This window comes from Cuculus canorus, chromosome 6 (assembly GCF_017976375.1).
Source record: "Cuculus canorus isolate bCucCan1 chromosome 6, bCucCan1.pri, whole genome shotgun sequence".
Lineage (NCBI taxonomy): Eukaryota > Metazoa > Chordata > Aves > Cuculiformes > Cuculidae > Cuculus > Cuculus canorus.
In genome coordinates, this window is record NC_071406.1 from 24729987 (window position 1) to 24861788 (window position 131802).

A 131802-nucleotide genomic window follows, 5' to 3' on the forward strand; every position below is an offset into this window, starting at 1 on the left:
TAGTCAGTTTTCCTGTGTGATAGCTCCAGATGATTTATCTATAAAAGGAATTTGGGGCCAAATTCTCAAGTCTATGCTCATTAGTTAAACAAAGCTGATATGGGCTTCAAAGTCAGTAGTGATTTTGCCTAAGTAAAAACAGCACGCCCATCAGGATCTGATAAGCATCTGAATGCCTCAGATTTATAAAAAAAAAAAAAGAAAAAGAAATTAAGCCACTGAATGTTTAGCTGTTTGTCTGTTACAGTATGAAAGGAACCAGATGGTAGAAGAGGAGTCTATGCTATTATGTAGTGCTGGTCAGGTTCACACTATTTTCTGTTTGAAGAAAACAAGCAATTCTGCATGCACAGCAGGGCCATAAAAACATGCAGTGACACATGAATGTGCGGTGAACTTTTTCAAATGTGCACTGACTTTTTGAAATATAAATGTTGTCTACTCAGCAACCACCTACAGCTCTTGTGGCCACTACTTGGATCTACGTTTGCTACTTCACAAAGTGGCTATAGGGCTTTTTTTCTTATATACAACTTTAAAAACAAATATGTATGCCTGCAAGTCAACATTTGCTACATATGTTTTCAGTTCTATCCTGATTGTTTCATCACCAACATACATACCAACCAACCTACTACACTCTCTCCAGCAAGGGCTTACCAACTTTCCTGCATTGCTCACAGATGATCAGAACAGCCTGCGCTGACAAACTGCTTACCTTGTTTGTGTCTAACGAGACAAGAGACCTAGTCTGAACCGCTTCTGCTTTCACAGCCAACTTCTCCTGCCATTGCTGCCCAGAAGGGTGAATGGCATTGTATTTGTTGCTGCCTATTCCTCTCAGCATCAGCAGATGTTCCCAGAAGAAGAAAGCCTTGCTCCAATGAATACAGTTCACTTCTCAATTCTTAGACTGTTCTTTCCTAGCCCTGGTTCTGGCTGCAACCTCCCACATATCAGAAACTCTTTGGACCTCGCCTTCTTCCCATTGCCCTTCTTTCCCCTTCCAGGGGACTGGAAAGGCTGAAAGAAGCTTCTCTTTGGAAGGAAAAAAGAGTTCCCAGAAAAGCTGAAAGGGACAATCAGAACCATATACCTGCCCAACCACTGGCTCCACCAAGATGCACACCTTGAAACCTACCGAGTATATCCAGTTCCTTTTCCTTAACTCCTTCAGAGAAGTCATTGCTCTTACATGACTAAGTTTTCCCCCAACGCTCACCTTCACGCTGTGGAGTGATTTCCTATGATTTCTCAAATCAAATGCTATGATTTCTGAGACTCCAAGTTCTCCAGAGCTCTATTCACTCCATAATTCTTCATCTACACTTACAATCTTCTAAAATTCTCCCTCTGAAGCCCTGCTGACCAGTGTCTTCAGATATTCAGCATCTGAGCTTCCCCTTTCGCTAAGATGCTTAGCCTTCTCAAATCCCAGCCTTCTTTCTGTTCCTCCTCCAGAAGCCTCTACCACAGTAAGATTTAATTTTACCTACATCATTGATACCATTGAAACGGTATGAAACTCTCACAGAAAGTTTAGGAGGGATATTTTTTCATTAAGCCTTTAGCTTCCTATACTGGGGAGAAGTCAGTATGTTCGTACTTTATTTTTATGCTGTTTCCAAAACCTAGAAGATGAAAGGGAATATGTTGACAAAATATCTAAATCCAGAAAAAAAAAAAATCAGATTCTGATAAGATTCATGAAACTTCACCTTGTGAAGGTGTAGGCACATCAGAATATCAAATCTAAAATGTATGCTTTTTCTCAATTTTTTTCATATGTATCTAAGAGGACAAAGCAGTAAAAACACACATGTTCACAAGCCATTCAGTATTACTCTACCTGTTCTTCAATAAATATGTTTAGTAACTAAGTAATGGAGTTAAGTAACAAAAAACAGGAGAGAGAAAATATGTTTCAAATGAGGTTTGAGAGAGGGAAAGTCAATGAAGCAAATACATATGCAAATCAGTCACAGAAAGGGCTTAGTCATGAATGTGAACAAGGAGGAAAATACAGATTCCTCTTCCCTCTCGGGATACTATTTGATCACAAGCAGCACTTAAAACATATTCAAGTTCTCCAAGAGCAGCAATAAACTGATTTTTAAAGGGACACCATGAATACTCTTGCAAAATCAGGCTCAGCTATCACAGCCATGGGAAGTTGTCACTTGCAAAGTTAAATATTAAAAATTAGAGGAATCAAAAGGCCGGGCTCCTCCTGAACAACTACAAATCCTGGGGCACAGAGTCATGAGGTTTTCTGGCTCTTCAGGTGTTGTAAGGGTTCAGTTTCAGATTCCTTACAGAGCAGCAGTCTCCTTTTCCTTACTGTTCACAGCAAGTACAAGAGGTGAACAAAACAAATGCAAATTTTTCTGGCCAAAAACCAAGCTAAAAGCAGGAGAGGCAAATAGCAGACCAGTTGCCTAGAGCAACATCTAACCGACTAATGAAATAATGATGATGGACAACAAACTCATCCCTATTCCCAAGGTAAACTCTCATTCACTAAGTTAGTTAGTAAAATCATCAATATCGTTATTAAATTTACCTTACACAGCTGCTGCTGTTATAGTTGATGTTAACTGCTTTAGTAACCAGTATTTATTCAGAAGCATAGGCACAAATATTGAGGGAGAAAAAGCAAAGTGAGATGTGGTATATGAGATTACAAGGTCATTTTACCCAGGAGTTGCACAGAGTGGATGATGAAAATGTTCACAATGTTGATTCTACTTCTTTGCTCCTCATCTTGAAATGCAGTGTCTTTCTTGGAATGGGAATGGTGTTGCTGGTACTTTAATTTTGCCTGTTGAGTGACTGAGCATAAGAATAAGTTGTGGCACCGGAAATAATTTGTTTCTGAATTTTTAATGCTAATGAACATACATTTATATAATATTCATGATGCCTTGCACTTAGCACTTACAGTTCCTTAAGATGCAAAAGCACTTTACAAACATAAAAATGATATGTAAGGGTCACTCACACCATTCTCCTTAGAATATCTGCTTCCTGTGTCACACCACAGAAGACATTTTGAAGAAGTCAAAAGCTGCATGAGTGAAGTATCATAGTCTGAAATGAATTTGAATCAGACACCCAGATGAAGGTATCTTTCCTTACAGAAATTGTTATAGGTGGTCACAGTCCTGTGTTAGATATGCCCCAGAATAACAACAAAGAGAGAGTTGGAGCACCTCAATGTAGACTTGTTCCAGAGCACCATAGTTTAGAAACAGGGAACAGCACCAACGACCGACAACTCTTTTCACAGGTTTTCTTCAGTTTTGTCCCATTTTCTTCCTCTGGCAACATGTGAACCATGATAGACTTAATTAACGCACAAGCATGAGATCTGTTTTCATAGTGTTGAACTTTGGTGGATACAGGTAGAGGAAGTTCAAGGAAACTTTTAATTGCATTAATAAGTAACATCTCTCTGCCAGTTTTTTACTATATTCCAGCTGAAATAAGAAGTATTTCTTTTCCTTTTAGGGCAAAAAAGTATTGCTTAAATCCCAATTGTCAATATTTTCTTTACCTGCTATTGTTTTCCATGCAGTTTGGAAGCACCTATTGCATTGTTTTCTATAGGAAGATACTAAGTTTCATCTGTAATTTTTGTAATGCAGCACGTGTAAAGGAGTGTGATTTATGCATGCTGCATGAAGAACCTCAGCCAGTCCAACTATTTGTTTCCACTGACATACAAAGGGAACCATATTTGGTAAATTCAGCCTTTTCCTTGTTTCCCCTGTTTTAACTTTATAATTGTCAGGAACAGCTGTGTACATTTGCCAATCACGTTCCTAAAAACTAACAGGCCTCCAACAGACAAAACTTCTATTCTCCTGCTAAATTTGTTTTTAATTATATTACAGGTAAGAAAAAAAATGCCCCAGCTGTTAACACTGACTCAGAAAGGCTGAAAGGAGATGTAGAGCAGACATTAGGAAATACTTAAAAAAATTCTTGTAGTTCATGCTTTAGTAACAGAAATTTCTGGCTCTGAATGAATTCTAAAATATTCTGAGGTGACAGATTAAATAATAGAACCTGACTATTATTTTCAGATTTTAATGCCACGAACTCTGGTTCAAAAACAGTGTGTTAACTCTATATTTGCAGATAAGTACTGAATTATTTGTCATAATAACTTTACAACTTTGTGTTTCACCTTTTCTTGCCTTGATTGCTGAAGGTAATAGGGCCTGCTTTATTATGCCCATAAATTGAGTCAATTGACTTATCCTTATATCCTGTTTCCTGAACTTAATGAGAGATTCTGCATCATTAGGAAAACACATCATCCTACAACAGGATCAAAAGCAAAGGAAGGCTGATAATAAGTCATTTGGATTTCAGAGATTGTTCACAGGCAGTTTCAGCATTTTGTCTTGAGCTATGACAAACAACCGGCTTTGTAAGTTAGTTTGCTGATTTCTGTGCTTGGTTTGCCCAGAAAACACAAGGAAAACCAAGCTTTTTCTGAATGGAAGTTGCATTCAGGCGAGTATAAATATATGTGCTTTGTATGAAAAGATAAAAAAGTTCAGAGGTCCAAGAAATCCAAAGAAATCAAAGCAACAAATTAAAGGAGCTGCTCCCAATAAAGCTGTAGATTTTTTTTTTCAATTTTAATGTATTTTCACCAGCAAAATACAAAGCTTCTATTACATATTACATTACCATCACAATATTTGAATGTAAAGGCTCCCATTTTATAATCAAAATAGAAGGACAAATCTCTTCAACTCCAGCAGCTCGTGTTCATTGGGCATCTGGGCACATGCATAGAGCGCTGGGATCACACCTAGACAAAAGGAATCACCAGCACAGAGCAGGTCACAGTCCCCTGGCTTGATCCATCACTGATGTGTCACAGGGCACGTGCCACTGTTTCGCCCATGTCAGTACCCACGGTACTTTCTGCATTCCCAGCACCGTTACAGGTTTTATGTGGTTTAAATACAAAACACCATGATCCTTATCATCTTGCTTTAGTTCAGAAAGTAGAAGAAAATAAAAACTGAACTACCATTTTGTAACCAATGCTTAGATGTTCTCAACACATAGGAGAGGTTCAGAAGTTGCTCAAAAATATTTCTAGTTGCTGATATTCCACTTCTTGCCAGAAAGATGTTTTTATTCACACACAGATAAAGTCAAAACTCAAAATGGGAGTAACACCTAGGAAAAGAGAAAACTCTGTTTAATATACAATGTTTTCATCAAAGCTGAAAAGCATACAGTGGGAATATAACAAATAAAACTCTTTTCATGCCCCTTTTTAGCTCACTTCTGGGTTATTTTTTTCTGAATAGGAAATTTAAGAAATTTCTAATGCAGACATTAAACTAAACCAAACTGCAGTGTTGCTTCTTCAATATGATTTGAATATGAATCTGGGGTCCCTTGAATCCCTGTCCTTGCGATTTTATACATTACTAACAGGTATTTTTCATCTACTACTATCTTTAAAGGATAAGGAATAGCTTCCGGACAAAATAATGTTATAGTTTACATAATACCTTAATTAAACTTATGTGTTATCTACAAATTTAAGGTTTTGACAGACTCACTCAAATAAAGAGCTTAAACTTAAATGCTGTTTTTTCGAAGTAGAAAGGATTGACTGCAACACACTGTATGGTGTATGTATATATATATATATATACACCTGACAATCCAGTAACACCCAATGCCTGTTAACAATACATTTTCAACCTTAATTCCGTGGACATAAACTAATCCGTTTCTAAAATCTACCTTTTCTAGAAAGGTTAATTTTTTTTTAATATTATTTCTACTTTGATTGAATTCAGTTATGAAATAAACAACCCCACAATACATGAATATTAAAACTATTATGTATATTGTCTTGAATTAATCTAAGATCACAAGTAGGAAGTTTTTCCTGCCAGTATAGAGTTTTATTGTTGAATGGAAGTTCCAAGAGAATACTTCTGAGACTCAGCGATCCATAATATTTTTTCCACTGTAGAGCACATCCAAAAGAGGCATGTTACCAATATGTGGTAACAACAGAGAAGGCAGAACTGGATGTGTCATGGAGCAGTGCAGGAGACTCAAATCTGCAGACTAATGACTTCACTTCAGTATGTGTATTATTGATAGAGTAGACCACAATGGTCAATTCTGTCAATGTCTACTTAGTCTCTCTTTAGTGCACAGATTCTTTACACTAAGCTCATAAAACTTCCTGTAGCATTGTTACAGTCTCTCAATAAAGACTTTGTTTCAGATCAGCTATCATATTTAGCAACTGTTTAGGTATTCTGTAACATCTCTTAACTTTGACTTAACATCTCTTAACTTAATTTAATTCTGTTCCCTGAGAATTAACAATATATACCCTGCAAGTATATTTTTGCTGTTGTTCTTTTAAGCACTACATAAGAGAGACATAAGTTACAAGACAGTGTAAGTGCTCCCTTGGTCACAAATACCTTCAGTAAAAGATTGCAGCTGAGAGAGATGTTGTTCCTAGTTAAATAAAAGTTAGTAAATATACTAATTGTATGCCCAAACGTTGCATGGTCATGTTTTTTGACCAGTTAATGGTGCTGTGGTTGAGGTTAATGACAATTTTACATCACACAGCACATCTGTCCCACAGATGGCTTCATTTCACTATACAGTTTTTTATTCCCAAACGAATTCATGCAGATCATTTAGATACAAAAGGTATATTTTAAATTTTTTTTTTAAGAATTAAGTCTAAAATTAAATAAATACAAATGCCAACAAGATAAGAGTTAATCTTCTTTGGAGACATTAACAGCTTCATATGTGTTGGCTGCATCAATTAAACATTGAAATTAATAGTGAGAAAAATAGCTGTGAAACTCTACTACAGTTTTGCTCTACACAGCAAAATCTGAAAGTTAGGCTCAGAAATTTACTCACAGCTCTTACGGGACAGTCGTGCAGAAGCGCTCTCTGCTGAACCACAGAAACAAACTTTTACCTAGAACTCCAAAGACCTTTCTGGGATTCCACATGTCCCATTGCTCTCTGTCTAATTCCACTAACTGCAGGACAGGAGAATGTCAGCTCCAGCCTCTTAGTATTTCCAGGATTCATTAAGAGGATGCAAACCCTAGTATCCTCTGGAAAAAACAAAGAACATTTGCTTTCCCTGGAGGTGGTTATTGCACTTCCTCCGTGCTTATATATTTGTATGTGGATTGAACAGAAGCCAGTTATTTCTGCAATCATCATGCCAGGAACCCTCAAGGAAAATCAATGTACTCCTTTTTTGTCATGATAGAATACTATGTAAGTTTTGTAGGCCAATTTCACCTGCTTTCACAAACCCCACTCTTTGTTTATGAGACAGAAGGAAATTGCATATGCAAGAAAAAAGGGGTTTAAGTCTACAAATTGTGAAAAAGAGTGTGTGCGAAAGGTTCGTAAATCAGAGTGGCCTTTATCAGGAATGGCAAACACACTGTATTATCTTTACACTTGTTTCTTTTCCTGAAATACTTTGCGGATGTTTAAAGGGTGTGGAAAGGAAGAAACTCTTTCACTAAAACACTAACATTGGCAGGCATTCAAATTGCTATGTAAACTTACTGTAAGCAATTCTAAAAGTCTCTTAGCTAATGTGATGTAGTGTTTTAGATAATGCCTCCCAAAGGGTTGAGAGGAGAAATTTTGAAGCAGAAAAACCAAATGACAGGTTTGATTTTTCTACTGAACTCTGAAATACTGAAGTCTGGGAAAATTCCTTCTCAAATAGATCTGTGTTATCAAATCTATACACTGCTTTTGTGAAATTCTTTTTCATGCACTAGTGTATTTCTAAGTACTCCCACGAGGCCTGACACTTTCTTTGGCTTCATAAATGGCCATGGACAAGGTTGTGCTGGTGAAGATGTAACTTTACGGTCAGGTCTAGAGACAGCTTGAATATTGGAACTGAGCTCAAATCCATAGGGAGACAAAACACAGAATAACTGGGTAAAGTCCTGACTGTGTTACTAGCCAGACCAACCTTTACAGTTTAATTACATAAAGTTTTTTTCAGGATTTGTCACTTTACTGCTAGGTATAGTATGTAACAATACTTGCATGTTTCCCATTATTTATTCATGAATAATATACTTTATGAGTAGTGAATATTTACAAGGATCACTCAGCTGAGGAGAACTTCAGTTCTGTTTGCAGTTCTGTTTGACAAATGCATAAGTTTCTTTCTCTTTTTCTACAAGCAGGAACCATTTCCCCCTCTGCTATCTGCAAATAATATCCTCTTCTGTCTTGCTATATTGCATATATAAAAGCATAAAAGTTTCAACTGTTTCCTAGAATATAAAGGTTGCTCTAAGTGTCAAGGTTGACAGACATAGTCAGAAAAGTCACTACTTGTAGTACTCCTAGAAAATATAGTCCTTATTCACATTCCAGAACTTTCAGCAAAGCAAATCTAATTGTTTTGGGTTTATAAATTACTTTTGGCCATTTGCACAGCTTTGTTTTCATCATTTTCCAACCTAAATGATGCCAAACCATTTGGCATCATCAAACAGGTCAAGAGTTTCTTGACACAGTACAGAACTTTCACAATAATTACAAGATACACAAATATTGCTTTGGCTTGACTGATTTTTTTTTTCTTAGCCAAAGAGACATATTTAAGTCTTTGCAATATACTCTGGATACCTTCCTTTGGCCTGATTGCCTACAGGAAACAGCTTTTAAATACTGAGTGCACTATAGGTGTCCAAACTTCAAACACAGATATGAGATTTGTAACAACTTTTATCATCTTCTAACATGTGCCAAAGAGGAACTTACAGAATTGCTCGAAGCTTTGGAAAAGGAGAGAGAATGTGAATCAATGCCTGCATTGAGTCCTGAAGCTATGGGCGAGGACTAGCTTTGAAGAATGGTCACTTACTGAAGATTTATATCCTGTTTAAATAAACATTCAAAACAACTCCACAAAGGACTTCTCTTCCATTACCTTGAACTGCCTCCTCTCAGCTACACAGAGGTGTATCTTTCTGTGTGAATTTCCTCTGTTCCACTCTGTATCCTTCTTCTTATGGAAAGACTTCACATCTCTATAGCATGAACAAAGCAGTTTTTCCACTTCTTGCGAAATGGACAGAAAGGGAGCTGGCTCAAAGGGTCCCTAGAAGTCTATTCTCAATGCTCTGTTACTATTCACCTCTCATTAGAGGGAACTAATATTCTGAAATACGGAAGTATTAATAGAAGATTAGTTGCAGACATTTTATTGCTTCAGTGGATAAAGTCTCACCATTGCATAACCATGAATAACCATGAACATTAAGACCAGTAAATCTTTCACCTCCCCTGACTGAAACCAAAACAGAATATTATTTCATTTTTCAAACTGCTGAAAGCATTTGAGAAAAGCAAGTTACCTGCTCTTTAAGATCCTTACTAATTGCACAAGGGTACCTTTTTTAATACAATTTTTAATATGTTTCCAATTTCTGTTCAGTGAAACTTCACACTGTGAAAAGAATAACGCACCATTTGTCAGCAGAAGAGGAGATCAGAATGCCCAGCTATGGCCAGAATAAAGCATCACCTACTACTCCGTGCACCAAGGACAACTACTAGCAGATTATTAGCAGTTTTAATTCCAGAGGGAAGGGTGTTGAAACCAAGTAACTGTAAAAGAATAGTAGTTTCTTTATTTTTCCTTTTTTTAAAAATAAAGCCTACTATTTTAAATAATCCAATCAGAAACTTTAATTGTACTCTTAATTTTGGTAGCTGACTTGTCCATGGGATGCTCAGGTTTGCCATTCTTGACAGGTGGCATAAGAAAAGCAAGAGCAAGCAAAATATAAGAAAAAGACAGCAATAAAGTAAATAATAGCATCTGTACCAGAAAAGAGTTCAAAGAAGAGAAAACAGGGGAAATTCAAAATAAAAACTTCCTAAATAGTGATGTACTAAGAGGGCCTTATGATGTTCCTAATTAATAGTCTCGTCAGTCCCTCCACAGGGAACACATAGTGCGACATTTTTTTTTAACTGTTGCTAGATAACATTCTGAGTTGCACAATATTTTAAATTATCTTACATATAATTTCACAGTATTTCACATCGCTTTTACTTTTAGCACATATATTGATAAAACTTACAAATAACAGAAAGTATTTTTTCCAAGTAAATGGTTGTTTATTTGGTATATTGTGTTATCCCCGAAAGCTTCGTCACCTTCTTCGATTCATGTGTCTTTCTAGAAACTCATAGGAGAAAGATATTTTAATAAGAGGAAAAAAACACATTAGTTAGCAAAATTTCTGGGATTTTTCTGTGAAAATTGTGCGAGTATTTATTGAAAGAATTTTCATGTTTAATCATTATATAAAGTTTTAAAAAAACCCATCTGTTTAGTAGTAGGAAAATTTTAAAAAGTCTGGTGAACACCATTGAGCAAACCATCAGCAGAAACCAGAACCGGTTGCCTGCAATGGCAAGCCTTAGAGAGAATCCATACATCATCCGAATAGACAACCAGCTAGGAAGCAACTTCTGGACAACAAGCCAGCTGGATTTCTGAGGCTTATCAACCAGGGAGCAGCTAGATGGATAATAGGGCAGTCACAGAAACCACACCTCAAAAGCCAAAGAGATGAGGAACAAGGCGGTCAGTGGAAATGGCATTTGAGAAGCTAAGTAGACGAAGGGAAGAAAGCCAGTTAGCAAGAAACTTGGAAGCTTAGGCAAGCCAGGAGAAAGCCACTCTGTTATCCATAAAAGCAGCCAGTAGGAAGAGTTGGCTGCCCATCAAGTGGTGAACTGGGACACTAAGAAGCTTCAGAACTTGCCAGGTCAAGAGCTTAGAGAGCCTCAAAAAGAGGTCACACAGCTGTTGACAAGTTGGTTGATCGGTACAAAACCTGGCAAGGAAATAAAACCTCACCTCCCTGTCCATTTTCTGTTGATAGCTGTGACAGAACGAACATTCCTGTGGAACATTTTTGTTCCATCTAGCAGGCATCGTTCTATTGGAAAAAAATTCTGCAAGCTCTACTGAAGGAACATTCTGTCTTCTAAAAATACCTATTGGTCATAAAAGATGTTACCCTCCTGGATAACTAACCAGTCTGTAGGACTACAGCTGCTTTCTTACCAATAATGGAAGAAATTCCTCAACCAAGATTGAGGCATTGACAAAAAAAAAAAAAATTGTTCTGGATTTCAGCACTTCTGACCCTAAAAACCAAGAGGCCTTTAAGTAACAGATATATGAGCGTGGATAACAAAATGATGCATTACTACTGGAAAAATAGCCAAGAACAAATGGGAAAGAGCCAAGATATAGGAGCTCACTACAAACCTGTAAATCTCCACTGCTTATAGTTTCTCATTTCTAGAATATTATCTGTAAAGGCTTAGAATGCAATTTTTTGCACAGCAGTGAAGATTGAGTTAAAATAAAAAGGTGGTTTCTGCCAATTCTTCACTTCAGCAAAAACAATAGGAACATTTTCTGGCCAAATCCCAAGGTTTTCATGCTTTCCTGAACCGAAAAAAGTATACAATGTTAGCAAGGGGGAAAAAAGTATTATTATTATTATCTCACTAGAAACAGCTTTTTAAGTTGGAGAGAGCAGGTCACTTAGGCAGTAATACTTGTAATACTGTATAGGTTTCCTTGAACTCGGCATCGCAAAGTGATAGGTGAGAAAGGAGTCTGGTGAATAAAGAGAGCATTATGAAAGATTGCTGAATAGATCAACTGTTACAAAGACACCTCTGTATTCTTAAGGTAGAAATATTTTCCATGCATTTAGCCAAAAAAATCAGTGGCACTGGGGAGGGGAAAGACAGAAAGACAGAAAGAAAGACAGAAAGACAGAGAAAGACAGAAAGAAAGAAAGAAAGAAAGAAAGAAAGAAAGAAAGAAAGAAAGAAAGAAAGAGAAAGAAAGAAAGATGCTTATCCTTACCTTGGCAAGGGAGGGTGAGCTGTGTTCCAAGCTCGTATTTTTATTCTCATTCTGACAATCACAAGCACTTACTTAAGCTGAAATATTGGACCATAGCGCAAATTTTAAAATATGATTTTTGAAACTTGAACTCTTGACTTCTATTTACATGAGAATTATGACATTCTATCCCTTAATGCTAAACCTTGCCCATTACACTAATACTATACTTGTTTTTCAGCTGACCAAACCCAGCACAGAAAGTCCCACCACATAATGTAAAATGAGTGATAAATCACTTCTCTCAACACCACTGTAAGCCATAGCAACAAATAACAAATCTCAAGCTTATTTTCATGAAGTTATATCAGCCTTGTATTTCTCAATATGACTTTATTTTACACTTCATCAATTTAATTTGTGTTTTGTCCATCAGTCACCAAGCCCAGATTCTCTTCTTCTATTTCTTTTTTCCCCTTCAGCTCCTTGCAACCTTGAGCCAAAACTTTTAAACTTTTTATCCACAGCAACCATTGTAGCCTAGATTACATCCAGCCTTTTACTAACATCTGTCAAGGTCCTATTTGTGGTTGCAATGGAGTGAAATAGAAAATAAAGATGAATGGCAACAGATTAACCCTAGCACTTCTTTATTACACCATAGCCATTTTATATGTCTCTACTGCACTGAGTCTTACTAAAATTTCCATATGTTATCTTCTCCTGCATTCTTTATCACCTAGTAACAGAGGATTAACACACAATTAAGATTCTTAAGTCTGAAAAACTATCTTTTGCCTACTCCACATAATTGTGCACAATCTACTCAAACATGCTGAAGCTCATTAAAGTACTTAAGAGGAAATTAATTTCATCTATGAAGAGTCAGAATAAAAAATATAAGGGTTTTATTTTCAAGATTCCAAAAAGTGGTACTGATAATTTTCACTTCTGCCGTGAATTCCACCCAAAACTCTCATTTTCTTTTATAAAAATTAACTAACCCATATGAGGCAATTCTTACAGACAGGAACTAAGGAAGATGATACTAAACAACCCACACAAGCCAAGCAGGAGGCAGATCTCCTGACATTTTGCTTGTTTGTCAGCCTCAAAGCAAGGAAAGAAGAGTGTAGTTCTTTGATGTGCTAATGAAAACTATTTATTGCAACGGCCTGGTTTTTATTATTATTTTAACGTCCATGTCTGTAGAGTTCCAAGTGCAGTTTTTCTTCAGGAAAACTCAGTGGTCACTGAATTCAATAGGTGTGTGTATGCAGCCTTTTTACTTAATAAAAAGAAATCCTTCTTTGAGTGCATGGTGTAAATAACTGGGCTTTTTACCTGAAGGAGTCATAAATGTGGTATATTTGAAAACTGGAAAATGCATTAGTTCAAATTAATTTCCAGTAGAGCCTCTAAGCTTTACTTTTCACAAGATCTTTGTAAAATGAGAGCATTTGTTAAACTTGCACAGGTATGGCACATCAAATGGATATGACAATGAATTACAGCTGAGCTGTTTATTGACACTGGAAAGAAATGAACTTCAATTAAGTTTTTTAATTGATTATATTCCACTCTGAGCCTAAAGGTAGAAAGCAAGATGACAACTCAGATCACAAAGTATTACACATGACAAAAAAAGTCCCAAGAGGATTATTAAGAAGTACTTTGGTATTTAAAATTTTTGGGTTTCTTCCAAGCTCAGTGAGACACCCTGTCTATTACTTTCATGAAGCAGTTACAGAAATACAGCTTGGCCTAATGCTCTAAATCAATATATGTGAAAGACAGAAATTTTACAATTGCTCAAAGTTGTTTTCTTATATAATTGCCAAATGTATATGAAAAATTTGATTAGTCAATACATATGGTAGATTTTCATCTCAAACTAGCTGGTAGGAAAGCAAAATCCTCCTTGAATTTGTTCTTATTTTGAGATTACTATGTTTGAAATAGCTGCAATGGTGTCTGAAATCTGCCAACACACAGTGATGAAAGAAGACACCAAAGATTGTCTAATTATTAGTTGAAAAAACAGGATAGTAACCAAACACTACTAAGCCAATAAAGAAGAAAAAGAACATAAAAGAACAAGCTGAATTGTTATAATGTAATTAATTGTGATAGAAAGATAAAGCAGTCCTGCATCTCTAGGTTAAAAGCCACTGAAGCAGTTAATAAATTCTGTTCTGATTTGGGCTGCATGCTATTTCCCTCATTTCTTGCCAGGAAGTAAATGCCATGGATTTAAAAGACTCTGTAAATGAAATGTAGACACCAGTGATGTCATTGGCTGCTTTTTTAAGCATTTGTCCCTGTGTTAAATATATTAAATAGAGAGCTGTTTCTCCTAGAGAGGGTCAAGCTGATCTTCTTGATGTATTTTTGAAAGTAAAAGAGATAAACAGGCACATCAGTAGAATCTGCAAGATTAGTAGGAAGCTACAAGCAGGACTCTCCAAGCCAGACAAGAGCTCTTAAGCTTGTGTTATGGAAAGACTGGGCCATATGAACTTTTCTTATGCTTGCTGACGGTCTGTCTTCACGGAAAACAAAGTAGAACGCTCCACCCAACCCAGGAAGTCATGAACACATGAAAGCAGTTTGTGGTCTCTCAGCTTACCCACCACACTTCAGATAAGTGCCTCCGTGTTCCATTGATGGCCCTCTGCAGGAGTAAAAAGTGAAAAATCTCGGTCACTGGCTATGCCAGCTTGTCAACGTTGCCTGTGCAATTCCAACTGCCAACAGTGCCTAATGAATCAGCTCTTTGAGATTTAGGAACATCAAACATGAAGAAAACAATGCAGAAGAAAGGGCAACACATTTTAAAAAATTAATAATGGTTGCTTATTTTGTGAGATGGAAGCTTTCTTCCCGTATCAGCATTTGAATGCACAGATAGACTCCGTACGCACACAAATGCTTGGGGCAACAACACGACGGCTCTCAAATCCATGCCCTTGGACAAGCCTAAAAGATTCTCTTTTAAGTTGCAGAAATAAAAGCTCTTCAGCAGTCTGTTTTACGTAAGACTCTGTGAGTTCTGTGTAAGGCTACGTTAAAGAAGGGAGCAACAAAAATAACAATTGCTAACGCAGCAGCAGATGGATTAGGAGAAGCTCAAGTTGCGGGCTGTAAAGACACCTGTATAGATTCTGCACTCCTTAGAAACCTTACTAGATTGATTTTACAACATAAAGGAAGTCATTTGTCTTTGTAAATTATTTCAGAACAGAACTGATACTTGTGTGCTTCATCAGTTACATAAAGACCAGTGTTATAGCACTAAGTAGCTTCTTAGGGTCTTAGATTAAACAAAATAAGTTGCTCCTTCAAAGTTCTGACACAGGATAAAAAAGAAAACAACATTTTCTTGCATCAATTTCATCATTTGTTTTGACATCTTCTGTGCCAATTTGACAATTAGCAGATTCATTCACAGCCAATTATTACTTCAGTTTGTTAACTATTAATTGTGTTTCCTTGTTTGCCTATTATTATTTTAATAGCATCCACTAAAAAGTGAGTTAAACTAGATTTTTCTTATAAATTTTCATCATGGCCCATAAATGTGAAAGAAAACATATCTAAGAAAGACTTGCAATAGATGTAAAATCATAAATTTTCGCTGGTAGATACCTTAAAACAATGAAACATTTCCATCTGGTTTTGTGTTCATACAAATCGATGCTTTGTACATTTGAATTTAATTTAAAAGGTCTTCAGATTATTTCATGTGCCACAGCTAAACTGGTTTCTTTTTCTGAAAGCCTAAGGTAGTACTCACAAAAATGGAGAGATTTAGTCACATCAACCCATCACGACTGGTATATTTCTGCCTCTACTACCTCCCAAAGTGTGGTACCAGTTCTACAGTGATCTCTTATCCTCAAAAGTATGACTCTAATGAAGTGATAGCTCTTCATAACTATAAAGCAAGAGAAGTTATTAAAGGGAACCTCTTACTGGCCTTCATATCAATGAGTCAGCTAATATCTAGGAGCACGTAACTCCCTACATTTTCCTCCTTCAAATTGCAGAGTTGTTATTCTTTTGGTTATTCGCTAGTTAGAATATTTCAGCTGCCTACTGTAATGTTTCATTTTCTATAACAGATGTATATGGTAACTATCACTGGTCATGTTTTAGTTGTAAATTGACAAAATTATTCCAAACTTTGGAACGCCAACTCTTCATCATTCTCTGCAGAGTATTTTTCTTTTTTACAAAGTTGGGTTATTGCCAGGAAGTCTATCCTCCCTGTAGCATATGGCCTCCAGGTTCCCGAAACCAAGACCTAGCCAGGCAGAATGAAATTGAGAAAGCTGATATTTATGTCGTTCTCCATGTGTAAGTATAACTTTTTGGGTACATCTCTGCCAACTTAAAGAAGAAGAAAAAAAAAAGAAGAAAAAAAAGTCAGGATAAGAGGTAATGGCCTCAAGCTCCGCCAGGGGAGGTTCAGGCTGGACATCAGGAAAAGAATTTTCATGGAAGGGGTCATTGGGCACTGGAATAGGCTGCCCAGGGAGGTGGTGGAGTCAATTTTCCTGGAGGTGTTTAAGGGACAGGTGGACGAGGTGCTGAGGGGCACGGTTTAGGGATTGTTAGGAATGGTTGGACTCATGACCCAGTGGGTCCCTTCCAACCTAGTGATTCTATGATTCTATGAGCTTCTAAATATGGCAGAAAAAAAGAACAAATAAAAGATAGAAATATTTTTCTTTACTGTATTTTATAACCAGAATGGGTGTGGCTGGCTGTCTTCAAGCAGTTCAAACAGGAGCAGACAGAAGTTTAACCATAGTCATGAGCCAGACCAAGGGTACGCATAGTTTTAGGCTGGCGTGATTCACAGTTCGCGATAATGGAGATTGCTCTGCAAATATTTATCTTGCTAAAAATGCTTCCTGATGCCCTTAGCACCAAACCCCCAACTGAGAGAGACTGCCATCAGAGCAATGAAATTAAATTCTACCAGCTGAGGTGTATTTTCTAGCTCTTTTGTCTGTAATTCCTCTGCTGACTGTCCTGTTGCTACTTGGCAGTGTCATGCCAGTTAAAAAAAAAGAAAAAGTAGCACAAGATGAGAAATTAAAGTAAATGAATATTCAGAGCACATCCTTCCATGCCCCACTATTCTGCAAATCACGTGGTTAAGCAACACAACAATTATTCATGAAAGTTACACACCATTTTTGGCAGTGAGCACTTTTATGTCATTTAGTTATTTTAACTGAATAATTGTAACTTTTAAGAGGTACTTTCTTCACACACAGAATGACTGAAGTTGGAAGGGACTTCTGGAGATCATAGAATAGTTTGGGTTGGAAGGGACCTTAAAGATCATCTAGTTCCAACACCCCCTGCCATGGGCAGGGACATCCCACCAGACCAGGCTGCCCAAGGCCCCATCCAACCTGGCCTTGAACATCTCCAAGGATGGGGCAGCCACAACTTCTTGTCTAACTCCCCTTTTCAAGCAGAGCCACCTGCAGCATGTTACCCAGGATGATGTCCAGAAAGCTTTTGAATATCTCCAGGGAGGGAGACTCCAAAACCTCTGCACAACTGCTGCCAGTGCTCAGTCACCTACACGTTCAAACAAAACTTCCTGTCTCCTGGGCTCCTGTTTGCTCCCATTGTTTCTTGTCTGTCACTGGACACCACTGAAAAGAACACAGCTCCCTCTTTACACCTTCCATTCAGATATTTATATGTATTGCTGAAACCCCCCCAAGCCATCTTTTCTCTAGGTTAAACAGTACCACTCTCTCAGCCTTTCCTCCAGTTCCATCTCAGTGGCCCTTTGCCAGACTGCCTCCAGTATGACCATGTCTCTCATACTGGGGAGCCCAGAACTGGACAACGTAGTGGCTCACCAGTGCTGAGCAGAATCATCTCCCTCGACTTGCTAACATAACTTTTAATGCAGCTAACATAACTTCTAAACTCGTAGCCTTCTTTGTGTACAATTTGGTGTCCACCAGGATCACCAGGTCCTTTTCTGCAAAGCTGTTTTCCAGGTGTCCAGCATGTACTTGCGTGTGAGGCTATTCCTACCCAGGTTCGTGATTTTGCATTTCTGTCTCTTCATGAGGTTCTTGTTCTTCATGAGGTTCCCCTTAGCCCATTTCTCTGGCCTGTTGAGGTCCCTCTGAATGGTAGCACAACACTCTGCTGTATCAGCCACCCCTCCCAGTTTGGTGTCATCAGCAGTCCTGCTGAGGGCACACTCTGCCGCATAATCCAAACCATTAATGATGACATTCAGTGGTATTTGGCCCATTATTGACCCCTGGGATACACTGCTAGTAACTGGCCTCCAGCTAGACTTCCTATTTTCTGATCAGCACTCCCGAGTTCAGCCTTAAGCTTCTATTTACATATGAACTAGTTCTTTTAGGTAAAGACATGATCTAAACAGCATTGGATCTTTCCAATTAGATCCATTAGAGCCAATGAGGAATCACAAGGATCTTTCTTCTGTAGAATCATACAAAAAAAAGAGAAAGAGTCATAAATCACTGAAAAAGAAAATTTACTAAGCCCTCTGACTAGTGCACAAGTTTGCATGTTAGTGCTATGGGAGTTGATGACGAAGGTATAAAAAGACAATGATGCATTACCAGTGATGCATTTTTAGTTTGAGGAAGTGATTTGTCTTTCTTGCATGAATTTTTAAATTTGCTACAGATCATTTCACTAAAATGCAAATAGCACTTTGGGAATAAATCTAATAGACACTTCTTGCAACCATAAACACTGGTTAAAACCTACTTTCAGTCACAAACACGTAACTTGGGGGGCTTCCGAATTTCACACTAATGCTTAAAAAGCATGTTATTAGGAGTCACAAGTTCTTAAGTCTCTTATTAAGATGAAATTATTGTATTATTAAAAGAATTATTCATATTATGAAAATTTAAAAAATGTATATTAAAATGAAAGGTATCTCAATTTAGCGGCTTTACCATTTTGCTTCCCAAAATGGTATTTCTATCTTGTCAGTAGAACAGGACTTTCTTATTCATTGAGATACCATCTCCACAAATGACATCTGGTAATCGGTTCTTCAGTACTGACAGAATGAGTTAGCATACAGTGGTAATGTAACATGTACACTGCTTCATTCTGCAGTGCAACTGAACTCAAACTGAGCCAGTGGTGCTGAAAAGTAAATTTACAGCTTCCAATCAGAGAGGGATTAGCACACACTGAGTGCTAAGCTCTGTTGCTGAGTTTACAGTTAAGTCCTAAAGCATTCACAGTTTTAAGATTTACTTTTGGATTGAGTTGAATTTCACATGTAAATCACATGCCAATAAATATTTATGGAAAGTTTAGTTAATTAGTTTCCTGGTCAAAAGAAAGCAAATGACAGTCATTATGAGCAGAAAGTAATATGGTGATAAACAATTAAACCATGGATCTCCTTCCCTTTCATGCCAGTGGAAAATGTGCCAGGATCTCTGCATTTATTCACTTAAAATTACTACAGAAGGAAATACAACTTGCAATGGGGTCTGCTTCAAGCAATAAATAAAAGAAACATTTCACAGCTTAGTATACATCTACAGCACCAAGATTAGGAGGCTATATAAAAAGCATTACGTAGCAAAATTTCTCTTTTCACTGCTTGTGGAGGAGGGGAAATGAATTGCGTCTGTTGCATCTCAACATGTAATGATTTCTTAGTGAAGCAGAAATGGCAAATTCATTTCTGAAGATGCAAGTAGTATTCTCTCTCCTCAGTGTTGGGGATCACTGTCTAACTGTAATGGTCATGGCTGGATTGTATAGGGCTTTCTCTACTAAATTACCAAAAATATTTTTGACAGATTTATTGTTCTGTAAATCTTTTGCACACAAACACATGGACATACACTCGAGATTGCAATCATTATCTTTTTGGTCAAGGAATACAGGTCTAAACTTAGGAAAGAAGACTTCTACGTTTCCTTGTAGAAGCAGGTTCCTTGTCTTTAAACCAGATATTAGAGGGCAATATGATGCCAACATACAAGTTAATATTCTCCTCATTGAACAGAACTTACCCTATACTTCTGACCTTCCTAAGAGTCCAAAAGCAATGTCAAAACCAAAATCATTTGTCACCACATTTACTTTCAAGTATCTCTACACTACTGGGAACTTCATTCATAAAAGCAAGTGCATTCATTCACGCTCCATGTTAATAGTACATATGAAACTGATGGCATTGGATATTACTAGTAATACCAATATGTTTTTTTTCAAGTTTATACATATATTAAAAAAAAAAAAAAGCCCCACCAATTATCAGTGACTCAAGAGTACAAAATCACATTTAGGCATAACATGGTTTTGTCACTCATTAGTTTTGATACCACATGAAGTATTATTTCTTTGCAGTTACATAAAAAGCAATAAGGTGTTCTCTTCACTGTGATTCTTCCTTAAAACTCCATCTGTAAAGAGAATACCATTTTCCATAATTGTTATATCTTCCCTTCACTATAAGTAGTATTTCCTCAATTTGAGCAGTATAATTTTAAATAAATGCTTTCCCACCCAAAATCCTGCCAAATGGCATCCCATTTCCCTCATTTTCTGTATCTTTGACAAAGAAAACTACACTCATTCTTAAGGCATCTTATTTGATGTCCTTAGCACAAAACCACCAGATGTGTAAGACTCTCTACTTGATTTCAAACACTGCTGGATAAATTGCCGCTACACAATTATCAACACAAGTTTAGTTTAGTTTATGTTTGGTTATGACATTTATTGTTTTCTTTGCTATCCCTTTTAATATGAGAAAGGCATGTTTATTTTTTAATATTACACTATTTTAAGAGAGATTTCCTTTCAGGTAGTTTTCCCATTCGTTCAAATATCATTAAAAGTGTTGGAAAACACACCACCTATTTTAAAACACTTCAATGGAGGCAGTATTTTGAGAAGAGTGACTGGGCAGGAGGAGAATCAACACACATAAACATGTTCTGCTAATAATTTTGTCATAGATTTCATTCCATTTGAGCAAAAAATTTACTAGTCTGTGCTAAGAACTGCAACATCTATAAACAGATAAAACAATGAATTATGAACTAAGCCTTGAACCCCCATGTGTATTCAAATATTCATTAACAGGCACAATGGAAATATCCAGGCATGTGAAAACCATACAAGGTGCTTAAGGATTATAATAAGAAACACAAAATGTGCAAATTATTCATATTCTGTTACTATTATCTTTCTATAAAATTTACTGTAGTTCAGCCACAAGTCATTAGAGCCAATGAGGAATCACGAGGGGAAATGGTCTATGGTCAAACTACATAATTATAACCATTTCTTTTAGCCTTAAAACTCTATGGGTCCATTTTAAAGCTGTTATAAATCTGGGGAGTTACATTAAAACCTCATGACTAATAAACACAAATGCATCCCTTTAATTCTCTTTTAATACATTGTAAGTTATGTACTAACGAAACTCAAAATGAACACTAACTGAAATAAACAGAGCTACAAATATAAAACTTAGATATTTTATCATGCTTTCAGAGCAATTTCTTCCCATATGGAATGTATTTCATATAGCAAGACTCAGCACTACTAAATTGTATGTGCATTGTCTTCTGTTCTCAAAGCTTTTTCTTTACACTTATGTCGTGGGCATTTTATAGAGTGGAATGAACAGGGTTCAATTACTGATTCCTGTGGGAAGCGGCTTCTATTCAACTGTGAACAAGTAATAACTCCAGCAAGGTTGATTTCTTTTGAGTCTCTCTTTTTTAACCAACTATTTATGCATAGTATTTGTGTAGCGGACCCCTACCAGACCTGTACAAATACTTTAACACCTGTATCTTGAATATTTGTTGCAAGTTTAATCAACACCTTGTTATGTGAAATCAAATTAATTTTTAAAAGATCTAAATAAACACCACCATTTAGTTGCTCATATTACCAGACAACCAACTCTGCTCATCTAATAAGAGGTGTGTATCTGTATGCCTACCCTCTTCATTGAGTTAATGGTGATTCAATATATTTAGAGCTGGAAGCTACTTCTCTAAACCTGAACATTTGAATGAAAAATGGGCAATTCAGCTACAGTTCCCTTGGCAAAACAATCCATTTAATCAGTGTTATAGTTTGTACCTAGACGGTAGGTTTTAATCGGAGTATCTATCTACTAGTTCTAAACAGGAGGAAGTAGCAAAAGAAGAGAAGAGTTTGAGATTCATTGTATCGTTGCTGAGTCAGTTTATTTCCCCTAACTATCCATCACAGCAGAAGAAGCAGCAGGCAGATGCACACTTACTTCTGAGATTACATTTTTCCCTGGGGAGTCAGTGTTGGATCCAGACAACATCTGTTCCACCACTCCAAAAAAGGTTTAGTATATTCTTTTGCTTCTCTCTGTATAAACGCGTAACTATTTTAGTCTATCATGTGGTTATATCCCCTAGAAGATGTTAAAGGGTCGGCACTGAAATTATGGGTTTCTGTGACAGGTGGGATAAAAGTTTCATGACTTACACGGGCAGAAAGGTTAAGTTAATATCATGGCATCTCCTTGCCTTGTACAAACATAGAGTAGGCTTGTGAATAAGGGCTTTCAGGACTGATTTTTTTAAAGACTTTCTACTACAGCCACCACCTCTGATCCACCACTGGATCAAGCAGTGACACAGTTATCAGCAAACATACAGCTGCACACACACCCATTTATGTATCACGCTTTTACTCGATTTTCTGATATCATAACAAACAACGTAAGAAAACCTAAAAGAAACAATTTCAAAGCAACTTGCTCCATACAGACAACTTCACATCTAAAGTTCAGTTTCATTCAATAATCCCCCCATGTTAGTGCTTGTCTCTCACCAGTATGTTGGAACAGACAGTCTAAGTATCATACTTTTATAGAAGTGCCTGAAGTGAGACACTATGAATCCCATCCAAACAGAACAAAAAGGCTAAGGCTTGGTCTTCTGGCCATTAACTAAAGAGATTCAAATCTATTACTTGATAAAACATTTCTAGAGCAATAAAATTCTGTTCACTGGAAGAATTCAGTTGAACTTAACAGAAGAGGCTTCCAATAGCTTTGTATTCTAGGATTTAAAGAAAAAAAATACAACAAAGTTTCTTAAAATACATTCCTGAAATCACACATTTTTGCACATTGCAGCAAAACTCATTCTGTAAATTCAGAATACTCTTTTGATCAGAAGCATGTAAAATTCAACAACTAAACAGAAGGAACAAAAAAAGTCCAAGAGATTAAAAGGCAGTAGTTTCATGATGTTTACCTTTTTGTTTTCATACTGTCATTTTGTCCCAGAGATATCAAATAATTTAACTTAATTAAAAAATGCTGAAACTATATTTTGAAGCGATCATTTCAAACACATTTCATTCATTGCAGAACACTCCTTTAAATACTCCTTGCAATTTTTTCTTCTGTGTCAGGACCATTGTTACCAGAAGTCCTCATCTGTATATGGTCTCCCTGCAGCAACACATACAGTCTATGCTCCATGATTGGATTTTATCAGCCAAGTGACACCTCAGGGCCCACAGATGCATCTCATCAGGTCCCATGGACTTGTTCACTTTCAGGTTCCTTAAATGGTCTCAAATCTGATCGTCTCCTATAGCAGGCAGTTCTTTCTTCCAAGCACAAATAGTGGGCCACTTTAACTTCAGTAATAATAATGCCAAATTTATACACTCATACCCTACTTCAGCAAAACGTGAAAGACTATTTAGAAAAATGTTGTCAGATAATACTTAGAACCATGATATCTCTGTGCATTGTTATTCCCATTGCAAACATTGATTTTTTATTTTCACCAGAAAATACACAATAGGAGTGCTTGCTATTTTCAGGGCAGATCATGAGAATAGCCACAGCAGGTCAAAACAAAGGTAGCCTGATGTGCTGTTTCCGGCAAAAGCCGAAAGTATGTGCCTAAGGAAAAGTATTACAATACAGCAATACTTTCCCTGGATATTCTTCCAGCTCCTAGCGACATGTGGTAGAGACTTCCTGAACTAGGCCCTCTGTGTCTAATAGGCCTTGGTGGAATTTCTTCCACATATTTATATAATTGCTGTCTAAACGTAGGTAAAATGTAGCTTTGACAACATCAAGTGACAAAAATTTTCACAGCTAAATTAAACATTTTGAAAATGTATTGCCTTTGTTTTAATATTGTCACCTTGTACCTTAATTTAATGGCCAATCATTTTTGCAGTAGAAGCAACATTCCTCTACTCTCTGCCTCTCAAGACTTTATTTCCCTTCATTACATGTTTTCCTAGATGAAGAACCTTGGTCTACTTCTTTATTTCATTGTTGCCTTATTTTATGACTTTTCTTGTTCCTACTGTGTGAATTTTAGGTGAAGGGGTCAGAAGTCTAAACAAGTATTGAAGAAATAACTGTATGATGGTTTTAACAATGGTCGATTCCCATTCCTTTCCTAATAATTCCTAATATTTTATTCAATTTTACCATTACCCAGCACTCAACAGATGTCCTCATAGAGACATCTTAACTCTAGTATCATGTTGTTCTCTCTCTCGAGTGATAATAATAAATTCAAAGTTCATCCCTATACAAACAAAGCTGGAAACACTTTTCTCCCATGTTAGCTGCTCCCAAGCTATCAGCATTTAATTTCATCTGCCGTTGTATACCTAGGCTTCTAATATCATGTAATCTTTTACTAAAAGACTTTGGTTTAAGTAACATGAATAACAAAGTTTTAGTTTTATATAGTGCCGCAGATAGATAAGCAGGGGCAATAAACAAAGAATTTTTATGTTCTTAGAGAGATCATGCATGTGAAAATGAATAAACAACTTAACTTAGATATAGGTATCAAAAATTGAGTATGTCAGTTCTAGAATCTCAGATTATTCTCAAAGAAACCTTGATTATACTTCTCAAGGCCTTTATTGTTTTTTGATTTTTAACAGCCAAGGAAACTCTTCAGTCAGTGCCTGCTTTAGCTGATCAGCATAATGTAACATAATGTTTGTAAAACTTAATTGATTTCTATAAGCAGAAACAGATCCTGATACAGACAGGGTTCCCAAATTCTCCTTTCCTCACAATGACATGACATTCAGTATTAAAACAATTCACAATCTCACATATTTGTAGCCAATTTCTAACTAAATTATCAAATTGTTTAATCAGTCTCATGTTCCACATCTCATCTGAGATCAGACAAGTATATGTTAAATAAATAGACATGGATGTATTGTAGTTCTTCCCCAGGATTTATTTTAAATTTTCTGGAGAATATAAGCTCAAATGTGGTTAAAAAAAAAAATCCTAGTAACTTGTCTCTGGTTGTCGGGTTGTTTTTTAGTTTTGCGTTGTTGTTGGGGTTTGGGTTTTGTTGTTTTTTTTGGGGAGAGGGATGGGAGTGTCAGAAAACAAGGAAATATTCAATATTTTAAAGCAATATTCGGGAAGAGCACATTTCAGATTCACAGTTATATATCTGATACAAACACTCACATCATAAATCTGACCTTATAAGCACAGTGGGAAAAGCATCAGTAGCATTTACCTTGTTTTCTTAGATTTCCTAAAGAAAGATAAATTGCTTTTGCATAACAGTATTTAAATCAAAGGCCATTATTGTCAGACTTCCCTCAGCAAAAAGCTGCTGAGCCTATTGTTTTCAATATCCTATGGCTATTTTCTTTTTCCCATAAAATTAAAATGTTCAGGAAGTGGTTTCAGTGATTCAGTAAGTAGTTTCTTTCTCCTGCAAACCAGCATTGAAGCAATGTTTCTGCAAGGCTAGGAAAGCATTTGGCTTGTGATGGTCCCATGATTTAAACGATACTTAAAACTGAAGTTGTTACTGATCCAAAGGCACTTCAAAATTGAAAAGAAACTATTGATTTCAAAAGCTTTGTATCAAGTTCCAAAATAATTCCAACTTTCATGACACTTTAGTGTACAGACTGCAACACAAATAACATATTCTTCTGTATATTTCTGATTTTACATCTGCTCAAAATGTGTCGCTGTGCATTTACTATTGACTTTTACCAGTCAGTAGGTCTACCTACACACTGCTCTCTCAATCTAAAGACTTCAAAGGTGAATAAAAATGTAAACTGTTCTCTGCTTAAGTTTTCTATATAACGTGCAGAACTATTTAAATGGGTATCAAAATAAAACGAGATTCTGATCTAGTATGTTGATGCCCAAAGGTGCTGCTTTTTCTCAAAGGAATGTGCTCGACCACCCAAGAACAGCAACTAAAGGTTCTGATTCTCTGTTATTATTTCTCTCAGAAAAGCAATAGAAATGTAAGATAAAATTACCTCTTCACATAACACCAAATTGATCATTAATGTTACAGAAAAAAAGGAGTAGTTTACTTTTTAGCAAATGTTGTACTGTAAGCATTGAGAAAGAAAGCGGGGGCAGTGGGTGGAAGATTGCAGAAGCACCAATGTTAGAAACATGCCATTAGTGCTAATGAATGTATTTTGCAACTATATGCTATCAGCTTTCCCTTAAAAAAAAAATCAGTGCAGCAATCCATGTGAATATTTTCTAACATAACTACCTTTTGACTCTGTATTTTTCATTTTCTAAAGGCTAAGTCAGAGTATAAAAAGCCACATTCATAATACAAAGGGTTTTTTTTTTCTCCTTTGCACAACATTTACAGAAAAGTTACTATTTAAGTCACAATCCAAAAGGACTTTTACTGTACTTTAACAATAGCATTCTAAGTGAACAGGAGGGAAAAGTGAACCTTGCCACTTGATGACATCAAATGTCCGATAATTGTATGTTTAGTCACCCAAGTTTGCTTTGATATCATCAGAATCAGATGATACGATCAAAGGGGAAATAATTAGCATCTTAACTGAGAAGAGCACAGTGCTAGGACAGTGGAAAGTTGTGACACTGGATTAGATTCAAGCTGAGAATTGTTTTACTATGGAAGTGTAGTGATCTCTAGGGACTACTCTTCAAACGAAAATTATTTTCCTGTTTATAAATAGACACCACTTGAGGTTGGTTTGTTGGGGGAGGTTTTTCGTTCAAAGTTATTATCTTTTGAAAATTATCTTGGCTTGCAGGAGTTATTGAACTTACTTAAGATGACAGCTTTCTCTTTAAATTGAAATCCAAACCCATTTGCAATTATGTAGTTTTACTCCCTTTCTGACTTTAACAATTAAAAATTGAGACATAGGCATTTCATTAAGATGATTTAGAAATTTAATCCTACAACACCGAGGCACCAGTTTGTTAGGAAAACAAATCTTATTATGGGAAACTTGAGTGTTAACTGCCAGGAAATAATGAATTTTACATCACAGCTGTTGACAATTTGCTTTAAAAATATGACAAAAGAAAAACCATTATTAATTATCTGTAAAGATATTCTATGTACTTTCATTAAAAATAGCACAGTAATCATTGAAAAGAAGATTCCTGGATGTCGTTGGATAGATTCTGAGCCTAGTTACAGAGAACTGACTGTATAGGCATACACTCACATATAACATAATAGTCATATCCTTTTATTCTTGGTCAAATAAAAGCAACAATAAAAGTGCAGTCATTTGCTCCCAACATATCTACCATTTCCTGCAAAACACTCCATCTTAGTCAATTATCAATCCGATTAACTACAGGTGCATAAGCTTGTAGGCAGAACAAATGAAAGACTGTCCTGTGATTTAGACTGAAGAAATGGGGCTTCAGGTCTTAAGAAAAGCATGTGCATATACATACGTTTACTGCACATATAGCTCGTGCCTGACAAAACTGTTATGGTACATATTATAATAAGGTGTTGAAGTAGTATAATCTGGATCCACAATGTGCATCACAGACAGGGCTGGTCCATGTCATCTATATACTCATCAAACTCTGAAGTGTTCCCTCTTTCAAACTCCCAGAAGGAGGACAACACAAGCCTTAAAAGCAGACAGAATTTTTAAAGAGGTGAAAGGATCTTGTTTTCACAAGCATTCAGAACTCTGATAAAAGAGAGTACACGTGCTGCATCCAGAGATTAATTGCATATTATAAACGCTTCATACAACACCTACTGGAGAAATGCCCAATGGAAATACCACTTTTGAATTTTAGCTGTTAATATTTTTTCCAAAGACACCATTTTCTTCATATTCACACACCTAATAACTGCAGTGAATCAAATTCAACACCAATTTACATCCTGCACTAATCTACTGAATGCAATGGCCCAGTTCCAGACCTGTTATAACTGAATGCGGCCAGCAGAGTTCCACATATTTCCTTCAAGACTGGATTCAACCACTGGTCTATAAACAGCTCCTATAAGGCACATTCATATAACATTTAGTCACTATAAATGGTCAGAAAAAAATGTTTGACCCAAGTGTCCTTTGTGAATTAAGTTTTGGATAGAAACATTTCCTCCCATCCTGTTTGTGATTGCTTGAAATAAATAGATTTTTATAGCTTGTGTATATATGCAGAAAACCAATTAAACAGAAGCCAAACAGAAATAAAGTCTACAGGCTGTTCCGAACAACCACCAACATCGATTTCATCAACAATGAACAGTTCTCATGAGAGAGTCTACAGATAGCAATCAAGATGATAAAACTTCATACCCACAGCACAGATCCAGCTGACTGCTATTCACTGAAAAATATCATCCTTCAACAGCAAAACAAGACTTGGAACTTGCAAAGTCTCCACAAACCTAACTAAACTAAAAAGATATTGCAATATCTAGAAGAAAGCTTATAAGCACAGAGAATGAGAATTTCAAATGGGAACAAGAGAGGACGATGAGGAACTAAAGAAAAGAATTTCAGATACACTGTTCTGCAGAATCCCTATCTGACTGCACAGTTTGGAGCTGCCCTGTGCCCTGTGCTATTTGTATAGAAGGCTTTTTAGACTCCACTGCTTCACTTGCTGCAGAAGGCAGAAGGGTGCAGGTGTGTTCTCAATGTCAAGTTACAGTGAAAATTCATGTGCAGTGCAACTTCGGCACTTTGGAGTCCAGCCACTATGCTTGTCACTATCCTTCATTTCAGTGAGTCAGACTGAATGTGTCAGAATTCAGTCTGATATTCCCAGAAATACGTCCAGGACCTCACAAGACTTCCCAGATCAGGTTCTCTACTTAAAATGCTTGCAGTCAGCCATAAAACAAATAAGACCTTTAATGATGCCTGGGTTGTTGTTTCACAAAGCTTTCTTATAATGTTTGGCATCTCTCATTTCAGATCTTTTTATCTACTTTGCCATGAACAAAAACATGATGTGGCCTGAGCCATCAAATTGAAAGAAATAAAAGTTAGTAGAAATTAAATAGATGTTCTCTTGAATAAGGCAGTTGACACAGACCCTAAAGAGTTAGGTGCTGTCACTGACTTACAGAGTCCTTTTACAGTGAGCAAGTCACTCAAAGCAAAGTTTTTGTAATTGATCACCAAATGTGTTCTTGATGCATGACAGGAGTAACTGAAATCAATGAAAACAGTGCTTTGACTGTGCTACAATATATCTGGTACTAATATGTGATACAGTGCTATTATAATACCAGATACTCAGAAGAAATAACCCAGTAGTGTCAAGCTGAGCTGCTAGAATTAGCAGATTATTTTGAGCCTTGTTTGTACATGCCTCAGTTTTGTATCTGTAAAATGGAGATAATGGCACCTTTTCTCCCAAAATTTTGGTTGGAATAAATTATTATTATGAACACCAGAGTGATACCAAAGAGCATAGTGTAAAGCTCAGGACAGAACTGTTGTTCATATAAAAAATTCCAGTAATGTGCTACAAATAAGAGTGCCTATTAAACAACAAGAAATCAAAATTCTTGACTTAGGGGAAATGAACCGTAACTTAGACTAGGCTGTCAAAAGAGCAGAGAAGGGTCTAAGAGACAGCATGATGGTACAAAACCACCCTGTGAAGATAAAAGGACACACCTTGGGAGTGTAAGGATCATAGACTGCAGCCTTTCTGTTTTTCTTTTCAAAGGTGAACACTTAAAACTCAAGTGAAAACTGCAAGTATACACATGCAAAGCTTTTATATTTCCAAACAAGAAAACACCACATATAAGACCATTTTGCCTTTCACTAGAGGGACTTTTTAGAAATGCAACTTCCAGCTGCGCCTTTTTTCAGGCTAGTCTCTTTTTCCCATTTTCTTCATGTGTACTTCTATAAAATACTGGCTACTGACCAAATCTGACACTTGGATAAGATTTCTACTTATTCTTGAAAACTTGCCAGAAGAGTTGAAGCCAGCGAAAAATTTACTTCAGAACTGAATACAGGCTGTATTCAGGCTGTGTGATTTGGTGTTAGTCCACTGCAGATTTTCTTATGCATAACTCCAGTAGTTTTAAGTACCCTTTGTGTCAACTTGCTGAAAAAAACAACTTTTATAGAACTTGTATGTGACAGTGAAGTCGAGGCTTTAGATGGGAGAATCTAGAATCTTGTATTATATTTAATATAAAAAAGGGAAATCTTGTCTCCCCATCTTCCCCCTTGACCTCGCACAGCTTGCTTCCTTCCCTCAGCTCTTGAATCTGACTGCTTGATCCTGCCTCGTCCTTCCTATCAGCTCCGGTTCTTACTTATTTGATGCTTCAACAAGGCCATCTAAGTCACTATCAGTGAGTTTCCTCACCAAAAACTATCCTTAGTTACAAAGAGACATGGAATGAGCATTTCGACTGTCACAAAGTAAGCAGTAGAAAAGCACATTGAAGCAGGGAGAGATGACGACCTGGGGCACAGAAGAACAACCCTCTTTTGACAGCGGTGAACTGGTCCTGCTCCACTTCACTTTGTTTTACTGGTAACAACAGACTGATAATATCGGTCTCCCCTGCTGTCAGGCATGTGGTCACCCCTTACCATTTTGTCTGCACATGTGAAATTAAATAATATGTGTATGCTAATTTAATTATTTTATGATTAAATGCATTCAGATCAAAGCTAAAAGAAGCTTAAAACTAAGCTCCAAGAGAAAGAAAATATTATGGAACAGTGCTTGGCTTCTGTTTATTTGTGAGTAGGCTGCTTTGGGGTTTTTTTCCAGGAATGTCCATGGCAAAACTCCTGTTTCTTGGAAAAGGCTATGGCTTTGTTTTTATCAGCAACTGTGTTATAGTATTTACTAACAAGCAGATAAAAGTCCCCACACAACTTTAGGATAATCCATTTCCTGTTCCCCTATGCCAGAGGACCCAGTAAGAAAGCTGGGGGGGCAGCAAGTGCTTTAACATCAGTATTAACCCTGCTGCTCAGCGCAGTTGTAAGTGTTCTCTGTAATACACCTTAGCAGCGGGCGTTTTGCTTTTTCTTGTATCTGAAGCATTCCATTTTGTATTCAGATTGCATCCAACTTTCATTAGCCTACACATCTTTCAGAAACTATTATAATTGTTAACGTTATATTTTATTTCTATGTAATTTTATATGTTATATGCACATATACACAAAACCAATTTAACAAATAGTTAAGACTAATTCTAAAATCTAGACGCTCCTTTAGGACAAGAAATAATGAACTGCAATGCTTACAAAGGCACCTACAATGCAATGGACAACAGGTGCATTAAATCTTGCCTCTAGTGACTAAACAATCTGCAGACAAGCCTTGTCATTTCATAGCTCTTGATTTTGGAGCCGTGAGCAGAGCTTTCCAGTCATGCACAGCCATATGGTTTTTTTTAACTAAATATAGTGTGAAAAGAGATGTCGCAAAATATTACTGAACGAATCAGCAAATTCCAGTAACTGAGCTAGAATGACAAAACAAGCAGCATAAATAGAAAAATGTGCTGCTGTCTACATAATCAGTAGAAGAAAGCACAAAAAAAAAAAAACCTTAGGTTAATGTAACTCTTGAAAATCATAGGAAATTGCAATTACTGCTGGCCTTAAATTCTTAGCGTTTTCTCCTCACTGCCAAAAAGAACCGCTGCTATTGTTTGAGTAGGGGTTACTTTGTGTCGCTAATACATGTTAACTATACTAAAAACATATATAATGTAGGCAAAGTGCTATGTTTTTTTTAATCAAGAAAACTAGGTATGGAGAGCAAAAAAATCTGACATCACTTAATTTTTATCTTGTGCCTTGCTTGCCTTGTGCCTCTCAGGGTCTTTCACACCAGCGGCACACATGAGGCAAAACATGATGATGTTCAATGAATGAATCAGATAAGTTTCAGTTGCTAAAGCTCCTGAGTGAATGAGTCAAGACACAAAATGGAAAACAAGTGCCAAATAGCTTAGAGAAGCATAGGAGGAAAATGCTGCCTGCACCTGAAGCAGCTGGTGCACTGACCACACTGTGTGGCCAAAATGCTGCTGATAAAAATCACTAGAAATTATCACATCACAATCAGAAGTCAGCAGAAGTGACTGAGCGGAGCTGGATCATCATTGACTTAAGGAGGCTTTTGAACATCCTCTAGTTATGTTTTCCTGTCTAACCATATGCTGCTTACTCAACGTGATACATCGTAAAGCCATAGGGCATGACAGCTACAACAGCAACCAGTCCTTTTGAAAGTCTATTCACAAATTCCTTCAGTGAAAGACCTCTATGTCAGCGCTAACAGCATGTAGAATAAGAACACAGTGCTGTAGAACCCTGACTCCATAATGGAAATCTTTCAACCTGGCTAAAAATGTGAGAAATACTTTCTTTTACAATGTACTCTTCACCTCAAGGTGAAGACTCTAAATTATATAAATGGCAAGAAAGAAAACTGCCTTTAGAAAGCTAACTGTGATAAACTAGACAACATGGACATCAGACTACATGCACTCTAGAGCAAAGATGAAAATAATTATAAATAACAGATACTTATGGTTGCATGAGAGTCATGTTGTTAAGTTTGTCAGTTTCAGAACTGGACAAGAATATTTTTTCCCAGAATTAGAAATTCTATATAATTAGAGATTCAGATAATTTAAATTGTCTTGAACACTACCATTGCTAATTTGCTATTGCATTGTTTGTGATACTAATTTAAATAAAATTCTTTCTATATATTATAACAACAATTGGAGACAGTAGGATAGGTCATTCTTGCTGATAAACTTCTTTTTCTGCCTGGGAGCTTTTAACCAACAGTGGTTCATTCCTATTATTTACCACAACAACTGCATATAAGATTGTTCTCTTTTTTGTCAGCTTTTTATTGTTTTATCAAATATTTCTCAACCACAAGAATTTTTAGGGTTTCTGCTACTAAAGTTATGAACTTGTCTAGAAGACAAGGCTTTTCTTAAAACATGACAGAAATAAAACTAAATGATCTTTTTGATGGATAAAACAAGACTAAAAAGGTATATCCTTAAAACATGAGGAAACAAAACACTAGAAGAAGACATAGACATTTTATTTGCTCTTGACAACAGTATATATTGAGATGGTAGTCAGTAACAGTTGTCAACGATAACTTACTGGATCAATTCTGCTAAATATTAACTTCTCTTAACTGACAATCTAATTCATTAAAATTGCCATGTTTGTTGAAATTTGTAACTATAATTTACTAAAATATTATCGATTCCATTGATAGCTAATATTATTTGCACATAAATAAATTATTTCTAAAATAAAAGCTTGAGGTTTTTATCAGAAGTCCCAGAATCATGTTATATTCACATATCTAATAACAAGGCTGTTTACAGCAAATAGGACACACTGAAGACATGTGGATTCCATACTGATCTTTGACATTTTTTAAAACATCACAACTTTAATAAATAGGTAAAATATTATTTTAAATGTTTGTTGTTCAGGTATAAATTCAGAACTTTTACAGCTTATAAGAACTCTTTGCAACTATGCATGTCTTTCAGATTAAGAGTTCACAGTAATTATATTTCACTAGAGCTCTTGAAGGCAAAGTATCATTACTTCTGCCTTCAATGTGACATGGAAATTATGTACAGATCAATGGGGCACCTAAAACAATTCATATGTACAAACTCACCCTTCCGCTTGGAATCTCTTGGCTAGACTAGAGTTGATTCAGCTCAACATAGACCCATTCACTTCAAAACAAGGGCAGTGACTAACACTACCAAAGGTTTGGCCATCTTGTTCTACAACAATGACATCGATGCATTCATTAAAATATGTGAGCAGAATAAACCTCCCATTCATGCATCAAATTTGGCTGGCTTTGCTGGGGGACATCCTAATTATCCATGCTTATGATTTCAACAACAATTTGTTTAGAAGTGAATGTGATCCGACAGATCCAATTTGAACACAGATGAAAGCTGAGCTGGATACAGATCTACTGCAGAAGTACTGCAAAATACAGTACCTCATTTGTTTTGAGCTAGTTTTCTGATTCTATTTTTACTTACTGTGATTTACCACCAGTATCCTCTGGGTGATAGTTAAGGAAACAGATGTTGGGAATCTCTGTCCCTTCAGTTCCTGAGAGGAGAGTTCTGACTCACATTTGTGCCTAGTCTCTTCTTTGTACTCACACATGCAAAGGGTGGTTGTGTGAAACTTAAATTACTGCTTGATTTCCAGTTTCTCATTGCCAGTTTCCTCAAAGTTTCCACTTACGTATTTTACAGCTTTACCAGTTTCATTTGAGCAGCATTTTATTACATGTTTCCCCTTCCAAAACCTGAACTGTGTGTTCCCAGGATAAAGTTAAATTCTTTTATTTCGAAGTGCCCTATTTATTTGGGATTTTCCAATGAAATGGGATAGAAAAAATGTACAAATCTGGGACAAAGTTGAAATTAATTTTTAGCAGATGTTTTAGTCTGAATTTTTCATATATCCCTTTGAACAAATGCATATATAGAACACATAAGGAACTATTGAACAGAAATAAATACAACCCATACCTGTTTATAAGGCTATCATGGAACTTTTCATTTGTGTGCAGATATGGAAAGGCTTGCTGGCTTTTACTACCAGGCTGCGATACTTAGTATGGTGTAGGAAGAACCCTTCTAGACTGAAGATGGGCAAGACAGCAGCAGTGTTCCTCCCTGGGTGGGAAAATGTACACATCATTAGGATCTAAAATGCAGTTGTTATTGTTTTGAAAATGTTGCCCAAAACACAGCCTTAAAGTAGTGAAGGAGTTAAACGGCACACTTAATTTCTTTCATGGAAGATTTCTATTTGACTAGAATGAAAATCATAGCACAGTTCAGAGAAGAGCTCTAGTGCCATTTAGCAGTGAGTTGCCCCGGCTGAGCTTCTAGGAGAAATAGTCACAATATAATTAATCTGGTGGAACAGTTGGATACACAGACTGCAATTAATTTTGCTCTGAATATTAACAGTTCCACAGCAGTTGAAAGAAATGATATCAGTCAATAGACTTTTGAATTAAGTAGGCTGTGGGCAATAAAGCAAATTATTGTTGATATTGTAAAACTTGTTTCAATCAACTGAATGATTACAGTAAATCCGTGTACTTAATAAATCTGTACTAGTAGTCACATATACAGTAAAAAAAAAAAAAAGAAGATTCACATTTCAGTTTCTAACTAAAGAAGAAAGAGAAGTTTTAAACAAACCATCAGACTACTTCACTCATTAAACTGAACATGTGTGGACTCTTTACTGTTTTGTTGTTCAGTATTTGCAAATAACACATCAGAACGGTGCATAATTAACATCCACATACTGAAAACTTGTATCTTGATTATCCAGATATATGGGCAATGTCTCTTTAACAGTTTATTCCAGGGAATATTTCTCCAATAAGAGCTGGACTTCCAAGCAGATGGTCACTGCACAAGAAGCAGTTGAACAGTGGCACCCAGAGGTGAAAAGCATACCGCTCCTAAAAAGTTATTCTACTTACTGTAATCTATTTCTCATCTTTCATTTCTATCATTCCCGTCTTTTCTTTTCCATTAACAAATGCCAGAAAAAAAAAAAATATGCAACTTGGAAGGAGATACTCTAGAGTTTAAAAAAGAAAGCCTCTGCTTGTAGCAACTATCGTAGTTTGGAACACGTTTTCGAAACACATTTTTCCTACATATTTTCTCAAACAAAGAACAGGACAAAAATAACCATGGAAAAGAGTATATTTTCAGATGCATCTCCTTGGATGGAATTCTAAAGCCACAAAGCCTTGCATTCTCCCTAAATTCACTAGCTGAGTTCATTGCGCAGAATTATAACAGGAACTTGAAGATCCAAACACAAAAGTTGGTGGATTTTGGGAAGAAAGCTGGGGATCATAGTACAAATAGAATTACAGTTAATAAAAACTGTCTCAGAGGCCTTGACTTCAGATGTTTGGTAAGACCTGTAGTATCATTGTCCTATGAGCACTGAGCTAAGGGCACCCCTGTGAAAACCTCCCCATGCTCCTTGGCCAATATCTGATTTTATATATGCATAAATGCATATATGCATTACATGCATGCCAGTTATTTATTTCACAGAAAGTTTCATTAAATACAAATAAATTATGTGGTACTTAGCATCAGTCTCAGAAAGTCCCAGTAAAATGAAGCCGATTGATTTTTAATTAAAAAGGCCACACTTTTGCAATCTGCTATTAGTGCCTGCACCTTTCTGTTAAGAGTGTGACTGCTCCTGGGCTGAGCTGCGGCAAACTGCATCCACAATCTCTAAGGACCCTCCAAACAGCCTTCTACTCAAGGGACCAGAATAGTCCCAGGATGCTTTTCACAAGCATCCACTCAAAAGAGAAGAGAAAAATAAGTGTTTCTTTTCATCAAATTTTAAAGATGTTTGTTTTTGCTTAGGGATATGGTTTAGTGACAGATCGGTATGGTTGGACTCGGTGATCTCAGAGGTCTTTTCCAACCTTGTAATTCTATGATTCTATGATTGCTGTTAAATGGATTGAGTGAGGCATCCATAACGTTTCTGATGATTTTTCCTAGTAGCAAGTCCTTTCGTCCATGCTGCTCTTCATGCTGGTTATTTGCATCGTTACTATTATCATCATCATCGTCATTATTAAAACTATCATTATTTATCATCACGTAAGGAGCAGTGGTAATGTCATGGGCAAAATAGTCAAGTTCACCTTTCCATAGTTGCATTTCCAGCATGAGGAAACAGTTTCCATGAACTCCAGACAGAGGCAAATGTTCCTAAACTCAGCCTATAGCCAGTGAGTTCAGGATTGCATTTAAACAACTGTCCCTGAAAGAAACCCACCAGCCAAGGTCAATGCTGTCAGGGCAGGACATTTCTCCTCTCAAATAGGACTTTAAACAAATATGTGGGAGCAAATAAGGCAAGGAATTATGGCTCTATGCAAGCAGACACCATTCCTCTCCCCACTCCACCTGCATTTTTCCATCACTTTATTAAGATTGTGGTGATCTGCACAAGGTTTCATCACAGAGTGGCGAGGCTCCGAGCACCATGCCCATGCCACTCCCCCAACCTTGGCTGGGCACCGCATTCTTCTTGTACTTACAAGCAGGGATCTGAGCACGTTGTTTTTGAATTTTAGGTTCTACTTCCCAGAAAATGTCACGTTAAACGTGATCTATTCCTTTGGAAACAAAAGTTACTGAAATACATGGCTGGAAGTATAAAACCTAACAACAATGTTTAGACCACAGTTGCTCTTCCAGGATTGTGCTGTAAAGATGGAGGTATAAAAATAAATAATATTTACTGCCAGCCAATAAATAAAGGCAACACCTTTTAATTCTGTTGAAAGAGGAGAAACATCTTGTGGAGGGGCAGAACAGAAAATCAGTATGCATTTTCTTCTACAGAAAGTAGACTTTTTGTGTTCTACAAAAGCCCAGATGTGCTATAGGGGTGGAAGAAAAAAAAATAAAAGACATCAAACCAAACCAAAATAAGCAAAAGTCATCAAAACCTCAGTCCTATCCCTGCTGATGAAAGGCACTTGAAGAAAAGATGAAACAGAAATTTCTTGTTTCAACATCTGCGTGAATGTAAGCGCAGAGCAAGAGCTAGCGAGGAGGATTCACCCTTCCTCCATTCGATCTTTTAATTTATAGGCATCCCTTTAAAATGGGCTGCTTATTTTAGATCTCTCAGAGGAAACAGTACCATCCTAACCCTTTTTGCCTTGCCTGCAGCACCCAGGATGAGGAGCCATTCTCATCATTCTGCCTTGGCCCTCGCACTGTTAACTAGAGATCCTCTCATGTTTAATTGCACGTGTTATGCCTCACAGCCTAAACACACATTTTCCTCTTCTGCAAGCACTGCAGCTTATTCTGCTTGGCAGAATAAGAAAGCAGATCTATAGCTTTCCATTGTAGGGTTAAACGCTTGTGAATTTTCCTTTATAATCATATCGGCTGCTTATGTGTGCAACCAGAAATAAAATGTTCGGAGCATCTTTTTTATACATCCCAAATGCCTTGCCCAGAGAGCCAGCGACTGGCCCAAACTTTTGTTGCTGTCAATGAAAGATGGAAAGCATTAACTATCTGCGTATACCACTGATATTGTATGTGGTACAGATCTCCAGCATTTCTGGCAAACTAAACTGCCAAACAATCTAATCACTGGTCTGTTTATCTAACGTAATTTTCCTCGACATCAGGGTCACACATAAGAACTTTCCATAAAGCACAATTCTAGAATAAGCTATCCAGATTGACACAGCAGTTGGCAATTTGTCCCCAAACTATGATGGATTATATCCCCATTTAAAACATTGAATCTAACACGACTGTGAATGTCATTACTCCTATTGTTGGCCAATATCTCATTTAAAGCTTGATACAGGAAGACATTAAGGTTTCCATTAGAAACTAAATACTCTTCTGAGAAAACAGTTGATAAAGAGGAACTTTGCTAGAGGACTGGCCCAGGTAAGATGTCACACACTGAGCACAGGCCTGAACTGGCTGTGCACTGCACAACGAGGACATAATTTCCATTTCTAACTTCAGTGACTCTATGACCAAAAGGTTACAGAACACTTCAACAAAGTTATTTGATATAACTAAACTATACCAGTACTATATTATCAAATTAAATGTTATGTTTGGACATATGTAATTGTATATAAGTAACTAAGGCAATTTCACAGGTTTTGACACTATTTAGAAAAACATATCAACAACAATCATGACATAAAGTCTAAAATTTGAATCTACATTGGTAGATCATCAGCCTACGCAATATGTAAATGTATGTAAGTGCATGATAGTAGATAGTCTGCTGACCATCTGATTTTAACTAACCAATACATTTATCAAAATGACAGTATTATTTTCATAGCTGTCTGAACGTAAAAATAAGTTCGATTTGATATATAATGTTTATATTAATCCTTTTAAACATTTTCTGCTTTTCACCCCACAGGTGATCCCTGCAAAATGTGTTGAGTGATTTATTAAGGTCTGACCTAGCAAAGTACAGAGAAGGCTGATACCCCACTGGCTTCAGGAGCAATTAAGGGCTTCTCCATGCACCTTTCAGGAGGAAGCTTTGAGGATCTGGCAATCTTTCTGGACTACAGTTTTGTTTAGATTTTTTGTTTGCTAACTTTTTTTATCATGTTTTCAGTTTGCATTGCAGTCGAATAATTGCTGTACCCACAATCTTATTACTGATTAAAATTCTGAGTTAAGTTAGTATGAGTTTGAGCATGGAAGGAATGCAAGTATGAGTAAGAAGTTTGTCATATCTAGCCGTTACATGGCAAAGATTACTTGAGAATTTCATATTACAAAAATTTCATAACCCAGACAAGAAAAATTATAGCTGTCGTAGTTAACAGTTAATAAACATATAGCAAAAATATTTTCCCTACAATGAGTAGTTTGTAGACTTAAAATTAACATCACTCCTATCCTTGTTTCTTTCTTGAGAATGTCACTCTACTACAAAACATGTAAATCAACAGAAAATATTGGAATATATAAATCAATAATAAATATTTCACTGCTAAAAAGAAAATCCATTATTCTAATTTTTCTTTTTGCTGTTTGCCCTTATCCACCAGTATTTTCTCTTTTTGTATTTTAAAAACCTGGTTTTAGGCAGTCTGTTTAGTAACAGTGGTCATGAGAATCCACAAGGCATTTGAAAGGATCCAAAGGACTTATCTGCATCCCGTTGAACTGGCTGACTAAGTTAAATAATAATTCTTTTTGAAAAATATATACTGCTTTTTAGAACACAACATAAGAGCACTCACTATTATAACAGGTAGTCTAATTTGAACACTAGTAAGATGACAGCACAGCATTCTTAAATTCTGGAAAAAAATGTGTTGTTCTTTCAGTTGTGCCTTTGCTAACAATTTGGAAGCATCCATTGTATCACTACTGCAGTGTTACTGAGCTAGTTTTATTAAGGCAAATTTATAGCAATGTTAGAAATTAATACCACTCTTATTTCCTCCACTGCCTGGCTTTATTGAATGCCATGGGGCATATTAATCAGTAAAGCCAAGTAGTGCATGAAATAAAAGTATAAATTAACCTGTAACATGAATGTAAAAAGAGGCTTAATAAAATAGAAATAAATAACACTTTAATGATAATCAACCCTGCCTGGCTTAACCAAGCATACAGTGTAATAATGCTAAATAAAAAAAAAAAAAAAGAGTATTTAAATAAAGTTTAAATCATGATGCAAACATAATTTACAAAGTCATACTTAATTCACAGTATTGTTTAAACACACATAAGACTGTACAAAACCCCACCCTTCTGGCCTGATACTTCTTCATGTAAAATTCCTGTCAAGTTTGGGAGCAGGCCCAAAGCACAAGGACTATGAATGTGAAAATTAGTTCAGAGCAATTTTGCATTCTGAGAGTCTATGCATTAGATGTAACAGAAAAAATAAAGATTCTTTTGGGTGTATTTTGCATACACCCAAAACGCATCCCCAAATGCTCAGATAACACCAGAACAGTATCTTCAATCCTATGCCACACAGGAGAACTGCACATAATGCATGTAGTGATTTATTAAGGGCTTGACCTCGCAAGTGCGCGTAGCCATTTTAACCTGTCCTTAAATTTATGTTGTATTTTTTCTCGTCAGTGCATTCTGTGGTATAATAGAAGAAGGTTTTGGTGGGAAAGTCTCTTCTCTCCGGGGTCCAAAAAAAAAACCCATCCAAAGAATCACTCCCAGTACTCAAACTGATATGTGCAACTCTTTACAAAATCAAAGCTAATTTTGTGATCGTAAAACAACAGACAGCTCAGATTTTGTCTACAGTCACTGCGCTTCCACAGCACGAACATTTGACTACACTGTTATATATAATAACCACCTATATGAAAATAAACGTATTTGCAAAAGCGGGGTGGGGAAATGGCCCTAATCTGTACCACAAGACATGGATGTGTCCGCTCCCTCTGCTGGCGCTGCTGCACACGCTACCCGTGGGACACACCTGCTGTCACTGCTCTGCTCCCAACAGCACCACTAGAAATACCAAGTGACAAGAAGAAAGGTAAGAGGAGAAATACTGCAGGAGTGACTGCACATACTACAATATAAACAAGACACCAAAGCAAAGGATTTACAAATACAAACGTGTAATGCATTAGAAACGCACCGGAGTTCATTGCATCACAGCTGTGGTATCACTACTGAGATATACTAACATGTAAAACACCGGCAGATATTAACACTTAAAAGATAATATGAGCTACGCTTGAGACACTGTTTGTGTGGACCTGTAATGCTGCAGAATTTAACTTTTTCACATTTGCAAATTGTGAAAAACAAAGGTACTGACTGGTTATATTCAAGTGTATCCAGGGTCCAATAGAAATGGTTAAATATCTTATTTTGCAGAAAATGTAATGGCTCTGAACAGGAGGCAAGCTGAACGTTTAGTCCAAGTGAGGTCCCCATACTCTTGGATGATGTTTGCTGGGACTTCTGTCAGCTAATGACTCGAACCATCTGTAGCTCTTTTCTGACAGATGTGGCCAACTCCCGTCCTGGGCAGCTGCATCTTCTGCCACAGAGATCCGCCGAGGGCTCCAGCGACGGCGTTCTGAAGGAAGAGCAGGAAATGCTGCCAACAGGAACTCAAATGTGGTAGCTCTTTGTAAATAAAAAGCAGCTTTTTCTTGGCCAAAGGGCCTTCCAAATACATTCCTTTTGACTTCAAAATTGTTGCAAATCTTTTTTTTCCCCTGCATCAGCCATGGTATCAAATTTAGGCCCAACACAACATCAGTGGATATAAAGGAATTACATGATAACTCAAGTTAAGCAGGCTTTTTCTATTTTAAAAATCCAGATTTATGCTTAGAATCTGGATTCTTCTAAGTCCACCGACCTTAATCTGTTACGTAGCTTCTTCGATGCATAAATTTCAGAGAGTTTTATGAGATGCACAAGGGTAACCAGTTTAGAATACACTAAGTGTATATTATCTCAGGGCTCCTATAACAAGACATGTTCTACAGTAGTAAAGAAAGCAAACCATTAAATTTATATATTATCCAGTAAACATGAAAAATAGACTTTAAAAATGGTTTTAAAAGAGTCTTTTTGTATCATTTCTGTCTTCTGCATAAAGTATTAATTTTGAAAGAAATACATTAGGAGTATAAGACCACAACAGCTAAAGGACTGCCAGTCCAAATGGATGTTTTAACATAACAGATACTGGACACTGTGTTTAGATAACTGAACTCCACATTAGCTTGTTTGGAAATCAAATGTCTTGGCAATTTACCTGCAGTGCTGATAGCATTATAGGCATTAGTCGGAATAAGAATTTTTTTTTATTTTAATAACAGTGGAGTTTCCCCCCAAAAAAAAAAAAAAAAAAAAAAATCCCAAGAAATTATAGCATAACTAAATAAACAATAAGGTGGTTTAGTTATGTACCAATACAACGGTTTTGGACAGAGAAAGCTCTGAAAAGAGAAAACTGAAGCTGGAGAATGCCATGTGTCAGACTCAAATTCAAAGTGTGCACCTAATTTTCTGAGACTGTCACAACTGGGCAACACATCATAAGTTCTTTTGAAAATTAAAACCTTTTTGAATCAACAGTTATATTAACGTCAAGAGACTACAAATTTGCACAATAATCCAAATCATTTAAGTAATAAATCAGGAAAGAGCATGAAAGAGAGATTATAAAACCCACAGTTAAAAGAAGTCAGTTAAGATTCATACTTACATTTTAATATTTTAAGTGATATAGGGGTTTTGCATTTAAATATTCCCTTTAGTATTAAAAGTGAGTGTGTTGCAGCAGCACATAAAAAAACAGAGAGTGCAGATCTGTCATAAACACATTGTTCATGGGAAGTGCATCACAAGGAACCGTATGATGAAAATCAGTTTAATTCAACTAGTTACACACAATGAAACAAGCATGCACCATAGGCCCCTGAAATTCTTGCATATCTAGCAGAATACAATATATTTTGATAACAGAAGACTATTTCTTGCATAGGTTAATATTTCAAGTATCTTTTTAAAATAAACTGCTTGTGTGTCTAGATCAATTGATTAAATCGTACACAAAAATAATTCCATTTTCTTTATTCCCTTGAATTAGAAACACCCCTGTCTTTTTGTACCAGTGTAGTCATATGCATTAGACTGCAAGTAAGGCTGTGACAGCTCTGCTTACTGCCTGCAGCTGTCACTAACGCTAGATCCATCTTCACAAATATTATTACAAGTGTGTTCATCTGAGGTGTCCTTATTCACAACAGCTGACCTTCATGGCTATGTCTGACATTTAAAAAGAAAAGTTCTGCTTTACAACCTTCAGTGTGCCTTCAGTTATAAATTACTTGTAGAGTAATAGTAATAATAATTGATTTTAGCAGTAAGTAATAGAGTTATAAACAGCTCCTACTATTTAATGAAAGAAATGCTTCATCTTCTGGTTTTATTTATTAGTATTCAAGAGCCTTCCACAACCTCACTGAGATCAGTTATTGCTTAATTAAACTAGGAAAGATAGCCTGTCAATGACTCTTCAAAAAAACATAAAAAATATTATTTTTTACATTTCTTTACAAATGTTCTTAAGGTTTGCTTATTTTTCCTTTCTGAAGTGAGCTTATTCAAATACAGATAATGCATATGAATAATGAATTGTTTGAATTTTCCTTACATGTTAATAAAATACGGAATTCTCATCCTAGTGCAGTGCATCAGTTGCAAGTAAATATAATCAATGAAGAGCTTTACCCTGTACTGGCCATACTAGAGGTCTCCTCGGTGCTCACAAGTGAATAAATTGCAGAAATTGTCTAAGCATCTTTTTGCTGCTCAGAACTAAACTCTCACGCATTTTTTTTTCAGAAATTTAGTTTTCTTTCGAAGTAAAAAAAGCACCTACAAGTTTATAATTCATAAGAACTGATGTTTGCACACGAGAAAATAAGGACTAAAAGACTACACTGGTAAATGGCCCGATGAATGATGCAATTTCTCCAATAATGGCAGGAAGGTTTCAAATAAACCATAACCAATTAAAATCTCACTGGAAAATGATAGCAGCTACTGATTTTATTTTGCCCTTTTTGTCACAAAGTGCTGGCAACTGACAAATAAAATTATCATGATGCAAATAAAAATGTACTGTACACTTACATAGATGTCAAGCTTGAGAAGCTGTCTATTACCTCTCACCACTAGCTGGCACCATAGCTTTAAAAATGTAGTGATGTGCCTCGTTTATATCTTGCTAATTAACAAGCCAGCAACCCAATTTTCACCAGAAAACAATTATTCAAAGCAAATGAGAAATATTCGGAGCTATAAACTAAAATGAGTCTGAAAGCAATATTCTCAATGATGACTGGTAAGATACATCCTGCAAAGGGAAATGGATAATAGTTAACAGACTCTGGGCTTGTTTTTATTAGATAAAAATAAACGGTACTCTGCACAGATGGGAGAGTCTATTTTTCTACTGGCTGGGAGATTGTAGAGGTCAATATCTTGGATTATGAAGAGGATGAACCCCAATAAACTGCCTCCCTTACTGGGCTTTTTATCCCAAATAAACTCAGAGGCCACTTCAGGTTCATTCCCAAAGAAGCAGCTTTATTGCAAGGGCTAATAAATCTCACAGAGTCTGTCTCCTTCACCAGCTTCCCTTTTCTCATTAGATCCTGCTGCTGCCATTGTCTGCTCGCTGGATACAGATGCCCTAAGAGGCAGGGGCTCCATTTCCATTTTCTGACTGCAGAGGTTCTGACATTGCAACAGACTTCACTGCTGTGTTCTGCTTCCATTCTTTCAGATTAGTCACTATGGGCTGACCAGAGACATGCACTGGGGCACACACCCACACAGCCGGAAACCCATAAAGTCCAAAGCAGAGGAATTACAAGCTAGTAACTTCTGCTCACCCTCAGAAGAGACTGAAAAAAAAAAAAAAATCAGGCAACTGTTGCCAAATGTCTATGAATTTCACATTTATTTACAGGTTGAGCAAAGAAACCCATAAATGTTTATATAATACCAATAATAGAGGACTTTAAATGTACAAATACATCAAATTTGTGGCTGATCTGTCAACTGTGGTCTGGATAGATGCTGAAATACTTCTATAACATGAGAAAATCCTCCATAAAATCAAATTACAGCTTTCTCCTAGTATGGGACAGGTTCTTGCAGCTGCCCAGCCAAAGTCACTCTGAAAACTGGAGCATACGGACAAGATTTCTGCATCAGTAACGGCAGTCACCTCAGGAGAACCCTGATATTCTGGCATTGGCACTGTTAAACTGTATAGCTTTTTTACAATCCTCCATAGGACCAGAAGGAAGATAACGCGCGCTTAGAACAACAGTGCTATACACATTACAAATTTTGCAGTTGGTTCACTAAAATAGTGAACCATAAAATAGCTCTCTCCTTACAAAACAACCAAAACAAAAGAAAAACCAAACTGAACCCCCCCAAAGAATAACACCTATGTAGGAAAAAAAGCATTCTAATTCTCACTTTGGAAAAGGTTACCTCCTGGATATTTTATATTTTATTTTTGTTCTACCTAACCAGGAAAGTCTGAACGTCATCTATATCTTTACTATTATCAAGGCTGGTTAGATTCTAACATTTGCACACCATCGTACCCCTGCCAGGCCAGTCTTCAGCTGTCTCCAAGTGCTGCCCTTCCATTCAACTGAACAGCAGAGCAAAAAGGAGCTCCCACACTCCAGTATTGAGGAGATTATGCATACAGACTGCAGCTATGCTTCCAGACCATCATGAAAGTGATGTTGTCTAAAATGACACAACCAGTTCTATCATAAATAACACACTGATTTGGAAGAATATGCATGAAAGGACTTGGATAAATGAACAGAGATATATCATATATTCAAACTGGTATGGCCCAAATTCCTACCTTCTGAATGTAAAAAAAAAAAAAAAAAAACCAAACAAATCAAAACCCTGGAAAGTTATGAAAGGAATCCACCTAGATCAAATTATTTTGGTGTTTAAATCTCTTGGAGTAGCTTCATAGCTAGTGAATTTTACCCTTTGCTGACATAGATATTTTGTGTTTTGTAAAGCCTTATTTCAATCCCATATTGTAAAGTATGCATATGAAGATTTCATGGCTAATTTTGTCTTGGAAGAGAAAAGAACAATCAAGAGAGCATCCTTGTTTCTCTTCTACTTAAAAAATGCCATCTATGGAACACAGATTAGGATCACATTTGTTCTTTCATAAGAGGAAGGTTTACACGGTAGCATTTCTTCATTGTATCTGGACTTCTCAGATTCCTGCTGCGGGCAACTTACACTTGTAAAGCTCACTTTGTAGCCAAAGGGTTTGAGTTATTATTTTGTATAACAAAAACTGTCAATAAACAACAAATTAGTTGCCCCTAGTGTTTTAACATAGCCATAGGAGTTGACATCATTTTACCATATATGCTCCACAGGCTTAACATGCTGCCAACACCAACTAATCATGGTAAGAACATGGTGGGTTTGTCTTGTTCCAAAGTTATTTTGAGGTCATTTTGGTAGTCCTGCAAACAGTCAACAGGGCAGCCCTTTGTAGCCGAGTCAATTCCATAGAATTCAGGACAGACCGCAATATGAGATGAAGGATCATAAATTGGAGAAAGCTTAGTCTTAGTGAATACAGCAGAGAAGCTTGTACGGGCTGCAGCATAATAAAGAAGTGTTAGAGTTAATCCGCTGCTATCCGTCTTTATTTTGCTAACCCACTCGAGTGGACACCACAGCACTGAGACTACATTAATCAAAATTTGGAATGACCTGCTTTTCATTGCAAACTGCAGTTATCTTTCTTTACTGATTGGCCTTGACCTGTCAGATGCATTTGGTACTGTTGACCCTGGGGGTTCTTTTGAAGAGCCTGGAGTACCACAAAAGGTTGTCTGACTCTGTTCTTGCTTGGTTTAATTCATATTCTATTCAACATACCCATTTTATTTCCAGTAGAAATTGCTCATTTAATTGCATTGTAAGTTTTATGAGGTATGCCCCAGGCTGCGTTCTTTATGCCAAGCTTCTCAGTATTTATATGTGGAATGGAGGAAAAGAAAAAAAAAATAAAAAAAATCACTCACTCACAAAGCCAGACCGGCCTTCATAATACCAGTAATTTGCACGGCTTTAAATAGTATAAAAAGCCATTTTGGGAATAAAACAAATGTATATGTCACCATCTGAGGTTTACTTGACAAATACTTTGGTTTTAACTCAATAATTTCAAGACAGATCCATCCTCATTTTATGAATTTAGCAACCCTTTCTTCAATGCTAGTATATATCATATGTAGTAAGAGACCCATACCACAACTTCGTATCAAACCAACCCCAAAGTTGGCTGGATGAGAGCCTTAGTACTACAAGCCCAAACAGTTCATACTCAAGAAACCAATATTCCTTCAGATAATAGTATTGTAGTGGTGTCAAAAGTATTGAATGTCTTCCTTTGCAAAAGGGATTCAGATATGATATCGTATGTCCTGATTCTTCCCAAAGAAATAAACAGTATAGTAATAGAAGAAATATATCTTACTTGGGGTGTTTGCCAAAACATACAGGATTTTAAATCTGACACTGCTTAATCTATTTAATTAGTTAATCTATGTATGAGATGGTTTCAAATATTATGCCACACAGAAACCACCACTTCTATTTCTAAAAGACAAATTGTACTCTTACATCTAGCATTTGTTTGCTAGTGCACCTGAATGCTGTGAAAATGATGAGAAACGTTACATGATTTAGGATTGTAAAATCAAAAGAAACACACAAGGTAAAGTGGGGCAGAGTTATTAATATCTTGAATGAATAGACTATTTCACCAAACAAGACTGAATTTATGGCTCTAAATATTCTACTTGGCAATAGAACTGATATATCAACTATCATCGTTATTATGAAACTGAAAAATTTAGAGCTGTCATTCAGGAATAATATGGACCCTGGTTATCCAATCGGTTTTGCAAAGGACTACTTTACAAAGGACCAAATGCAGAAGAATGCTATGCAAGGATTAGAAACCTGTGTATACTGATAGAAGTCACAGATTCAGACCCTGGAGCACAATACTAATGTGGCATTGCAAGCAAAATGTATTTATTATAATCATTACTTATTAACTTTCCATTAAATTTGATTTGTGCTATATCAGCGATTTTATTTTAAAACAAAAAGTACAGACTGAACAAAAACACAAATAAATATAAAAATAAAATGATGATTAACTTAAAAATGTTTTCAACATATTTGTTAAAACAGGTGATAGCAATAAAAATGGAATAGCAAGGATGCAGTTCATTCATAAGAAAAAAAAAAAGGAAAAAAAAAAGACAATATCTATCAAAAGATCAAAAAGAAAACCTGGAAGCAGAACACCTCCAGATTATGAACAAACGCAGCTTGAAATCTCAATTTTGTGAGTTAGGACATATCACAAGTGTATTGGATGTAAGCTTTGGTGGAAATCTTTTAGCCTATTACATAAATGCATTTAAGCAAACTCTGTATGAGCTCAACTGTTTATTCTTGTTGTTGCGTCCTCTAATTTGATACTAATTCCAGCTGAATTAGTATCAATTGCCTTATATGTAAATACAATCACAGAAAAGTGCAGTCTGAAACTCATCAAGTATTTATTTGGAAAGAAAACAAAGGAGCTTACTTCTTTCCATAGTCTCCCTCCAATAAGTTGATCAGGCCCCTTTTTTCTTATATATTTTCCTCTACTAGATCTAATTCTTAAGAACAACAGAAAATAAAAATAAAAAACCACAACCATACCAACATTAAGGTATTCTTTCTGCCTAGGTAGGAGCTAATGACTTTTTTTCCTCTACTGTGCTTCACCTTGACGTTTTTCTCCTGAGCGAAATCTATCTATCTAGCAGTAATTGCTAGGACAGTACTGCCAAAGTAATAAAACAAACTGCATTAATACTTAAACATTCGGCTTAACTGCAGTGGTAGCACACACATTACAGAAAAGGAAAATCACAGTTTTTTTCAAATGAAAGAAAACATTGCTTTCCACTTTTGATGAATGTCCCAAATTACTGATAACAACATGTGGCACCAGAATAGAACTAAGCCAACAGCTGCAGAGACTTAAGTCATTTGCACATTGCCTGTTGTCTGGTACCCAACCCCCTCCACTCCTGCCCCTGCTGGAAGTTACCATCTTCAGAAAATAATGAGGAGAGGGGAATGTGGGCCTACTCTTCAGCTGCTTCAATTCACAATCCAACGTGTTAAGTCATGGGATGTAGGAAAACATCCTCAATTACCATAGCTGAAGTCATAACCAATCTGCCAGTAGTAAAAACAAAAAAACCATATTCAAATTCAGCATTATGAAAGCAGCATTTTAGCACTTTGCCAGATTTTATCAGAAATACACAGATATTCTTTTCCCCCCAGGAAGTAACAATGAGCAATTATGTCTTATTTGAATTTTTCAAAATATTCATAATTCTATGCGTATTTACATCCAAGTTCCTCCCAGAACGGTTGAAGCACAGCTGACTGTCACAACAAAGGTAGCTCTAGTCCACTCCTTTTCTCAAATCATCCTACCTAGAGTGTGACTATACAAAATTGAATCGTAATTTAGAAGTAAAAAGGTGGCAGTCCTTCAGTGTTATGTAGTAAATTTCCTACACAGTCCTCAGCAGAAGAAGGAACACTCAGAGCTCTAGGAAGAGCAGCAGTGTCTAGTAGAGTCTCAGGAAAGTGTGAGACAGTTTTGGCAAGGTCTGAGGAGACTTTCTGCACTGGTGGTATTCATACAGTGGTAAACAAAGTAGGTTCTGACATACTAATACTATTTCCGTAAGGCACACAACAAAGCAACAAAGGAGCATGGCCCCTGCTATGAGGAACTGAAGGTCTGTGGGATAGGTATCAAGCTAAGAAAATATCTAGCAGCATGTAGTAGGGACGTGCATTCCAAAAGAAACTGTGTTTAATACCAGAATATTCCATCCTCCTCACTACCCTTCACAGAGAAGAAGTAATACAGCAACAGTTGTTTTGGTTCAGTAATTAGCGTTTGTTAAAGAAGCTTGTTCCTGCAGACATACAGAAGTCATGCTACAAGAAGTTTATGTTCCATTCTTACTGAAATACCGCTAAAGTAAAACCCTAATAACAGATGAAACACACACAGGTATTTTTCATCTTAAATGTTGCCGATTCCCTCAGCATCCTAACACCGAAATGCATCTAAACCACTTGGAAACATAGATGCTTGTGTTTTAGTGTAAATGCGATCTTAGATACTGACTTTACAATATGAAAGATGGGTTCAAAAGATGGACTAAAGATGATTTTAAAATCAATATTGACAGATTTAATCCTAAAGTCAAACCAAGAAAATCCGCCTCTTGCCATTGATGTGAACAAAACAGAAAAGGGAAGAGCTTTAGGCTGGTGGCTGATGTTTCAGCAGTGCTGCAGTGATGTATAATTTAATACTCTGTGACTGGCTAATAATACTCTTCTCTCTGTTCCTATCACAAGTTCTGCAATAATGGTCAAGATTTGTGGTTTTCAGCAGTCAGCATGGAATATTGCTTCGCTGTTCCAGGCCTGACACAGTAGTCCTAGTTTTCCACTGGGATGCACTATATAATTGCATCAGACTGCCTTCTGAAACTCTTGGGAGGATGTTAAGATACAGAAAAACAAAAGGCAAGACAGAGGCTTTGTTTGGGCACAGGATTGCAGCACAGAAAAAAACCAAACCCACACTTATTCAGTTAATTCCACAGCTAACTTCACAAGCAGATGGGAATAAAAGCAACAGGTGTACTAGAGGGTTAGCACATGTCCATTCGAGGACATAAAAAGCTGTTAACTCTTGCTTAGATAAAATGGCAACTCTACAAAAATAGCGAGCTGCATGTTTTTTATACTTACATGTTACGAACGCCCTTCCTGATTCTCAAATGAAATATTATATACTGGTAGAGACACAAATAAAATAAACTAATTTTATCATTGGAATGCCTGTGGTACAACTATACCTGGTATTCAAAATAGTACAGCCCTCCTGATTGACTAAACTTGGAAAGAAACTCCAGTGCCACCAAATCCCAGATGACACTTGGAGTTGGCCCCACTGAGGTGAAGCAGATTCATTTATCTGCATGGTTTGAGAACAAGTCTCTGAAATGGCACCCAGAAAGAATACAAAAATTACCTCAGCCAACATAAAATGCAAGGAATGTAATCACACAAGAATCAGATTTCATAACTCTAAAGGCTTTATCCAGAATTTTTTGTGGGCTTTGGGGAGGTTGTTAGACATTTTATTAAACCTCTCAAACACCACAAAATCAAGCTATGTTCTAACAAGATATTGTAACTAAGTCCTTTGACATCTAGGCAATGTAGATTGATGAAATACATGTCAAATGCAGATGATACAACAACAGTATTATGGCTGCAAACATTAAAAACATACTAGTTTTTGTATTACATTTCATCAAGAGTGATAGGTTTCAGGAGAAACTCCACAAAAAATCTTTTTTCCTGTCTGTCATTTTTCAAAAAGCAAAATAACAACAATTTAAATCTGAATTGTTGCCACTTACACAAGGTAACCTGCTTGAAAGTTACAGCCTTAAACATTAATACGTTTTTATGAATTAGATAGTTGACCTTATGTTAGATTTCTCTTGCATAATCTATCTGTTTATATTACCATCCTCTTATTAACACATAGAAAATGATTAATTATATGGCCAATGAATTCAAACCATGTGTGTCCCAAAGGCAGAAATGTCATCAGGTTATGTATTGCCATAAATATTCCCACTACTCAGCATTTTCCAACTGTGTTTATTGCACATGACCTACAGTATTTGGTAAACAAGTGTGTGCAACCACTTCCACGGCAAATACTTTAGCATTACAAGGCATTTTTTAAACTCATAACACAATTTTCTACGGAACACATCAGTTCATACAATTGAGGTCTCTGAATGTAGAATGACTAACTACCAGCTGCAATGTCCTCACCCTTGGCTATATTCTCTCAGCCGTTTCAATGTATTTCTCTTAATTAAGTGATTTAATCAGCCACAATAAGTAGATTGGTCCTTGACATTCTCTGGAGTTTTATTCTACTTGCCCAGCACCTCCACTGAACTCCTGGTATTGGCCAGTACAATCATTTTAAATGTAGTGACAAATAATTATGAGATACTTAGCATAAATTATTATTATGCTTATTATATTGGTTTAAATTACAACCATATGTATTTTAGGGGATAATGCTTTGTATTTAGCAATATCTATTTCTAGCAGAATACAAAATTTCTGTGCTAGGAAAAGAAAAAAGAAAGCTTGCATGGAATTAATTATGAAGACTTTATGATGTTTTTAAAACAGATACGCCCTAATGTTCCAAATGCAAGCATTAGCACATGTGGTATTACCCTCTGGAATTTAAATTGATTTTAGCAGCTCTTGAAAGACATAACCTTATTCACATATGTTTCATGCTATATATCAAGAACTGTACATAGGTCCTTGCATCACAGTAATCTAAAAATCTCAAATATATGTCATAAAATGAATACAATATTTCTCAGCAGCAACAGAGAGAAAATAATTGTTAAAAAATCAATTAAATGCATTTTGAAATATCTGACTTGCCAAAGGGGTGTCAATACTTCAAAGTGTTGTACAGTTTACAAACAGATTGAAACATAGCATGCCATCAAAAAGCATTATCCTGGAAGATTCAGTATAGCAGGGAGACTACGTACAGGAAAGGAATCATCTATGTAGCTGTGTTTTTTAAAAAATCCTGTCTGTGACAGTCATTGGCACAGTAGTTGTTAGGGTAGCTACAGCATATACCAGATAAGCAGTTAAAATTATGTTTGATATAAATCACAATCTGAAGAATGTGTGCAAATTCAATTTGGGAAAAAAAAAAAAAAAGTGAGAGGTTTTCATGTTTAGCAGTCAGAAAAGGCATTTTGAGCCGCACAAATCCAGTGCCAGATGTAAGGCTAACTATTGGCTGAACACTGACCATGTGTTTGAGCCATGCGGATATGAAAACCCCTCCCAGAGCCAGATCTGCATTGCAGTCAAGGAAAGAACAAGATTTATTTCCCCTGCCCTACTCTCTTGCACAGATATGTAGGCAATCAGGAAATCCACCTGCAGTTTCTTGCCTTAATATAATAAATGCACCAAATAATATTATTTAGGTAGTTGTACAATTACTGCTAAAGAGTGTTTTCCAAATCTTTGTAAAAAAAGAATGAACACTAAGATCCAGTGTAATCATACATTATTTTTTACAATTTTGATTTCAAGAATAGCAGATATTACCTGCTATGTCCTCCATTTTTCTTTTCTTCTATATCTCAAGGTTTTTTTCTTCCTGTGTAGATAACATGAATCCCAATTAAAAATTATCCTAGAAATAATCTTATATTTACCTTTTTCCCAGCTGTGGTGATTCTGTCACACAAATTTTAGCATGGCTCACTCCTCATGCACTGTCATTTCAAACACAACACATTAAATTTCATTTTACCTGGGGTTTTCAGCTGTAAGTGGGTATCACATTCTGTTTTCCACTAGCAATACATACACTCCTTTTTATTCTATCTACATTTAAAGAAAATGTATGTTTGCTAACAAAAAAAATCTAGCATAAACAAAGTACGCTACTTTTAAGAAAGCCCTAAATTTACCCTATGGCCTTGTGTAAATCAAGCAGCATAGAATATTAGGCACACAATACTTTATCTCAAGTAAGCTCCTTGAATATAATTGTTGACACTTTAACATGACACCCTTACACTTTGTCTAGGGCATAATTTTCCTAGTAACAGAATTCTGCCTGTTCTAAGATCCAGACAATAAACGTGAAATTCTTGTGCAAAAAGTTACGGAGCCAACAATGTTATAATGGCATCTCAGCAAGCTATCTTCCCTTTACTGTGAGAGATTCTATTGTTTGGTTAGTTCTAATAGCATTCCAAAGGCAGACTTCTTGCTTTAATTTTTGTCAGAAGGGTTCAAGCAAATAAAATGTTAAGAAGAAAATTCAGATAAAACATAAGGCAGGTTATAGAATAAAATAATGTGCTCGGGTTTAGTTCATATCCAAAGAAGAGCAGAACTAACAGGAAAAAATGTTTGAGAAACTATTCATTCATCCTGAAATCCAAAATGAAGGATTATTTTCCACATTACATATCTGGTACAAATATAAAATACTCTAAAGAATAAGCATTTTATAGAGAGATACAATTTGTAGAAAGAATTAATCCTGTGCCCCTGAATGAAACCAAAATATACAAAGGGGAAGCAGTTTAAGACTATTTTAAATTGTCCTAGTTGCTAATTGTTTGATCTCTCTCATTTCCTGGATCATAGGTCTGAGATGTAGCTCTTGAGTAACATAAGTCATGCAAAATTCATCTAAGAGCTCTGACAGATTGAGTCTAGCGGTCATATTACAGTTGTAAGAGTTTGGTCTTACTTCCCCAAATGTTTGCTGGAGATTACTCAGCCTGTACTGGGTTGGTAGACAACTGTGTGTTGTTTTGCTTCCAACTAGCTCATGGACTGACATATTACTTCAAGCACATCTTTATCAATTATTTAAGTTAATACAGGAGACTGTAAATTGAAGCCACTGACGTATCTATGTGCATTCAGGGACTTCCACAGGAAAAAAGCAGACAAAAGGGGAAATACTATCTCAAACAATAGCAAATAAGTCCTCCAAGAACTGAGAGAGTTCTGGGGCAGAAGACATTTAAATTGACACAATCTGAAGTGGGAAGGGATTTGTTGTTTCTGGAGAGTGTGTGTATTTATACAAATGTATATACTTACATATATATGGGTGTGTGTATATATAGAAAGATTATTAACAATTTCTGAAATACAGCAAATACTGTAGCATAATAATATGACTAATTATGATATCAAGAATCACATTATTGGTTCTATGTATTTTTTAACTAATGGAGTAAAAGGTTTTCAAGCACCCTGTGCTGCATAGAAGAATTGCCAAAACATTACCAGACTTTACACTAATATATTATCCTGTCTTTGCTCAGCGAAGCTCAGCAATTTAAATCAAATTCAGAGATGCAAACAATTGTTTCTAAATGAAGAAGATAGCAGAAGCTGCAGTTGCTTGCACAATACTCGTGTCTGCAGTAATGCTTGCCTATGCTTAAATAGGCTCTATTCTATAACACAGAAAAGAGAATTTAATGTTAAATTAATCTTTCATCCTGAAGCTCATATGAACTATACTGCACTTAAAGCTTCTTATAAAAAAATTATAGGGTTTGTCCTTTTCAAAGCATGAAACTTAAGAATATTCAAACCAACTGCATTTGCATAGCTATCACAATACTAAAAATTAAGAATGAGTCCATTTGTTTCTACAGTGTAAGCGGCTTATGGAAAATGTGTTTGGTTCAGTGAAATGGCTCCATTAACATTACTGTTCTGGAGACTAGCATTCACGATCAGTTTCATATTTTCATCCTAACCTCTGCTAACACTAAAACAAAAAACCACAAACCTTTGGGCAATTTCACCATTATTTACAAACCCAAAGACTCACTTCACAAAAAAATGCCATGTACGAATCAAGCAATAAAAACCTCAAACAAGCCTACAACAAAAAAGGACAATGAAGAAAAATTGACATTTCTGCCACATAAATACATAAAAGTTAAAAGCTTTTCCCACTTTTTTTTGAACCAGATAGAAACTACTGTTTCCTTGGCTTACAAAGAGGAAAGCACGTGTTTACAAACACTGCCAGGAAAAAACAGAAAAGCATGTTAGCTATCTGCATAGGACACCAATACTACATCTACCACAAACTACATCTGACTATGAAACTACATTAGCCAGAATAGATACAAGTGTATTAAATGCTACATTTTCTCTTAAGGAAATGGGTGATCCAAACTGGGAAGCGAGGGTCTACTAGGTAACAATCAATCTAAAAACACTTAACAAGCAGAAAATTGTTTGCCTGAGATAAAAATGATACTTTCTCATCTCTCATCTAAGACCTCAAATTTGTGGATAATTTTCATCAGCCAGCATGAATGTAAAATGTGCATCTCCCTCAGTTACTGGCCTGTCTTTTACGTCAGTGCAGTAAGCACAATAATATAAAATTATTACAATCTGTAGAATTGATTACACATAGGAGAGGAAGATCATGAACTGAAACTAAAGAATTCAAATGTGATCTGCCTATGGCTGTGCAGCCAAATGAGACTGCAAGACAATCAGCCTCCGTGACTGACACTTAACTGTGAAATGAACGACAATCAAACTAATAAAGGCACGGTATTCTTCAAATTTCGTGAGGCAGCTCCTGTATAAACAAAAGCCTTTGAAACTAAAGACATATTTGGCCAGTACTGTCATCCATCTTACAGCGTTCCCACCCTGTGAGTAACAGGGGCAATAGAAAAGCAATATAAATGACACATACATGGATAATATTATTTGAAATAAAAAGTTTAATTGTGTGGTTTACTTGATTGGGAGAGGGAAGATGAAAAATTTTTGGTTTGGACCCCAATTGAAAGGAGGCTGCTGAAATTTCCAGTGTTTTACTTTCTAGGAGGTTACCTGCCTTCTCACAGAGATCAAAATAGAAGAACAGTCTGAAAACTTCTTTCAACTTCTGTACACAATAGTAGTGAGAACATTCCAAAACCTACTGGGAATTTCTCTGCGTATTAGGAAAACCCCCTTAGTTAGGGAAATCAAACCGGTTTCCCCACTTTTGCATAAATGAAAGCTGCTGATATGAAACTGAAAGATGGTGTTTTCTTTTTTATTTTTTCGTAAGAACTGCAGGTTAAAGATATCAGAAATAGAATCAGTGGCTAATACTAAACCTCCAGTAATTCATAACCTTTCAGTCGATGTTTTACGTCGGCAGTACCCCCCTACAAACCTTTCCGTGAAACCACATCCACTGGTTCACTCTTTATATTGCATAAAGATAGTTTTAAGGGGGTAAGTGCCAACGCCTCCTGCCTAGGTTTGGTCATCATGATGAAACAGCTACTGGCATTGTGAGAGGACAGTGACGGAGAAACTTTAAGGGTAGTGAAGGAAGTAATAAATCATTATGTTAAAAGAATGAATGAGCTTAAGCAATAATAATAAGAATGGTAAGAATAATAAGAAAAGTAAGAATAAAATCTTGGCCAGCTTGCAGTTAGAAAGACTGTGATTGTAACAGGAGTTCAGCTTTTTACTGGTTGAAACAAGAACAAATCAAGTATTGAATGGACAGTCCCGCAGCAGGAACAAAGGACAGACCTAAGCTCACCGAGGGGCACAGGAGATGAGAGACCTGAGCTCACCGAGGAAGGAGATGAGAGAAAGATCATCAGAAGCTTCTGAAGACACAAAGAAACTGTGATGTGCATCTAAGAGTGTGTGATAAACTAAGTAAGTTCCGCACGTGATAAACAGGCTCCCGGAAAAACAATGGACATATAACATGTTTCCAGGAATCTGTATGGATATGCATGTTTAACCAGTATTTCCTGGAATCTATACAAATATCTATGTTTAACCAGTATAAAAGTCATGTAACCAGACTCAATTGTTGGACACATTAGGTGGGTTACCCTGTGTGTGCCCTGGCACAGTTTATTAAAGGAATACCTGCTTAATAATCGAATTGGCATTGATTATTGAGTTTGGCTTTTCACAGCATCAGTAGGTTTTTATAATGCTGCTTTCCCTGTTAAGGAAAAACCTGTTCCCTGTGTGGTTAACCGAGCGAAGCCGTTGCAGAAGACGTTTCATGTTAACTCGCTGCACTGGCTTATGGACAAACACCATCAGGAGGCGATGCCTCTGCTCATGGAGCTATGGAGGAGGCCGCAAAACGCACTGTTTAGGTGTGTTTTGGTTTTAGATCGGAAACGCTCAAACCGCCCTCGCTTCCCAAAGGGGCGCGGAGCAGCCGCGCAACCCCCAACACAACCACACAAGGAACAACACGTGCGGCACTTCCGGGCGCTCGGGGCGCCCCAGCCCCTGCAGCAGAGCCCCGGGGACCCCGCGCCGCCGCGGGGACGGCCCCTCGCGCGCAGGGGGCGGGGCCAGCCCGTGCGCAGTGACGGGCGCGCGCCGCCACCCCCACACAGCGGGCGGGGAGAGCGGCCAGGCCGGCAGCCGGCGTGGGACCGAGCGGGCGGGGAGGCGCCGAGCGGAGACGCTGTACACGGTTATATCTTATCTTCTATCACCTCCCCTACCCTATCCTCATGCTCCCGTATTCTCCCCCCTCCCCGCGCCTCTCGGTAAGGCTGGGGCGGCTTTGCCCAGCGGGGCTCGCGGGGGGAGGGGCGGCGACCGCCGCTGAGGAGAGCGCGGGAAATGGCACCGCGCATGCGCTGCCGCACCGCTCCCCTCACCCCCCGGCTGAGGCGCGCGGTTGGGCCCCGTCACGTGACCCTGCCCCGCCTCCCTCTCTCCCCCCCCTTCCCCCCCCGGCTCCATATTGGCGCTGCGGGAGGTAAGGCCGTGCGCAAAATGGAGGTAACGGCGGCGGGCGGGGGCTGGGCTGGTGGAGTGGCCTCACCCTCCCGGAGCTCCGGGCGAGCGGGGTGGGAGCAAGACACGCAGCGGCCGTCGCGTTCTCCTTATAGCCTTCCTCGGCTCGGCGCGATGGCCCCGGCGGGAAGGGGGGAGGCGGGAGCCGCTGCGCGGTCGCTCGGGCGCAGCGGCCGCCATTTCGCAGTGCGGGGTGGGAGAGGGCCAGGCCCTCGGCTCGGGGCGGGGCTGCGGGGAGAGGAGCCCCGTCGGCTCTCGGGGGGGACACCGAAACGTGTAGGTGCGTGTTGGGGCTGGGGTGGGGAGAAGCGAAGCGAGCCCCACGCGTGCGTGTGTCATTGTTCTGTCCTTCCTCAGTACCCTCCACGTCAGCTGCCCGGAGTAGCGCGCTAGGGATAGTCTTTTCCCCGCTCTTTTTCCTGGGAACAGAGTTTTAAAGCATTAAGATTGTTTAGTGCGGTATCTTGATTCTCGCTGAAGAATGCTAGGTCACGTAACAGCACCTCCCCGGTATCTTCTTCGCCACCTTCCGGAGGGGAGCCGACACGTGTAGCGATCTTTCGGCTGCCAGGCAAAAAGTGCAAAGTTTTATCGTATAGCTTTCCATTTCCCATGGCGTCCTGCCATGATCCTGGTGTGCAACACGAAAAAGCAGTCCTACAGAAACCTCTGTTCAATTTTTGTCAACTTGAATGAAATTGGGATCACACTGGGGCAATCATCCGCACCCTACCGGAGGGAAATACTGCCATGATAAATTGCTTTTTGTTCCTGCCTCTTCTAAACCTAAGTTTTTTGCTCAAGTATTTCAAGTAAAGTCTGGTGAGCAAAAATGGGGGTTTTTTTGTTGGGTATTTTTTTATGCCTTGATTCCCTTCGTTGCAAGCTGAAACCTTAGAGAAACCAACAGGTTATGTCAGTTTCTGTTCCAACATTAAAAGCAAAGAAGAAACTGGATCCCTTAGCAAAAGGGCTAAAAATAACTTTTCTATGTAAGCAATTGTTCTAGCTGCTTTAGGGTTGTTGAATAGTTTGACAACTGTGAAGGATGATGAGTTCAAACCATTTCAACATGCTTCTGTATTGAGCTAATATCATCTTGGTTTTTTCCCAGCAATTGTGAATGAACTCCGAACATACTTATAGCTGAAAATCTATTGTTTGCTGCTTTAATTCTTAAGTTTGGCACCATATGTTGTATGCGTGTTAGGTCCAACTTTAGCTATTTACGAAAAAAGACCAATACGTCTCCATAGCATTTTCTGAATGGACAGGTAGTCTTCCATCTTGGGAATGTATGTTTTGCCTCTGTTATTTTACTGCTTGTCTCTGTAAGAGATGCAGTAGCATTTTAAGCTCCTTCGAGTAATGAGGCATCTTTAGTGACTTTCTGTTCGTTATAACCTCATAATGTTATGAGACTACTTCAGTTCTGTAGTTGTTGCAGTATAATGTTTCAGTGCCATTTTAACTCAGCTGATAAAAAATATGCTGTGTATTTTTTAGTGTTGACTGTAGTATTTTGTTGATGTTAGGTATAAGGAAAAAGCTCATATTGGCATAACAGCTGTCTGTGAGGTAAAGTAGGAATAGGGCTGGATGGGGTTGTGTTCTGCTTCAGCTGATGATAAGGAGATGACTCTCCTTTTGACCATCATGGGCTTTAGAGACCATCATGGCAGCTATGATGCCAGAGAGGTTTGTGTTGGCCAGCATGGAGCTTCATTGGGGAAAGCAGCAGGTGACATAATCAGAGAGGGATTGCATACTTTTCATTACTTAAAAGCGTATTTAAATAGGTTTTTCCACCCTAACGATTCCCAAAATTCTACTTCACCATACAGCTGCTTTCTTAAAAGCCTGTAAATTGTTAAAATGTTGTTTCATACCTCCCTTGTATGACTTAAAGAGTTCAACAGCTCAGTTGAAATGCTTGGTATCCTAATACCTTTTAAGTAACTGGTGTTTGATTTAAGGAATTTCTAGGGGAGGTTAACATTGTGTAGAGGAACTGAAAATAAAATATTTTGATCTAAACCTTTAAAACTGTTTGTACATGGGGTCGTGGTACTCATGGTTTCACAGATTAATTTGAAGCTGGGTTCTAACATGGAATTATGTTAAGTAATAATTTCCACTCTGAATAACAGTACACATTGGTTATTACTAGATAACTGCCTGCCTTTCCCTACGCAGTATTTAAAGGTAGAAAGCTTTAACCTCCCCAAGCCAAACAAAAATCCCACAATAATACACCTGAATTTGTAAAGGTCAGTGATTTTAATGCAGCACAAATAGAGTTTTACAGAATCATGGTATGTAGTTGACAGCACTCTATTTTGGCTGCTGCAAAAAAAGTTTGAAGAAACATCCAAAGTAGTGATGAATTGTAGCCAAAGATACTAATACAGCATAGTAACTTAATTGACCTCATAAGACTTGAAATAGTAAAGGCTAAAGGGAACATGATTTTTTTTGTCTGAATGCTTACATATGGATTCAGTCACTGAGCATACCTTGCAAAATACTTGATTTTTGTGATGGTATGTAACTTGACAGTGATTTTGTAAAGTCAGGCACTTAAATAGAGAGTATAAAGTAGTAATCAAATATAGCCCTAGGAAGCAAAAATAACACAGGTGACTAGCGCAACAGATTGCTGAGGAGCAAGTGTTATGATTTTGGATGTTGCAAGAATAGACTCAGTGAGGGATTCTTGCACTGGTGTTAGTGGAAAATATTTTTCAATACAGAAAGCATTTAACACATCCTATGGTGTTCCAGTTTTGTGAGCTACTGCATCACTGATTACAATAGGTTACACATAAAATAATTCTAATAAGTAGTATTTGAAAAATGTTAAATATTTGGGGATTTAAAATAAAGAGAAGTGGATTTGATCTGTGTAGTGGGGTTAGATATCAAAGGCAGAATTTGCTTGCCCGGTACTAGCTGTATTCATGGCAGTTACGTAAGACAGTAATCGACGTAGCTCATTTTCTACAGATTTTAGCTTTAGGTTGTACTTTGTTATCCCAAGAGTTGTAAAAGTATCTTTACTAGGATAGCAGATGCTCCTTCTTCTGCAGCTCTTTCTAATTGTGAGCAAAATAGGCTGAGGATTTGCTCTACCCTTTAAATACCTATATTTTTTCCCCTGCTTTCACCTATCTCTGGTTTCCTCCTGTAAAGCCACACCAGTGCGTGTCAGCCAGAGAAGGCCCTGCTTCACGGGAACTGGGGTAAGTGCTGACTTATCCAACTTGTTTTCTAGGTTTCCTAGGTCTAAAAGAAAGGCGAGTTAAGAGTACCCTTCCAAAATGGCTGCTATTAAGGAAGAGAGAGATGTGGAAGACTACAAGAGGAAGGGAAGACGATCCTCACAGGTGAGAGGATTGCATTTTTATTTAAAAGTAGCTTGAAGGGGTAAAGACTACAAAAATCACTTAACCATTTCTATCTGATCTATTAATTCATAGTTTTTTTCCTACCTTCTTCATCCCCATGTTAGTGGAGTAACTTTAAATTCCAGTATATTACTTACAGTTTTGGGGGGTTGGGTGTTAAGCATAGGGGGCAGATTTTGCTTTTCTGGTTTTCTGTTACAACAGAACTGATTGAAATGTATGCTTGTGGTTAAAAGAGGTTTCATTATTTTTTTAAGAAATTCATGCATCCTCAGAGTATCAGCTGGAACTCGATTCCTTCCTATCTTCAAAGTCTTGTTTTTAGTGGGAATGAAGACAGGTTCTTTTTTTCTTTTCTTTTTTCTTTTTTCTTTTTTTTTTAATAAAAATGGTTGCCTTATAGTCACTGCAAATGAAAGCGAGGCTGTACTAAGTAAAAATAACTGTTTTCTTTTGCTTCTAGCAGAAATACCGTAGACTGAATAAGGTGCGTAGTATAGAGAAGATGTTTGGGCTGTTCTGGGGAGGATGGGAGCTAGTTACTTTGGGGCAGGGTGTGGAAATGGGAGGGGGGATAAAAAGTCTTGATACCCTTCAGAAAATAAGCCTGATTTTAAGATCAGCAAAGAGAGTATTAAATATGCTGATGTTGCTTATAACTGAAACATTTTTTGATTATTTGTTTGATTTCTAACGTTACTTTTTCAGGGTGTCTGTATATTTTAGCTAGTTCAAACCAACTTTTTCTGGAATGATACAGTACTGCAATGTGGGAGGGACCTGTATGTGGAATTAAGAACAAATTTTGTCCAAGTTGCATGGCGCATGGTTATTTTGTATGGAAGAATGGTGTGTAAAGCTCTTCTGGAAGGAATGTTGCAACTGCTTTGGACAGAATGTAACTCGGGTCCATAGCTGCCTACATAATCAGCTCTCATACTTTGCAAAAGTAGCTTGGCCAGAAATGTACTTAGAAGCTTTTAAGTTTCTAGAGAAAATGTTTCACAGCAAAAGTTTCTGAGGCTCCCTTGTCTGAGCTTTCCTGTTTCAGAAGGCACGGCAGGGTGGTCTCAACTTACAGGTTTAGGAGTGATGCCAGGCATTCTGTGGGTGCTTCAGGGGTTCATCGAGGAGCGGGAGGACTCGCCTAGGAACAGTGCCTTTAGAGAGAAACGCTTCAGCTCCACAAAGCTGATTGTTAACACCTCTGCCCTAGGAAAGCTAAGTTTGTAGCAGACTCGGATCAAAGGCAGTGCAAATTTGCACCAGCCTTGTCGAAGGGTCGTGGGATTTCTGCAAGGATTAGTATGTTTTTCAGGAATCACAGGGGGTGCCAGTTGCCAATTTTTGTACCTCACAGAGAGGTGCAGTTGGCTGTACTGAGCATTTGGGGTTTTGGTTTTGATATTGAGCAGGGGTGAGTGGAGGGTTGCAGGCGCTGCTGTGGTGGCGGGGACATCGCCGGGCGTGCCTTCCTGTGCCCGTGCGGCCCCGCCCCTCCGCCTCCATATTGAGGGTGGAGGAGACGAGATCGCTCACAAAATGGAGGCGGACAGTGTTGCGCAGAGCTTTGGCTGGAGAGAGGAATTCGCTGGTCAAGGCTGGAAAGGAAGGTCCCCGCCTCCTCAGAGCCTATTAATGTGTTTAGGAAGCCGCTTAAACTGCTTAGGGGCAGAAAGGAAGCTCCTAACCAGCTTGCTGGCTGCAGGCAGGCAGGGCATTTTTACCACTACCTCCTTCCTGCCCCCAGTAGTCACGCTGCAAAATGGAGAAATGGAGTGTTGGCCTGCGGTATTGACTGAGTGGGAGGGAGCCTGCTGATCTTGTTCAAGCAGTGTGGTGGTTAAACTAGCAAGGAGAGGAGAGATGTGTTGTGCAAGGTTTGTTGCCCATGAGAGACTGCAGTTATAACTAGCTTGCGGCAGAAGGACCAAGAAACAATGTCTTGTGCGATGCAGGACAGCACTCTGAAAACTATAGAGATGCTTATCCCCAGGGGGAACAAAATGGACTTAATAAAACTAATTCCCTGAGAAGACATTGCCTTTTATTTCTGTGGAGAGTTCCTATGACATAGGTGTGTCCTGAGGATAATTTCTCTCTGATAAAAGTTGTAACAGCATTTCGTCCCGTATAAGAATGGCAGTTCATGTGCTCATAATAAAAATAAACTAGAAAAGGACTTCACTTTTCCTTTCAAGAGTGACCGGAAGAATTCTGTGGTCATTCTTTTAAGGTAAAAGAAGTCTGAGTTGCTAAATGAAAACCCTGTAGCCTTGAGGGTTGTCACAGAACTATAAGAAGTCTGTCCATTTTTTTCTTAAATAATTTTTTAATTTTGGAGAGGTCTGAACTCTACAGTTTCTTGTTAGAGAATCTTTAATATGCCTAGCAGAGTTTGAAACACTTAATGTTTCCAGCTGTAACATAAATGAGCTTAAAATTAAGTAGTGTCAGTAGATGAAAAAAATACATGCAATCAGCAACAGAAAACAATATTTCACTTAACCTAAAGCAGTTTCTGTATCCAGTAGGTTTGTTACCCTGTAAGATTCTAAGTTTATCTAGAGTTAGAAGGGAGATTTTTTCTTTATCTTGTTCTCTGTATTGTATATATTGAAAGAATGTAGAAGCTCTACTTTGTAATCACAGGACCATTGATTGTCAATCATTTATGTAACATTTCTATAGTAACAAAGTTACTGCCTTAAATAGAAGGTTGTTACTGAGAGTGCTGGGGCTCTTTCTCACTAAGTTTAGCAGATGGAAGAGCAGGTATTTACCTCCCAGCCAGCTTTTCATAATTGTAGGCATTGTTTCCTGTAGTACAACTTTGAACATTATAAACCAGTCGTTTCCTAAAGCAGTGTATAATCAGAAATTCCCTTCTATGTTTTGCTTTATGATAATCATTGCTCCTTCAGGCAATTCTGTTTGCACTCAGAGGGATGTACGACTTTATGACCAACCCTAGCACTGTCACCTCCTTTATTTAAACTGTGGCAGAAGTACTTCACCCTCAGGTTTGAAGCATCACATCTGCATGTTGAAGACTGTAACTAGTTTTATGTAGTTCAGCTCTCAGGCTAATGCTGCATCTTGTCTAGGTTAATCTGCAGCAGAAACAGTGAAGCCTGTTACACATTCATGCTGCAGAATTCAAGTCATGTGCAGCATAGCTAGTCAGCAGCATAGCTGGCCAGCACCTTGTTGTGGAGTGTTTTACATGCACAAAAGTACCAGCTTGCAAAATAAGATTTTAATATAATTGCTTTTTATAAAACTTCTCTATCTTGGTGATGGAAGGTAGTTGTAAAAGAATTTTTCATAACCTCTTGTCAAATGCACAGGGATATTCCTTGCGTAACTAAATAAAAACCATGCAGCACTTAAAGAGAGCAGAAATGCTAACACACTTTTAATTGTGCTATAGAAAATGGCTCTGAAAATTAGTCTGTGTTAAAGTGTGGCTGATCATACGTAGGTGATGCTTAAGGTGGTGGTGTTATTCCGGTAGTTGTATCCACTAGTGGTCACTGATTAATCGTTTTGCAGTGATTCACATTTAAGAAGTATTTCTCATAATACTATGAAAACTGCATATGTGCTTCTTGTTTCTTGCTTACATGCACTCAGCCTACAAAATTATCCAAGTACAAAACTTAAAATTTTAAGGAATTAACGAACTGATGAATTTCTTCAAAACATAAAAAACAGCCCCTTTCAAAATTGATATCCCAAAAGACTAGACACCCAATTTGGACAATAGTCTTGTACACTGTGTTTTTAAATTTTTTTTTATAGTTCCTCATGATTATGCTTCATAACATGTTTGAACTTCCCTTTATCTCACAGTGCTTCATGGCTAATCCCTACAGAGCAGTGTTCTACTCAAACATAAGATAGGTGTAAAATGAATGTTCTTCTGAGGGGGTAGAAAGGAACCAAATTATTTAGTATATTGAAATCTCTCTACTGTTGTTTGCGTTTGAGCACTTTTTAAGTTGTTAGTGTCTTAATTAAAATCACACCTCATTAAGTGTTTAGTGTGCTGCTGGCTAAACCCATTAGAAGTCATTGTTTTAATTTAAATGTATTTACCTATCTTCAGTTATAATGTGCACAGATAATTTTTAATAATTCTGTGGAATCTTATTTGTGTGATTTGTATTCAAAATATGTTTTTTATTTTTGATTTTGTAGGGCCATGAGCCAAAGGAGCCAGAGCAGTTGAGAAAGCTGTTCATTGGAGGTCTGAGCTTTGAAACAACAGATGATAGCTTGAGAGAACACTTTGAAAAATGGGGCACACTCACGGACTGCGTGGTAAAGTGTCAAATAGTAGTTTGTGCTTCTGGAAGGATATTGGTACTAAATCTAGTACAGAAATGCAGAGCACCCTCTGTTTTGGCAGGTAATGAGAGACCCGCAAACAAAACGTTCCAGAGGCTTTGGCTTTGTGACTTACTCTTGTGTGGAGGAGGTGGATGCTGCCATGAGTGCTCGACCGCATAAGGTTGATGGACGTGTGGTTGAACCAAAGAGAGCAGTTTCAAGGGAGGTAAGTTAGTGTTTCAGTTAACCTTATTTCCTAATTTTTACTTAATAGTTTAAAACATTGAATGTCATTTTTGGCATTGTAGGATTCTGTAAAGCCTGGAGCACATCTCACAGTAAAAAAAATATTTGTTGGTGGAATTAAAGAAGATACGGAAGAATATAATTTAAGAGAGTACTTTGAAAAATATGGCAAGATTGAAACCATAGAAGTCATGGAAGACAGGCAAAGTGGAAAGAAAAGAGGCTTCGCTTTTGTTACTTTTGATGATCATGATACAGTGGATAAAATTGTTGGTATGTAACAATTATTAAGCATACAGGAGACTAAGCATTAAAGTATTATGGTCTGTTTAATTAAGCATACGGAAAGCTTTCTTCCTGCATTAGCCTTGACATCTCGTGACAAAATTATGCTGCAAAACTAGGGAGATTTTACTTGCGAGATAAAAGTGTAATGTTAGATTTCAGAACAGCAGTGTGTACGGAATGTAAGATGTTGGCATAATCAACTGCCAACATATTTTAAGAGACAGGGTAGATTTCATGTTCCATGGTCATGCCTTAGAGCAGCTTTTTGTGAGAGTTTTACAGCATATTGCTTTCAGTGATTTGATTTTCACTCTTCCCATTTCATAATTTTCTCCAGTTCAAAAATATCATACTATAAATGGACATAACTGTGAAGTGAAAAAAGCTCTCTCGAAACAAGAGATGCAGACTGCCAGCTCTCAGAGAGGTGAGTTTGGAGTTGTGCATGGTTATTTTAGGTAACTAGTTTTCAATTAATGTAATTTTAAGTAAAATATTTTGTAGGTCGTGGGGGTGGCTCAGGCAACTTCATGGGTCGTGGAAACTTTGGAGGCGGTGGAGGGAACTTTGGCCGAGGAGGAAACTTTGGTGGAAGAGGTAAATGACTGGAATGTTTGTATAGAATATGATTTCTCTTTTTTAATTTCCTGTGTCAGTCAGCTTAAACACTTAACACGTGTGTTCAGGAAAACATTCTCATCTGTTTTGTGTTGCAGGAGGCTATGGGGGTGGTGGTGGCGGTGGTGGGAGCAGAGGAAGCTTTGGGGGTGGTGACGGATACAATGGATTTGGTGATGGTAAGTGTATTGTTCACTTCTCTCCCTGCTCCTCTCTCCCCCAATGTTATAACCAGCTGTAAGTCTCACCTTTACCTTGGAAACCACGTCTATTTTGGTGATGTTTTCTACATTGTAAATCTGTGAAGAGTTAGAGGTTTTTTTGTTTTCCCCACAAAATAATGGGCAGAAAATACATACTTCTCTGTATTTACCTTTTCAATAATCTCATATAAAGAGGTCATACTTATTGAGATGTAAGTAGAGGTTCTGGTGTTGGTTCAGATGACTGAGACTGAATAAGGAATTGACAACTAACATGACAGAGATCTTTTCAATCACCTGTAAGATCTTTTTTGGCTCAGCAGTATGTTTTTTATGGTGAAGTTTGGATGAGTATCCAAAATGCATCTGAAAAGAACTGTGGAACTTGCCAAATGGCTGTGGAAGTAGCATTTTGGATGGCAGGGAGGGATGAGAAATGATAGAGGTGTAATAGCATTTGGTTACTTATGTCCTGTTTCTATAAGCAGATATATGTAGTGACGTTGAGATGTTTTGAACTTTTTCCCAGTTTGGAACTACTCCATCAAAGTGTTGGAGACTAGATCAACATCTGGAATGCAAAATCTTTCAGATAAGCCTTAGATTAGTAAAAAAGGAATCTCCAGTTGCTGTGATGAACATGTAAATAAAGCTGTACATCTAGTTAAAAAACTGTAAACCAGAATTCTTTTTTTGAGGGCTTTGCCCACTGAGTCATTTAAGTTCAGAGGAATGACACACGGTACTGACAAAGCCATTTGTGTAAAGAGGCAGTTATTGCACGTAATGCGTGGTGGTGGTGACGGCAGAACGTCTGTGTATTTTCTGTGAACCAGAACAAACTTTAAAGTTTCATGCTTCGGGGCTATACATAAACTAATAGGTTTTTATTTGATTGAGTAAATAGTTTAGATAAATTATGCAACCATAATAAATTAATACGGGGAAAACATTGTGGGACTTTTTTTAGTGTGTTTTCGGGGGGTTTGTTACATGGAACTTTTCATACCAGTGCTTACTTTAGGAGTGTTTTGTTTTACTCTGTTCAAAGGTGGCAACTATGGAGGTGGTCCTGGCTATGGCAGCAGAGGAGGTTATGGTGGTGGTGGAGGACCAGGATATGGAAACCCAGGTGGTGGATATGGGGGTGGAGGAGGAGGATATGATGGCTACAATGAAGGAGGAAATTTTGGTGGTGGTAAGATGCTAGTTTTAATTCGACATCCATTTCTTAGGCATGTCTGAGTTGTACAGTGCTTAAGTTACTGTGTTAACCTGAAATCACCTACTCAAGTCTGTGTACAATTTTTAATATTGCGTGATATTTTTCACCTTAAATGAAATATCAGGTTCTCATCTTTAAAGTGCTAAGTGTCTTCCGTTACTTTTGCGTAGTGAGTAGAGGTAGCACGCAAAATGCTTGCAATTCTATTTTAAATTGTTTTAAACTACTACAATTTACATTTACGTTGGATGCCAAGATGTGGCAAGCTTCATGTCCTAAGCATTGAACAGAAGTGGTTTCATAAACCTGTCTTTGTTTCAGGTAATTATGGTGGAAGTGGAAACTACAATGATTTTGGCAATTACAGTGGCCAACAGCAATCTAACTATGGTCCCATGAAAGGTGGTGGCAGCTTTGGTGGCAGAAGTTCAGGCAGTCCTTATGGTGGTAAATATGACTTTGTGCAGAAAGTATTTTTGGGGTTTAAGATTTCTTGCTATTGTTGTATTTAAATATACACTTCGGTTTTTGTAGGTGGTTATGGATCTGGAAGTGGAAGTGGGGGCTATGGTGGTAGAAGATTCTAAAAATGCTACCAGAAAAAGGGTAAGTGTAATGCATATTTATAATGATGATTAATAATGTACAACTGTTCACTGAGAGTAATAATTTTCTTATCCTGTATTCAACAGGCTACAGTTCTTAGCAGGAGAGAGAGCGAGGAGTTGTCAGGAAAGCTGCAGGTTACTTTGAGACAGTCGTCCCAAATGCATTAGAGGAACTGTAAAATCTGCCACAGAAGGAACGATGATCCATAGTCAGAAAAGTTACCGCAGCTTAAACAGGAAACCCTTCTTGTTCAGGACTGTCATAGCCACAGTTTGCAAAAAGTGCAGCTATTGATTAATGCAATGTAGTGTCGATTAGATGTACATTCCTGAGGTCTTTATCTGTTGTAGCTTTGTCTTTCTTTTTTTCTTTTTATTTTCCCATTACATCAGGTATATTGCCCTGTAAATTGTGGTAGTGGTACCAGGAATAAACAAATTAAGGAATTTTTAACTTTTCAATATTTGTGAAGTTCAGTTTTTCCACATTTAGTACAGAGAACTCTATAACAGAAATAAAATGTAGTTTAGGGTGTTTCCTTGTTAGTTAATAGAGAAGATTAATGCATTTCTCAATTACTATTTTGTATTAATTTAAAGTTAACAATAGAAACACCTATTGATTTGCAGTCTTAAGGGGTCTAGTCTCAGTGTATATATGTAACTGTCATTGACATGAGTTACATAGGCATACAGAGGGAAAACATCTGTATGTTGCATTATAGTTTGTTTAGATGTATAACTAGGATTGAGTTACTCAAATTAGTGTTTGTGAATTATAGAACTAAGCTTTACCTTAATGAAAATTTCAAATTACTTTTTGGTTTGTGCATATTTTTTTAATTTGTAGTTCTGTATTAGTACTAGCGCTTCAAGAAAATAAGGCATGATAAATATTTTAACAAGACCAACTTTAGACACATTAAAGCTGTCTCCCGTCTCATTTGAGATGTATAAGGGATAACTGCAGTTGCTTAAGTCTTGGGTGAAGAGAAAAAGAAACTTGCTTTTTACCTTTATATTTATTGTAATTCCCGAGAAGTTAAGGTGGGGGGGAATCAAGTGCCTGTTTCCTTGGGATATACAATGATTCTGTTTCAATAAAACTATACTTTGGGGAGGGTGGGTTGGAATTTTCATCCCCTTCCTTTGTCCCGGTTTCCCTCTCCCTCACACCAGACTGCACTGTTTCGATTAAATGAGGTGTCACAGTGAGAGTATTAGGTATGTTCCTCAATAATTTAATGGCTATATACTTTCTTGCGTGCACCCTAGGCAATTTTCTGGACACATTCTTCTGACTGGGAGCCAAGGGTAGCACAGGTGTAATCACTGACAGCCCCAGGTAACGCATTCCAAAAGCCCCTTCACCGTGGGCTCTGAGTAGCATAGCTCTCAAGCTTTTTCCCTTGTGAATGTCTATGCTCAGCTAAGAGCCGAAGAGAAAACAAAGCACCTAGAAACACTTCCCGTGACGTAGAATGGTACAGTCCTGAGTTTCCACAGGTAGAATGATAGTGTGTTACTATTTGATTTGATGCACTGGAGTAGCAAATCTATCTTATCAGCACAATTATACGTATATCATTTTCACTTTGGACCTCCAAATTAAGGCACTACAGTCTGTCCTATTCTCAGCTGATGTGAATATTCTCTCGACTGTTGCTGAGACAGTGCTTTCTGTCAATTCAGAAGAGTAGGGGCCCGGTCATATTCAGACTTGACAATATGGTATTGGAATTACTCACACCTGTTTCACTTTGGGTCAATGTGCAGTATAAGGTAAATGCGATTCCAGTGTAGGAATGAATCTGCAAAGATGTATGAAATGGCTCAAGGCATAATCAGTCATATTAATAATGAATTATAATTTTAAGAAGTAGTAGAAAAATGAGTGTGTTGTTTGAAAAAAAAGAAAAATTAAACAATGTTATTTAAACACTGTTATTGGAGTGTATTTAGACTGCAGTACACCAGAACAAGGAACTTGTGTCAAGGTGGTAGCTTCCAAACTGGATTTCAAAGCCTGCTTATTCTTTTCTGTAGAGTTTTAAAATATCTCTAAGGTTAAAGCAAGAATTGGTAATTTAGTGAATGCTTCTGTTGTTGTGCATATTAATTTGGGCTTGGGGTCGGGGGGAGGCTGTATTTCAATAAAGGCATTTTTTAAACAACCCACTTGGAGTTTGGAAACACTGAAAACTAAACCCACAACTCCCTAGGGAGTGAGCCACCTAACTGCCGCCTTGCTTTGTATATTACTACGCTTAGACGATGTGTAGACTTGCACCTGGGGTCTGCATCCGATTGCAGGGACAACTGGAGGTGGGGTTGATGTCCCTTCTGACAACTGATCTGGTATTTCTAGATTTTTTTTAGAATGTATTGACAGTGTTCTTTTTAACAGGGCCTCTTGTAGCTGTACTGTGACAACAATGTTAACTTTGAAAAATAGTGTCATAATAAACTTTATGAACAAGAACTGTATGCAACCTTTTAAGAGATGGATGTAAGTGACCGCTTTGTAGGTGGGTGGGGTAGCTTAGCTATTGTTTGTGATGTGGAAAAGTGTAAGGAGAGTGATTAACCAGCTTTAAAGAATCTAGGATGCACTTCTTTGATCCATACTGTGCTAAGGAGACTCATAAGACAGGACTTCAGCAGCCTATTGAGTATGGAGAAGTCAGCATAATTAAAGAATGACAAGGCAGCAGGAGCAACAGCTTCAACTTCCAGAAAAGTGAAGGCATAAGATACTGTGCTGATAGTGAGCAGCTTTCCCAAGGCTAGTTAAATCTGCTTATCACAGCTGAAATATCGAAGAAAGTCTAGCAAGAGTTCTTCACCTTTTGGAACCTCCTTGAGTGATAGCTACTTGAGTTGACTCAAAATAGGTCTAGCATTTAGACCTGAAAGGAAGGGCAATGAGCATAGGTAAGGTTTGCCTTTAACATTTTTCATGAATTAAAATGAGTAGCGGGGGGGGTTTTAAACAAGGTAAGAGTAATTTCTTTAATTTTCAGGTTGAATGAGAAGCTGCTGCTTGACAAAATGGGGAATGTCTTGCACATCCTCTTCAATTGAAGGTTTCTGACTGGGTAAGACTTCTAGTGTATAGTACGACACTTGTATAACCCTTATTTTTCTCTAGGCTTTCCTTTGCCAGCCTTTTGGTGTGAAGGAAAGCCTTAAGTACAATGGAGCAAGTATGCCAGCGTGTGTTATCCAGTGTTTCCTGTGCTGGATGAGGGTTGCTGGCTGGCATAGTTGCCGTCAAGAATCTTCTGTTCCTGGCAGGTACAAAATTGCTGTGTGTCTGAAATCAACAAAACAAGTGATAAATGTTTTGAAATACCTGCTCTAGTTACCATGGGGAGTGCACTGGGGGGGGGGGGGGGGTGTGAAATTTCCTTGTGGTTGGTAGAGAAACCTTAACAGAAAGTGGAGACACTGAAGTGGTTAATCGCAGTTCTTAGTAGGGTGCCTACACAGCTGCGTCTGAAGTTCTATGAAGGCATTTGGTTAGCACAGTGATTTCCCTCCTAATAAATGAATCTTTGCTTACCAGGTGGGTTTTTATTTCTCTGTACCAATTCTCTGTACCCTTTCAGGGGTTTTGGTGCTTTCAGGCAGGGTTGTTGAGCGGAGGCTGATGCAGTCGTGGCACCCAGCTGAAAAGAGCACAACTGCATTTATACAAATGGATGGCAGTAACTTTTCATTGATCTGCTTTTATGCTCATTGATTCTTAACTCTTGGAACATGCATTTTGTTTTCCTTGTCTTTAGTCATTAGAGGTCTGGGACATTTTTAAATCCTTTTTATCTAGTTCTGATTTTAACTCACCAGTACATTTTTGAGTGTGCACAGTGTGAAGTTTCCATTTTGGTGTTGGTTATGCTTCGGTTACTCAGAAAATAAAGTCAAATGGAACCTGTGCCTTTCAGCATCACCTGGGGCTTAGGCACCTTCGCAGACCAATTGCAGCGTTTAAACTTGTTATTTGCTGTCTGCAAACATCCAGAAAGGAAATTCTTTGCCATTGCAAGGTACAATTAAAAGCTGACTAGGAAGTAATGTTGAGATTTTCATGCAGTTGTGAGATACTTAATGGAAATCTCACCATGACTGTATGTATTCTGAAAACATTGACAAATGTGTATTTGGTTAGCCGAGGCTGAGCCAAAATTTGAATCTGCTACAGTGAGGTCACAGCCTCGCCTTCGCAGAGCTGCCAGGCGGTTGATGAGGGGACAGGCTTGCTCTCTTACACCTGGGGCTGAAAAACCTTTGCTTTTCCTCTGCTAGGCAGAATTGCTCTTGTGAGCTCACCCGGGCATCTGCACGTAGCACCAGGTAACAGGGAAAATCAGTAGCCTGTCTTGCCCTTGCTCAGTTGAGGGCAGCTGCTTTTGTACTGGAGGGGAGAGGGAATGTTACTTTTTTTTAACAGTAAGATCTTTAACAAAAACGTACTAGTTTGCATCTCTTGTCTAGGTCTGTGGATAGGGCAAAGCTCTACCTTTTTGTAACAGGATTCTACATTTCTGCAGGCCTTTTCTCTGCTCTGGAGGAGTCTTTTTGCATCATGTTTAGAACTAGATAGTCACTGTTAGAATTATTTTCACACATGGATTTGTAACACTTTTTTAAGCAAATTGGGGTTTTTTGGTTTGTTGTATCCCAATTTCCTCAGAAATAAAACTTGAAAAAGATACACTTGACTGAGTACTCCTAAGGATTTGTTTATCTTTGTCCAAGAGGCACTTCCAAGAGTTAAGAATGCTGTTTCATGGCTAGTTTCTTTTCTGTAGTGGCTGCTATTGAAAACAGCAGCTGCAAATGGGAGGTGGAAATGCAATGTTTAACCAAGCATTGGTCCCTGAGCTGCGATTCTATAGAAGTTTATTTGATGCCCAAACCCGTGTGTTCATCTCAAAGCAAGTGGTACTTTCAGGTGGTAAAAATGTATTTCTGCAAAAGGGGCCCAACTCAATGCAGAAGTGATAGTGTTCTGTAGACAAAACGCTTTAAATGAAACACAGCACCTTAAAGTTGACATCCTTTAAACAGTAAAGGTGGGAAGTGGAATGCTGGTGTTTCGGGCATTGACTGTGATGTACTGACTTGCTGTCTTCGGTTCCTGTGTTTAAGACATTAACATGGTTTCATGTATTGTCTAACACTGCAGTGGAATGTGCACTTAAATCGCAGTCTGTGGTCTCTGACAAGCATTTGTGTCTTAAATTGTGTGAAGCATGAAACATCTTGAGTATCACATTCAGATATCTGATGGATGATTCTTTTTCTGCTGTGGGTGCTACAGGTTGACATCTCTGTCTAAGATTAGCTTTTTCCTGAACAAAAGTAATCCAAGTATCTCCGTAGAAGAAAAATGGTCTTCATGTAGAAGATAATATCGCAAGACTGGAAACAGAATAATATTTTAAAATAAATGGCAAAGACTTTGAGAGCGATGGTGCTGCTGTGCAGCAGTCTTAGAACTTGTGGTTAAATGAGTTTATAAATAGCATGGAAATTAAAAATTTCAGTATAGTCCATATTGGATTGAAATTTGTTGAAACATTTTGATTTTGTATCAGAATAAAGTGTATTTTGTCAAATTACTTACAATCTAAAATGCGTTGCGATCACTTTTTTTTTCTTTAAGTGCTGTGAGGAACACAAAGTGGTTTCAATTTATTGCAATACATGATTACAGGATTATCTGTCCAATGTGAGACTGCAAGTCAGAAAAGCCTTGGTGCAGCCCAGCTTATCAGCTTTACTTTTAGTAGTTTTAAAACTGAATGTTTTGATCAAGAAATAAATTATCTCCACCTGGAGTCTTGTCGCAAGTGTACGTGGTCAGCATTGTGATGCACCAGACAATGTCACCAGTCATTCTCAGGTTTGGGGAGATGCTCTGTACCTCAGTAATGACAATAAAATGAAGGGTATAATTTGCAATCTGCTGTTTTCACAAATACCAGAATAATCTGATGTGGAGTATCTTTTTCCTTAACGGCATTGGGTGTTTTGATGCAAGTGCAACATTCACTGTGTTCGTTATGGGAAAAACGTTAAACTGAATGCAAATTGTCGTGGCCGGAGTTGGTTCAGCCTATTCCTTCACCTGGTGGAATTCAAACAAGGCTTCTGTGTTACCTGCAGGTTTGTGGTTGCTGCTGCTTTTATCTTGGTAATGGAATCGTGTCCCTGTGTTGGGTTTTAGACGTGTGGGTGGTACAAATACAGCCTTTGCAGGGGCTGCTCTGAGAATGCAGTTTGCTTTGGGCTTTTGTGTTAGAGCTAAAATAAGGACAAAACTGAAGGAGAGGGCAGGGGTTTACTGTGATGTTTTACAGCCAACTTGTGATTAAAGTATTTATATCACAGCTAGAGCCAGCCCATACTCTCTAAGCCAGAGACATTTGATCAATGGCCTAATTAACGATGGGCGGGAACTCAGGGCTCTTCCCCTTAAGGTTCTCTGTGCTTTTAGTAGTATGAGAGCTACTCTGTGTCAGTGTGGAAAGTGTCCAGGGCCATAGCTTCCTCCTTAGTGCTTGTCCTCTAAAATTGGTATCCTTACATATGGATCAGATCCTCTTGCTTTAAATGACAGCAAAGTCTCCCATTCCTCTAGTGTTTTTCCCGGTCTGGGTGGTGGTGTGGGGTGTTTTCCTCCCTAGGCGGTGCAGGTAGTGAAGTCAGTAAAGGCCTATGGGAATAATAGCAAGAAAAATTCCCCTTGCTGCCGCAGTACCTTTGGTTTAGTTCAGCTGGCGCGTGCCTGCCCTTGCTAGAGCAAATAAACTTCTTCATCCAATCCAGCTTCTAGGTTTCCTGCCATAGGTATTGACTGACTTACTCCAAAAAAAGCGTTGTTACACTCCGCGTGTGCCAAGGGCAGTGCAGCAGGGTGGGCTGACGCGCCGTTAGCAAGGAAGGAGCTCAGTATAAACAAGGTAAGCAGCCTCGAAGTGCAAGTTGGGTCACCTGGATTTACAATTCCCAAGGTCTTCTAAAAAACACAAACATTATGACTTGATATAAGGGCAGGGTTCCTACTGCATTTGGCTGGTTGTGGGGCAGGACCTCACTTGGAAGTTTGCAGCAAGTAACACAGCATGAGAAACTTGCTTTTCTCTTAAGGCAGGCAAGGCTGCTGCAAGTCCCAGGTTCAGGTACTGAAGTCTTTCTGGCCATTGCCTTTGCCTTTTGAAGATGATATGGGCAACAGGATCGTGGTTATTGGCATTACACTGCCCTGGAGAAAAAATACCTCGGTGAAGCTGCTGCTGCTCTGAGGCTGCAGTGCAGGTGAAGGGCAATAGAGAGAGAGAGAGAGGGGAGGTGTGCACTGGGCGCTAGAGGTCTCTGCTACTCAGAATCAGTAAATTTGTTAACAGGAAGATGAATTACAAAGTGACAGATTAGAAATAAATGATTTGGGTAAGAAAACTAAAATCTGATTGTGAAGTTTTGCTGCCTCTGCTGCGACAAACTGGACAATGAAAGAGCATCTGAAATTCTGCACACAGAGTGAAAACCAAAATTGGTACAGATGCAAGAGTGGGTTCCTCAACCTTCAGGTGAGAGGGCATGGGGTCACCAGAATCCTATGAAAACAGCAAACAACACTTGAGAACAGGAGACCTTCCACAGCATCCTGGACAGACTAACGTTCATGAGAACTCTGGCTTTCTGTCTTGCCCGTGCCCTTCCTCTTGGCACTGCTGTTTACTGAGAACACTGAGAAAGGCAATAAAGAGTGGTATAAACTGGGATTATAATAATCTAAAATTGTTCTTTTGGCTTTCATGGCCACCCATGGGAGTGGAGGCTTTCTGCTGGGCAGGCACCTCCAGCACAGTTAAAGAGGTTTGGAAATATAAACCTCAAGGCTGAATTCACCAAGAACTGTATCTTTTTATTTAGCCTGACTAACTTTGTGAGAAATGAGCCAATTGTGAGGAACGGCTGGCTGCCTCAGCTCAGGTCCCTCTTTAAACCCCTTCTTCTACAACATTACTAAACAATGTTTGTGGGCCCCACGCTACCCTTTTTCAGTATCTCTAGTTCCTTCTTTTCTGAAAAAATGTACCAGGTCTTGCAAAACAGCTCGGTGTTTATTATACTAAATGAAATTATGCATGAATATTGTAATAGACAAATTATTCCTTAAAATGATAAAGCTGCGTTTAAGCAGAAATGTTTTTCTGCCAGCAGTGCTCTATTACAAGTTTCATAGGGAAGATGAAGGAAGACGATAGGGGGTTTTTAATGCTCCCATGAATCTGTGTATTTCAAATTACAAATTATGCATTTTCTGTATTCAAGAAATCCACAGTTTATAAGTACAAGTCCATTTGAAAAGTAAACAAAACAATGCTATTAATTTGCCCAATTTTTATTCTCTTATAAATCAGAACTTAAACTCCACAATGCTTTTCAAGCAGTTGAGCACAGGTTCCAAATAGTGCAGTTGGTTGGCAGTTATTACGCCTTTGTCCAAAGTAATTGCAGCGACAGACGACGCTTGCTGATCGGAGTCAGAGATCATAGTGTATTTCTAGAACTGTTACTCAAAAGTATACAGAATATTTAGTTGGAAAAATGCATAATGCTGACAATGATTAAACAGATTTTAAATGTTTTGGGAGGAAAGATCTCATCAGGAATTTGAGTAGTGTTCAAAGAGCAAAACAAAAATTACATGAAGTTAAGCATAAATTTGAAATGTAACTTAATGTTACACAGTCCTTCCACGTGGGAGTTAAAATTATGCTGAATGAAATGAGTAATGCTTACAATGCTGTATGATACAACTCTGATTATTAAGCTTATTTGTTACATGAAGACTTAGCCTGGGAAAACTAATGAGGATTTCCCTTTAGGGAAATACATGTGTATGAAGTAGAGTTAAAAAAAAAGTTTAATGAACTGATAAATTGAAATCAAACACTAAATATCAACTTTCATACTAAATTAAAATCATATATAAAGCAAGTATAAATGTGTAAGAAAAATGGAGAACAAACACGACTGCATATTTATAAAAAAGTATCAGAGGCCATATTGTTTGTCTTGCAAGAAATTGTATTTAGAAGGCTAAAATCACTTTTTTATATATGTATCAAATAGATCTATGAATATAACAAGAGATAGGAACAGTATATAAATATGGTATCTTTAAATATTTACATGTATATGGAAACTAGTCAAAAGTGGTACTATCAGAAGGAAATGTCTGTTATAAAAGCGAGATTACAAATCTTGCATAATCCATCTGCATTACACTATTAGTTTCAAACTTGCACCTTCCATGAACTAATTATTAACTTTAAAATTATCATTGCATAGAATTACTTGAAAAATATCACCGAATTCTGCATTCCATCTCACAGTAAAAACTATTAGGATAACGATACAAAAATAGTAACTTGGAGAACAGTAGCCAGCTGTGCTGCCCTTCAAAGTTTAGTCTCTGACTTCTTGCTCTTAGGAACAAGAAAGACATTGCCATCTCTAGTTTGCTGAAGTGAATATTCACTAGGAGAGTAACACTTTCCATCTTCATCACGTAGCATGCTGAAGACCTCAAGATATAAGGTGGTCAATTGCTTTTTTATTTGACGAAGGCTTTTGTCATGCTCTCCTTTTTCCTTCAGCAATTTCTCTTTTTCATCTTTTAGGTTACCCAAATCTTGCTCCAGTTGCACTATATTTTCCAGTTTTCTTTTACGGCAGTTTTGAGCAGCCACTTTATTCTTGCCTCTCCTGCGAATATCTCTAATAAGCGCAAGCTGGTCTTCACTGAACTGCTCCTTAGACATCATTTTATTGAAGTCGTCAGCAGGGAGACTGATGATTTCTTCAACGGGAAAAGGGATCTGCAGAGCTTTTGCTCTTTCCTCATCTCTTGTGAGATGAGCTTCAAGGCGGCTTGAAGGTTTATCTTTCATGAACGGAGCTTTGGGGTGGCCTGGACCAGCAGGGGGATCTTTCTTTGGTGTGTTTGTATGCTGCAAACTGGGTGTTTGAGTGCTTGGCACCAACGAAGAAAACGCCTGATCCTGGAATTGCAATGAGTGCACACTAGCATTGCTCTGCGGCACACTTCCAGGAGCACTATCCATGTCTTCCATTTCAGAATCGCTACAACCAAAAGTCTTATCTCCATAGGCAGATGATTCAACAGAGTGTTCAGGCGATGCTACACTAGAACTTGCATTCAATGAGATACCAGAGTCAGAATCATTACATTCTGGTATGGTTCCTGAGTGGCTGCCATTAAAAGCTTTACACAGTGAGAAATCAGAAAGATCAATAGGTTCACTTAGAATTTCCACGAGTGATTGACTGATTGTATTTGTTGTTGCTGTGTCACCGTCCGCCTTTGTGTCAATAAAGGCAGCGTAGAAATCCTCACAGAAATCAGAGTTTGAAGTGGGTGTGTCGTTTAAAGAATTCACACTCATCTGACTGGTGTCTTCTGGCGGCAAAATGCTGGAAAAGGGGCCCTCAATACTATCCAGGAAATCTGGACTGCAGTTGACATCCTTTCTTGTGATGGGTAATGAGCTGTAGTAATTATAGCTGTCATGCATCTCTGTTGGCTTGGTTTCAGGGCCTGTGACCGTGCTTACCTCAGCCAGGTTATCGTTTTCAATGTTAAGACACTACATGGGAAATGTAAGAGAGAAGTTGAGCAACGCATCACCACCTGATGGTAAAATCTTTCTCTATAACCCACAAACATTAAATATTTTATCAATCAACGTGCGCATAAAATGGGTATTACAACATTTCTGTGACCTAGATGACTATAACATGCTTTTACTATGGAGAGGCAATCCAGGAAGATGACTGGATACCTAAGCAGAGTGTGAAGCAAATCAATCTGGACAAAGCTATTTAAATTGAGACAGCAGAGCCTCTCAAACTCATAGCGAGATGCCAAAGACCCATTTCCAATACACTCCAATGCTACATGGAAGCTGTACAGAGGCCTCCTGTTCTCCTGAATTGCTAGTAGGGATCCTGGAGCTGCCAATCTTTTCACAAGCACCACTGTCAGGAATGGCACGAGCACAGTAGACGTAAAATTACTGAATGAGACTTCATGAGCATTACTAGCACACAATTACTTTTAGCACTCAATTTCATGTTACATGCTAGATTTTTTTCCTCAAAATCAAGATTCTTTCAGGATTTACTGAATGAATGAGGCAGCTGTTCATTGCAGAGAAATGTAATTCTTCATGAAGTAAAAAACGCACTAACACAAAGCCCTGCAAACATTAACTCACCCCATATACTTTTAGTTAAACTGGCTAACATCCATGCAAGCGTCAAAGGCCATTATGTTGATGGGCTCTCACTGGCTACAAGACCAATGTTATTTCCAACCGGGTGGCAGTTTTTTAACTGAAGCTGGAATAAGCGTGCCTTCTGTCCCCAAAGAATTAGGCAATTACCAGAATGATTCTGTTTCTTTTAAGAAGGGACCACACACTGATTATTTAACCAGACATCATTCAAGGCTTAAGCTAAGGTTTTGAATGAGAGCACGCTTTTATTTTTTCTTTTCTTCAAATATAATTGATAAAAGGTGATGCCCTCAATTTAATTATCTCGCTTAATTCAGAACATTATTCAATTACTATTTCGAATTACTGCAAGACAATTTTGGTTTGGTTTCTTAATGTATTTTCAGCATCACTGCTGCCTCTTCACAACCAACTGCCCTCATTACTTACACGGGGCTTTTCCGCCTGCTGCAGGAGTAAAGAACAGGAAAATTTTGGAAAAAAATAAAAAGACAAAGGAAAAAAGTAAAGTGGCAGGAAAATCACAGTTCCTGCAAACACTTTTGTTATTTTGTTTGGTGTTTTTAAAATATGATTTGGATTTACAGGCATTCTGCTGAGCATTCATCTCTGCTGTTAATAGCATAAAGCAGAACAGCATCAAGGTGAAGCATGGTGATGTTTCACAATAATGTCTTTGAAAATAAATTTTCTCAATTTTATAGTCAGATCTAAGGAAAATATAAATAAAAACATAAAGACGGGAGAAAAGAAAAACCTAGATGTCCTCTGTAATGCACATTTTAGTACTACAGCAAAGAGATTTTTTTTGTTCCTTTGAAATATTCAGTTCATGTACATGACAAAATTAGCTCTTACTGAACATCTATAAACAATAACTATATAAATATACCTCACTCTTTTATGCAACTAAATATGTCCTATTACTATCTTTACAAAACCTTTCCCTTCCATAAGAGTTGAATGTAAAAGTAACCATAAGTGATTTACACAATCCACTTAGACACAGCAAAAACCATTTACAATAATGCTTGTGGAAAAATACTTGTAGCTCTGTAATTGAGAAGTGTCCATTTTTAAGCAGCTGAAATTTCAGCCATGATCGTGCTCATGCTGTAAAAAGTTGCATATGGAAACAAATAATTATTTGCTAACTACGAGAAAGCTCTGATTGATACTAATCAATTCAGATAAACTGTTTTATTAAGGCATTCTGATAAACAACTAATTTTCTTCTCCTACTTGTTTTTCAATACATTATTTCCCAAAAATTAAATCTCAGTTTGAGTTACAGACATCCTATAGGTGTAGGATCCAACATGACAGTCATAATCACCATCTGTTATGATGCTCTTGTACTGCATTCTCCAAAACAACATACTCTTCCAAAATATCATGCAATTCTTTTCAGGTGCTTATCATACAAAACCTTTACCTGTAACTCTGGAAGGGACAATAATTCTTCCCAAACTTGCTCTATGTTCTGCATGTTCTCTGCATCAGTAAATGGAACTAGAACAGGTGATTCAGGTGGCTGAGTTTGATCAGAGGAAATGAAGACTGGGTTGCTATCGATCTGAGCAGGAACCAGTGCCTGAAATGCAGCTGAAAAAGCCTGGAGTGTTTAAAAAAAACAAATTTAAGAACCCAAACAGAACAATAACGAAAAATTCCCACAAACCACCCCACTCAAAAAAAACAACTTTGAATTTCCAAAGCAAAAATCTGGGTTTTGGTGTTCTATCATTTCTGCAGAGCAGACAGGTATTAACAGAATCTTTTTTTTTGGTAAATATTGGGATAATACAAAAATATTGCCATGATAGGAGTTTTCAAGTTAAGGAAAGGAACAGCAAAAAGAAAGCTAGAAACTCGCTGCTGAAGGGCTTATCTTTACACATCAAATAGTCTGGGTCAGCACATGGCAATAAAGCAACTCAAACGCACCAGTTGCAGAGAGCTGCACCGAGCTCGCTGTAGCAAACTCACAAAGTCCGCTGCCATTATTTGCAGTAACTGGAATGGCTGCCATCAGCTGGCGTTACACACTGAACCCTGGCTGCAGGATTCAACAAGGGGAAAGAACACAAGAGCACCACTCCACTTCCTCCAGCAGCAGCCCTACTTTAAGACAAATCTTGGTAAAAGAAGGCATGAGACTGAGCCCTTAGAAGACCACCCGTGAAACCGCTGTATTTAGCGTTTTTTACCTCATTGTCCTCTACAAATGGGAATGCTTCTGCCAAGAGCTGCATGCAGTCATCAAAAGACAAGGCCTCTGCTTCTGGTTTTGAAGTCTGTGTGGTCTAAAGAGGAAAGTTATGAAAAAATGTTATTGCATCTTTGAATAACTGAAGAACCTTCCATTACAGCAACAAATGCAAATTCATTTTAGGTAACTACTAACATTACGCCTTCCTGTGAATGGAAAAAAGTTTAAAGACACTCACATACACATATTAAGAGTTTACCTCGGAAAAACTGATTTGTGGCTTGGTATTTTCCAACTGAATGTGCTGAGCTGGCTGAACAGGAATAAATTCACCTGTCTCTTCGTCTAACTCCAGCTGAGCCAGCAAGGCTTTCTCCTGCTCTTTTTGGAGCTGCTCTTGTCTTTCCTTTTCAAGTTTCTTCTGTTTCTCAAGTTCATACTCCTTCTGTCGTTGACTAAAATCAAAAACTTCACGCCTTGCCCCAAGGTCTATATCTTGCCTCCAAAGGATGTCAATCAAATTCATGTCCTGTAAAAGAAATGCTTTTTTTAACCAAGTGTCCTCCCCAGCAAAACTGGTTTAGAACAACAGGAAAGCTTGTAAACTCTGTATTAAACAGGTAACCATGTGTAACTGAGGCTTATTCTCTTAATGCTACAAAAATACCTCAATATAGTATGGCTCTATATGGCCTTTCTGAAGTGTGTGAACTGCTGGTTTGGTTGCTGCGGCCCACGCACAGGCTCACAGAAACAAAGCAATTTGCTACAAGTCTAAGATAATACATGAACTAGCCAGAAGATAAATATATTCTTCTTTCCCAAGTTAACTCGTAGAACGCATGAAGCTATAAAACGAATTATGTCACATTAAGAAAGTCATGTGTTTGCACACACCAATTCCATATTCTCATTTCTTTGTTAAAAATGCTATTCCATTGACACTCACATTTATACTTTGCATGAACTACTTCTTCTAGCTCCTAAAAAAATTGCTTTTCTCTAAAATTGTATATTTTGCATTGTATTGTTATACACAGATATTTTATGTAAGAGCAGTTACATAAAATATCTGTGTATAACACAATGTGGTCGTTCCCAAATCCAAGATATTTAATATACCTTGCTGGAGAGACCAAACTCAGCTTTAACAGCCAACAATGAAGAAGCTGAAATAATTACAGTGGCTGCCCAAGACTATGTTTGGTCTCCCTAGATTGGCAGGGTAAAACGAACTAATTAAGTTCTGCAGTAATTGGAGATAAGGCAACACAGTATTGCTTCATTAAGGGCCAGTAGTTTACCAGCTGCTCATTGTCTCCTTCTGCAGCAGATTCAAAACTGTTTCCCGGTCTCAGAGCATTTGCAATATGTTCTGGATAAAACTGCAGGATCTGGATTTTAGGGCTCACTTCTGAATTATTCATTTACAAGGCACCATTAAAAATGTGACTCAAAAGATTTTTTTTGTGTTTGTGTGTATAATGCACGAGGCCGTGAATTGACAGAGCTGTTTTCCTCCCTTAGTTGCAACAGACTGCAGCACAAAAATAGCAGAACTGGTGCTCGGTTTCAGTTTAAATCACAAAAAACAAATGAGAAAAAGAGGTACAGAAGGCACAACACATCTTCCTTAAGAAGAACCACATAGCCTCAGTGCAAAAACTTAAGGCACTGAGTTTTTGCCACACAATCTTCCAGCCACACTACTGGCTTTAATTGTTACAGCTTTGGGTGCTACCTTGTTTTGTGGGGTAAGAGACCTCCAGAGACACTAGCTAGCCAATAAAAACGCTGTGGCTGCACACCAGCACTTCTGTTTGCGTGCAGCAATCAATTCAGCATTCAATTCAGCACACAGGATTATTTTTTTAATTAATATGCCTGCATGTTTTTTCTGGATCTTGGGTTGTTGTTTGAGAAATATGAGAGCATTGATTGGCACCTGTCATCATTTTTCAAGGGACCATATTTAGCCCAGTTATCTCTGGCAATGGGCTGAGCTTTGCCAAACCGTGCTCTGCTCTGCCCTGGAAAGATGCCCTTGTCTGGAGCACCTTTATTTTATTTAGTTGTTGTATTTGTGGCGCTTCAAACCAAAAGGGTGGGGTTTTTTTTAATTATCACCACATAATCAGAAATGGGCTCTCATACTTTCAATTGGAAAAGTTGTGTACAAATACAGCAATATTAGCCTTAACTTCAAATAACAAATCAGTAATGACTCTTCACCTGAATGGGGCGCATGGAGGAAGTGTTCTTCCTTTCAACATGTAATATCATCAAACAGCACGCTGATTTGAATATTAACCTATCATTTGACACTTATCTATAATTTCAGCCAATGCTTTTAGTAAAATTGCCTTTTTCACAGAGAAGAAGAAATAAATCTTGGCATTAGTCCAAAGCCTCAGGTCAAAGTTAATGCAGTCAACATAAACCAATGATCAACAGCCTTCCTCTTTATTTCTCTGCCTTGTTGAACACTATCACACACACACACACACACAGAAGTGGCCACAGACACAGGCAGGCACTCTATTTTAGGTTTATCACTAATGCACTTTTCCCCTTCCATGGTGAAAGCACCACAAAAATAACTGCGTATTTGATACCTGGAGTGTATAACTACAGCTATCAAAGGTATTTTACTCCTCGCCTGTGCAACAGCTACCCTCTGATTTTTAGATGCCTCGACACGACGTGGTGGTCTCTGAAAGATTCATTTGGAGGGACAAGAGAGCACAGATTCATATCCAAACTGGAGCACGTGCACCAAGAGTCCTGTGAAAGATTCACCCGACCCAGGGCTCGTTGCTGCTCTTCGGAGCCACACTAACCACTTCCCTTAATGTCACACAAGTTTACTGTAAAAGCGCCAGCAGTCCCTCATGTGACGGAGTCCACAAGTGCCCGTTTGTTCTTTCCTCCGTTGTGCAATTTCTCGCTGGGTTTGGCAGAGCCAAGAGGCGGTGCAGGAAGAGCCAGGCCACCCCTGCAGGAGGAAGGACCTGCACCCAGGAATGATTGCACAGCCACAACATTCCCTCCTGGTCTGGAGCTCAGCTCTTTCCCACTGAGCACCAACGCCTGTTTTGAGGGGAAATAAATTACAGTATTTAATGTGTGCATTCCCACTGTCCAACATTTCTAACTCCTGGGAAAGTAACACGGTTTCAACATTTTTCTCTGGCTGAAAAACAGTGATTTTATTTTGTTTATATTATTTGCTCCGCAATTTTGTAAATAGAGAAAGAACTTCTCAGAGGCCATGCTTTGCCTTCCCATGATCCATGTAAGCAGGAGGTGCCTTGTACTCATGCTTTGACTTTTTTGTTCATTTAGTGATATGCTCTTCCAACCACATCGATAGCTTAGTTTGGACATATAAAGGCACTTTTAATAAGATAAACATAAATGTTAAACAATTCACATTAAGCCACCATCTGGCCCCCAATGGAAATTTTCATGTTTTAGATTTACATATCAGCATTTGCCATCTGGGCAAAGTCTGTTATACATTTTATGAGAAAAACTCTGACTACATTGTAAAGTTTGACAATTAACTCTTATTGCTCCTAAACAAACATGTTTGCAGTGGGGTAAACAAAGGAAAGAGTCTATGAAAATTACACGAAAACAGGGGCTGCCTTTTGTGCTTTAAACCGAAAGCTAATCTTTCATTCCATCCCTGTTTGCTTTATGTGACTTTGGTCAGTTTTGGTTTTGTTTGGAATTTAAGCCATCCACATCACCATTAACACTGGTAAAGTGGAAACATCCAGTGGCCCAAGTGTAAGCAGAGAAACAATCTACTGTCTCACTTTCAACCCCTTAAAACAGAGCATACAGTGGGTTTTGCAATTTTACTTCTTGAAGTCACACCTTTTGCAACATAAATTGGGATAACATTAGCAGAATCTCTCACTAGACAAGGAATTGTTTTTCTTTCCCATGATCTGTTGGCACCTAACTCCAAGAGGAGAGGATAATTCATATGCCAGCATGAATAAATGAAAGAGCAAGAGAACCAATGGCCATTGCATCTAGCAGGGAACTCGGACCAAGATCCCACAAGAAGCAGGAAAACACTCCTATAGCCTTCTCACAGAAAATGAGATGGGAAAACCTCCCTCAATTCTTGTTTCTTTTCTTCCAGAAAGTGAAAGAATAAAAAGCACCTTACATTTTTGCTTTATTAAAAAAAAAAAAACACATGTGGGAAGTAAAGAGCAAGGACATGACATACTCCAAGGCAAGAATGAAAGGGAAGGGATCAAGTAGTAAAGCAAGTGCAAGAGAAGAAGCTGGAAGATTCTTCCACCTAAGAAAAGCACAGGCTGGGGAAACAACAGCTGAGTGTCTTCTTCCCCTTATCATCCTCAGTAGGAACTCGTTTTTGTTCAAGTAGTTTTTGAGAACAATTTATAAATCATTGGATGTTTTCAGATGATCTCTGAAGTGACCATAACTAGTGGTTTGTCTTCTAAATCATTTTCAAGGTACGTTACAACTCAATTCCTGGAAAAAAATCCTGTACACATAAGCCACCTGCTTCAGAGAAGCACAGAAAGCACTTCAAGTTAGCCCAACATCGTAACTTTTTAAAAACAATTAAGTTTTAAAGCTGACCCATAACTGTCAATCCCTTACAAGTGGACACTGAAGAACAAAAGTTAACTCAAGAATGTGCAAGAGACAGCAGGGACAAAAAATTTGAATGGGCAGTGGCCCTTATGAAAAGAACGGAGAAAAGGGAATGGCAGAAGCTATTTGCGCTGGAGGATAGAGGGGTACAACAGCAAGTTTAGATGTCTGAATTTAGGATTTGGAAATATGACAGAAAAGACAGCTGTCAAACAAAGCCATGTGACAGCAACCTGTGGTTTATGAACACACAAGGTCAAATCCCTGACTGCCTTGTGGAGCTGCCTGCTGTCCCACATTCTTCACCAAGAACTTCCAGGCAATCTAGGAGGAAAACGGGGTGCTCGGGGTGTCTTTTTTCCTATCTTTCATACCTGTGCCACTTACTATTGGTGTGACTGGACTGACACTACACCAGTACGCCTTCACATTAAACCAGCCTGCTTCTACTTCTTGATGTCCACTTGCTCTTCCTGGCCCTAAAGAGTCTTTGGACACCACATATCTTAGCCAGCAAACTTTTTTTTAAACCCTGGCAAGCTAACTTCCCTGAAGGAGGATTCTAAAAGAGTTGGAAATTCATAGAACCGGTGTTGCAAGAGACTTTCCACTCCATGTCCATATAAATAAGCCTGTTGAAAAAATGTTGACCATGTGTCATGGGGCATTCTTGTGCCCAGAGTCATAAGAGATAAGCTCTGTCCCTGTAATGGAATGTGTAATTTGTAGGCACATTTTTTCTTACTGAAGAGAGAAACCTCTAGAATGCTTTGCCAGACCAGAAATAGAAGTCTTGATATTGCATTAGCTAAAAGGGTTTATTCTCTGTTTTTTTTGCGAACACACATCTCATGTTTCAGGCTGTACCTTCACTGTATACCAGCAGGCTCTCCTACTAAATGCCAAACTGTCAGTATCTACTATTGTAACAGATTAGTCAAAAAAGTCCTTGGCTGATTTTCCAGCATTCTTAAAGATTCCCTACAAGGCTTGTCTGGTCACTATTCTGATAAAGACAGGAAAAGGCTCTGGCTAGCTGAAAGGACAATATTCCCCTACAAGTACAATTCTACCCACTCACCCTCCCAACCCTCACTCCAGAAATAATTCCTAAAATGTGGATGATCTTTGTATTTCACCATCATCTTCCAGGAATGGTATCAGCAAAGGCTACAACTACGATATGTACAGCTCCCAACTTGATGGTTTTCCCATAGGATACATGCTATGGCAAGTAAGCTTTCCAAACTGCCAGGGAGAATATATACCTCGTATATTCTCCAGTAATAGTGAAAAGACAAGTTTCTTTAAGTTTGAAGAATGTAAAATGAGCAAGAATGTAGCTGCAACATAGAATAGCCATTGTAGGCTGTTTATAGTCATTAATGCACTAACTTCATTCCAACTCCAAAAGCTGCAAAATCCTTATGCTCACAGTAGAGCAAGACCACAGCAGGTAAAGAAAAACGCCTTCATCAGAAAGTCAAAGAGAATGAAAAGGAAGGACATAAAGAGCAGTTTACTTCTTCATTTTGACAAGTTTGTTTTTTTTTTTTCCTGCAAAATCAATCCTCACCTCCATGCTACTCCTTAAAATACTGAACTGTGCGAGAGACTCTCAGCACTCCCTTGCAGCCTGGGGCATAGCAGCAGGTGCAACATTGTCCTCTCTGGCTCATTAATTTCTGCAGTCAGAAATACATACATATCTCCTTTTCCCATCACATTTGATCTGCTTTGAAGTGACCATTTCTGGTACAACAGATCAGGGTATTCTTGCTCAGCACTGCAGATCTTATTGTAGAAGACTTGTGCTCTATCTCAGACACTTCAAGAAGTAGCCGTGTTTTTCAAAATTGTTTAATCAACATGTATTTTTAGAAGGTAGCTGTAAAATAATAGAGTTTAATACAGAGTACGTGGTTTCCATAGCTGAATGATCCCAAGATTGATCTTACCCTCTCTCTACATCTTAAAAAAAGAAACAAAAGCAAACAAAACAAAACGAAAAAAACAACAGGGAAAAAATCCAAACTCTACTTCATTTGCATGGCTTACAGAAAGCAAAGTCTTAAATCTGACATTGGTACTTATTTTCTTTGTACAACATCCAGTTTTTCAAAAGTTATTCTCTAGTACTCATGGCCAAATCTGTCATGCATTGATGTTATCTGTTCCAAATTCCCCTATTTCTGCCTTAACCTAAAGGAAAAGACAGAATGAGTTCTAATGTTGTGAGCCGATGATGAAGAACGTCTCTTGAATAAATTTAACTATGCCCAGATTTACAAGCGCTCCCCCAGCTGCTAAGCAAAAGCCAAAAATGGTCATGGGTGTCATCCAGCTTCTTCAAACTTACGTTCTAAATCCTGACATCCTAGAGTGCTTTCTGGAACATCAGCATCTAAAGCAATGAATCTTGCATATTTTCAGAGCTTTGCTGTTTCAGTTAGATGGGTTCCATTCTTCCCTTTTAGGTTATTATATTGTGTTAATCTAAATTTCACTTTTCCACAGCATATTTGGCCAATATAAAAGTGGTGTAGTCCCTCCCACTCAAATTTTGAATCCCTCTTTCAGCTTAACAGAGCCATTTACTTGCTACTTCTTTACTCTATCTTGCATCAGCAGCATTACAAAATGATTGAGTCAATAAACACACAAAGTTAATATGTATTCAAGTTATAATCCATTACACAAGTTGCATAACAAAATTGGGAGGCTGGCAAAATGAGAGATTGTTTTACAGGAGTGGGTTAGGCTGTCTGTTTTTACATGCTTGATACATCAACAAAACTCTGCTGTGTTGCCCCAAGTAAACCGAGCTATTCTGTTGTGGCTGACTTTCTAGCTGTTGTCTCATCACCGTGTACTGCACCACCTAACTCCATTTTGAAAGGTAAGCAAATAGCAGCCATCTCAGATAGAAGGCTGCTTCATTTCAGGAAAAGCTGATCATAATGGCTTTGTGTTGCTTTTTTTTTTTCTCCCAAGTCAAAACTGCGTCATAAAAAATCATGGTATTTATTGAATTTTGTCATTTATGCAACAAAAGTATCCTTGTCTTACATGTAAACAAATAACATAAAAAAAATATGTAGCATCTGAAAATACTGCTGATTTTATAACCAGAGAAATACAAAAGCCTCTGTGTCCCAATTCATTTTATGCATCGAACCTACAGTACTTGGAAAACGATTACCTGTTAAATGACCATCTTCAAGTGATCCTGCTGTACCCAGCCAGGCACGTCCTGTGTGTGGACATTGCCACAGGCTACTCATTTGTTCATCTACAAGGGGATTTGTTTATAATAATGGCTCAGTCATCTGGGAAAAACGATCCAGTCAAATCATAGTATGCACTTATGTCCAATGGAACAAATCAGGAAGCAAGAAAGGATAAACATAGAAACAGAACCTAACAAATAACTTCTTTACTAGGTTTTATTAACCTGGATTATAAACTTCTACCCACCATTTTGATTTCATCAAGATTACGCACTTTTTGGAAAAGCGTGTTTCAAACCAAACATTAAAACAGTGCACTTGTTTGCAAGTCAGAATATTCCCTGGGATTATTGAGCATCTTTTTTGCAATGCACATTTTCACTGCCATCTCCCTATAAAGCTCCACATTTTTAGCTGTCATTTTGCTGAAGGCTGGGAAAGTTATGGAGACTCATGTCAAGATGGATCATTACAGCTGCCCTACGGCCTGGATGTGGCCATATTTAACATACAGGACAGCTTGTGTGTCTCTTCATTCACCAGATAACTCAAAACTAGTCTCTTCCTATGCAGCACGTCGCACCAAGTTTTACTTCACCTATCTCACAAGAAACTTACTTTGCCATTGTTCGTGGGCCAAAATACAGCTTGCAAGCAATGGGAATATCTGTGAGGACTATAAAGCAATAAGGTTCCGTAACTATCCTACCAGCATATGCCCAGCAGCTCTCCTTCAGCAACAGACATTTACTCTGTAAGACTGTATCAATGAAATTATTCCTGCTTCCAAGCTGGGCTGACAAAGAAAGAGTAAGGATGCTTTCAAACTGACAGAACTTGCACACAAACATCTCATCAGCCTAGGATTATGATTATAAGACTAAAAGCTAAAGAGTGTGGTTACACTGCAGGTAATACAGCTTTCCTCAGAGGTGGTCAGCTGTGACATGCTGTGTATGCGTTAGCCCACTCCTAGCAGAGTACGCAGGTGTCCACCTCCCGTTGCAGTCGTTGGGGCACAGGGGCTAAATACCTTTGCGGATTAGTCATGCAATTAATGTGCACTTCTAACAAACATGGTTATTTTAATATATGTGTATGTATGTATATATTTATATATATAATGCTGGGAATTTAGCTTCAGTGCACGTTTTTAATAAATAAGCGGGGTTAATTTTTTTCTTTTTGAATGTTCAACTTCAAATGTATCCAGAAAAGTTATTTAGTTTCTACAGAGACAAAGAAACAACAACAATAAAAAAAAACCCCATAATAACAATGACAATAACAATAATAATAATCAAAAACAAAACACAGAAAAAAAGGCCATAAAACTCCTGCTATTCAACCGCTCACCACTGTCCAGTACAGAACTGTAGCAGATTTGAGGAAGGCAGCCCCAGTGTGGCAAATTTTTACTGTGGTAAACTATCTTTCCAAGCAAGTAATTGATGGTTAAATGATTTGTTTGACACTGCGCAGAGCCTTTGTTAGTGCCACACTGTAGAAAAGCTTCAATAAATAACAATACCATTCAACTGTGTACTGATGATGACCAAAACTGCTCTCCCTCTGTTTACATGAAACACCATGGAGATCATTATTTAATTTGCATGAGATGAGTTTGTATAGCTCTTCCTCCAGCCACACCAAGACGCATAACAAGAGTTCTTTCTCCACAGAATGAGGCAAGGATGCTTGTGATTCACATATTTCTCACTAAAAGTAATCCTCTAAAGGCCATCAGACCCCACAAAAGTTTAAGGAAGCTCTTCCAATTGAAGGTCCTACAAAGTTAAACAACTAAACTAGAAAGCTCAAGAAGGGCCAACATAGCGGGTGTCCACATGCCAATTTACTGATTTTGTATACAATCAGCTTTTGCTTAAGAAAGGTAAACCCACTGAGGTGGGCTTTTTTTATACTGTGTATAAAACTAAAGCTCTGTTTCTGTGTGATGCAATCCAGCCCTCACTTTTTGAGGTCCTGCATAGTAATAAATTTTGAAATTCTGAAAGCAAAAGGAGCTAATTTATCTTCCAATGCATCAACCAGAGTAGGGAAATTGTTTTATACCTCTTAGCCCGTTATATAAGAGCGGTAATTCTTGATACCCTCAAAAGTGCAACAAAAACAACCAACCTCAACCATCAGTAATTGACTTCCACCCAAGTCAAGAGCCTCCACCATCCACCACTTTCCTTGGGGCTTCCATGTCTGTCCCCTTGGAGTACACGGGAGGTTCACAACCTGTACAGCTCATCAGCACAGGGATGCCTCTTTCAGCCTTCTGATTAAATGGGCGGATGTACCTTAGAGGCTGATCCCCTATGTGTGTCCCATCACACACACTACCAGCACCTATGATGGTTATTAAAACAAAGACTGTTTGCCACAAATAATAAACATGTCAATACACTTCTTCCATCCATAAGCAGCAAACAAACTCCAGGCACCTCAGTATGTTTAACAAACATTAAATACTGGGGAGGAGGCTATCCAGTTTACAAGTACACTACACTTAGCAGATTGTTTCTAAAATCAGCATTTACAGTAGATTAGTAGAAGACATTACAGAAAATTGGATTGCTTTCCAGACTTTGTAATTAGAATCAATTTATTGAGCAAAAAAGGATAAGATGATCACTTGTAAAATAAGAAAATACAGAACACAAAGAAAATGTCAGGTTTGGATCTTAAACAGTTTTCTGCCTTTTGGTCAAAACACTTCATTTCCTCATGCCTCAGTAAATACTTGGGAAAGAAAAACAGATTATGGGAAATTATCAGTAAAAATTTCAAGATTCTAAAATTTCTCTACAGCATAGTTCACTCAGACAATGAGAGACAGATCTTGTTAGCAAATCACTACTCACAGAGCCAGCTATAAACTATTAATTCTGTCATTACTACTTGCATTTTATAAGACCTTGTTCATCATCTCAGCCATACAGAGACAATCTATCAAAAATTCACCCCAAGCTTTGTTTCCAATTTAACTAATTCTATGTCTCTGACCTTCGTAACAGCTTTTTTCAGAATAATTTTCAGCAGTCTATTAACAGTTTCATTAGTTAAGTGCCTTCCATTTCACCACCAAAAAAAAACTTGAAGAAATGAGAGATGTTTAGAAACGTTTGCACTCGTTATCAGCTGAACAAGGATTTCCAAGCATGGTAAGAGCAGACTAGATTTCTGAAGTGGCAGATGATAAAGTATCACAAATCAAGCTGGAAAACATTCCATGGAACTATAACATTCCACTGAGTCACAATTTATACTAGTTGAAGAACTGACCTGATAATATTCCAGTTCACATACTAAAATCGAATTAGAAAGCATGAGAACTCACTGTGATGTAATTCTTTCCGTTATGGCATACACAGCTATAAGGCATCAAATACGATGTGCATTTCCATAGCCAAATAATTCAATTTAAATAATTGGGAAGACCAGCTGTCAGAAGTTATGACTTAGTTTCAAATATATTTTATCATATGATGTTACTTTAACAGTAATATTTTTGCTACTGAAGCATTTCCATTTTCATCCTTAGATATCTTAAATCCTACTGTTTTCAAAATTTTACTCAGATTTGTTTGGTTTGATTTATTTTACAAATATCAGCTGGACAATCTTCCAGAAATCTGTCAGCTGACACGGACCTGCTCAAGACACATCTACAGCAGCAAAAAAAAAGTGTAAATGTAATTCTATGTTATAAAACAGAAAATACATCCGTGCATCTTGTGTTAAATAATTCACAGAAGATTGCATCGGGGACTAACAGCATTCTTGTTCCAAGGACACGTAATGACTATACTACCTGCACCAGTGCATACATACCACTCACTGCTTCTGCAATACCAGTGAAGAGCATTAGTGTAATCAGCTGGGGTGGAATACCCCCATTGACACCTCTGGGATGACCTCTGCCACTAACATCTCCACGTTCTGCTTCCAGCCACGAAGATTCTCAAAAGTTGTTGCCCATCTGAGCTGAGCTTCAACAACCTTCAGAATTGCCCACCCACCCCTGCCACCCTGTGGTAATTATGCACCAGTGGTAATAAACCCAGCTGACTGCAGAACATGTCATCTGGTCACATAACTGCACACAAACTAACTGGAAATACACTATTTAAGGACACAATTCAGCCTTCTTAGCATCATAGACTAGTTAGGGTTGGAAGGGACCTTAAAGATCATCTAGTTCCAAGCCCCCTGCCATGGGCAGGGACATCCCACTAAATCAGGCTGCCCATGGTCCCATCCAACCTGGCCTTGAACACCTCCAGGGATGGGGCATCCCCAACTTCCCTTGGCAACCAGTGCCCGTGACTTCCTGTACGACAAGGTCTGACAGGCAGTGGAAAAACCCAAAGTACAGAAAGATTGTTTAAGGGGGATGTGTTGGATAAGCTTGGCCACAGACCTTGGATAAGCTAAAAACAAGAAATCCCCTCAAGAAAAGAAGAGCAAGGAGTAACAGCTATGTGGGCTACGTGCAAATGGCACAGCAACCATATAGACAGGGGGAAACCTTGTTACTGTCTAAAGAAGCTAATGACCTGCAAAAAGAATAGATATCTGTAGCTATGCAGCAATGCCAAATATTAACTCATACAGCAATGGACTATAACCAATCAGCGTGAAACGCGTCACTTGTAACTAGTATAAATAAATGTTAAGAATACAATAAAATCGACATCTTGCTTGCATCAGACTGTGTCCCATCTCTCAATCGCGGCAACTTCCAACCTGTTTGTGGCTACTCTTAAATGACAGCTCTTCACATTCTATCCCTTTCTTGAGATACAGGGCAACGCCTCCACCCCTCCTTCCTGGTCCGTCTCTTCTGAACAGTCTGTAGCTGTCAATAGCCACGTTCCAGTCGTGGGACTTGTCCCACTATGTTTCCATGATGGCAACTAGATCACAGCTTTCAAGTAGCACAGTAGCTTCCACCCCCTCCTCTTGTTACCCAAGCTTCATGTGTTAGTGTAAAGGCACTTCAGCTGGGCTGCTGGTTGTAACACCTTCCCATTGGACCCTTTATTACCAATAAGGTGTTTTGGAGAAGTATCCTTCCTAACACCTGATCCCTGACACCCATCCTTCCATCTCTTGTTAAGGGCTAGTTTGATGTTATACCCCTCCCCTTCATATCTAGTTTAAAGCCCTATCTACAAATGCCCCAAGCTCCTGGGCAAAGACCCTCTTCATCCTCTGAGAGAGGCAGTTCCCATCTGAAGCCTGTAACCCCAGTGCCATGTAGGCCATGCCATTATCAAAAAACCCAAAGTTATTGTTGTGACACCAGCCACGGAGCCATGTATTAATAGACTGGACCTGTCTGAGCTTACCCAACAGCATGTAACTCCAGCAAACAGTTCCTGAAGACAGAAAGAAGAAATGGCCAAGCTTCCAGGCCCACGTGACGCAAACCACAAATGCCAGCTGTGGAGCAGACAGAAAGACTGACCACCCTACATGGCAGCAGGCAGCATTCAGAGCTGTAGACCTGTACAGACCATGTACTGCCTGCGAATTCTGAACAAATAGGGACATCTTTAACCATAGAACAAACCTCTTAAAGGCAGGCTGTCAACCAAGCTGCTTCTGAGTCAATTTCTCAACTGTGCAAGCTTTATTTTGCAGTAAGTCTCCAGGAGTGAGTTTCTTATACTTACAAGAGACAGCATGTAAAACCAACACAGCAAACAGCAATAAAACTTTGGAACTGCCAGGCAGAGGTGGAGGCAATGAGGGAAAAGTTGGTATCTTTATGTTTCATAGTCATACAGAAGATACTTCCTTAATAGGTTTGAAAGATATGGTTTCAAAGTGGCCTTAAGAAAACATGTTGCTGCAACATCAAACTAGCCTATCCTTTCTCTTCTCTTTTTTTTAATTGCATTGCTCATAATAATATTGCAGAAGTTGGACTAAAAGTCTTAAGACACTGCAAGCCAAGTACAAAGTTGGGTGGTCTCACCTCCCTCAGCACTGCAACAGCATCAACAAAACAGACAGACATACTTCTTGAAACTGTTTAGTTTAACTATAAAGATAGGAAACATTAACAGTCACTTACAGCACCTTCAACTTGGCTAAAAATAAATACTGTTTTATATTCCTTCTTACCAGTATAAAAACCGCAGCTAATCAGGCCAAAATCAGAAACCTAAGCCAACATAACAAAAAACTTTAACCTGTATATAAGCTGCACTCACGAAGTATTATTTCTAAGCTACATCCATTCCACTACAGTCTTGCCAATTAGTACTCCTACTAGGGACTAGTAATACACCAATAAGCAGAGGATACAGTCCACTGGTAAACCGATGCTAACTTAACACTCTTACATTGGCTTTCCATCATCTCTGTTATCAACATATCAAAACTCTTGAATTAACTCCTTTAAAGCGAGTATTAAAGTAGAAATTAAGAGTCAAACACAAAGCCCATGTATCAACATGTAACGTTAGAAAATCAGTACGTTAGTTAAAGAAAACTGAACAAATATTTCACCCAGAATCCCAAATGGCTAAAGACAGAAAACAGAAAATGTTTTGTAAGATGAGGATAAATCTTCTTCTACAAAGCAGTCAAATAATGAAATATTTTTATCTGTACTTGATGCTGTTTCAGACTGCTTGGCTAGCCAAATTAATATTTAATTTAAATGTATAGTTCAGGGAGACTTTGCTTCTATTAGAAACAGGCACTGCTGAACTATGCATGTCTAAGGTAAAACTAAAGCAATACTAAAACAAGCTACTCTGCTGGGGAATGTATTTTTTCATTTCCTTATAGAATACATATCTAAAAATCATTGAAACAAAGAAATCCTGAGACAGAGCTGTCCTTGCGCTTGCTTCAGTACCGTGCTGCACAAAGTAGTAATATTGCTCTTATGCTTTAGAAAAACTTAAGTGCTATGCAATCATTTGACTTCCTTCTACTGCCAATTACTACGTTACTGCCACTAGCTCTGATTTTCCTGTGTGAAAGCAGTTACTGGGTAGGAAAGATAAAAGTACACAATGCCTATCTTTACTTGAAATGGATTTGCCAGTATCTGTTTCAGATAAGCATGGTTTAAAGCAGATTTATACATCACAGATAGCCTTGCTGGCTTAATTTCTTACTGGCTGGATTAATTGTTTACCTTAATAAAACAAACAGGCCATAAAGGTATTGCTGTTGAGCAATCCTGAGGGTGATTTCAGTTCACTGTATATCAGTCAACTTTGGATAATACAAATTCAAAGTCAACTTTGAATTGCCAACTCCTCCTGCCCGATATTTCATTGGTCTATGTAGAAAGACTTGCACATGTAGCAGATGCAGTGTTTTCAGAACCAGTTAAACTAGATTACTACCAAAAAGGAACTAACCTGGCCAATGCACTGTATTCTTTTCTGTTCACCTGAAGTTGTATTCTGTGCTACAAAGTCCAACTTTGGTATAATACACTGTATCAGAAAACTGAACAGACTTCTAACCCTTTCAAGTTCTCTAGGAATGTGCTATATTTTAATAATACGTTACTTAGGGCCGGAATTAGGTGGAGGCCAAAACAAACTTTAACTAGGTGATTATCCTGGAGACTTTGGAGCACTTTTTGCTGGCTGAAATTCAAGCAGAGCAGCCAGGGATTAATATTTAATTCATGGCGACAGGTTACTGCCTGGACCTGTGCTGCACTAGCTACACAATCCTAGCAAATACATCACTCTTTCACAAATTTGCCTAATTTTAGTCAATGGTTTAGTAATTTTAAAGTCATTATCTTTACAATTTCAAAGGGCAAAAAAAGGAAATAAGCAGCGTTCTAGATACAAAAACTCAAACAAATTCCTTCTTTCCAATGAAGCACACATCCAGCGTTACAGGAACGGGCACAGCTGGCATCATTTGCTGTCATCACCTGACCTTTCTATACCCTTTCATTCTCCCCTGAGCTCACCCTTTTCTGGGCTGGCAACTGACTCTTCTTCACTCTCCTTTAAAAGTCTAAGGCATCCAAATATTTTCAGTGACAGATTCGGACAGCTTTTGCTGGTTTGGATTTGCTGGTTCTATTGAAGAACCTAATATAACAGAATTTTACAACTACATAGGAAAAATACGTTTAAAACTTTGTATTAATTGATTTTACTGAAAAAGTGAATGAATATTTCACTTAGCTCCTTCCACTTCTAGTGTTCCTCATCAACATCATCTCATGAAGCCCAGTATATTCCACAAAAATATCAAGATTTCTTTATTGAAATAAGAATATTCAGTATGCTACTGCTATGTTCATTTCAGTCAGGATCACAAAAGTAGCAATACCTATCAAAGAGATATTTTTCTGCTTTGCAAACTTAAGATCTAGTACTTAGGGAAAAGAAACCAAAAGAAATCAAAAAGGTATTCAGGTGCAACACTAGATGTAATAATCTGACATATTTTTAACAGTATCTTTGTCCTTCGGGATTATACATAACCTGCCATGCTCTTATTCAGGGTAAGTAATGTGCCATCTCTATTTTTTTCAATAAAAAAATAAAATGAAAAGAAAAAAGGGACAGAGAGCCAAAGTCTATCATTTGCCCATGAACATTAGCAGGAACCATACACAGACCTTCCTAACCACCCACACAGTGCTGTAAAAATGTCTCAAGTTCTTTAAAGCATTGAGATCACCCAGCTGCCCTCTGCTTACATTGGATGTTCTTTTTTTTTGTTCCAGTTTGGTCTCTTTCAAATATTTCTCAACAAACTTTCAAAGCCAAACTCTTCTCCAACTTTGAGTCCTAACCACAAACTTCCTCAAATTAGATTTTCATGGTCAACTGACTTCTTGTACTTCCATCAATTTCCAGTACAAATGTAAAATCTTAGCACATTTTAAAAACAAACTACAGAGCAGTATATGTATGATAGATATCTACTACAATAACAATAATATCTCCTGAGGGATTGACACAGTCAGCTCCTATTAGTCTACACTCATTTCAGCTAAACATAATACATTGCATTGCATCTACCACTGGGTTAACTGCAAACTATTTTTTTTGTGAGTTTTGAAGGAAAGAAAACTCCATTAGTGCACCTTGATATCAATGTGAGCACAGAAGAAAATAAATGCATTTTTACTTAAGACAGAAGTTGTGATACTCTCCAGTTCCTCCAAACTGGTCTGTAATTTTAGTAGATAATAGTATATGCAAAAACATGGATGTTTTCTTATGCTGAAATTTACCTACATACATAGACATATAAATAGATATTTCTACAGATACCTTGATCAGATATTCCTATTCAAGACTGTTATCAAACCTCATTATCAAGAAACAAACCAAAACAAAAAAACAACCAACCAAAAAATCCAAAGACTTATTGCCAGGCCCAAAGAGTGCACTTGTTTACCTTTGCCTGCAGAATCTACCTCACGTGGAAACAATAGGCCATAAGGGAATAAAAAAACATCATTCACACGACAATTTAATGCAGGAAGCAATAAAAAAAAATGAATGTGCAATTTCTTGTTAAAGCCTTTTAGGCTCAAGAGATCACTCTAATGGAGCTAGAGACTCTTCAGGACAGTTCTCTAGGTAGACAAACCCTAACAGATCCACTTACAAAGGCACAGGATTATTTGTTTACCTGACTTTGCCAGTTGTTACAGCTGGTCTTCAGTATAAATGCAACCTACAGCTTTGTTGTGTTGGAAAATTAATTCTTTTTGCTCTGTTGTTGCAAGGCTCAAAATTTAATAACTGATAAGTTTGTTGAGCTGTTTTACAAGGTTACAAGCAACCATTTCAATCAACTGAAATTTACTAAACAGAATGGCTACTATAGAATACCATGCTCTCGCAAGTGTGACCTGAAACATCTTAACACTTACCCCAGGGCATTCTTTTAAGTGTTTTGAGGTCTGTGCAGTACAGAGATGCATACAGAGATGCATCCTATTTCCAGGCAGAGAAGTACAGTGAAGGAATACTTTTTTCAAAAATATTGCAGACAATGGCATTAGTAACTTGCACAGAAGTGGCAACTTTACATTCTAGTTAAAGAGCCAGATAAAGCCCAGTCCTCTACATTCACCTTTACTGCTGTAACAATTGCTACCAGGCATATAAAAGACAAAGATCTTGTAGTGCATTTGCATAAGCGCACACCTTTCCCATCTGCTGGCTTGCAAAGTCTGAGAGGCTAAAGGAAGATCATGTTTCCCTTCTCTCATTTTGGAGTCAACATTTTATAGGAAAGGGTATTTGAGCTTTCCACTCAATAAATACATTTAAAAATATATGTCAAAGATGGTAATCATTTACTATCTAAAAACTGCAACGCCTTTTCAGGCTAGGCCCGCAAGAGAAGAAACCAGCAGCTGTTGAGCTCAGATAGCAAAACTGCAACTCGTGGCTTGGTAGGAAGAGTTTGACAAAGTAGGAAAGTGAGTAACAAAAGCCAAGTTTGCCAGCAGAGAAGTCACGGTGGATTGGGCAAGAAGGTACAAAAACGGGTATATGGGAATTGGTCTGTCAAGAACCTACCAGAAATAAGTGCAAAAATGCCATAGATAGATACTACAGGCAAATTCATGGGGCGTTTACGCTGCGCAGGCCAAAAGCCTGATTTTTGGTGCAGTACTTTCCAAGAAACCGAGGAGGAGAGGCGGAGAGCTACCTGGGAAGAGAAAAAGATGCACCAAGCAGAGCGACGAGCGGCCTGAGACAGACGAGCAAGAGCATCCAATGGACAGAAAAGCAACACCCAGCGCGGTTAGAGATGCGTACCCACAGAGGTACCCACTTACATACCCTCAGGGACGGACAGACGGCGTTAAAACCCTTCTATCACACCGCACGTACCGTTGTCATACACTGGAAGAGTCTCAGAACTCTGGAGCCTTAAATTCACAGCATTAAAGGGATTAAAACAGCTCCAGATAAAGTTTCACGTTAAAGGAATTAAAACAGCTGCAGATAAAGTTTCAATTATTAGTTCTTTAAACAACACTCAGTTGATAAGGGTACGTTTTCCATTTAGAACCCCGAGAAAAACACGTAAACACTATATAAACCTAAACCGGGTTCGCACTCCGTTCCCCGCCGCTCTCCCGCTCCCGTGCGGCCCGTACACCGGCCCGGAAGCGGCGAGAACCCGCTGTGGAGACCTCAACCGGGCGGAGAGGACAGAACACACTCTGCCCGGGGGCGGAGGGAGGACCCCGCCGCGGCGCTCCCAGCGGGCGGAGAGGTGTGAGGCACCGCCCGGTCCCTCCCGCCGCCCCCCGGGGTCCCGCTGGCCCCGCCCCGCCGTGACTCAGCGCGCGGCGCCACGTGCTCCGCCGGCCTCGTGACCGGGAGCGGCGGAGGGGGGGGGAGGAGGGGGGCGGCGGGGAAGAGCGGGGGGGTCCGGGCTCTCACCTGTGCGGCGGGGGGCGGCTCAGCGTCCATCGCACCGCGAGCACCGCGAGCACCGCCCGATCGCTGCCGGCGCCGCTCGGGGGATGGAGGCGGCCCCAGCGCGGCCCGGGCAGCTCCGCCCCGCCGACCGGCGGCCACTCAGCGGCTGCGGCAGCCGCGGGGGCGGCTCCTTCCCGGCAGCGGAGCCTCCCCGGGCCGGCGGGACCGAAAGTGCCGGCGGAGGAGCCCTCCAGGGCTCGTTTGGGAGGTTTAGAAAGGGAGCAGCCTTTAGCAGGGCTGGGGAACTCGGGGCAGCGATCCCCATCGCTCGTCTGCGGCGAGACGGGAGCGGGGACAGGAGAGATTTCCTACTTGCACGTGTATAAATTATTCCCGACATCTTATGTGTATTCTGTTGCTTTCCGAGGTCTGATACTAATGTTACGAACTTGGCGGCGGCAGCTCTCTCGCTGATTCGGAGCCGGCTGCAGCCCTGCCTGCCCTCGCCTTTGGGATCCGGCAGCACAGCCCTCAGCTCAGCTCACGCTGCGCTCGGGGCGGTGTCACCTCCGGAGAGCGAACGGCGGCGGCGGAGCGCGGCCCGGGAGAAAGCCCGCGGGCACACGGACTGCCTGCCGCGCTCCCAAGGACAGACTGACGTAGATGAAACTGATCTCTACTTTAGCTTAAATCACAAATATTCCACTTTTTGTAATAGTAACGACTTATTGTATCCCCGGGCACTGCGCCCCTCGGTACCGGGTGCTGCGTTGGGTCCGGCCGCCCTGGGCAGGCGCCGGTGCCCCCCCCAGAATCAGAGAATGGTTTGGGTTGGAAGGGACCTTAAAGATCACCCAGTTCCAACCCCCTCTGATGGGCAGGGACACCTCCCACCAGATCAGGCTGCCCAAGGCCTCATCCAACCTGGCCTTGAACACCTCCAGGGATGGGGCAGCCACAGCTTCCCTGGGCAGCCTGTGCCAGTACCTCACCACTCTCAGTGTGAAGAAATTCCTCTTTATGCCTAGTCTAAATCTGCCTTTCTCCAGTTTATACCCATTGCCCCTAGTCCTATCACTGCACGCCTTCATAAACAGTCCCTCCCCAGCTTTCCTGTAGCCCCTTCACATACTGGAAGGTCGCTATGACATGTCCTCAGAGCCTTCTTTTCTCCAGGCTGAACAACCCCAACTCTCTCAAGCCTGTCACCCCATTCCCTGGCTCAGGGCACTCCATGCATTCCACACTCTCTGTGCGCTCACTGTCTCTGAACAGCGCACGGCAGTGGGGTCAGCGTGTCCCGGGGGCAGCGGGCAGCCCCGCAGACCAACCCAGACACCCGCAGCCCTCGCCAGCCACAGCAACGCCAGTGGCCAAACCTGCACAGTGGCAGAAACATTGTTTGCAATTTATACCCACCAATGAGTTTGCCTATGCAGCAGAATGTCATAGAGTAGAATCATAGAATGGCTTGGTTTGGAAAAGACCTGTGCAGGTCATCCTGTCCAACCCATCTTGTGGCAAGCAGGGACGTCTTCAACCAGATCAGGTCACTCAGAGCCCCATCCAACCCGATTTTTTTCCAGGGACGGGGCATCTGCCACCTCTCTGGGCAACTCGTGCCAGTGTTTCACCACCCTCAGTGTGAAAAAATTCTTCCTAATAGAGTTCTAAACCTCTCCTCTTTAAAACCATTAGTTTAAAACCATTACCCCTTGTCCTACTGCTACAGGCCCTGCTAAAACGTTTTTCTGTCTTTCTTATAAGCCCCCTTTAAGTACTGAAAGGCCTCAGAGTCTTCTCCACGCTGAACAACCTCAACCTTCTCAGCCATTCTTCATACGGGAGGTGTTCCAGGCTTTTGATCATTTTGGTGGCCCTTCTCTGGACCCACTTCATCAGGTCCATGTCTTTCCAGTGCCGAGGGCTTTGGAACCGGATGCAGTATTCCAGGTATTCTGGTTCTGATAATGTTTTATCAACCTTTTGACTTCTCCAGCAACATCCAACAATGTGTCGTATTCCTCAGGCATGACAGCAATCCCATGCTACAGCTCGCCTAAAAGAAAGCAGGAATGCTTTAGAGCAGAGGGGCCAGAGGCCTGGATCCCTGCCCCTATGTCATAGTTGCCAAATCACTTGTCATCATTTGGTAAATGACACCGGAGATCAAGCTGAATTTTGCAAGTGGCAGTCAGATAGTTGGTAATTCAGTGCACTGAATATGGCTTTGAAAAGGGTGTGGCGACTGCCATTGTGTTTGTAGCCTGGCTGACAGAGTATGACGATATATACCTCTCAAATTATCCCTCAGTCACCCTTCAGGCCCATCTTCGAGGCGACTTCCAGCGATCTGTTGTAAGGAAACAGTGTGGAATTAGGAGATTCTTACTAACTATAATGGAAGAGTTAACTATTCCTTTGTAGATGCTTATATAGCTTCTGTGACTGGCAGCCAGAGTGCTGCTATGGTCTCTCACAGACTGGTGCCCTATGCCTGCTTTGGATATCCACAACTGATGATCTGTGTTAGTGCACCTTGCAATTTACACATGGCTAATGTGAAGATCTAGTTTCCATGTTTCTCTACAAGGTACCAAAGTGTGACTTTACACATTACAAAATAGCACAAGTGTATAAATTTGATAAATCTGTAATAATTTAAAAAGCCTTTGCACCATCACATGGGTGGCTGTCTACCCAAAGATACTGTGTGCTGTAATTATATGAAATTGATATACAAGGTCCAACACATAAAAAAATGAGACTAACCTTATAGCTCAGGGACTACCAATGGGAGGGGAGAGACAAAGAGACGGTTATAGAACATGTTCTAACTTGTCACAGTGAGACAAGGCTCAATTTGATCACTTCACTTAATGCATGTTCAAATATAGATGTTTTCTTACCCTTGGTTGGAGAATGTCAGTGCGCAAGAATGAATGGCAAATTAACATCAAGTTTCTTGTCAAACTGGAGAAATCCGCGATGGAAATTTTTTGGGTATTGACTGAAGCTCCTTACAGTTACGTGCTCCTAAAGATCAAGTTGGTACACAAAGGAACCCATTTTTTGTCAGCAGAAGATGTGAAAGCAAAACCAAACAAGGTCCTCAACAGCCTTTCAGAAAATGTTCTGCATAATTGCTTTGAATATTGACAGCATCTTATGCAGGTGTGTGTTATCTCAGAAAGGAACTATTTTGAAGGTGATCTTAGTTGATTTTCTTAATTTGTTAAATAGACAGTTATGGGCACAGTCTTGGGGGTTTTGTTGTGTCAGACCTCATATACCTTTGAAGGAAGAAGAACTTGTAACCTAAGTCGATTTATTATGTGCTTTTTTGCTAACTGCACTAGATAGAGTGAGAGCACTTGATTTACACTGAAGGTTTAGTTAAAACACATCTGTAGAGCCACTAAATATGTTATGGAGGTCTACACAAAACACGCGCTGCGTCATTGTATGAACTAAGTATAATGAAAGAGCCCTTATGATGCTGTGGCTTCAATTCCATGGAGGGAAAATGCATGGTAATAATAAATCCAGAACCAGCAGCAAAATCTGAAGTATATTTCTGTATTGGTTTTGTAGTACCACTTTATTCTGTGGTCTAAAAGTGAACTCAACTGAATCCAGCTGAAAGGATTGTGTTGGAGAATTTGGAGAAATAGAAGTGGGCTGCCACAAGTCAAAAAACCTTTGAATACAGCTGCTGCCAGCTGTTTGCAGGTGATATTTTTATTAAGTATCAGCTTTTAAATTTTTCAGAAGCAGTAAGCACACCATGTTAGCCCAAAATGAGTAATACACAATGCCAGTTTGTGGAAAATTGCCCTAAAGCTGTAAAAGTGTCTTTTCTATGTGCTTTATTTAATAGAAAGCAAAATAAAAGCAAACGTGAACCTTAGGCATTGGAACAGATTGTATCATAGTGCAGAAGTAGTGTGCAATTCTAAGCAGCTTGCTTGGAGCCTGGGGGGAAAGAAAAAGGCAAGGACACTTTCTGGACAGGTCAGATAAACAAGTATTGACTATATATTTAATTTGCGTACCTTGCTTAAATTCTCCTTCCCTTATCTTCACATCTTGAGCTCAGGCAGCCTGGCTGTTCATTTCTGATGAGTAAGGCAGCCATCCAAAAGTGAACTTAATGAAAATGCTTTATATCACTGCACTATACCCACTGTACACCACTGACAAATGAGATGTATGGCATCAGGAGCTTTCTGAAGCAAAGCATGAGCGATACCTTTTCAATATTGTTATTTTCATTTGGTTAGGTAACCTGAAACACCTGGAAACACAGGCTCGCTTGTTAGTTGACCTTTATAGCTTTTTGTATAGCAAAGTTTTTAGGAAAATATTTTCAATTAACATTGTATCTTTCTAATCCAGGAGTTTATTTGGGATATAGTAACATCTTGGTAAGGTATACGTACAGGAATATGGGCCCACATGTAATGCTTTGGTCTCCACTTGTAAATGCAAACTTTTGGCATGCACAGAAAAAAACACATGCTTTTCCATTTGCTCTGTTCCTGACAGTATGCATTCATTTACCTTATAAAGCTTACATACCTAGCGTGTATGTATTGACAGTCGTTACTGTGATATTATTACGGTTTAAATGCAAACAAGATAGATACAATTTCCCACTGAAGTAGTACATTCAAGAACAACCCATGGTGGTTCCTCACAGAAGAATAACAAAGAATACAGAGAACTTTTGATGACACATATAATTTTAAATTTTATTTGTTGCCTATTTTTATACTAGAGACTCTCATTATTCCTCTGCCTATTCTTGCATTACACTTATTGTCAATTGTACTCTTTAGAAACACTTTTTTTTTTTTTTAATCAGAATTTATTCCAAAATGTTCTCATACTCTTTTTTAAAATGACAGGAAGATTGAAAGATCTGGTTATATTTTCAGCTAATGGTCTATTAACAACATTTTGACAAAATTCTTTCTAATGCATCTGCATAACCTTTTGTATTATTTTGTATTATTTTGTATTATTTTGTATTAGAATAATGATGACGCTAGAAACTTCACAGTGCCACCTACTGCCGAAAATACACATTTTAAAAGCCTTGCTAGCCTGGGTGCCTTCAAATAACAGGGCAATGGAGGAAAATATCTGTTGAAATAAAATCTTTCAGACCTTTGATTAATGTTGGAGACAAGTCCTCACTTGTCAAGTGAGTTTCAGTCATGCTGAATTTCTGAACTTTGAACTAGTGACTCTTTTGACTGACACTTTAATGAGAAGTAACTGAGGATCTGGGACTTTGCCGAGAATTCTTTTTGATGTTACACTTCTAATAAGAACTTTCATTTTACAATTAGTCCCTGTGATATCACCTGAAAAACACTGATGAAAGATTCAGTGAAAGAAAATTTATTTTTCAATCAGTGATAAGGAGATATCTCTATTTTACAGACATCTATGCATGAGATGTAAATCAAGCCCTGAAATCAGCATCACGTGTGGCACAAGGTCTGTTCCCTTCTTACATCACAAAGTCATTAGATGGACCATGGATCACTGCCTAGTTCTTGGCATAAGATGATACATCCTCAGCCACAAAGGCTGGAATTCATCTTCCCTAGCCCTTACCATCTAAAAGTTAGATGAGGTCAAGGTACAGTCTAAAGTACAGTAGCTAGGTCTTTCTTTATGGAGAAGACCGTGCTAGTGAAATAGTAACCATATGTCTACAACCATTTCCCACATCCAACGCGTTAAATATTGATTATGATCTCATTCCCATGAACCAGGGAAATAGGAGAAGTGGTAGGAGTTTGTACATGAGTATGAGCAAGTAGAATATAGACCCTTATTCTTCTTGAAGGAAGTTCAGCTTTAAATTTTTCTCCAGGGAATGGTACTTGTATCTTCCTGTGGAATGAACTGATGTGGAAATGATTTGAGTGCATGACTGTCAGACTTTCTTGTTATGGCTTGATGAGTTAAACTTCAAAAAAAATGAGTTGAAAAATTCTTGAGAATGATACATTTAAAGCAGATAAAACAGCTTGTAAGGACAATTTAGCCACTTCCTGGCAGTATTTTAGAAGCCTTTGGAGGCACTCTGCATGATCCCCCTTTTCATTCACAGAGGAGAAGGACTACTGACATGACATATCACTCCGTGGTACTTAATTTTGCAACAGCAGCCTGATGTCCTCAACAGATAATTTTCAGAAGAGCTTTTTGTAATATACAGATACTTATGTACAGGCAATCCCAGGTGCACATTTTTCCAACATTACACATTAAGAATTCACCTCCTATTAAGTTAGCTTGATGAAAAGGAAGATAAAGGGCATTTCTTAGGTGTAGAGGTATTATGTCTTTCAGGCAGAGAAAATTCATGCTGACTTTTTGGTCAATTAAACAATTATTTTTTATTTACTAAACTGGTGTTGGTTGGGATAGAGTTAATTTTGTTCATAGGAGCTTGTATGATGTTTTGGATTTGTGCTGAAAACTATGGATAACACAAGGATGTTGTAACTGTTGCTGAACAGTGCTCACACAGCATCAAGGCCATCTCTGCTCCTCAGGCTGCACCAACCAGGCTGAGGGCACACAAAGAGTTGGGAGGGGACATAGCCAGGACAGCTGACCCCAACCGACCAAAGGGATATTCCATAACATGTGGCATTGTCTTTAGCAATAAAAGCTGCAGGGAAGAAGGAGGAAGGAGGAATGTTCAGAGTTATGGCATTTGTTTTCTCAAGTAACCCTTACGTGCAATGGACACCTACTTTCCTGGGGATGGCTGAACACCTGTAGTGCATGAATTCCTTATTTTGCTTTGCTTGCATTCGCAGCTTTTGCTTTACCTATTAAGCTGTCTTTACCTCAACTCATGAGTTTTCTTACTTTTCCCCTTCTGATTATCTCCCTATCCCACTAGGAGAAAGCGAGCGTGTGGCATGGGGCTGAGCTGCCCAGTGGGATTAAACCACAACAGTCCTGTGTGGTGTCCAATGCAGGCCCTGAAGGGTTTGAGGTAACAGGGGTTTGAATGGAGCTTGCTAGACCAAATTTACAGCTGTTATTGCTGTTAAGCTATTAACTGGCAGGCTCCTTTGTTTGCCCCGGGGCTTGCTCACCTTACTGTACATTAGAGTACATTAGAGCACAGTGCTTCTCAGTGGCTGCTTTTTGCTTTTGCTGTTTGCTGTAGGGCTTATCATCTCACCCTGCTGTGCCTGGGAGCATTTAGATAACAGCAGTGGCCATGTGCCCACTGGCTGATGACCAGGGCATTGCTGCTGTTATGTGCTGCTGTGCTGGATGGGCTGGAGCTTTGGTGTCAATGTGAGTCAAAGGGGCTGTGACCTGTGGATAAGTCCAAGTGTGAGAAGGACATCCCAAGGTGTCTTTGTATAAGTCCACACTGGAGCAGGTACACCTCAAAGCATCTGTGGCCATGGGCAAGTCCTGGCTTGAGCCAATATCCCCCTGAAGAGACTGTGGCCCATGAGTACGTCCATGCTGGAGCACATGGGACTGTAGTCTGTGCATAAGTCCACACTGGAGCAGAGGCAAGGCGGGGAGTACACTGCCAGTGTCCAAAGGGACTGGAAATGGAGATTGTAATGGATATACCTTTCAATAGTTGTAACCTATGATTCAAGTCACGTGTTATAGGAAATACTATAGCAGGAACCACCACCACTGGAGGACAAACCTTACAAGAAGTGGTACAAGTGCAGCAGTGACCCAATCTGAGCTGGCTTTGGTGCCCCATAACTCCACACCACACAACTCCTCTCCTGTCCTGAGTGACCATCGCGACAGAATCCAAGTCATGGACTACTGAACAAAATGGACACTTTGCAGACATTTTATAGACATTTTGCAGGGGTGGACCATAGACCCGAAGGATGGATATTTGTGTTTATATCAAAGGGTGGGGTGGGGAAAGTGGCTAATAAGGATCTATTTGATAGTATGTGACCTGAGCATGACATAAATGATATGGTATAAGATGTGGAGATTGTACTGGTTTGTTCTGGGATAGAGTTAATTTTCTCCGTACTCATTCATATGGTGCTATATTTTGTATTTGTGATGAAAACTGTTGATAAAACAGTGATGTTCCTGCTTCCTGGTGTGATAGAGGGGATGCTATCACCGTGACAGAAGAAAGGATGAGCACTCTCACTGTTGGCCAGGTAATTATTTTGCTCATAGATGCCCGAATTACAAGTTATGAGTTAATGAGTGGTGAGTTATGAATTAGAGAACTTGTGAGTTAGAAACCTCATGACTTAGGTGATGAATTAGTGAATTCACACACTAGACTAGTCTGTATAAAGGGGGTTGAGCCCTTGTTTGCCATGTTTGTTTTCTCTTCTAATGAGTTCATAAAATAAAGATGAATTTACAGAGTACATTGTCCTGTAAATTTGAGAGATCCAAACAGACCGTGACACAGAGTCAGTAGTCTGTGGCCCCTGTTACCTCTCCAAGTACTTTAAAACAGCTTCTTTCCAAAAGAGTGAACAGGTAGTGATGGGATGCTCCTCTGAGAGAAGGAGAGGAAATCCTTCACAATGCTCAAGTTGTGTGTTGGTTGTCTATTTCAAATTCCCATTTTCCTTTCAGGGCCTTGTCAAAGACCTCTGGTGCCTGCTCCTCATCCTGGTTCAGTTAAAATTCACCCAGTATTTCCCTCTTGTTGCACTCACTATAGACTATGGACTTTTAGTGTTAATGTGTGTCAGCCTAAATAAGGAAAAGCAATGCACACTGTATCCTAGAAAGCTAGAAAGGTTGAAAACATGCTTCTTTCTTCTCAAAGAAACGCACAAACTCAACCCACAGTCAGCAGGAAAATGAATAAGCAATTTGGTGGTACCATGTACAACAAAATAGCATCATAAAAATGAAATTATTTAAAGTAATATTCCAATCACGCAGTCACTGTTGATTGAGTTTCCAATTATACAGAGGTAATTGTATTAATGAACTGCCTCATTCAGTTTGGTGGAAAAACAATTGAAAGTTTTAATGTTCTGGCATCTGCAGATAATAAATGATGTGATCTGTGCTCCTAATTCAACTAGAATCCTAATTTTTGTTTTACCCAGCGCGTACTACAATATCAGTATGTTTGATCAAAGACACTTCTATGACCTTCTGGAGCCAACATGATTCTGGAATAATGCTAGAACAAAATAACTGGTCTAGAATTAAATACTGAAATGAGCTAAAATAGACAAAGGACCTTATTCCAGAATTAATGACCCTGTATTTATAGTCATCTAAAATGCAACTTAAATTCCGTGAACAGAAATGTTTGCAACCTGCATTTCACTGAATACACTGGGAACATTTTTAAAAGACCTAGTTCTGTGACTTCAGCTGCAGAAGCCAGACTGACAATAATCAAATATATTGTAAAGGGTCTAGAGTGCATCATGTGCTTTGCAGTCTGAACCCTGTGTCTGAGGTGCTGTTGAACTCCCCACCATTCTCTAAGTGTTGGAATACATTTATGCCATAGGCAAGTTGATGTAGCATCTGCCTTTCCCTTTAAATTTTCAAGTGTTCCCAGGAGCTCAGCGAGCCTAGATATTTCTCAAATGCATATGATAATTGTTTATGGATTTTTTGTAGCCCCTTCCAACCCCAAAAAATCCAGAAAGTGTGAATCAAGAATAATACTGAGGTCTCTTTTACTTTCATTTTCTGATGCAAGAAGTAACACAAGCATTGGGTAGAATATCTGTCCTATTGAAGTATTTTAGTATACTAGCAGTATCTACAGTATCTATAGAAATAGACTTAATAACTCAAATAGTGTTTAATCTATGATACATTCATAATCTCTTCTAGGAAAGACCTTATTCTCTAACTCATCATTCTACACATCCTCTGCTGTAACAAAAGCATTTGCTAAGTAGGGAAAACCCCAGGTTGTTTCCTGTTCTGATTTTCAAAGAGAAAGGGAGAAGCTGACTGTTTTATTGACACTTTTTTCCTGGTCTTTTCCCTTTTTTTTTTTTTTTTTTTTTTAGATCTTCCTTCTGGTAGTCATATGATGTGGAAATATAATGTGTTGTTTACTTCTTCAGCCTCTTGTCATGCCCCATATATTCTGTTAACCCAGCAAGCAGTCCTTACTTACCATGTTTAAAATATAAGCCACCTGCTGATTCTATTCACATTGTTCTGCAAGACCTGCTCTTGGAGCAGCCTCATGTGCAGGATGCTCTGCTTCTTGTCCACAGCCTGTTAGCTGTCAGCGACTGTCAGTGCTGAGCCTGTCCCGATATGTATCTGTTGGGGTGCTAATTCCAAATGTGCTCAGGGTTGTGACAATGGGCATAGGCAGGAGGGCAGATGCCAGTGCTGCGTGTGAGTGCTCATGCGGTCTCACTGCTAGCTAGGGTGCAGAGGTAATACCTTGAACAAGTTGCATGGACTGGCTTCCGTTGTTGACACATCCTCCATGCCTCAGTATGAAGGCAATAGCCAGAAATGCAGACACCCTGCAGTCACAATGTTTCTGTTGGTATTTTGCCTGGTTCTTCTTTTTTCCTTTCTAGCTTAACTTGCATTTATTTCTCCTCTCCTAAATATGTCATTGTGTATGTGGTGTTCCCACCCATTATTATCTCTGTTAGTGTGCTCTGGGGAGAGCAAAACACACAGGCCTGGGGGTGAGCAAAGACTGTATCTGAATAGGAAGCAATGCCAAACAATTGGTGCGATCCTCAGCACTCCCCATTTAAACAGGGAAGTTTGTCTCTGGAAGTGAATTTCTGAGGAAACAAAACCTAAGTGTGATTCTCAGAATATAAATGCAACCCTCATTTTTATGCTCTCTTTTGGGACCTTCTACTAATTTGGCAGCTGCTCAGCAGCAGCTAACAAAGTAGTGTTGGGATCTACAGCAGCCCGTGGCCTGCTGATCCTTTTTTTTCTACTTCATATTTCCAAGTACTGTGTTCCAGAAGAAGTTGCCCATTGTGTGTTCCCCTTAATAATTCTTAAAGGTTCAGACAAGTTAAATGTATGCACATATTTCCAATAAATCTGACCTACAGCAGTTGATTGTTACTCTGTTTTTTTCAGAGCTCTTTCTCATCTATCTTCCATCTTTTTGATAGTGCTGTGGATGGGACTGAATATTTTAGGCCAAAATCATAAAGAAAATTACTTAATCTGATGCTATTACAGCTCTTCATGTGGAATCCAAAATGACTGCTCTTCTGCCTTGCTGTATCCTGTGCAAACTCCCATCTAGTTGCCCAGCAAGAAGGTGAGTTTCCCATAATTCTCTTTTCCAATGCATGCTATTCAGGTTATTTCTTCAACTGAAATATTATTTGGATTATTTGTACACTGTTTATCAATTTTCCTTATTCTAGATCAAAATGATTTCTTTTTGAGTGCATCACTTCTTTACACCCTGTCTATAATCCTCTCTTCATTGGTATTGGCAATGTTTCCGCTGTGGACAATTGTAAATGTCAGCCGCATGTTGAAGTTATTTTCCTGATGAAAATACTTTTTTAAATCAGTCCTCACCCCCATATCTATCATACCCCAAACACCTTCTCACAGTTCAATAGATGGTATGTTTTGTAACACTACTGAGGCTCCCAGTATGTACCAGGGTTTCCAGCATACTGTTAGCCATGGTCATGAGGGAGAAGCCTTCATGAGAGCTGGAGTGGCAGTCTGGTAGCTGGCAGGAGGAGGCAGCTGGGCTGTAAGCAGCCTGGGAGCTTCCCAGGGAAATTGCTTGCTGCTGGCAGAGTGTCATTAGTAGCAGCAGGAGGACATAAGGAGGCAGGAGACACAACAAAACTGCGTATGTGACTGGCAGAAGACTGCTGTCAAATGCTTCCAACAAGGCCCACCCTGTACGATCATAACCCTCATTTGAGATGCAGCTCTGCAGGGCTGATAACGTTGCCACTGTTAAGAGGTAATTGTGCTTAAGGGAGTTGCTCTGTTTGTTCCGAGAAAACCATAAAGCACTCGCATTACTTCTGCACACCCTGCACATTAAACAAGGGCAGCCTGGTAAGTAGAGCCTGCAAAGCAAAGCCTCCTGCCTCCAACTCCTACAGTGCCTGGCACGGAGCTGACTCCCCAGCTGGGAAGGGGTGTCTCCCCCCATCTCCTAGAGGACAAGTGCTCCCCAACAGACTTAAAGCTTTCCTAGCAAAGCCAGCTTGAATTCATTTTTCATCTAAGAATTTTATAGAACATGATCTGAAACCTTAAAAAAATCTAATATATTACATCTGCTGCCTTCTCTTCAGCCATGCCTTTTATAAATCTGTCCTAATAGATCACTCCAGTTTGCATGGCAAGATTTTTTTTGTAAGACCACAGTGTTTGTTGCTTGTGGCCCTAGAACCTTCCAGACGTTTAGTGATCATTGTGCAATGTCTCTAGTATTACTCACTAGGAACAGAAAGTATGCTTGAGAGACTGATGCCAAGTACCACTCTTTTTTCTTCCGAAAATTGGTTAGATATTTGGTTAATAAATGCTCTCACATCTATTGTGATGATGATCACAATAAGTGTATCACATGCCTTCTGGAAACTACACCAGAAGGCAGCTAAGCTCCCTTGACCCCTACAGTCAACATAAATGATTTTCTGTATTCACTTATAGTTTCTTAACCACACCCTTTTCAATCAAGCTATCTGCTTGCAAGGTCAGAAAGACTGTTTTTATTACTGTGCAGTATCTTTTATATTAGCTTGCAGACTGTTTGCAAGTGCAACAAGAGACTTGGAGGGATGTTGCTTGATGAAAACAAGCCCACTGGACACTTGTTTTGCCTAGGTGAACTGACAACATCAAGCAGAAAAAGCAGGACTGAAGTAACCCATATGCTGTAATTTGTGATGCTTAGGACCTCTGCAGGTCTGTTTAGGTTATTATGCAAACTTGACAAGAATGAGAATTTTTCAGAATATGAGATTTTTACTGCAGTTCATGCACACATTTTTTTCTCTGCTAATACAGACACTACGCTGGCTACATGAGTTGGCTAACTTTTCAACAAACTAAATTCCTGAGATTCTGCCTGACATCCTTGGAAAATTTGAAGCTGTTTTTAAGGAGGTTCTGTGAGAAAACATAGCACAGTGAATTTCACTAACTTTGGCCAGCTTATAAGGGAAAGGCTTGCAGTTACCCTCAGGCATGAACTTGATTACATAAAGAGTAAGAAATACAAAATAAATCATATGCTTTAATTCTAAATTACATTATTTGATGTAATAAGAACTTTCATACCAGATCAAATCTAAATTAGTTGTCTGCCAATAGTAATTCCCAGATGTCTCTGAGGAAATTGCTCTATTCTTCAAACTCCTTTCCCTCTCCACAAATATAATGGATAATTATATAACAACCTGACTATAGGGGAAGTTAGTTTCTAACCTCAGGCTAGTGGCTGATTTATGCCCTGAATAGTGAACATTTATATCCATTATGAATTTTTATCAGGTCCAATCTAATTCCCCACATAAATGTATGAATATGTATGTATAACCTTCTACTGAATCCTGCTAAGCACTTGGCCTCAATGATACCGTTTGCCAGCATGTTCTGCAGGCATACTGCTTTTGCCAATATTAAATATATTGCCTTTTACTTTCATTACTACAATCAGTATTTGCTTGGGGAATGTATCAGTGGTAGCAAAACCCCCCAATAACCTTTTTCCCAAGTCACTCCCTATCCTGAACAGCTCTGAAGCCTGCAGCACAAGCTGGAGCCTGGCTGCCTGTGCTGGACCAGAAGGCAGCAATCTCCAGCCTGCTGACATTTCCTGCTCCATCCAGTCATAGACATTTTGCATTATGAGTTGGTGAAAGGCAGAGGGATGATGCTCATAGTAAGTGTAAAGGTTAAAGTGTCTCGAGGACTACTACCATACTGCTGCACCATGACTTCCATTTAGACTTAGGTTCCAGACTAGGGAAGGAGGGGTTGATCATTAGCTGTTACAGCTAAATCTTAATGAGGGAGGAAGGTAGATTATATTTGAGTAGGAGGAAATTTGTTATACCTGGTAAAAGAAGTTTGAATTAGGAATGATTCTGAATGGAAAAGTAAGAACTGTTTTACCTAAAGAAGGAATTTCACTGTACGTCTATGTGGGCTGACTACTGACATAAAAAGTCAGCGGGTTTTGTGTAGAAGTAAAAGAAGATGGGACAGGCCGTAGGGAGGGCCATACAGAAGAAGCAAGAAAAGGCAATGTTGTTCTTTCTCCTCCCAGACCTGGACATTACTGATGCTATTTACATTCATAGAAATTTGACAGGCAAGCGATTCCCAGGGTTGCAATGGGAAGAGGCACCCTTGCAAATCAAACATTGAATAAGCACCTATAATGAAAAGAAGACCGTGAGACTGACTTCAGTAATCATACACAAGAAATCTTTAGTTTGTGAATCCTCCTAAGTTCATTTACAGACAACAGGCACATATAAATAGCCAACAGAGACGTTCGGAGTGGTTACAACAAAGAGCAAAAGTCAAGAGGCGAAAACCACATACAGAGAGCTTTGGTCATCACAGACAGTATAGGGCAACTGCGGACTTAGCCACAAAGTTTCAATTCTGGTGTAATTTAGTTTAGGAGTGCTGAGACACAGTTTCTTGTTGCTTCACTTAACTATACAGTGAACAGCTGTGAGGTTTTTATTTGGATTAGAATTTCCCTGGACCTCAAGGTAATTTAGATCTGAGCTTTTGGCTCCTGTCCCTTCCCAGCTTGTACTCAATATAAATTACTGCCCTAAAACCACGACGTGTTCAATTTATCCTCCATTTTAGATGGCTGAAAAGTACACACATAATTCTATGCATACCACACTTTCTGTAATCTGCTGTGACAAATAGACGGAATGAGTGAAACTGCTAGGTACAACACTTTATTTTAGTCATGAACCCACACCCAGCCTTAATTTAAATACCAGGCAAGAGTGACACTTGAATTATTTGATTTGAATCAATGCCAAACTCAATCTTATGCAAGCTCAGAAAGAGAAAGGGAAAAAAAAAATCTTGGAATAAACCCAATAATATACATGTGGGAACATAAGGCAATAACAGGCAGCTATTGATTCAATTGTAATGACAGGAATGGGCCACCATGAAAAAGCTGACAACTTTCAATGGAGCTACCATGTCTGAAGGATAGGGAACAGGATGGTATTTTTACACTTAGGTAATGACTACAAGAACAGTAGACTCCAGGACCAGAATTCCCAATTCCACCTTCTATCAAAAACGCTGGTCAAGCTTTGTATGCCACACTTGCGCACACTGCTGTGAGGTTCTCCATTGCCCAGTACAATGCAGTCTGACAAATAATCCCATTCTGGAGAGAAGCATAGAAAACAGTTATTATCACACCTGTCCGAGATAAATATATATATTTTCATGACCTAATTCCAAATAACTACATTAAATTAAGAGCTGTATACAGAAATGGTGAACCTTGGTGTTCAGTTTTGACCTTCTGGGTCAGTCTGCTTTGCCTGTTGGTGCCATAAGTTCAGCTGCAGGGAGGCAATGTCACCTGAACAGTCCCCAGGGAGAAAGCAGGATTGCCTACGATTTTGTCAGTGTTACACATCCCACAGGGATAATGTTTTCCGGGATTATTTTATGCTCTGGAGCATTACTATTTTTCTTAGGGCTTTCTTTACTATGTAGCAAACCTTTCTAAGAAGGCTATATTTTCATAACCAAGTGCTAGGAGTTCAGCTCAGACAGGCAACAAAGGCAACTTTTTCACTACACCTACTGATTCCAACATTCAACTCAACCCAAGAAAAGAAACTCAGGGTGGTTGCCTAGGAAGTGGCTTACTGCAGTTCTCTTCAGCCACTTGTACCCAGAGATTCTGACTGAGCTTTCTCTGAAGTCATGCTTAGAAATGTTTGACTCCCTCAGCAATTTTCTCCTTAGCCAGAGATCTATCCTCTAATTTGATGCCTCTCGTTGGACTTTTTTTTTTCTCTGAATTGTCATGCCAGACAGTTGTCTGCTTTGTTGGTTTTTTTTCATAGAAAGGCACCTGTTCAATTTTAGATACTGTTCAGCCTGTTCCACTTCAGTGGTCCGCACTACTCCTCTGAGAGCCCTGAGCTTTTCACATATTTCAGGCTGCCAGCTCTCATATGTGCAGTTCCCCAGCAGCCAATTATGCTCTGACGCTCTTACGACTGAGCCAACCTCCATTCCTTCATAAAGGGATACCCTCTTGTTATTGCAATTGAGGAGTTCCATAAGAGGCTTTTAATGTCTCCAGAGTGTTGTTATGTACGATAAAATCTTGAATTAAGCTTTACCTAACACTTGTTCATGCAATATTCATTTATTGGCAAATTGCATTTGTTTCTGTTGTTGACAAATACTTTTAGGTTTATTTCTAATACCGCAAGTACATGATCAGATTAATGTATGACTGAATGAAATGTTACGTGCTCTGAGTAGCAGAAGCAGCTCAAAGCCTGAATTCACTATAATGTACACTGCCATCTTGTGTTCTGAAGTTCTAGAAAATATAAAAATGCATACTATGCATATAGCCTTTCACAAAATAGGAGTTGGCTATGTGAATGCAACAGGCAAGGTTATCAAAAGATGTTTACTGTAATTTTCTTCTCTTTCTTGAGAAATGTAAAATAGTCCTTGAAACAGCAAGTCTCACTGGTAACTCTGAAATCATCTGTTCTAAGGATCCATTCTGTTTGATTAGTGATTTGCGGGTAACCCAGCAAAAAAGACTACAGAGAAAATTCTGCTACAACCAGGACATTCTTTTTTGTCCAGCAATAGGGTCCAATATATACTCCAAGTAATAGTTCTGTTGCATGGCAGTCTCTGCACTGGCGTGGAGTTACCAGAGAAGTTGTATTCCAAATGCAGAAAGAGGATATGGTAGAGGAGAGGGAAGACTTTTATTTTTAGCTGGAATCTCTGTCCTTTTGGAATAACTGTAGTCAGAATAGCACGAGATTATCATCACACTGTTACAGTATGCACAGGAGTACTGGTTACCTGGTTGAAAGAGGACCTAAAGTGACATTTACTAACAAAATGCAGAAAGCAAAAGTAACATCTCTGCCCTGTGGTTTTTATTCAAAATTATATTGAAAACACAAAATCATATTGAAAACACAAAATTGGTGACATGCATATTTTCATTCGCTTTCACTGTATAATGCTATTTAGCTCTGCTTTTTTATTATGTTTTTATTAATTCCAGCTTCTTTCTATAGTTGTTTACTATTTCAAACGTATGGGAGCACTCTTAAACACAGCTTTGAACAACAGCTCTATAAAACCCAAAGGATATATTCAATGCAGCAGCTGTTGCCTGAAACAAGCAGAAGCATGAAAGGGAAAAGGATGCCAAAAATAAAATACTAAGCTTAGAGACACCTGAGTTAAGGCGAGAAATAATAAAAGCATATCAAGGTGACAGGTGCTGAAGTAGAAGGGCAGAATGGAAGAGAACATTAGCAGGGGAGAGAAGCACACTTGGCCTTTCTTGCTTAGAAAGCTCCCCTCAGGTTGGTCGCTTTCCATGCCAGAAACTTTTTGTTCCACCTGTTTGGCATTTCTTAGACCATTTGCACATACATTTGTGTGTGAACTTACAGTATCGTTTGCCACCTCTAAACGGCAAGTGCTTATGGCACTCATTATTGACTGTTGTAGGCACTGTGTCCCAAGGAAATTTTTTATGACTTACAAGCATAATATACCACGGCACAGAGTTTAAACAACTCCCCCCCCCCCCCCCCCCCCCCCCCCCACTTTGTGAAATGAGCGCTTGGAATGATTCTGAAGAGCTTTTGCTTCTGTAATAACACTTTCATAACACTTCACTGCCTTTTAAACTTGTCTTCAAAAGGCAACGTATGTACCGTGTTCTGGCTGTATAACCTGTTTCCATAAGAGGAGAACAATAAAACTGTTTGCACAACACATTGCAGTCAGTGCTTAAGTAATGCAAAAAGCCTATTGAAAAGGACTTTGTCATGTCAATATCTGGAATGCTTTGCTAAGATTGTAATGTTATTTTATTTACTTCATCTGCCTGTAAGATTCCTACCAGTTTTCTCAGATTCCTAGCACAGAGAAATACTTTCTTAATTTATACTCTCTGCTGTGTCACCATCAGAGACATTGTCAGAAAGAAAAAGCTAATTGGCGGCATATGAGGAATAATAAAACAGTAACCCAGATAGTGCTAGAAATTATATTAAATAAAGCAGAAAACTGTTTTCTGTAATCTCTGCACTACAGTAATCTCTGACAGAGTGTATATATACCCCCCTGGTGATTGAATAGCGCTGGCTGCAACAGTTTCGGGAGAAACAGAAGAGAGAAAACTACTGCAAACAGAGCAGGTCTGAGAGGAGAACTGACAACTACTACGTCATCACTTCCTGGAGATGTGGATTGACAAAGTCTGTGACTGTGGTCAGTCTAAGCCTCTTAAGCACTCCATGCTCCAGCTTTTGAGTGCCTGCCAAGAGCTGCCATGCTGCGTTAGACTGCAGAATGTCCTAGCAATGGATAAAAGTTTGTTATTTCCATTCCTAGCATGTTTTCCATTTGCCATTTCATTTTGTCATTGTGAGACCTTTACGGATGCTAGAAGATGCCTGTCCATCAGCCTGCTTTATGCTGGTAACAACCTGCTGTCTAAAAGTTAATGGTGGGAGTCAAAATATTAGGGATAAGTCCAAGCGTGTGAGTTGAACATGCCCCTTCTGGATGAGCAATTGTGCATTGCAGTACAATGTCTGAGCTTCTGGGTTAATCCTGAATGTGAATTTTAAAGAAAATATCAGCTCAAGTTAGACTTTCAGATTTCCACCTAGGGACACTCTCCAATCACCTAAAGTCACAGGCATTAGACAGAAGTGCAACCACCAAGTGCAGATGGGTCCAGTCAAACATGCAACGCCCTCCGGAACAGCAATGAACTTTCAGAGAAAGAACAAGATTGGGAATTGGCAGGTAGACTTTCATTAAACAAAACTTCAAAGTATTTGTTTGTATTTTCTCCTGTAAATATGCTAAATATTTCTAAGCTTTTCCAGGGATACAAAGCCTACCGTTTGTGCTAAAACAGCCTTTTGCACTCCTGGTAAAAATAAACCACAACACATCCCTGGAGCACACATTACACTTCTCAGAGGCCTTGTGTGTATTTTACTGCTCGAGGAGGGTTGTCTGAATAACAGGGAGATCTACCACAGAGCACAAAATAATCAGGCCTTGAATTTAAAGTTATCATAGTTTTTTGTTTTATGTTTTAATAAAGCTGCTTTTCCTTTAAAGCGTCCATCTGCAGGGCTATAAATTCTAGCGAGAAAAGCCTCTTCTTAGGTTTATTTTCTATTACCAAGAGCAGCTGGCCATCTGCTGGGTAAAAGGAAAGCTATGCTTTTTTACATTTGGAAGAAAAGGTCACAGACAGCACACGTCAGTTCTTTGCCAATGACACATTTAGGCTGTCTGACCAGAAAATGTCTTGTTAACCCACCCTGCTCAGGTTACCAGATCTTGCTAGATCAGAACTCAGTATTGTGCAATTTTAAATGGCTTTCACATAGACACGCTGCCTACGTTAGAGTCTTGCTGTGCCCAGATGTGACAGTACAAATGAAAAGTTGTCATCAGATTTCAGGGTATAATTTCAGTCTCTGCTTTCCAGCACATGAGGCAGGGATATCTGTCCTAGCTGGGGACTCCAAGACCAACTGCTTGCTCTGCCTGGCCTGTGCCAGGGCTGCCTGCAGGGATTTGCAGGACTGAGGACACTGCATCAAAAACTTGCCACAGAAGTGCTGAATTAAATCAGCTCATCACAGTTTAGCACTCCAGAAGACTGAGAGATGCTTGTGTGCAGGGGCTGCTGAGCAGAAAATGAGGAAATTAAATATCTTATTGGAGGAATAAGACAGAAATTATCTCCAGCCATTTCAGGAAAAATTCAAACACAGAAGAAAAACTCAAGAAAAATTCAAACACAGAAGAAAAACCTAGGAACTCAAGAATAGGCATTTTATTCTTTCTTCAGTCACAAGGTTGTACCATTATCCTTAACTGCCCTTTTAAAACTAATCCATACATTGGCCAGGAGGGAGTGCTCTAGCAGGGGAGCCAACACTATTATACTAGAGTCTTACTGTTCCAGCAAGCTTGGGAATGATTACCCTGAGGTTTCTCACCAAGCTGCTTTCAGTTCTCAAGAGCATGAGGAATCACTCAGTACTTCTTTTTATGCCTAGTCGTTAGCTATATTTACAGTACTATTTTCTCTCTCAAAGTTTGGCACTGCCTTCTTTGCCCCTTCTTTCTATTTTACAACTGTTCCTTTGCCCCTAAACTTCCAGTGCTGCAGCACTGAGGAGCTGTGAGCAGAAGGACAGCTTGTTTATTTTTTACTTCTCAACACACAAAGAATGTTGTGTTAAAGAGAAAATAAATTCTGTTTTTCTCTCATTTGAAAATGGCTACCTTCTTCAGCGATATCATCGCATGTAATGGAGCAGTAAGCTGGTCCCCTACCAAACAAAGAAAGCAGTGGAGATTAATTATCTCACAAATATTTTGGAGAATCAAGCAGTTCACCCATTTGTGCTGCTCCATTTCCTGTGTTTTCAGCTGAAAGAGCAGGCTGCTGTCTAAATTGATGGCATCCTTTTCAGATGAGACCAGCTTAATCTATTTTGTGTTCTTCAAAAAAGAAGCTGCCTTTGTTATCCCTTGTATGCACCACATTTCTCTGTTGAAACAAAGCACTGGTGAACAGCATTGGCTTAAGACTGCCCAAGACTGGAGTCCTCAGGTCTGGAGCATTTAAGGTATCCTTCTGGTGCAAATTCGTCAGGAGGAGTTGAAGCAATGCTTTAATTCTATATGCTTAATTAAACTTCTGCAATACAACAATCAAGTATGCAGATGAATTCAAGTTACATCATCATCAGGAAGGAAACAAAATTTTAGAAAGTTTAAATCAACAAATAACCACTAATTCAAAAAATGGAGACAGACTGCCAAGGTGCCTGCCTTAGTGACTCTCATGATTCAGTCAGCTCCAGTAGTGCTCGGTTACTTATAGGTAATGATGCTTTTTAATGCTGCCTACCCACGACTGTCCACTGTACCCTTCTCCAGGAGGCTCTTATTCTCATCACAAAGACAGTTTAGCTGCCTGTGGAGCAGCTGCTGAACTGCTCTAGTTTATAGTCTTGCATATTCAAATAAATTGCCACTCATTCCTCTTAATATACTGTGTTGTAATTTGCAAAATCCTGAAAATCATCCCTTTTTACTAGCATCTTTGATGTTAGAACTGTATTTTTAAAACTGCAGCAGATTTGCATCTGAGCGGAAATGTTGCTTTTACTCGTACTAATATTCTGTTCAGCTGTCTTTGGCTCCTCAGCCTAAATTATAGTTGAATTAACATTTGTTTTGTTTCACAGAATGACACAATTAGCTACATTTGTTCAAACTTGCTTGATTTACTACTTGATCTCATTATTATTACTTCAGCCTGTCTCCTCCTCCTGGTGTTTGTTTCTCAAATAGGGCAAAACTGAAAAGCTTAATTCCAGGTCTAGGAAAAAGAGAATGAAAACGAAGTGTCAGAGACACGTGCTTCTCCCCCAAACAAAATGCAAATGGTATAGTTTTGGCATAATGATAATTTAGCTGAATGCAAACCAGGAAATCACACCCTTTCTGCTGTGGTTAGCCACTAGAGTACCACGGGGCGGATGGCGCTCACCACACTGTTGTTAAGTTCCCTGTTCACAACTCCATGCCTCCAGTTCCTCTTTCGCTGACTGCAATTCCTCCTTCCTGTTACTCATTACTTGAGGAACAGCAGAGATACAAAAGAAACCTGGTACAAGCACATAGAAGATCTTGTGCTCTTGGCATTAGCAGTCTCCTGCTGAAGCTTTCTGTGGCAGAAGCACATAAAAAGCCATAGCTGGACATTCAGTTTGCCTCCACTATCTCGTTGTTCAATTGCTTAGGGTGCTTGAACGTGAAAAGAGACCCTCAAATGGCTAAACCCACTGCCTGTTTCTGTCTACTCTCTGCCTGACATCTAATCTATTGTCACCATTTTTGCCTGTATTCTTGGATATCTTTCTAAACTTACAATCCTGAGGCATATCTCTAAAACTGAATTGTATTATTCCCTTGTATTTAGTTAGAACAGACAGAGAAAGCATCTTTGATTTGTCACCTCTGATTTGGCAATGTAGAGGGAAGCATAATATAGCATTGCAGGAAAATTTTGGGGAACCAAGTAAGAGGGAAGTGAATATCACCATGGGCTAAACAAAGACAGAAGTACATTGGATCAGGAGAATGGTGGTTGTTTGGACTGCACTGAGAGAATGGTGGCTGTTTGGATGACAGTGCACATAGCTCAGTGCCTACACTGCAAATCTGTTGCTGGACATGAGGACGCAGATTAACCCATGCCCCCAGCAGACCTCAGTGGCAGGGACAGTATTCACTCCTAGCTGTGTGTTGAAAGACTGTGGATCAGAATTATAAAGTATATGGGCCCCTACATATATCAGAACAGAGGCTTCAGAGTAGTTGTATTCCATCTACCATTTTCACAAAGCACCTATCATTCACTGGGAAATTCAGATGTTTAAGAAAATTCTCTTATACTAGTTATAAAAATCTTAACTTCCCATTAGTAGCTACCTTTACAAGACCATTGTCGTATTGTGTGAGAGATCATTATAGAGTAATATAAGATAATATGAGATTAATAAAAGTATTATTGAGTCGGTATTAAGAGTTTTAATCTAATCTGTAGATGTTTCATTCTGCTTTGACATCTATTTCCCTTGAGATCATGGAGAATCCTATTGTATTAAGCAAAGGAAAAAAATCAATTGTTTTGCATGAAAAGTGAACAGAGCAATGGCATTATGTGAAGGGCACCCTGAAAGCAGAATCAAACAATTCAGTCAAATACAACTCACATTTAAAGAGTGTTTTGTCTGTTCTAGTGTCACGTGATTATTTGTCAGTTTCCATTTGGGAGTAGTTTTTGCATGGTCTGTTCAAACACTCCACCTCTCCCAAATACAGTGTTTACACAATTACATTGCTTAATTGTGCGTCTGATGTTGCATACCTTGGTATTCCCTAGAGCGTAGTCAGGTAATTGTCTTCAAATGTAATAGACACTAGAACAAATTGTTTCTTCTCATTACACTCCAAGGAAAGGTTTGCAATAGCTGATTTGTTTTTTTTAAGTTGCCTTGCTACCTGACGTAGGAAACGTGGTTGTTTGGGTTTTTTTTATTTAGCCACAATAGATTGGGATTGAGAGATTGGGACAATTTTAGTGCTAGATTTTCAGTGCATCACTGCATACTTAGAATGGATTATTTAACAAGATGCTATAATAGAATCTAGGTCCTAGTATCACCCCAAAGGAATTAAGTGTACATAGAGATCCTAACAGTATCCTGAGTTGATCTCACATGCCATACGCATTAGAGCATGGGGACAGGAGAGTGCCAGGATATAGGATTATCAGGACAAATTGTTGAACGTGATTACTGTTTACCACATCCAGCTTCTTCTGGCTCACTTCCTCATGGAATGTTTAGCTATTGTCTGATGGTTGTCAAAGCAATATATTTTGGGAAAATGCAGAAGGACATCTCTCCTTTCCCAACATACCTTACTATTAAAATGAGGAGAGTATCATAATTATATGGATTAAATGTCACCAGTGGATGAAGTCACCAAGATAAAATGCAGGTGTGCAAGAGCTGCAACAGCCAAGAAAGTGTAGAGGAGGCAAGTAGTTCACATAGAAGCTCTGTTGTCATTTTGGGCAGTTACATTTCACTTTAATTGACAGGTCTCTTAAAAAAAGGGGGAAGGAGAGAAAGTCTTGGCCGATAAAAAAGTCTGCAAACCACACTAGAGCTCCTTTGGGATACGCACCTTGAAAACTATCTGTAAATGTCAAATTATGCTTACTTTCACTGACAAAGCTGTGGGAAGCCATATATGTGACTATGTTTTGTTTTACTGAGTTGCCCCAATAAATAAATATGAAAGCTTTTTCTCTTGACAGGCTTTTAACACATATTGTGGAAATGTAGGCACTGGGCAGAGCTATACATTTCTGTGCAGTTTTCTAGGAAGTCTGCCTGTCTTTCCTTCACTTATTTGGATGCAGCAGGATTGTCGCTAGTTAAACGAAGAAAGTGAAATGACCTCATTGGGAACCTGTATGTTGATAAACATATCTGCCACTATTGCTACCAGTGAGAGAGTATAACTGGTTTTACCACCCAAAGTAAACAGAATAAACAAATAGAAATGTCTCTCATTCAGTTTGCAAAGACCAACCCTGAACTGACTGATGCACAAACTCATCCTTGTGTACAGCTAACAATTTAGGAAGTATTTTTCTTTCATGCGAAATATGATACACAGAAAAGTCAGATCTGGAGTTATTACTAGTACATAGATAATAATAATATATTACTCATAACTCTGCCTTGGGCCACCAGTTTTAGGCTTAGTGAAGTCACAGCAGTTTCAAAGAGGAGTCTATATGCATTTTTTAATATATTATGAACGATGGTTAGGCACTTCCTTCTCAGTGGTCAGCTCTTGTTCAGATACAGAGTTACATCTAACCTCTGGCATTTCTAAGCTGTTCAGATCATCTTGTTGACTGAAAGCTGAAATAATTGATTATTTTTGACACTTTCCCTCTTTCCCAGGAGAGAGTTGATGACCAGGTACAAAAATGTGTGTATTTTTTATATGTTTAAAGAAAGACTGTGTTGCCCACTCACCGTTTCCAGATTGAAAAAAAGGTCAGCTTCTAGTTGGAGATCCCTAGATAAGAGGTTTCATTCATGGCCCACACACTGCAGGCTTTTATCACCTTTTTCCTAGTTTCAGCTCCTCCTATCCTTGTGTAACCTTTCCAAACCCAGGCTGATCCTTGCCAATGCCTTGAGGTCCTGCAAGCTTCTCCCTAGCACTTAGCTCTGAGATCTGGGCCTTTCTAGTTCTGTGTCACTGAGCCTCATATTGCCATAAACTGGTAGTGGATGGATGGAGGCAGTGCCTTTCTCCCAGCATCTCTGCTGACACTATAAAAATGGCATAAACCCTATGTAGGTCTTAGACAAATTGGCTCCTTTTAGGAAACCTTCTTAGCCCATTCATCTATCAACAAAACTCCTCCCATAGCATGAATTACTTGGTGTTAATGATATCTTCATGAAGAGGTGTAAGCTTTCTTTTCCTTTTCCTTCTGTCTGGTGAAAAAATTATTAACCCAGAGGTGATCTCAAGGGCTGATGCTCTTTTCCCTCCTTTTATTGCCTTATAAACTTTGTCTGAGCCCATGATTCAGCCATGGAAATCCCACACCCATCCTGTACCTAGGGCGACCAAAACCCCACCTCTTCTGTAGGTGGTGTTTTTCTGTACAGAGGCACAGAACAAAAAGGTGGTTTAATATATCAGTGTCAACATTATCTGAGTAATAGCTGAAACGGAGAAAGAGAGAACACCTAAACCACACCTTATTCAAGTAGGTGTTTCCTTCTGTTTTAACCTTGCAAGTAGTGCCACAAATGAAGACTCTCGAAAAAGTTACTTTCTAATTTCTCATCTTCCTAGAAACAAAGGATTCCTTAGGTTCATTTTCTCACTGGCTACTATTAGAATACTGTTGTTCTTTTGCCCTCAGAACTGGCAAGGTGAATTAAGAATTATCTCATAACGCAAAGCTGTGCTACTTTAAAAGCGAAAAAAAAGAAAAATAAATAATCCCCCAACGTTTTTCTGTTACTTAGTAGTGGAACAGCACAGGTTTCTACTCTTACACTGGCAATTGCTGCAAGTTTCAGCTGGGGCCAGGAACTCCCATAGGTTTCAATAAAACCAACATTTTTCAAAAGCCTTTTTCACAGTGCAAGTGCAATACAGTACTCTCCCTCTCTTCTAGATGTGTGTACAGCTGCTGTTTCAGTAACTTGTAAGATGCTGAAGTTTTAAGGCTGTGTATGTATCCCATCAGATAATTTTCCACATCTGATATGTACATCTCAAGGGCTCCCACGCTATCTCAGGCGATTTTCAACAGTTTGTTGAAGAACTTCATTCAATGCAAGAAGATTTTATCAGTCTTGTCTTTTCACAGGCTGTGTACGGGTTGCACACGAGTGTAGCCTTCGTCTTTAGCAGCACATTCCCTCTGTGCTCTCCTTAGGGAGTACTACATAATAGAGCTCTCTGAAAGTGTAAAGTATTTTGGCTACTTTATTTGTATTACACTGTAAACTCTCTTTAAAACTATGTTTCTTGAAAATGCCAATGTGCAGATTTCTGGAAATGAAGGTCTTTGATGACATAAGGAGTGTCACGTTGAACTGGCATCTCACCCAGGCTTGCAAATGCAGTCAGGTACGGTCATGCATGGAATGGTCAATGCTGCTGCTTTGGCTCAGCAACATTAACATGCTTTGAACTACCACATTGCAGTTCTGCTGGTATCTTTACTGAGATCAGTTCTTTTGTTTGCCATAACCATATCACCTTCAAGACTGTTGTGTTTCCTAGGTTTTCCTAGGTTTTCTTTTCAGCACTTCTACCTATCAAACAGACTTTATATGATTCAATTACACATTTTTTTGAAAATATGCCAGTAATTTGCTTTAGGCAAATGATGAGAAACAGTGACCTCATGATCTGCCAGTACACTATGTTGTTGCTTCTTTTTATGAAGATTGCCACCCTTCGAAGGAAGCTGAGGATGGCATAGAGAGCACTGGCAGGAACCCGGCATTCTTACAGTAAGCAACGACCCCTATTGCACTAAAGCAAGGTGTTGCTTAGCTATAGTATCACAGAATGGTTTGGGTTGGAAAGGACACTTAAGGTTCAATTAGTCCAACCCCCCTGCAATTACCAGGAACATCTTCAACTAGATGGGACAAGGATTGTCACTGGTTTCCAAACCACACCACCATGCCTCTACCACCCCCAGTTAAATCTCCAGACACACACACACTTGAAAATGAATTGGGAACTTTTTTAAGGATTAAGTTCTGACGTGGTGACAAATATTGCTTATCAATACTAGTTGAATTCAATTTTTTACTGGGAACCGCTATGATTATGTTCCTTACAAGTGACTGTGATACAAAGAAGTGTTCCAAGAAAATCTGAGGCCTACTACAATGAACCTAGTATCTCTTTGTTAGTGTTCAGTAATGTAGGTTTAGGTAACTGTGACTTAAAGTCCCCCCAGCTATAGCCAGAACTTCAGTAAACAACATGAATGCAAACTCAGTCAAGAGACCTGTGTTTGATCCCTACAGACTGTCTCCACAGCAGCAGACAGCTAAATGTGGATATGCATGAGTTAATCCGGAAAGTAATATACAAATTATTCACAGGGGGGAAATTTAACTCCATAACCAAACTATCAAACTGCTGGAGCAGCTGTTTATGTTGCAGTAATACCAGAAACCTAACCTAAAGCTGAGACCCCATTGCAACTAGTGCAGTTCCGGCCCCAGGAAAATTACAGACTGTTTTCTAGTTGAAGTACACAAAGAGCATAAAATCAATTAACAATGGTGTGAATAAAAACATAACAAGATGTAATAATACCTTTGTAGCTTTTATGTACTGCTTTTCATGACTAGGTCTTATAGGAGCTGATCTTATATTGTCACACAGTTCTTAGTGTATTTATCTTCAAATCAGTCTTTCTGGGGAGAAATTATTATTATCCCTGGTTTATATAAGGGGAGCTATGACTTAAAGAGGCTCCAGAATTGCACGTGAAGCAGGGAAGTGAACCAAAGTCTCACTGCCCATGCACTACATACTGCTCCCCAGAGAACTTTTGGCTAGATGCTGCTCCCTAGAGAATTTTCTGCCAGTTGCTTAGTTAATGGAAAGGCATCGTGTTGAAATATCACCAGAGAAATAGCTTCCTGAAACAGATTCGAAAGAGGGTAAGGTAAGAGTTCTATGAATTTTCATGTGATTTATTACACATACATGACATAACAAGCACAGGGGTATATGAGGAAGGAAGGAATCAGCAAATCACTCAAAGACAGGCAAGATGTCAGTACACTAATTGCATATATTTTAGCATTCCACTTCAAGACTTCCAAAAAGCTGGGCATCCAACCACAAAAGCTGATCATGAAAGTAGGTCCTGTGTGACAACTGGGTAGTCTTTAACAGTGTGAGGTATTTCACATCACAGGAAAAAAGTTGTAATTAATATGAGTAGGGCATCTAGCACATCACCTTGCCCTGAACGGAACTGCTTACAACAGTATCGTATCTGATAGATGTATGTTGTCTGTTCTTAACGCTGTTTAATGAAGGTGAGTTTGTACTCTGCTTTGGTAGACTGCAACAATTTTTAATTTTCACTGCCATTAGAAAGTATTCTAATGCTAATACTGAAATTCCATCTTGTAGTTTGAGCTTGTCACTTCTTACCAACATAGCCAGGACAAGAAGGGCAGATTGATTGCTCCCTTTCACTTCATACTGTTCTGGACTTCATTCAGCCTTTTTTCATTCTCTGCTGAAAATAAACCCTGTTCTCATCTGTTCTCCTTTAAAATCTTTCCAGTCGCCACATCTTTTCCTGAGTGGGAATTCAAACATGACCAAAGCACTCTACTGCACGATGGTAGCAGACAGCACCTGGGGTTGACATCACATCTGTATCTCCCCTTAAATCCCAATTCTTTGACTTCAAAGTGTTGCTACAGAGTGACTTGCAGCTGTTCTCACAGGGCTCAAACATGGTCAGAATTGGCAATTCTGTACCCAGTGATGGCTGTCCTGGGTA

General features: G+C 38.8%; 2 protein-coding genes across 21 annotated transcripts; one reads left to right on the forward strand and one right to left on the reverse strand.

Annotated features, from left to right (window-relative positions):
- The first annotated feature begins 58609 nt into the window (after positions 1–58609).
- HNRNPA3 (heterogeneous nuclear ribonucleoprotein A3) lies at positions 58610–75466 on the forward strand. Of its 17 annotated transcripts, XR_008450475.1 has the most exons (14): positions 58610–58741; positions 62345–62456; positions 62941–62964; positions 66681–66803; positions 66892–67038; positions 67121–67331; positions 67684–67773; positions 67836–67943; positions 68063–68143; positions 69219–69365; positions 69714–69839; positions 69927–69998; positions 73024–73098; positions 75327–75466. XR_008450475.1 is itself a non-coding variant. In XM_054070382.1 (13 exons), the coding sequence occupies exons 2-12, from the start codon at positions 62391–62393 to the stop codon at positions 69977–69979; spliced, it is 1176 nt and encodes a 391-aa protein (XP_053926357.1). In that variant the 5' UTR covers positions 58610–58741; positions 62345–62390; the 3' UTR covers positions 69980–69998; positions 73024–73724. The 17 variants fall into 17 exon arrangements, 16 of the variants coding, with proteins under 16 accessions (XP_053926357.1, XP_053926353.1, XP_053926361.1 ...); XM_054070382.1 differs by lacking the exon at positions 75327–75466 and having other exon boundaries at positions 73024–73724; XM_054070378.1 differs by lacking the exons at positions 73024–73098; positions 75327–75466 and adding an exon at positions 70085–71928.
- NFE2L2 (NFE2 like bZIP transcription factor 2) lies at positions 73871–103013 on the reverse strand. Of its 4 annotated transcripts, none has more exons than XM_054070377.1 (6): positions 102864–102962; positions 102255–102343; positions 83811–84080; positions 83550–83645; positions 82775–82954; positions 73871–80688 (listed from the first exon to the last, which is right to left on the reverse strand). In XM_054070377.1, exons 3-6 carry the CDS (start codon positions 84075–84077, stop codon positions 79480–79482), a joined length of 1752 nt encoding a protein of 583 aa, XP_053926352.1. In that variant the 5' UTR covers positions 84078–84080; positions 102255–102343; positions 102864–102962; the 3' UTR covers positions 73871–79479. The 4 variants fall into 4 exon arrangements, with proteins under 4 accessions (XP_053926352.1, XP_053926351.1, XP_053926350.1 ...); XM_054070376.1 differs by having other exon boundaries at positions 102255–102413; positions 102864–102880; XM_054070375.1 differs by having other exon boundaries at positions 102306–102413; positions 102864–102879.
- Positions 103014–131802: the final 28789 nt, after the last annotated feature.

Bases quoted from the DNA above. Each gene is read 5' to 3' on its own strand.
- HNRNPA3 (XM_054070382.1), top strand. From the start codon at position 62,391: ATGGCTGCTATTAAGGAAGAGAGAGATGTGGAAGACTACAAGAGGAAG. The intron at 66,804-66,891 runs GTAAAGTGTCAA...CTGTTTTGGCAG, and splicing joins GCACACTCACGGACTGCGTG to GTAATGAGAGACCCGCAAAC. The intron at 67,944-68,062 runs GTAAATGACTGG...TTTGTGTTGCAG, and splicing joins AGGAAACTTTGGTGGAAGAG to GAGGCTATGGGGGTGGTGGT.
- NFE2L2 (XM_054070374.1), bottom strand. From the start codon at position 102,893: ATGGACGCTGAGCCGCCCCCCGCCGCACAG. The intron at 83,646-83,810 runs GTAAACTCTTAA...TTTCCTCTTTAG, and splicing joins CACAAATCAGTTTTTCCGAG to ACCACACAGACTTCAAAACC. The intron at 80,689-82,774 runs GTAAAGGTTTTG...TTTCCCATGTAG, and splicing joins TGTCCCTTCCAGAGTTACAG to TGTCTTAACATTGAAAACGA.